Raw genomic sequence first — 144,179 nt, 5'->3', positions numbered from 1 at the left:
TATTCGTTCGAAAGTGCAAAGCGTAAATATTTATAGAAGGCAATGTGTTCAACATTTTGCTATTTTCATGTCCATAAAAATACAACTTTACATTATAGTTCGCTTAACCTTTCTACACTTCAACATGGCTTGCTACACTGTAATGCAAACTGCTAAACTTTAGCACAGTAAGTTAAATTGTAATTCATATGGCTATACTACAACAGAGATTGGTAAAATACAGCGCAACTGGCTGGGCTTTATCATAGTTTCTTTACGACAAAAATAGATACAGTGTAACACAGCTGACTACAGTGATAACACTTACTTACCCCTGCCATAAGTGCTGATTTACTACAGCATAATGTTAACAGTGTTATCCACTGATAACGCACCAGTAAACTTTATCATAAGGGTGACTGTTATATCATAAAATGGCACATTTCCGGCCATACAGATCAGTCCGTTAGCTATGCTACGACACTGTACTGGTCGCACCACCGACCATGCTATAACATAGCAAAATGTTCTCTAGAGAGATAAACTTCGAACATGTTACTTCTGACTCCACCCATCCGCAGTGGTTGTACGAAATGAGAATTTTAACACTTGATCCACCCAGAGCAAGTTGTTAAACTTATCATGTTAGTAGATCACCAAAAGCCTCTTTGTTGTAAGGGTGTCCAGCGTCTCATTTGCATAAAGGGTAATTGCTTTCAACATGCCTTGCTCTACATTGCTGTCTTATCACCCAGGGAATAATTTCGAGCATCTCATATTCCTGCTTAAAGTGAGCCATATAAGATTATACATACTCTGGTCTAAGGAATCTGAATTTATCAAATAGTCTACTGATTATTTTGAGGATGTTTTGTGGAATTCGTCATTAAATTTCGCTACTTTATTCCATTTGGAGGAAAAAGAATTTCATTTTAAGGCTGCCTCTGTTACGTGCAGGAGAAATAAGAGGGACATGGTATAGAAGGATGAGAGGCATGTGCACAGAATAAAGAAAATTGGAACAATGTGGGATACAGGGGTCGACGTGCTGTCAATGGACTGAACCAGGGCATGTGAAGCTGCCGGGGTGAACCATGAAAAGGTCTGGGGGGGGGGCCTGGTTGTGGATAGGGAGCTGTGGTTTCGATGCATTACATATGACAGCTAGCGAATGGATGTGAACGAAAGCAGGCTTTCTCCGTCTGTTCCTGGCGCCCCCCTCGCTAACGTGGGAAACGGCAATCAGGTATGGGATCGGGGGTATAAACCTACTTGGAAAGTATTCAATTTGAAGATTATCATAGGATTTTCTTTTCTTTTTCATTCACACTGTATAAGAAATGCATACAGTAATCATTCGATTGCATGAGTTAAGTAAAAGAAAAGCAAAAATTCAAAACACACATGTGAATATTGCTTAACAGTGAGCCATTTTTTGTCAAGAGGCAAGATATGATATATCAGATACAGTATTGCATATGGAGAAACGTTAATTTGCACATGTCGGGATTAATTAGTGAATGATTAGCTTATTAAATTACTTCATTACTGAATATAATTTGCGGCGCATGTAAGAATTTCATTTTAATAAGGTCATACACGGTGTTAATGAACTTGGTACATGGCGGTTAAAAATATACATATTCCATTTGTGCATTAGGGTGAAAAGGGAATACATCGTTGATCGCTATCGCTCGAGGTCCGAACATCAGTTAAGGAGTGTTCAGAAGTATAGATCTCTCCCGTTGAGCTGTTAACTATCCCTTGTTAGATGGTTGGCTAACTGAGTGATTGGTTATCAACTACCAGTGTCATATGAAGGTCGTTTAGGTCAAGCACCACTGGAAAATTCATGAAGACCATCTTCAGGTGTTATCACTGCAGGACTCTGCATTACATAAGACCCATGTTCCTTGTTTACGACACTATGCCTTCAGATGTAATACGTTTAGACAGGAGTTCGGCGTTTTAGGCAACAGCCTGAATATAGATATTACATCTATATGAAAAAAAAAAATGTCGACCAAGAAGTACATCAGAGACTTTAAGAAGCCACTTGTGAAACCTCTTTTGCTTTATCTAAGAAGGTCTTAGATATTCGAGGTTTCTACCACAACAAACTTTGCAAAATTCAGTAACATAGACCTGGATTATTGCTGGTACTACAATGGTCTTCATTACGTAAATTGGGAATACTGAAAGCTGAAATCAGAGGAATATATATCTTTACACTTTTTTTTGGAGATGTCTCTAAAAAAGAGATCTCTATTAAGATAGAGAAAATGAATTTCACTGGAATTGGTACACTGCTATATTGGTACAAAGCTGTGAATAATTTAGTACAAAATGCAACTGTCTTGGTAATTGAGGTAGGCAGCTATTTCTGCAACGGGGTTAATATTGAGCTGACGAGGTGAATATTTCCATAAGGAAGATAACCAATTTAATAACAGGACTAAACTATTTTCGTAACGGAGCTACAAATAAAAAAAATAGTTCTGAACAAATTGAACGAACATTGGAGGAATTAAATGATTAATGTTTACGAGCAAAATTGCCTTCGTCCCTTCCACGACATAACCAAAATGTTGAATGGTAAAGTTATAACACTGCTGTGCTCCGTCATCCTCAGCAGGCACCCTTACCTTCCCCATGAACGAGACTCGTCTTTGACCAGCGGGATTGAGGGATTTTTCTCATTTCATTTGAGAAAGATGAAGATTAAGAGGAGAGCCAGCTGTATTAATGAAGGTTGTGGTTTTCGTAAAAAAAGAAATGGTATAAATGGACAAAAGCGACGTATCTTTTCTTCATTAAAGCCTTCGACTTTGTTGAGCGTTCCTGGCTCGCTTCGGTACGCCCTTCACTATTCGTACTTCCCTTCTTCTACGACCATGTCACACTACCTGCCATCATGACCTGCGTTATCCACAACATTCCACGTACATCACACGACATTACAGAGACCCGTAACTGCCTTTTTTTTTTTTTACATGTCAGGAGGCTGAGTGCCACATTTTCTATATAAAAGAACAAAAAAAAAAAATATGATCCTCTATTTGTCATGCACACAGCGAACGTAGGTAGAGGGGGACGCACTTACCCTCCTGTCACAACAAGTCGTGCCTGCCTGCCTGCCTGTCTGTCTGACCAGCAAATGACAACCACAACGCAACCAGCTACTGTCAATCGTCGACTGCGTTGCCAACGATGGCAGACGGTCGAACTAACTCTCTCTCTCTCTCTCTCTCTCTCTCTCTCTCTCTCTCTCTCTCTCTCTCTCTCTCTCTCTCTCTCTCTCTCTCTCTCTCTCAGCTCAAATGAGAGATGCGTCATGCCATTCTAACATATAAAGTTCAAAAAAAAAAAGAAAAAAAGACATGAAAAGGAAACTTAAAACCCTATATTCCCAGAGCAGTAGTGACCCAGACACTGGAAAATACATTCCCTTCAACACCGGCGCTTCGTAAATTCAAAGTTATGTGAATTTATGTTCCAGAGAGAGAGAGAGAGAGAGAGAGAGAGAGAGAGAGAGAGAGAGAGAGAGAGACGAGGCCTTTTTGTCTATTTCCATATCATTCAATTTTCCTCGCACTTTCCAAACTGGTGGCACAGAAGTCTTGCACATATATATTTTTTTCCTCTCGTGTTTTAAAACATTCGAACATCGCCGGGGGTCAGATGGGGGGCTAAACACATCTACGAAACAGAAGAGCCATTTTTGTGGACTTCAGAAAGAGGGGTTAAAAGCTTGTTGAAGATACACCAAGAGGAGGTAGAAATTCCGGTGAAAGTGTGTACGACTGGATATTACACTGCCGGTGAGTGGGTTCGTTTCATGCCCCGCCAAGCCTACAGGATATCATGATGGTTTACATGGTTCGCAAGTCGTTCAGTCCACAGTTTTACCCGACCAACGATAAGACGGCATACGAGCTGCAGCTTGTATGTAAACAATGCAAATTCACACCTGATGTACATCTCCAATAAGGATGTTTACGTCCGTCATGTAGACAAGCTTGGTAACTCAAGCGGCTGAATACGTCGTCTTCCACTGTGATTGTACCAAATTCTGATGACACAGACAATATATCATGCGGCCGCTGAAACAAAGTCTATTTCTATGAGCACAATTTTTCACGGTCATGCCAAGAGGAAACTGACAGTAAAATTTAGGACGAAATTACTGATGTTGTGGACGTGTGGAGCGAGTCTTGTTGACACAGGTGGAGGGAAGGATGTTGTGGTCTCCTTACTGGTGAAGTGGTGTGGTCTTGGGCATTTTCTCTCTCGCTACTTTAGGTCAAATCTGAAGTTATATAGAGAGGGTCGGGTGTGCATTACAGAGGTCCCAGCTTCCCCGTCATAGGAGAACGCTGCTTTGCCACGTAACTGCTTGTTAGAAAACAGTGATGATCGTGGACAAGTTGACGCACATTGCAGGGGTCGAGTGAGTGGCCAACATAATGAGCTGTTGTTTTGATCACTTGTAAAACTGTTGTTTAAAGAAGGATTTGATTTGTCATAATCATACATGCATATTAATGAATGCGCTTCGTTTTCATATTAATCAGATAGAGTTAGTCACTTGGATAAACGAAAAACATATTCGATGTATTTACGAATTATATACTCAGGAAGCCGTTCACATACCGAGGCAGAGACGATGCTGCACTTTGGTATATAACATGTTTGTCATGTGGTTACGAAACTCCCCTGGACGCAGCGGGCAGCGTAAACACATGGTGTAAACAAGAGAAAAATGAAAAATGGAGGAAAAATATATACATATATATATTTCTACACACACACACACACACACACACACACACACACACACACACGAACGCTAAACTCCCAGACTTATAATTGGACGCGTGTTTGGTATCAACATTTTGCTCCGGTAAATGTTGCCTTGTTCTCCACTCAGAGCCCGCCAGCTGACCTTCCATATCATTCCACGACCGATAACAGTTTGTGGCCGCCATGTTTGCCACTACATTATCTACCAGCCTCCTACCGCACTCCCCCCCATACACTAACTACCACATTGCCCGGATGGCTCCACCACCACTACCACCACCACCACAGTCTCCGTCCCTCGACACTGTTGCCACCAGAGTGTCTGTCCTAAACCAATGTTGCCAATACAGCGTCTCACCCCTCCACACACACACACTGTAACCACCACAGTATCTACTCTAAACCATACTATTACCAACACAGTTTATGCCCCCCCCCCCCTCCCAACAGCTACCACCACAGTGCCAAGCCAACCACCGGTACCAACACAAGATCTCCCGCACCCGACCACCCCCTCACCACCGTTGCCAACGCAGCGGCTGGCCCACCTCAGCCATGGCCGGGGTTGAAGCGGCCCAGCGGGGGTGTATGATGGGCCATCAGACCGCTTGTTCAATAACGCCGTCTTCGCTTAATCTTCCTTTATCTCTGAAAAGTGCGTGTGTATATGTTTCCGTGAGTGTGTGTGTGTGTGTGTGTGTGTGTGTGTGTGTGTGTGTGTGTGTGCGTGTGTACTAACTGTGAACCGCTATTTGTATGCTATGGGGGAAAGATTTTACCCTGTACTCCCATTTAGACAGCCTCGCCTAAGGTGCCTTATGCCCCCGCGGAGCAGGTGGAATCCGGTAACACCCAATCTCTCTCTCTCTCTCTCTCTCTCTCTCTATCTCTCTCTCTCTCTCTCTCTCTATCTATCTATCTATCTATCTATATATATATATATATATATATATATATATATATATATATATATATATATATATATATATATATATATATATTGACATTTCGAAAGAAGGAAAAAATTGAATTGCTAATATTACATATATACACGTAAGGTGAACTATGAATGGCTCGAGGAAATGATTATATGTTGGTTGGTTGCTGAAATTAACATCAAAGGGAGCAGGACGTCGGTGCCAAATGGTTGGTTATACTGTGATGGTAAATGATATTAGTGTATACATCCAGGGAACTTCCACACGTAAACGCCTGGATCTGACTGACTCAAGTGGAGGCGCTCTATAAGGAAAAGGGAACATTAAGTATAGACATCATAAAGGAGGGAAAAGAATCGGGTTGGCCGAGTGAGATGGAGAATCAAGTCTTGAAATGGTAAACTGATGATGGAGTTGAGAACGCATATATCTCGCAAGACGCTGCCATAAGCATCGGATTATCTTGACGGATTCTCTGTTGAGTCGGGTGATGGTGAAACAGTGTATACATATATAGCGCGTTCTAAAATTTTATCCTGCAGTCAAGTGCTCAGAGTTGCGGAGTGAGGAGCCCTTGAGTTCGATATGCCTGAAGCTTGAAGAGACGGCAATAGGGTTTTATTAGACGATAAGGCGATTCATGGACCAACGGAGAGGGATAACTGAGTGGTATGAGAGGTCTGGTCAGGGACGGAGTCTTGTGCCGGAGACGTGTTTAACAACACAGATGCTCAGTGTTGGCTTATGGTCCAAAGGACGGAGGTTACGGCTCGGGAGAGAGGAAGTGAAGTAGAGACCGGAGGGGAGTGAGGCTGTAATATGCAAATGACAAGACTCCTCCTGGATGGAGGAGTGAGATCTCACGAGATGCAAGCATTAGCAGAGGACTATGACAGGGTCAGCGAGAGGAGGAGATTAAAGGTGAATGTATTATTTTGGGACTCTATAATCAGAAGGGAAATAAAAAGGCCCGAGAAGACATAAGACGAAGAAGAATAAAAAAATGATAATTTTCTCAGTGAATAAAAAAAGAATGAAGAAATCTAGTTTTATATATATATGTATATATATATATATATATATATATATATATATATATATATATATAGTGTTGATGATGATGACGTGAGGCAATTAACGATAAGGGGAAGAAGTGTGGCTACGTAGGTGTAGAGAGAGAGAGAGAGGCGTCGGAAGGTGTGTGATGTACACGTGCTGACCCAAGGCACTATACAGGGCACCGTTGCACGGGATCTTCATTAGGAAGGTGGTTAGCAGACGACAATGAAGGAGGTGGGAGGGAAGAATAATGAGATGCCACCGAGAAATGGAACTGTGGAGAGCTAATGAAGCAAAGGGCGACGCGCGGAGGAGGTGTGGGCCGACTTCGAGACTGGACCGTGTGTGTGTGTGTGTGTGTGTGTGTGTGTGTGTGTGTGTGTGTGTGTGTGTGTGTGTGCTGAAGGAGGAAAGCCGAGGAAATGTTACATTAGACGCCTTATTCCGAGCGGGGAAAATAACGCAGCAGGTTGTAATTATGCAGAGAGAAAACAAGACAGGTATGTAACTAGACTCATGAGTGGGAGACACACAACAACCAACTGATGGAAAGGTAGATAAATGAAGAGATAGACAAACAGGAGGGTGGACTGACTACCTGACTCACTGACAGAAAACAAACAAAAAGAAATAGATGGTCTGAAAGAGAGATGATAATATACAAACAAAAAAGCTCAAGAAAAAACAAAGGATCAAGTGGTCTGCTACTATGAAGCTGAAGTGATGATTACACTGAGTGTCATCACATGGAGTGGGTAGCTAACAACGATACAACACTGCATAGGCCACCAAGCAGGTATCCCATATGAGGCAACAGCGAGGCAGGAGCGCGGGTAGAGCTCTTAAGCTTAAAGTGGGAAGACCTCTAGCCTTGGGCGCGTCAACCAGTTACAGTATGAAACAAATGACTGAACTTGACACCAGAAGGAACGTGCTGGACGGCAACAAGACACGACCGTTAGGAAGGACAGGTCAGTAGGATGGACGATAGGATGGTAGGATGGACGGTAGGATGGACGTTAGGATGGTAGGATGGACGGTAGGATGGTGGGATGGACGGTAGGATGGACTGTAGGATGGTAGGATGGACGGTATGATGGTAGGATGGTCGGTAGGATGGACGGTAGAATGGTAGGATGGACGGGAGGATGGTAGGAAGGATGGTAGGATGGTAAGATGGACGGTAAGATGGACGGTAGGATGGGAGTGGAGGAGGATTTTTGTAACAGAAAAAGAGTCGCTTATGTCATCTAGTGGGCGTTGACGATAATTACAATGGCTGGGAGGTGAAGTGGCGAGGAAGCTGAGGAACAGAAGGAGGTGAAGGAAGAGGATATGATGACGCTGTAGCGAAGGAAATATGTGAGGAAGAAACATGAGGCAAGAATCAAAAGAAGAAATGTTAAGGTAGGTCAGTAAAGTGAAATGTAAGAGAGAAAAACAATTAGGCATCAGATAAAGAGGAGACCAGTTGCAGAAGGGAGAAACTGATCTTTGTCCTGGAAGGAGATAAGTTCCGGCAGAAAGGAACTGGTCTTCGTCCTAGAACGAGAAAGTCAGTTCCAGCGGAGGGAATTGGTCTGTCCTAGAACGAGGAAACCAGCTCCAGGAGGAGGTAACTGGTCGTCGTCCTGGAACGTGGAAATCAGTTCCAGCAGGGAGGAACTGGTCCTCGTCCTGAAGCGATGAAGACCATCTTCAGCAGGGAGGAACCGATCTTTGTTCTGGAATGAGGAAACCAGTTCCAGCAGGGATGAACCGGTCTTAATCCTGGAACAAAGAAATCACTCTCAGTGGGGAAGAACTGATCTTCCTGGAATGTAAAAACCAGTTCTACTAGAGAGGTAGAGGTCTAAGTCCTGGAACAAGGAGACGAGATGTAGAAGGAAGTATGGAGGTCCCTACAAAACTTTGAAGATAAAACCTTTGGGGAAGAACACCACGGAAGACTATGGAAGGCGATTCCTGACCGGGAGGACCTGTTATGTGGAGGGAGGTGTAAGTCAGTCCTGGAGCTGGGGGCAGGCTTAGGTCATTGTTGGGAAGACAGAAGAAAAAATTGTTTTGAATTATTCAATTAATTAGTGGGAAGAAGAGAGAGGGAGGAGGTGGAGTTGGAGGACCGGCTTCTTGGAGAGCAATGAGACGAATGGGAAGAATATGGTAACGCAGAGGAGGAAGAGGAAAGACGAAAGAGAATACAGCCATGAACTGAACCAACAGTACAGCTTCTATAATTCAAGATTCAATCTATCACGCGAGAAAGATACCTTCTTTACACTGCAGTGGTTTATACATCTTCAGGGGCTACTTCGTTAAAACCTGATGTTGGAGATGGCCGTCTGGCTCCCGGTTATTATATATCACACTCAGTATTCTAGCTCTTGGCCTGAATTCAAGCTCTTGGCTACTGTTTCAGCTCTTGGCCAATATCTTTCCCAGCTTTGGGCCAGTGCTTCAGCTATTAGGCCAGTAGATTATCTCTTGGCCGCTTTCATTTCTAGGTCAATATTTGAGCCTTGTACCGGAATTTCATCCACTAATCAATATTCAATTATTTTGGCCAGCAACTCAGCTCCTTCATAGTAATTTAGCTTCTGTCGAATACGTCAGTTTTTGGCCAGTATTTCAGCTTATCTTCTGTGTTCAAGAAAATCGGAACATTTGCGATGAAAAGTAGGTAATGTACTCCACTTCCTCAGCAGTCGACTCAAATTAACCGGTCTCATCAACCTGCTGCAACTCAATACCTCACTTTCGTTGACAGTCATCCTCAGCTTTCCTCCTCCACACTCTCTCCCAAACTCCGAACACCAGCCTCAGAGCTTCTCTGACTTTCTCTCTATGGCGTCCGCCACCAGAACCGCGTCATCTGCAAACAACAACCGACTCACTTCTCACGCCTTCCTCTTCTACCCTACCCAACCTCCAAGAAAACTGCAGACTCGCCCTTCGCCCTAAGCCTCCCTCCCTTGACCTCACCTCCCTCATCAACCAGTCCATAAGCGTATTAAATAACCATGATGACATCACATGTCCTTGACGTTGACCCACACGCAATTCAGGATTAATATCTCCGGCAACATGTGCCTCGCTATTTGACAGGTTCTGGTCTCGGATGTGCACAGTGATGACTCGGATGAATTTCAAGATGATATTACTTCACTGGTTCTACCATTCGTACCCGATGTGCTCACCCAAGCCAGGAGTAATTTTTTCTTAATTCATAAGATATAAGAATTCTGTGAAAATATGATGGTTCACTTCCCTCGCTCTGTCCCCACCCAGACCCGGATAATGACCTTAGAAACAAGAGTATAATATGACTATGTTACAGCCAGTCAGGTCGCTATTCCGAAATATGAACTAGACACTCCATTTAATGTCGAACCCCTAAGTACACACATACACACACATACACACACACACACACACACACGTCTGACCTGGCCCGTGGCGCCAGTAATTACGTTAATGTCTCAGGTAACGATGATGATGTGCCGACAGGCGGTAAAGCAAGAGAATGGCCACGGTAAAGAAAAGGAATTATGGGGAGGGAAAAAATATCTTTACCGAGTAAAAATACCAGAAAGAAACTGTCAAACGTCATTGCCCGTGAAAGAAAATTCTCCTTAAGGAACTACATTAAATGAATCTTACTAACATAAGAGCTTCCAAGAATATGATGACATGATAAGGAAGAGAAATGTTGCCCGTTAGGAAGAAAACGTAATGCGATGATAGGGAAATACTTCGACGTTCTCATTTAATGGATATGAGAAATGTCGAGGAAATTTATTTGGTTGGGATAGATTTTGTTCAAAAACGTCGTGAGTGATCCTACTGAAGATCTTCATGTTGAATACAAAGCACATAATATTTGGGTAAGACTGGGAAGATTCTTTCAATTCCCTCAAACGGTCATCATTTGTTAAGATGGAAGTTAACTTATTGTTTGAAAGTGTCCTAAAACCTTCTTCCGACGTACCTCACGAAAACCTCGATGGTTAAGACTCTGTTTAATGATCGTATTTATGATGGATTCACATCCACAAGTCGCCAAGCGATGCTCACGTTCCCAGCAAATCCTTTCTCTAACGTGTTTTTGTTAGAATTAGAAATACATAGAAACAGAACGTTAGGAATAATTGGCCTGTGATATCTTAACAATTAAAGACTGTATCTCTTTTTTCCCTCTATTTCTTGCAGTTAAAAGTAACTTCTACACTGGAAATAATCATTAAGCCTTTGCTGGAACGCCTGTATTGTTTTGAAATTTAAGTCTGCTGTTTCGGGATGTAATCTTTTGTTTTTAACATGAGCTTTCCATAAACTCTCATATTTTGGTATCGTACCATATATCGCCGTACTCTGTAATATAAGTCATTTTGATTTAGACGATCACCATCCATTTCTGAATTATGTTTCCTGTCATAATCATTATTGTTAAAAGCTATTTTTTTCCATCCCACCAGAGAGCATTTTCTCTTTTGTCGTGTTCAGACCCCATACCTACAATTCCTCGTTACATACGTCAATATAAAAAAAAAAAAAGTTGACTGCTTATTCTGTGCCATGAGAATATATAAGTTCATTCCCTGGAAAGTCGATATCAGAAGGTATTATAGCCTGCAACTTGTGGGATGTGCTAAGTCACTCGTCCACTCACAGAGGGATGAATATTTTGTACTAAATGTTGGCAGACGATGCACTTCAGTGCCTGCAAGACAGTGTTCATCCACCAGGTACGCCTCCCATCGGCTGACCACAAGGGTGTGTCCATCCCGTCTCCGACGTAAATTTCACCTTTACAGACAGTACCTTAACATCCATAGACTCAGATCTGTACTTACATGCTGTGTAGGTACCGATTTCTCATGTTCTTTACAATGCAAATTGCTCAAGAGATCGGTCACTGTCGACAGTAATAAGAGTAATCACGGAAAATACAAAGCCATTCTGCCCAAAGGAAATGTGGTCTTTCATTAGCGAAAATCACCCACGTCACTTTCCTCTGCACTGCTCCCCTCTCGCTGACGGCAAGAGGACTACGTGACTGCATTCCCTGAGACTCAGACGGAGAAGAAAACGCGTCAAAAATCAAAATCATCTTAGTTGTCGTCGAGGAGGATGGAATGGACGACTAAGTCATCGGTTTCTCTAGTCTTTTACTTGCGACGTGATACATACTTCTATCATCTGTTTCATACGCAGGACATATACGCCAGTGAAGTCTAATACGCCGTCAAATCCCGCCAGAGAATAGCATGCCACTGGTCCACCAAGTGGCCGCGCAAAACAAGGTATAGAAGTATAGCAAATCACCACAGGAATATCCTCACCCACGCACGAAACACTATTGCTAGTTTTACAAGATTTGTAAACGCACGGGAGACTCTCCTCGTCTCTCTTCGTTTGGACCTGAGTTCGCTGCGCTATAGCTGCAACAAGGAGTGAGAGATAGAAAAAATATAATTCAACTTTGGAAAAGCAATCAGAATATAAGTTCTCATGGTACGTGGGAACTGGAACATCCCATCAGAAGTGAGTCTATAGCAACTCGAGAGTCAATTTCCAATTTTTACACCTGATGCTCTTGTTGAGGGGCCAACGTGTTTGATCCAATTAACTTCAGCAAGTTAAAAATGAAAGACACTCTTGATAATGTTATGTTTTCGACCCGAGTTGCCGAACGCGAGGAGTGGGTGGGGGTGGGAAAAGTCTAAATTGGAGGATATTGTTAGTATAAATTAATAACGACCTGTCAACATCATCAGTTAAGACGAATGGAAAAAAAACAGCGTCTGTGAATTAAAGTCGTAAGTCGGGGAGTGGTGGAGGGAGAGCGAGAGTGGCTCTTTATCGACCTGAACTTTAGACATCACAATAGAGGCGCCAGACGGCCTAGATCTTCCCTTATTCATGGTGATTTTATTGCCAGAATACGTTAGTGAACGCATTATCTACCGAGGTGCTGTGGCTGTGTGGTTTTAAAGTGTTAGCTATAAAGGGGACAAGGGGGAATGGCACGGCGCCATATAGGGCCGAGGCAGGGCGGAGTGGGGAGCCCTATAGGACAGAGTGTTACAGGGTACACGAGATCAAGTTAAGGTGGTAGGGGATATACAGGGATAGGATGAGAGGGGCCCACAATGATAAGACATGGTATGGGAGCTGCAGAGTGCTAATTCAGGGTGTTAGGAGTCAGACAGGGCCATGTAAAAGTGGCAGGGCCAAAAAGAGCCAAGGTGATGGGGACCATTTAGGAAAAGGAAGGAAAGGTAGGGCCATAAGGGGGACATAAGGTGTTATTCAGCCATCTAGAGTGGGGTGGAGATGGGCTGCAGACGGTCGAGAGAGAGAGAGAGAGAGAGAGAGAGAGAGAGAGAGAGAGTAGCACGTACAATACAGGGCCGTGGTGTGATGCAAGGGGACTCACTGATCCAAGGTGGAAGGGGAAAGGAGGCCGCGTTATACAGGAACAGAGCGAGGTTAGAAGGGCTTTACTGGGCTAAAGTGACGTGGAACAATAAATTACCGGGACAAGACGGAATGGAAGCGACCAGACGGCCAGACCAGGGTACAAGAGGCCATAAAGGACAAAGACGAGGTGGTAGGAGAGACAAGGAGACACCTGTGGAGGACTTGTGTGACGAGATCAAGGGAGTATTGGACATATGAAGCGAGGACAGACTGGCTACCTCATACGAAGCAAAGACACAGGTTTACCGCATGTAAAGCGAGAAAGCAGGACGTCTACATCAGAGACGAGAAGGTGGTGGTTAAGAGCGAATGGGGACGATGCTGGGGTGATAAATGATGCGTGGGAGGATTTGGGTGACGTGGGGTACACGAGACGAGGCTGGGGTGATATATATGTGGGGCGAAGATGGGACGTGAAGTCTGGATGTCAATCTAACAAGTCGAAGTCATCCTTGACGACCTAATGGACGTCCGAGGTTCAACGCAATTGCACCAATCAGATGGATATGAGCCTGAACGGCCCAATTAGGAGCCGAGGTCCACCTACACTCTATCAAGTCGAGGAGGTGTCTTCAAGCAAGCATAACAAGAGAGACTGCTAGCACAGAGGGGAGCCATGTTTGCTTATGAGTTATGATGTCTCTGGTTCCCACTTCTCTTCATAGTCTGAAGCCATTTAGTTACATCTTTCTTCATCCGAATACGAGAGAATTTCGGAACTATGAAACCTCTTATTTTATCGGACTGGATTACGAGCGCGCGCGCGCGCAAACACACACACACACACACACACACACACACACACACACACACACACACACACATTAAGTTGGATGTGTAACATCAGGTGAAACTTTACCATAGATCGCATCCCGCGCTGCTCAGAACAACGAATTCTGGTGACGTTAGAACCAAAAAAACAGTAAAAGTACCGACGTATATCGTTCACTGCACCAATTTCTGTGCACAGATGGCAACAGTCCAATATATCTGCAAGGGCGTGATGTAACCCAGTGATCAAAATCCTCCAATGAGCGTAAACTTCAACCTTAAATCTCTGCCCTCAAAATTAAACCTTAAATTCCGACTCTTACATTTCTAGCCGTTTTACTCTTACCCTTAAATCTTACCTATTGAACCATAGCCCTCCCCAAGATTTTATCCCCTAGGCCACAGAGTTAATGGGCCTAGCATGATATATGAATCTCGAGGATGAAAGATCTGAGGACCACAGAAAACATTTGGACGGTCGAGTCCTCCAGTGGAAGACAGGTAAGACCCTGGAGCCTTCCATCTAAAGAGGAAGTTGGCCAAGCGCAAGGGAGGTACGAGGAGAGGGAAGGGACCTGAGAGCCACTGTAACATTGACTTGAGGAAATTGGAAAGTCCAGACCACGTTTAAACTATCTGTGTGAAGGAGATTACAAAGTCGTGTTGCTGATGGGGAAGGAGGGAAGGAGGGAAGGAGGGAGTGAGGGAGGGAGGGAGCCCTGCAGGAGATCAGGGGGAAACAGAGAACCAACTATTCACGAAGGACAAGACGGTGAAGACCAACAACTTTAGTCGAGGGGTTTGTTGGAGAGCCTCGCAACCGGTGGAGACCGGAGGAGACCAGTGGAGAAGGTCGTGTGATGTTTGTGGGGGTAATGGTTCGTGAACAGTGTTGCAAGACAACTATGGTTCGTAAACAGTGTTGCAAGACAACTATGGTTCGTGAACAGTGTTGCCAGAGGGGTTACCGTTTGTGAACAGTGTTAACGGAGGACTATGGTTTTTGTTTGTCATTTCCCGCGTTAACGACGTAGCGCCAGGAACAGACGAAGTAAGGTCGCCTCCCCTCACATCCGGATGTTCTCCAGCCGTCATGTTTAAATGCACCGAAACCACAGCTCCATATTCACAATCCAGCCCCACAGATCAAAGACATACACAGATACATATATGCATACACACAACACATCATTCACATATCATACTTACCTTGACGAACTGCTCATGCCCCTCGGAGTGTGTGTTCTTAAGATATGACACTGGTTTTGCTATTCTCTCTCTCTCTCTCTCTCTCTCTCTCTCTCTCTCTCTCTCTCTCTCTCTCTCTCTCTCTCTCTCTCTCTCTCTCTCTCTCTCGTTGTCCCGAGACATGTTTTCAAGACTCAAGACCGACGAAACACGGCGATTCAACACACGACAATTTTAGTGGAGGGGGGAAAAATGATGAAAAATGACCCCCAAATGTTAGAAACATTGATGACATTGTAGAATGTTTTCAAACAATGTGTCACTCACGAGTGGCAGTGTGTCAGCCCTAACATTTTATCGAGGATTAACATTTCTCTGTATCATGTAATAATCAGCATCAGAGATTCCTGAGCGATGGCAAACGCCCCAATGTGTTCGTCCGCATCGCTACACACACACAGCAAATTAAACCGGAATACTTCAGATATTTATTGCAATACCCGAACAGCGCTAGGGTACGTCCCACATTATGTCACAGATAATAATCACGTTAGTGCTACTGGGTAGTGGGTCATTAGGGTACCCCCCCACCCCCCATTAATTATACAACAGGCCATTCGCTACATGTACACTACAGGGGCGGGGCTCTGCTCTCCAACGTCTGTCTTAAGACGCGAGGCAAAGACAGACCTCGACCTCAAGACAGGACCGACCAGACACCCTTGCCTGCTTCCCCCAGCTTGAAAATCACTGTTCAGACCGGCGCTCCCAGATCTAAATTACCTCAGTGCGAAGGAACAGTTATTGATATCAAGCTGGATGGCCACTGGTGAAGTGCCAGCTGGCTCTGAGGCCCCAAGAAGCTATGATCCAACCAGCGAAGACCAGGCATCGACAACAGTGCTAAGGAGGAGGAGGTCGGTCGTCGTCGTCTACCACTGAAAAATGAAGTTTCAAATATACTTCCCGTTTTCCGAGGATGGTGGCTCATATTAGGAAATTTATCATTGCCAGTAACTTCATAAAATCCTCTTTTATTCTTAAAGAATGGTTAGAGGAAAGGAAGTAATGGCGGGACAGAGGAAGGGATGGCTTGCCATGGAAGAGGAAATTGACGTGCGGACAGGTATAATGTGTCAGTTTTCTGTGGGTTGATAAGGTCTTAATGGAGTCCATTCTCTCTCTCTCTCTCTCTCTCTCTCTCTCTCTCTCTCTCTCTCTCTCTCTCTCTCTCTCTCTCTCTCTCACACACACACACAACTAATTTTAAGCCTCCGGGAGGAACGGACGTCAGTGCTATATATTCAATGGCATGTTTTATGATGTGCCAAGACATTAGAACGTTTCAAAGTATCACAAAGACTGCCAGCAATGTGCAGCAGCAAGACCCAAGCGCTTCCAGCAGCTGTGTATCTCCTGACAATTAAGATGTCAAGCAGTGAAGCATATTCCTGCCACCAGACTTGATAATACTAAATCCCTCGGCCTCCAAACTTGATGATACTAATCCAAATGATTAATCAAGGATTATGACGTTGCAAGAGGAACTGCGAGTGGAAAGCAGGTGGAGGAGCGCCTGGCGGGTGATTGGGGGTGATGGCAATATGATGAAGGGGAGGAGAAGAGAGAGAGAAGGCTTGAGGAATCCGGTGGAGGCGGGAACCCACCTTCGCTACTCCCTACCAGACATCCGCTGTGGTCACTACGCTGCAGGGGATCAGGTCGCTCGTCCCAGCCAACTGTCATTCCATCTGCTGGACCGAGTCTCCTCCACGACCACCTTGCATTTCAAAGCGACCCCACGAAGTTAAAAATATACAGAAAAACAGCGTAATAATACAGACAAAAAAAGGAAAGAGAGAAAGAAAACCAAGTTAAATATAAGGAAAAAGAAAACCAAACATACAATCATCATCAAATGAATCAGAAAAAGACTTATTCTAATCACTCTGATTGAGCCACAACCTGAGTCTGGCGCGATACAGCCCACACCAGGGATACCATGACGATGGCCGATGCTGGGAGTCTGAGGAGACATTCTTCCTCAGGGCTGAGGACGCTCTCACGTGCCCGGCAGGTGAAGTGCCTCATTGTCTCAGCTACTCTAAGAGTTCGTCTCTTTGTTTCGCTTTTTCTCCGACAGATAATAATGCCAGCAGGCAGAAAGGCTGACACATATGTGTGTAGTCTTGCGTTATCTGCGAACTGTCGTGTTTAGCACAAGAATCTAAGCCAAGATGCTCAAGACGCATCAATTATTCGAGTGTGTTTTTAAGTTTATATCAAGTTTATATAAGTTTATATAAGTTTTGACGGTAGACATGACATTCTATGCCAACATCTTAATATCTACGGACACTTATGTACGTGAACGGGCTAGAAAACATAAGAACACTTCTGTGGGAAGGGCACATTGATCAAAATGTTCATCCTGTGAAAAAAAAAGATATATATTTGTGTCAAGACACAAGACTTTATTATGCCTTCACGAGACACAGACTTTAGATCTCGGGTCTCCTTTCCTTAGCCAGAGGGAGAGCATCAATCACCTCCCTCGTGTGTGTGTGTGTGTGGGATGACAAGGCTGCACTGACGTGCGGGGCCGGAACACTTTCATCCACTGGTGTGTGGGCGGAGTCCACTGCCTCGCCCATCACAATGACTCTCTAATGCATGATGTCTCCACTAGTGTGTGTGTGTGTGCGCGTGTGTGTGTGTGTGTGTGTGTGTGTGTGTGTGTGTGTGTGTGTGTGTGTGTGTGTGTGTGTGTGTGTCATCAAGATCCCTACAGAACACAATATTCTCAGCCTCAAGTATCCACCATCTTGGAAGATAACGTCCAGTTAAGAAGTCTGAGGCAAAAATTGTGATACCTCCCACTTGCGCCACCCCTGGAGGCCAGGGGAGGACTGGTGGCCCATAAAGTAAGGTCTTACCTCTGGACGGTAAGATTTCTACGGGGGCTCAAGGGGTAGAGCCTGTAATCTATACTGCTCAGTAACACTGCCCCAACTTATATACTCTGTCTCTCTCTCTCTCTCTCTCTCTCTCTCTCTCTCTCTCTCTCTCTCTCTCTCTCTCTCTCTCTCTCTCTCTCTCTCTCTCTCTCTCTCTCCTACAGTCATCCTTCCTATAATGCTTAGCGACGCTGCTTTAATGTAGCTACCCTCATCCTCCTCCTCCTTCCCCCCTTCCCCTCCCCCAACCAGCTGGAAATCCTTTACTATAAGACCAAGCAACGACATACCTACACAAGACCACACAAGACCCTCTTTCGTGCCATACTATCCTTCCATCAACAGGGGCTCTGCCCACCGTCCCTTCCTCTCCTTAATGTTTCTTCAGGTTGAATCTATCCACTACTTTGATTTCTCTTCAAACAATTTCGCTTCAATCATCCTTATCGTCCAGACGTTTGGTATATTTTTGTCGGCTTTACGCTTTTCATTTGTGTTTCGTTTAGTGTTCATTACTCATCGTACAGGCTTTGCATAAATCTTCCGACCTTATTCAGTGACGCTACTTTGAAGCAGTTGTATTTAAAGTTCTATTCATTTTACACAGGCCCTTCGAACGGGTTCTGTATAATTCCCCTACACAGATCTTAATACTTCCTCCCTCCCGACCTTTCACATTATCGTCACTTCTTCTGGCTTCTCCTCTTTGGTCCTCGTGTTCAGAAAAGTCTCTCCTAAATATTTTTCCTCTAGGCTGATTTCTATCGGCATCCTTTCCCAAACCATTCATTCCACAGCCGACACACAGGTCTCCTCGCATGACTTCATGCACCAGTTTCTTTACCATGTCGTCTGGTTTGTTCAATCTTAATATTTCTATCCCGACCCCAGAAGTCTCTTTCTTGTCATCATGTTTCAGACGCATTGTGGCCTTTCTTTTTCATTCTACATTTCTACACTTCACTTCCGTTCATCGGGATGCTGCCCCTTCTCTCCAGACCACGACACCATCTCTCCACACGCCTCATACACCATCTCCCTCTCTATATATTCCTCTCCCTCCGGAAACCCATTTTTGCCTCATCCTCTCCCGTGTCTCGAGACACTCCTCCATCCACGAGTTACAAAGACAAATCTGCTCATTCATCTTGCACGAGACGAAGCAAAATCAAATTATCTGTTTTTTGCGACGCTCTCAGAAGGGGAGGAGGCAAACCCTGTCGATTGTTCTCGTTCCCCGTAACTCTCAAATGCTGATCCCATTCCCTCAGTGGCAGTAATCATTCGTCTCACACCTTATGAATGAACGGAGCTGCTTCGCTGATCACAGTGGTATCCCATGTCACCCTTTATAATCACCGTAAATGTAATCTACCCTGAGTCTCATCCCTAATAATAACCTGCTTTAAGACGTGTCTCATATTATAATCTGGCTGGTATCTCGACACGCGTAATCTATCTTGTTTAACCAAGACGTATAATCTAGCCCTTCACAACACCCTAATATGCCTTTTTTTTTGGCTCAGTATATTGTGCTATCTGTCTTCTAACTCACCACATTCCTTACTTACCACCGTGTCTCACTCCACGTATAATTCTAGTGTTACAATCTGATCAACAAATTTTTCTTTAGGGCGCATCTTGGCCGCAAACGTTCTCCACCTGTGAGAACTGTAGACAGACCATCTGAAAACGTTATCTCACGCAACATAATATCAAATTAAACGTTTACTGACAAGACAACGTTATCAGAGGACCAGGGCAGGAGAAAGGTGATCACTTTTGTGTAAGAATGAGGCGCAAGAGACTCATTGGATCAAGCACAATACACCGTAACATTGCGTCACGAAAGTATGGAAAACGTTTTTCGTAATTAGCAAGGGCGCGACTCTCCAAGTTTAGCACAGAAGCAACAAACATCTGACCCTCCACAGTGAATGATTTTTTTCGCTTCCTTTTTTCCATCTAAACCGCAGAGTTGGTATATGAAGGTCAGATACACTCTGAATTTCAGTGATTAAACTGAATACGTTAATATCAAAGGTAGTGATACAATAATTTTAAGAAGCAGGGACAAGCCAGGCCTTTCACGATAGCGCCTTGAATTTAATCATCGTTAACACACAAACACACACACACACACACTCGTGCCTTGGTGGGCGAGTAATATAGGCTGACCTTGTAGGAACTTCCAACAGAAAAATGCAATATGGGCTGACGTAGTCCTCTGATGCTGTCTACTACCACGAATCTCCTCCGATGTAATCTATTCCGCATTACGTCACATTGTCCAATACTCTACTTTCACAGAGCTAAATGTTGTAAATGTGTAATAGCAATAAATGTCTCATGTTCCTCATTTTATCCTTCCTTCTCAAAATCCTTTCTCCCTCCTCCTCCTCCTCCTCATTTGCTAGCGTTCGCATTCTTTTATATTCCTCAGTCTTCCTCACTCGCTCCTACACACCTAACCTCGTTTATCAACCCCTCGATTCTCCGCTCATTACTTCCTTCGTCCTTCTCCTCCCCCGCCTCTGTACCTGCCCCACGTTACGACCTCAGATCATTAAGGCAGCTAAAATGAGATCTTAAGTTGTCAGGTTTTTATTTAACTGCTTTACGTAACCTATGACATGATAAACTATTCCTAAATTGGTTAAAAATGTACATATAATTAAAGGATATAACTCTTGCTCTGCATTATATATATATATATATATATATATATATATATATATATATATATATATATATATATATATATATATATATATATATATATATATATAAGGCAGAACATTATGTTGTATCATTAACTGTAGGAATAACGTCATTCTTCGCCCACACAGTAATTATCAACAACTAAACGACAACTTAATACTTAAATATTACAGATAGTTTCATAGTATCTCAAGGTTATGTAAGAGAAATTCTCTCATCAGAGATACCAAACATCTCTCCGTCCCTGCTCTGATCTACTGCATAACTATCCGAGTCAATCATTATCTTTCTCAAAAAAGAAAAGAGATATTTTCCTTCCTTCTTTTTTTCCTTGGCCATGCAAGAGTACCCGACGATCCATCATTATACAAAATACCTTCTCTATAACGACAGTCAACCGGACCATCACTCACCCAGCAGAGTATGTAAACTGTGGGTGGATCCTGGAGTCTTGCACATCCATCATCGGGTGTCCGAGGAAGGAAGCGACAGCTCAAGCTCCCCTCACTGGGTCTTGTTGGACAAAATGTTCAGTGTGAGCCCCGCGCCTGGTGACCCACCTCTCCTCCCTCCACTCGCTATTAATCATTCCCTTCAGTGCCCCACAATAACAGCATCTGAAGGGTGAGCGTCACCCGTGCGGCTGGTCCCAGGCCGGCAAGATGGATGAACAACAACCCCTTTAGACTCGGAGAAAGACCAACACACGTTTCGAAATGTTTCAGGTTCGAGGTTCGAACTCTTCGACTCCACCGCCATATAAAAGATCTCGTGCTTCAAATTGCCTTTAGATTATCAGATAAAAATTTATATCTGGGTTATAGACTTGCTCTGGCTTTCGGCGCAGAGAGTTTTAATTAAAGATTTCTCTATACTGGCCACTCCATCAAGAGTTCTTACTAGTATAACAGACCATGACCAAAACTTGACGACTGACACACCATTGAGAAAACCAACTGAACAGACTCTGTGTCATTTTAATTGAGCCTTTACGAAGACCATCACTGGTGTATGACGGATACCACGTAATGCTCATCAAATTCGTCTTATGTCAGACAGGTTTAATTAAACCTAGGAGGAAAATATCTGTGATTTCGTGTACGCTAAAATTAAAAACTAATGTTTTGACAGAGTGAATACGGTGTTGCTCTGGCCTTATACAAACTTCCTGATTCTTCTACGTATACCAGTCTCTGTTCCCAGTTTATAGTCTTCTGATATTTCATAAAAATATCACTGTTTTTTGAGGCTAATATCAGCACCATTCATAGAATTTTTAAGGGTCAATCCTACTAGACTGAACAAGCCATGATTCACAGGTGATCCCTGTCGGCGAGTAATTAACAATAAGGAGACTTTATGTGTTTACTGGTATATACTGGTATACCTACGAGGAGGTATACTAATAGTAGCCGCGGGTGTACCTCACGTTTTACTACATCCGGGGGTAGACTAAAGTAGTGGCTATGGGTATACAGCATATTTCAAACACAGACTAGGGTTGTGAGCATGTGTATACAGGATACTTTGAACACAAGGAGTAGACTAACGTAATGACCATGGGTTTACAGCATACAATACACCCAGGCGTAAACCAAGATAATGAGAGCACTCTACAGTACATCTTCTGGAAGGTAAGGTTACCGTAATTAGACAGTAATGAGTTTACTTTTGTTCTCGTTTTCGCTAACATTTACAAAACACACAATACATGTAAAATAATCGGAAACTCTTCTCTGAATGGCTTGCGAAATGCATCTTCCGGGGTTATTCCAGCAGTGGGAGAGGGAAACCATTTACTCCAGGTACGAGAACAGTTGTTCATGATGATAGTGGCTTGGGCAGAGGAGCGGGAGATAGGGGAAAATGCTCTTCATAAAGAAAGAATAAGATAAATTCTTTCCTGGGAAAAATACTTCTTTATGATTAGATTATTCATCAGTGCAGTATGAAAAATTCTGGCCTATTGGCTCTCCAATTTCGGCATTCCCATTGTTATCATCGGTAGATAATGCGATGGTTTACGTGCATTAAACACCAAACAATTTGGCTTCATTTCTTCCATCTCTTTATCCTCTGTAGTACAGGAAACCATTGAACGGCAGAGCATTTCTCACCGCTTCCTCAGGGACATTCTCGGTGAGTTCCCTGTACCACCCTGGCAGCTAATGATCTGACCAGTGACCCAGGCGGGTCACACTCCAACACAGGTATATGTAAATTGTGTTCGGTGGCGTCGGTCTCCCTCGGTAGTGAACATGATGGTGTTTATAGTTCTTTTTAATTCCACATACAATAGTTTTCGGTTAAAAGTGAGGGAGATTTCCTTTCTAAAGATTCTGTGAACTTAACACTGACAACAGATGACGTTTTAAGTTAAAAGTGAACATTACGTCAATACAACTAAGAATTCAACAAGTAGGCATATGACAGTAAGATTCTTGGGCATGGTGGCTGAGCCTTTGAGCTGATGTCATACCCAAGGGTCGTACCTTCGTGTCAAGGGTCGTACCGTCGTGCTCAAGGGTCGTACCTTCGTGTCAAGGGTCGTACCGTCGTGCTCAAGGGTCGTACCTTCGTGTCAAGGGTCGTACCGTCGTGCCCAAGGGTCGTACCTTCGTGCTCACGAATCGTACCGTCATGTTCTAGAGTCGTAACTTCCCAGAGAGGTACGGGAGGTGTGGGTCCTTCTGTGGCCAGGGTTCACCCTGCAATTCGTGGCCTCAGCCAGGCTGGTTTACAAGCCTCCTGAGTGAGCCAGCCATCAGCAAAGCAGACAAGTGGCACGAGCTACACCAAGTATAACCCAAGAAGGTTTACTCTAAGCTGAACAAAACCACATGCCATAAACATCGTAGATTTACACATTAGTCAATCTTAAAAGGTCCAGCTTTACAGTACTAATTTAGCCTAAAGATTTCTCATTTATTCTCTCTGATAAATTAACCCTTTGTAATTAATACCATCTTCTGTTGTCAAGATAAGAAGGAATACTCAGTGATGTATATCTTGATATACTTAGTGCAAGGACGAACATTGATAACATATCATGGAGGGAACTGTATAACATACTCTCTCAAGCACCATAATATCGTAAGGCTACACGCGTTCCACATCAGACATAACTACATGTGACCCCATTACCGAAGAACAACCGCTGATAACAAGAGGTCAGAATCGTGACCCATTACAGATACAGATGATATATGGTACGTTACGAGCAACGCTTTCTTTGGATTCACAATAACTCTACATCCCAGACCTAAAAACCTACCTTCACATTTTACTTTCTAAACTACAACACCTTCCAGAATGCTTCCGCTAAGGAGAAATTGACGGGAGGGTAAGTCAGGTTAGGTTAGGTTAGGTTAGGTTAGGTTAGGTTAGGTTAAGTTAGGTTAGGTTATGTTAGGCTGATGGAAAGAATATTCAGACTACGTAGAGAGAGAAGAGAAATCATTTGAGAAATTTGATAAATGAGGACCAATTAACTAACGATGATCTCTTTCTTTTCCCTATGTTTATTGGACGAGTTAGAATCACTGATGATTATCGCTCGTCGCCAGCTGATACGGCGTAAGCTCAACACCTTGTCAGTACCGGCGAAATATTATTAATCACCTGTATGATCTGCAGGTATTCTTAATCACGTACTCTTGGGATGAAAAGGAAAACACCATTTGAAAATACCATTCCGGTACGAAAATTGGCTCAGGATTCACTGGGAGCGAAAGAAAAGTCAAGATCCACGTACTACAGAGTTGGAGAAATCAACAGCTACCCAGAGCACCTGCTGGGGAGACTCCTAGAAATAATGATAAGAACCAGATAAGACTGATTACAAATGATAAAAGGTATCCATGGAAGATGCTCACTCAATATAGAATTTCCACCACCAGGTTCCTGTGGTCGGAGGCGCCCCCCAATCAGGAGCTGTACCCATCTCTGTGGCTCTGCAGGCGTCGGGAGAGCGGCAAAATGCAATCAGATCGCTCGAGAAATTGCGAAAATCGGCGGCCTCAGGTGCGCTTACCTGGGAGACGGAATGACCCATTTGTTCCCTTGATGAATTGTAATCGAAAACTATCTTCACACACACACACACACACACACACACACACACACACACACGTACGCACCCTCACGCACACACACATGAGACAGAAACGTAAGGATGACTTAATTACAACCATTATGTTCCTTTCTGACGATGTCGACAGTGAGCAGTTTATCGAAAGATGTAGATAGAGAGAGGAACTAGAGGCCATATGAAGAAACTGAGCAAGGAACTTGTTAGAAGAGGGAGGAAAAAAATAATGCTTTTTACAGTATGCCACACTGGTCGATACCTGGCATACGCTAAAAAACTGTAAACGTCAATTGTGTCCAGGTCAAAAAGTTGTACGACGGTAGACAAAGTAGTCCAAGAGATGGGGGGCCCCACGACTGTAAGACTCCCTCACACCATACTGTACAAACTGGACATATGTTACACACACACACACACACACACACACACACACACACACACACACACACACACACGCACACACACGAGAGAGAGAGAGAGAGAGAGAGAGAGAGAGAGAGAGAGAGAGAGAGAGAGAGCCGGCTTTTGAGCGTCCTAGTGGTAAAGTGTATGGTGGAGTGCTCTTGTAGAGGAGTGAAGTGGCACGTGTGTTGCAGGGGGCGACGAGAGAAAGGATGCTGTAGAGAAGTGGGTTCAGGGATGTGTTGCAGGAACAGACTGGCTGTATGGATGATGTAGAGGGTAGGAGGTATTGTAGCAGGAGGGAGAGGATATACACGTGTTTGTAGAAAACGGGGCAGTGGTAACGGGAGTGACTGTAAAGCTGTTACGTAAACCCTGGATATAACGGTGTTCCAGTAATGATTTAAATCTAGGGATATTGTGGGGAGAAACCACGTGTACTGGTGATGTAGTGGCATGTACGGGTACTGTAGTGGAGGCGTGAGTGTTGGGGTACGATTACCTGCAGTGGTGGTGGAGACACTGTGAATGTGTGTGTGTGTGTGTGTGTGTGTGTGTGTGTGTGTGTGTGTGTGTGTGTGTGTGTGTGTGTGTGTGTGTGTGTGTGTGTGACGGCTGAAGCCTGTGAGGAGGAATGTTACAGGAGTTGGGAGAGGATCCCCAATTACCCAGACGTCTGGCTGGAGTAAGAGACTTCATGAACGGGACGATGGATGATCCGCACCCTGACACTGCACGCTGAGGTGGAGTTCCTCACACACACACACACACACACACACACACACACACACACCCAAGACGCAAAGTCCACGTAAATTTTACGTGGGTCATATATTTTCCCGAGAACGTAGCAGTAAAAAAAGGAAAGGAGCATCCACTTGTGTAGAAGAGAAAATACATACAAAAAAAATGCCTGACAAGAGCAGCATCTTTTTTTTTTCTTAAGAATTCTGGGTTTATTTCAGAACTCAGTAGCGAAGATAAATGGCTAGGAGGGAAGGGTAGAATAGGCTGCATAATTTTCCGGCCCAGCCATCCTTCCTCTGACGTATAGATGGAAGGACGCGAATACAAGGGTAACATACCGAAAACGTAGACTCGGGGGCTTCCTGACAGATTTGGCATCGGCGGGTTCGTTGGACGGGTGGGAAGAAGGGGGTTCCTGAGGCCTGCTGGACGGGTGAGGATGAGGAATATCTGGGGGCTGGTGGATAGAGGAGGCCAGGAGGTTCACTGTGGCTGGTGGCTAGAGCAGAAGGGAGGAGGGATAAGAGATAGTCACGGTGAATAATGAAAATCCTGTAAATGAAATACTAAAAGGAAAACAGAAGATTATAAACTTGAAAACACAAAGTTGATCAGAAACATAGAGAAACAGACAGATAGACACAGAGACTGTTGAAGACAAATGCCTCAAGATGGAGAGATAAGCAGAACTGTAAATAGGGAAACAGACTCATATGAATAGATGAATACATAAGAAAGTGAATTTGATTAAAATTAACACATCAGAGATAAACATATGAGCATGTGGATGAACAGAAACAATGATAAACTGAGGAATGATAGAGGGAAAATCATAAGAATAATGGAAGAATATATATATATATACTTCCCACGTATTCCCTGCGTGTCGTAGAAGGCGACTAAAAGGGAAGGGAGCGGAGGGCTGGAAATCCTCCCCTCTAGTTTTTTTTTTTTTTTTTTTTTTAATTTTCCAAAAGAAGGAACAGAGAAGAGGTCCAGGTGAGGATATTCCCTCAAAGGCCCAGTCCTCTGTTCTTAACGCTACCTCGCTATCGCGGGAAATAGCGAATAGTAAAAAAAAAAAAGAAAAAAAAAAAAAAAATATATATATATATATATATATATATATATATATATATATATATATATATATATATATATATATATATATACATATATAAATTTCAACCTTGATTTTATTCATATCAAATTTTCTCTTTTCCGACACTCTAGTCTGCTTCTCGGAGAAACTGACTCTTCCCCTTCCGCGCACCTCTCCATACCCAACACATTTTCAGACCCGCCCATCTCCCCAAAATCCTCCCATTTACCTCCCTCACAACCCAACCCATAAGCAGATTAAACAGCCAGACACCTGCAGATCAATCTTCACTTCGAATGACGCATCCTTCTCTTTTCCCACTCTCACACATGCCTTACTCTTTCGACAGAAATTTCTCAGTGTTTATAATAGCTTTCCTTCCATGCCATATATTCATCGAACCATTCACAGTTCATCTACATCAACGCTTCCATACGCTTTCTACAGGGAATGAAAGCCTCATACAAATCCATTTCTTTCTCTAGTTTCTTCTCACGCAGATTCTTCAAAGCAAAAACCGTGTCCACATATCCTATACCACTCCTGAGGCCGTAATGTTCCTCCCTATTCTAATGTTCTGCGCATGAAACGACCCTCTCAGTCACCATTCTCCCATGTAACTCAACAAGTACAATCAACAAACTAAACCACGTCTATTTCGAAAACATTAACTTTTCAACCCAATGACTTTTATATAATGACATTCCACAGGCATTCCGCCAATCCTCGGGCACTTCATTGGGAACCGTACATACAATGAAATATCAAACGAATCAACAAGTCATTCCCTTTCTTGAGAACTTCAACTGCAATCCCATCCACTCCTGCAATTTTGCCAGAGTTCTCCTTACACAAGGCTTTTACCACCTCCTCTTTTCTCGCCAAACCACTTGCCATAGCTCTGTCATCTTGCGTATCCCCACGTCCCAAACATCCTACATCCGCCACCCTATCAGCTAACATATTCAACGGTCCTTCAAAACACTCACTCCACCTCCTCTTAACCTCGTCTTTGCCTGTTATCATTTTTCCATCTGCACCCTTCACTGATGCTTCCATTTGTTCTCTTGATCTCCCCATACTATTCAACTCTTTCCGAAACATTTTCTTATTCTCCCTGAAATTTGCCGATACTCTCTTGTCCCAGCCCTTATACCTTGGGGCGGACATTACAGCGGATGTAACGAACCATGGGAGCTGAAGTAAGCCATAGGGTGGGCGAGGAAGCTGGGTGTCCTGGGTGGACTGTGGAGTGTGTGGAAAAACAGGCCACAGTTTATGTGGGCGAGGGTGGGTGTGTTTGATCCTCGAGTTGAACCGACGGAGTTGTATGGACGCGAGGCGCGGACCTTTGTGTGTGTGTGTGTGTGTGTGTGTGGAAGTACGGTATGAATGTTTAGGAAATTAAATGCCTGAGAAAAATCTATGGAGCGAGGAGGGTTGGAACACCTCAATCCAAGTGATCAAATATCGCTTAGCATACCGGTATATCGTATGGGGCGCGAGATATATCGCGTAGAGTGTGGAATATATCGTCCAGAGGGTTATATCTTGAGGAATTGATATGATGGAGGGGCTGAGAGGAAGTTTTCAAGTGGAGAAAGGTTGGTGAGGCGAGGAGAGGCAAGGCCGAGGGGAGATGGACAAAAGGGGTGAGGTAAGAGGAGAAAACGAGAACTGGGAGACCTTGTAGTAGATGTTTGGGATTTCGTGAGGGAGTTTTTGTGCGTATGAGAGACAAGGACGTAAGGAACTCCCTCATCATAGCGTTTGTTGCTGCGTAGGAGGAAACAGTAGGGGGGGTTTGGTTGGTTGGTTCTCCGCCACCCGAGGAGATAGAGACAGCAATCGGCGCAAGAATCTACACTCTTTCACACTTTGTACCTCTCGAAACTTACCAAGTTCAATACACATCGGATCTTACCATCACTCCTCTACTTCCGATATTCTAGCGCGTGTGCTGTGGCAGAAGAGATATTTGAAAACTTAAGAGAAATGACAAAAACACTTTCCTTAACAACTGCCAATATCAGCGAATCTCCCTGTGGCCAACAATCCATTTTCTGCCACAAAAAACAATTATCAGTTCCGAATTATTCTTCTACGTTTCTGGAAGTTACTCTTTCACCTAGAGAGAATTATATATATATATATATATATATATATATATATATATATATATATATATATATATATATATATATATATATATATATATATATATTCTTTTTCTTTCTTTCATACTATTCGCCATTTCCCGCGTCAGCGAGGTAGCGTTAAGGACAGAGGACTGGGCCTCTGAGGAAACATCCTCATCCAGCCCCCTTCTCTGTTCCTTCCTTTGGAAAAAAAAAATATATATCCCTTCCTGAGGTGATGCCAGTGACGTGTAGGAAAAGATCGAGTCATAAGAGCAAGGAAAGACAGATGGACTTGGAAGAGCATCGTTTCTACAGGAGTGTACCCCCGGGACGATGAGCCTCGGCTGCTGCTGCTGCTACAGCTACGTTGTATAAGACTGACCTGGGAACTACAAGGAAAACAGAAGACTGGAAGAGAACTCTGTCCATCTTCGCCCAGACTAACTTCTGTCTCTGGGAATTCCATTTCCGAAAGAGACGCGTTACCCTGGGCGAAAGATCTTGGTTAAATTGGGTGTTTACATGGATGGAACGTCTTTCAGAGTCGGTTCTCTTTCTTTCCCGCCCTTCCAGATCATCGTACATCATTACTTGCTTTGTAATGTGAATAACTCTGATCTAGGAGAGGCTCAGGAAATTCTCAAATATTCTAAATTCTATTCTTTAAAGGACAAGGCCAACGCTAGGGTGAAACGCTTTCTCATTCATGTCTCACGTTAAGTTCGTTCTTCCCATCTCCCAGAACTGTGTGTGAGTGTAGTTCAAAACCTGTTGCTCCTCAAAACTCACAACTGAGTCTCAGGAAAGAACACATATGCAATAGTGGCAATGTTAAGAGTTATCAACACAAGAATTAGCCCTCCATCACTTTCGTATCATGAGGAAGAATCACCACATTCTCTCTCTCTCTCTCTTCTCTCTCTCTCTCTCTCTCTCTCTCTCTCTCTCTCTCTCTCTCTCTCTCTCTCTCTCTCTCTCTCTCTCTCACCGTGCAATACTCCCTCTAACTTTTCAGCCGTACAACGTTCGCAGTAGCACCGCGATAACTCTCTACCTCCGTCTCCACCATTAACAGTCGCCTCGCAGAATTTAGTATGCTATATTCTTTTATAGAGACAATAAACCATAAACCCGTATTTTTATATGTCAGACACACTCCCTCAGACACACTCCCTGATAACCATGGAAATGTCGGCGGTGTTTGCTAACCAGTTACCGTCCGCGTACTGCGTTGTCCACCAAGGACCAAGCATTCCTTGCAAGCAGCCACGCACTGTGTGTTTATCGTGCTTGCTCACAGCTTACCTGAGCAAGCAACATGCCAGATATAAGTTTCCCTTACAATGTCTCATTCAGTCTCTACGTTGTCAGGGAGAGTTATACGAGTAAATGCGATATGCAAATAGAGGAACAAAAAAAAAAAAATTCGTTCTACATTGTTTAAGAGTCGTGCTCAATGGTCGTATCGTCGTGCTCAAAAGAGTGAAATACAAGGTGTCACCTACTCTCACTGTGTACCTTATCTGAAGGGAGTCATTCGTAGAAGAATCTAAGGAAACAAGATAAAGATGTCGAAATCTGGAAGAGAACACTGTTACCCTCGTATCACTAAAGCAAGAACCATTTCTTGGGGGAACTCTTGGCTGTTGCTCAGGTCGTCAGAGCATGCATCCATCTGGACACAGTAGCCCCTCACGCTCGTCTCAAGAAAATGTAGCGACCACTTTCCCGGAGCTGTGATGTGTGTGTCGAGAGGATTCGTTTCCAGTGAGCTTCCGGAGCCCCGATCTTCCAGACGACTCTATACATTAAACTAAGCAGCTGGAAAATGACGCGAGCGAAATTCTCCAGGAAGCAATGGTGATTCCAGGTCCATGTCCTCCTGTCTTCTTGTTGAGATAAACTGGATCTGGCTCTCTCCAGCGTGCCCAGGGCCACAGTAAACATGGCATCCGGGGTGTGTCATCTCGCTGCTTCGCAAGAATGAACAACGCTGTAAAGAAGCTGACCAGGACGTGTTACAGCTCTCTCTCAGCCGCTCTCCCAGCGAAGTCACGTCCACCCCTACTGCTGAGGGAAACTTTCCCTCAGTGCTGTTTTGTTAGTTACAACAATGGACCCAGGATATTTCACCCATTCATTTCATTTCTTATTTTATCTATATCACGGAGAAACTGAATGTAGTTCCGTTTAGAAATGATTAATGATGATGAGGAAGTCGAGCAGAGAGAGTTTTCGATCACTGTCCTCAAAGTTGCAGATTCGAGTCCCGTTCAAACCAAACTCGGAAGAGTGGATCTGAGATCATCCAGCTTGAAACAGGTCTTAGGTTTATGTGACTGGAACTTCACAGAACGTAACCTCATCCACGATCGCTGTCTTGTTCACCCTCGGCTACCACACTGGGAAGACGAACGAGGATGGAGGAGAAAATCTTTAAGGGCAACAATCTTTTCTTCCCTTTCCCAAGATCCATTAAGCAAGTACCTCATTCGTCACTGTGATATATCACCAGCTATGGGGATCGTAGAGACGCCGCAGGCAGCTGCTCTAGACTCGGTGAGATGCCAAAGCCAGATGCCTTTAAGGCCTCAACTAGATGAAATAGCCAGCTACTGTGGACTTGGTCAGATGACATAACCATTTGCCTTCGGGCTATGTTAAAATGAATCAGTCAGATGTTCTGGTCTTAGGGAGATGCCACAGCCAGCACTAACAAGTTCAATGAGTTGCCACGTCCATGGCTGGCGTGACTGTCGTGTTGAACCCTGAAAGATTATACCCGCCTGTTTTGTCCCCTGAGTGACCTAAATTGGCGTGAGTGTTTGTACTGACCCCCTGAGTGAGCACACCGCCCTCACACTGCACGCAAACCCAACCTCCAGCACCGCAACCTCGACGTCATGAAATCACACATATCAACTACGCAGAGAGAGAGAAAAAAAAGTAACAAAGTTATCATTTTTCAATTGCAGACACGGGCTTCAGAGAAACGTATCCTCCAACGTGAGCAAGAAATGCTCGCCTCGCCGGAAAGGAGGGCACTTCAGACCCCTCTCATGTCATAACTCTCTCATGGAGATTCTTGGAACAGATCAATGTACTAACGAGTTTTTCTTGGGTGATTTATGCCCGCGTTGCCGTAGGCTAAATCTACTGCGATCCATCACAATTAGGGAATGTGCGGGGTTGATTAAAGGCACAATACTGTGTGCTGCGTGGATGACAGAAAATCTGTGCCATGGATTTAGAATTCTAGGCCAACGGCAGAGACATCAATTGACAGACGTCGGTGGGCGCAAAATATGATGTCGTCGGTTTTATGATGAACTGTGCAACGTTATTCTGTTCTTTTCATCTAACAAAATACACCTTTATATTTTCAAAAACACACAGAAATACACTCAAAAGATATATATAAACTGCACACTCACACACACAAATATACATACAGACACATATACGCATGTATACGTAAACCACACACACACACACTAAATAGAAAAGGAGGATATTAAGATAAGAAATTTCCTACAGTCTACAGAGATGGCTGAGTCAATTTCAGAGATTAAAGAACCAAACAAAAACGAAACTACAGACAGAATAAAAGCGGAAAAACTGGTCAAGATTCCATCCAAACCGGAGCGTGGCTGAGTGGTCAGGGTAAGGATGGCTAAGAAACTGGGCTTCTGGCACGATTTTAACACAGGATTTTCATCAGAAGAGACAGACCAGAGGGAGATGGATGCGACACGAGGGGACTCTGGGGATAATGTGGAACAGACAGGTCAGATCTACTGAGCAGTGTGGTGTAGTGTAGTGTAGTGTAGTGTAGTGTAGTGTAGTGTAGTGAGGTGAGGTGAGGTGAGGTGAGGTGAGGTGAGGTGAGGTGAGGTGAGGTGTGGTGTAGTGAGGTGAGGTGAGGTGAGGTGAGGTGAGGTGAGGTGAGGTGAGGTGAGGTGTGGTGAGGTGTGGTGTGGTGTGGTGTGGTGTGGTGCAGTGGAAGGCTGATGGATTATTGGTGAATGAGATAACAGAGCTGTAGTAAATTTAACAAACTGAATAATGGGAAACCAAACCAGACAGTGTTGGAGCAAGACTTTACAACACCAACCATCAAGTTAAATCTTATCCTGAGAGATACTATGACGTCAGGGGTGAAGAGATAGGAGACCAGAGGAGGGGAAATGCTAATGGTTGGTTCGTATGAATAATACATCATGGAATTATGAATAATACATCATGGAAAAAAGTAACAATCGAAAAACTTTCGTCATAGTCAGAAAGATTCATAATACTTCAAAGGCTTAATCAACCAGGATAATACTGAATGAAAATAATGAAGGAAAAATCACGTTGCTGCAGGAAACTGAGATAATGACTGAAACAACACAAATAAAACACATGACAACGTCCCTATTATAAAGGTTTCAATTATACTCTTAAAAATTTGACACGAAACACTTGGATATATATATATATATATATATATATATATATATATATATATATATATATATATATATATATATAGATAGATAGATATAGATAGATAGATAGATAGATAGATAGATAGATAGATAGATAGATAGATATGAAGAGAGAACGTCATGGAAATTAACATGCCAGTGAGGAGACTTGAGTCAAAAGGAGCTTATAGCCATAAAGTATCAGATCCTCTTTTTACACACAACAACAACAAGGAACTAGAAAACCTCCGATGTTTTAACCCAGTGGGGAACTGTGGTAATGTTGTGGCTGTATGGTCAGTGGGGCCACAAAAAGATCAGAAAAGCAACCAGACTTAAAGAGGGGATACTGATGGAGTAAGTGTGTAGGACTAAACATTGTTATCAACAGGAATATCACTTGGGAAATAGAATTTCATAGCCACAATGTTTGTAGATCACGTAGTGAGCGGGTAGTATGGATGTAAGATTAGTATGAGAAGAGATACAGGGTCAGACATGAGAGAGATGATGGAAGATGATGAAAGCTAAAGAACATGGGATGAATCTTGAAGAAGTAATTGTCTGTAAAGTCAGGACCTGAGAGATATAAGAGACCGAGAAATGAGCAAGATAAGATACGGGAAGGCAAACTGAGACGCTTTCGATAGAATCACAAATGAAAATGAAAGTAAATATACGAAGCTTTTGCAGAGAATAAGAGTACACTGTCTGTTAAGGAGCAGCTAATCAGGCTGAGGGATTCTGAAGAAACTTGTTTATAAAGAAGAGTAGAAAATATATGAGGATCTGAAGAATAGGTTCCAAAGCGTAATTATGGGGATGGACACTGCGTCCCATCGCTAATGAGATGGAATGAGGAGGCGGATTTGGAAAGGACTGAAGCTCTTAGAAAAAGACATTATGTCAGCTATTACAGGGTCTTGATGCAAGTAAGACGCATGGCTTGATGAAGTTTCTCTATACTTACTCAAAGAGGAGTTTGCAGAAACACTTGACAGGCCTTTGAAAAGATGTTCAAATGCAGGAGGATGGCGTAGTGCCGAAGGAAAGGAAGGGAACTATTGTGGATATTTTTAAGGCTGGAGATCGAGAAATTAGATTTAGCTACAGAGTAATATATCTGATGAGTATAGGTTGTAGGACATTGGAAAACATAATCAAGACAACAATGGATTGTTACTTGAAAATGAAGGACCAGGGAAAGGAAAGGCAACATGGGTTGAAAAGAAAATGGTCATAACCGAGTTTTTATATTTGCTGTGGACAGAAGAGGTGGACGAATGGACTGAATGTCTTGGACCACCAGAGGAAATCCGACACCGTCCCTCAGAGAATACACACACACACACACACACACACACACACACACACACACACACAAACACACACGCACACACACACACACACACAAACCTCAAAAAGTATCTAGCGTTTCCTATCAGCTGCACCTGAAACTTTCTGTCTTAATTACCTTCATTAACCTTATCTTTATCTCTCCTCCCCACACTTATCGAGTCGGTTGCTCCTTCCCCATCAATTCCCTCCAGCCGTTTTCCCTTTATGTCCGATATTCCCCGATATTCAATCTTCCTTACTTCAAAGACTGCGACAATGGTGTTCGTCGATGGCGAACTTAACGACTTTTTCATGATAGAGCTGTCGTTGTTGTTGTTGTTGTTGTTGTTGTTGTTGATGATGATGTTCTGTTATCAATTTATGGATGAAAGGAACAAAATAACGAAACTCGGCTGAAATGACAATGCATAGATGACACAACATTGGTAGACGTTACTGGGGTGTGTAATGTTCGTTTTGCTTTTGTTTTGTGAAATGGTTTTGTGTGTGTTTGCCTCCGTGGCAGGCACGGATGGAGATGAGGGGCTGAATTCCTGTACCACATACGGGTGTAAGTAGCCGCTATATGTAGAAGTGACATGTAAGGCTGTTACATATGAGTGGCTGTATGTAGCTGTGAGGTGTGAGGTAGAGTGTCGACTGGTGATATGAGGAGAAGTGACATGACAGGTTTGGTGTCGTATGGTTGGTATATGTGCAAGTGACATGTAAGGTAGGGAGACATGCAGGTAGCATATGTGCTTATGGATATGTGGATATAAAACATCAGATGATCTGTTGCTAGTGCAAAACAAAAGAACTAATATGGAAAACATTGAAGTCATTTATGAAATCGCAGTAATATATATATATATATATATATATATATATATATATATATATATATATATATATATATATATATATACATATATGTATTTATTGTTGCCCTTTTGCTTCGACCAAAGATTCACTCGCCAGTTCTTTAATAGGATTCCGTAAAAAAAAAAGTATATATATATAATAAGCATGGAGTATTGTCATTATGAGTAAATCCGATTATGAGTACATGCGTCAAGCTCCAAGAAACTCAGGGACTTATTTATCGACCATCTCCACAGAGGGAGGATGAACAGCATGGTTGACTGTGAGACCGCTCGATCTACACGGAGGTGGAACACAGGACGTCGTGAATCACAGGTAGTGATGTGGAATCTTAGATTACATTGATATGACACAGAGATCGAGTAAACCCAATACGCGATTCGCACCTACCCTGTAGCGTAGAAACAAGTTAACCTCACTACCTCAAATGAGCTAAGTTTAAAAAAGAAATTATAACATCTGTGCAAATGTAAATTAATGAAACACATTCAAATTCTTAAAATAAATCTTTGTAATTCATCTAGTTTATGTCAGCTCTGAACGGGACCTATTTTCCCTAAGACTCAGCAAAGTTTCAGAACCAAATACAAAAGGATTCTCGATGTCGGATATTTAAACAAACCCTCTCCGGCGCCGCGTGTTCAGTCCTTCGTACAATGGGTTCCAAACCTAGTTTCCACTGGGATCCAGAGCTCACCCCCCCAAAAAAATGGCGAATCCTCATTATGTAAATGGTAATTCAGTACGTGTGCACTTCCATCAACCTACTAACAGCTGGGACTCTCTCTCTCTCTCTCTCTCTCTCTCTCTCTCTCTCTCTCTCTCTCTCTCTCTCTCTCTCTCTCTCTCCTCATATCTCCACCCCCTCCACTCCTCCTGGCTTCTGTTCCCTTCATCCTTTCTGTTCACCAGCTCTCCCATGTTTACACCGTCGTGAGTGAAAACTTTTTTTTAAGTCTCCTCTGAAACTCCTCTAATCCTTATCCTTCTATTCTTCACCTGTTCACTTGGATCCAAGTCCCTATTGATCCATCACTTCCATACCTATCCGACCTCCTCATCTACTACGCATTCTCTCTAATCCTCATCTTTTCACCTTTCAACCCTCTTCTCACCCACTACCTAACCTTCCAATCCTTACACTGCTTGTCCCCTAACCCTCATCTAACAGCTTTCAAACCCTATTCCAATCTCCACCCACCTGCTTATCATCATCCCCCCCTTCACCAATCTCCCCAATCCTTGTGACTACCCATATAGAGTCCATAATCTACCCTATTCCTACCCACCTCCACCCTTCACCATTCCGAACTAACCCGCCTCTCCTCATCACCTGCGGAAGTTTACTACTTGGCGCTGATCAAATGGCACGAAATACGACCTGAATTTTCCCCCGACGAGCTACCCCCTCCGGAGCCATGCGTGTATACCAACAGCTGGAAGTGCTGGCAGGATGCGCAAGCGTTACGAAAAGGATGATGTGAAGGATGGCAAAACACTTGTCATGTGTTGTGAAGCTTAGAGAAGAAGAAATGATATACCCTGAGCTCTTGAAAGTATGGAAGAAAATGGGTGTGGGGTGGGTGGGGGGGGGGGGGGACGAAGCAGTGGAGCTGAAGGTGTTCGACTGAACAAAAGGAGATGACAGTGTTCAGTTGAGCAATACAAGCTGATGAAGTTTCAATAAGCTACAAAAACTGAAAACTTTCAGATAAGTAATAGAGGCTGAGGACTTTTCAATGAGCAATAGGAACTGAAATTATTCAACAGGGAAAGAAAAGCTGAAAATGTTTCAATATGCAACTGGAAATGAAAACGTTTAAACAAGTAACAGGAGCTGAAAACGCATAATAGAGCGACGGGAACTAAAAATGTTCAACTAAAATGAGGCAACATGCAGTTAGCAGAGTCAGAATACTGAGGTAAATACGTAAGGGCTCTATCATTAAGTTTTTAATTCAATCTATTTACATAAAGTTGGAAACTTTCAATGATATCCAAAAACAAATTACGTTATCCATAATTTATATAATAAGCTGTGTCAGCTAACGGATTCCGTAAATACTGCTTTTGTGAATATATATATATATATATATATATATATATATATATATATATATATATATATATATATATATATATATATATAGAAAGAACGTTTTTCCATCGACAAAAATAATCACAGAACTGTTCTCTTTGAACCCCCTTTCTCTGAAGGCGCGTGGTAGTAACACCCGCTCCCCACCCTGCCCTTCTACTGTTCTACACGGCTGAACAACAATGAATCGTAGGTTAGGGGACGTGTCCTATGATTTACCGCAGGTAATACAGTCAGCAGGAGAAACTGCTGTGCCACTGGAGATCTATGATATGTTTACATTGCGACTCGAACGTGTGTTGGCGGTGGCGGAGGTGGTATAGTGTGTGTTGGCCGTTGTGGAGGTGGTATAGTGTGTGTTGGGTGGGTTGGGGTGAGGTGAAGAGAAGTGGTGATGGTGGGGTTGACGGTGGTAGCATTGTTGGTGGTGGAGGTGGCAGTGGTGAGGTGTGGTAGGTTTGGTGGTGATGACAGTGAGTGTAGTTGTGTGTTGGTAGTGGTAATGGCCTTCACTTGCAGATCTTCCGCCATCTAACCCCTGCAGAACCTCACAGAGAACTATGCATGAGAATCATAACGTTTACTCTAGTGAATGTAAACACTGAAGACAGCAAGGGTCAAGTTCACGCTCAGGGCTGCTTCGCGTGAACGTGTCTCCAGCCCTGAACTAACACACCACATGACGTTAAAACAGAGCACCGTACAGCAGAATCAGCCACTCCGTTGGGGAATCTCAAATCCCGTTTGTTACGGATCCTTCGTCTCCTTCCTTCCTGTCCCTGGCTGGAGTTACGCTGGAGCGACCTCCACACACCATCCGCTCCCTCCCGCAGCTGTCAACACTCCTCTTGTCTGCACAGAAGCCATATTTTCCACCGTATTCTGACCTTGCTGCAGGCTGGTCCATCTAGTCCCAAGGTGTCGTGTGCGCCACATACGAGCTGACTAGAACCAGGTAAGGTTCACATCTTAGTGACACATTTCCATATATCTTCACGGTAGAGAAAAAAGAGGAGGGAACTAGCTAGAAGATGAGAGAGAGAGAGAGAGAGAGAGAGAGAGAGAGAGAGAGAGAGAGAGAGAGAGAGAGAGAGAGAGAGAGAGTGTGTGTAGTACTCCCAAGAGCGTCACTCCAACACACCCTCGTCCACGATGCCAACCTGGTTGTCCCGTTTTTACCCACAGTTGGAAACTCAAGAGACACTGGAGGTCCCTGGTCTCTCTCTCTCTCTCTCTCTCTCTCTCTCTCTCTCTCTCTCTCTCTCTCTCTCTCTCTCTCTCTCTCTCTCTCCATATTCCGTGGGGCAAACGTGTTCACGTGTCAGGACGCTCATGCGGGTCGAGAAGGGGAGACATTCTCCCAAACGAAGGACAAACAACACCAGCTCTGATACACAGTGGCACATGTGGCTCGCTGGCCGCCCTTGTGTTCCTCCACACAGCTCACCCTGACGACCGACCTGCAGGAGGTGTTACACAGTGGCACATGTGGCTCGCTGGCCGCCCTTGTGTTCCTCCACACAGCTCACCCTGACGACCGACCTACAGGAGGTGTTACACACAGGGGCTCCATGGGGCGTCTGGCTCGTGGTCTAACTTACATAATTCACACTGAACATTCCTACACACGCGAGGCTCTGAACACAATCTTGATCATATGACATTGGTAACGATGGGACTCATGTGTGTCTACACATGGGTGTTTGTATGTATGCGTGCACAAACAAACACACACACACACACACACACACACACACACACAAACACATACACACACACACACACACTCACACACACATACACACACCCTAGCCTCTGTGTGTGTGTGTGTGTGTGTGTGTGTGTGTGTGTGTGTGTGAACCTTCGTCCCCTTTCCCGGGCGAGGGTCTTAATCCCTTTGAAAAAAAGATTCTGGTGTTATTTACTCAGGGGAGTGAAGTAACCCTGGCCGGGAGGATGAACCTGTGTACACACGAGTTATGTGGACCATTCTCTACAGGATATACTTACTCGGTGTCAACCTCTACACACAGTTTCTTACTCGCATTTTACTCTCAAGATCTACCGACTCTCTTCCAGTCCACACATCAGGCAGGTATGTGTTGTATATTGGCTCCATTTCTCTCCATTCCAGCCCTACACTCCACAGTGTGTCCAGGACTTCTCGCCTTACCACTTGTTTCCCACTGTACACCTGGGTGTACTCCCCTGCCTTCCGTGTTGACACCGAGAGTGTTAAACCGTCAGCAGATGTGAGAGAGACACTTGGCGTAATGGAAAAACTGATGAAAACAAATTAATTTCTCTATATGTGTCCGTGTCGGTTTCATCTAATCGTCTCTTTCAGATGTTTATATGAATTTTGTAACACTTCTTGATGGGAGTTCTGAGAGAGAGTCTTTGATCTCGAATCTTATCTTACGTTCGAAAATCCTTTGGCTTTTTAAAAAAAAAAAAAAAAGTCTTTTGAAAATCAAGAAAAGGAGAAAATCTTATTTTCAATCCAGCAAAAGATCAATTCAGACGCGTAATCTTGAGCAAGAATGTGTCAGACGTCAGAGTAAGTGTACAGAGAAAATAAAGAGATGTACTTGTAACATTTCTGAACATTCGCTCTGTGAGGATTCCTTCTGAAAACATGAAGTAGGATTTCGAGGTATTTCTTAGACGACACATAGAGACACCTTAGGACTGAGCACGTTAAATAGTCGACACAACAACTGGCATAAGAAACTCATTCACGCCTCTTGTTTGGATCTCGTCTTCCTCTCATATTTTTTCGAGACATCTGAACCACTGGTTCACCGGTTCGTTGTGGTGAGTTTCCTGAGTGAACCATGAAGGTTCGTAATGATACGAAGTACGTTATACCTCATTATCTACCTGAGGAGGTACTGTCATTGTTCGTATCACTTCCCCAGTGCGTTTTCTTTATGACAGCTTGTCTGAGCAAAACGATTAATGAATCTCGATAAGGACAATTCTGTCGCTTGAGCCACATGCAAATACATCACAACAGAGAAAACGTGATGTTTGAATCTAGTGTGCTGGGCCATCACCTCAAAACGGATGAAATAAACGAAATTGATAGACGTATTTAATACAGATGTCACCACTGGATTCTCTCCTTTCCTTGAAAATATCCACTTAATGAAAGTGCCATTCACTGCTCCTTTTCAAAGTGAGACACGAGACTATGTAATCTTTCCTGTGTAAAGACACAGACGTCTAGCATCCTACAGAAGTCGTCATCGGAGAGAGAGAGAGAGAGAGAGAGAGAGAGAGCCGAGGGTCCTCACGACCTGTGAAAGTAGCATCGGTAGGCTCAAGTAACTGTGAGATTAACACCAGCGGCTCCTGGTAGGCAACAGAGGGATGGAGGAAGTATCCCTCAGAGAGTAGGGCGTCGCTGCCCTTTTTTTTCAAGCCAGTTCGCCCGCGGGGACGGAGCGAAGGACCTAAACTCAGTAAACATACCCCATATAAAGGATTTCGTGTCCAAAGAGAGGGCTGTATGTAAGTACGTTTACCCACCCATGTGGAAGTGCGAGCAAGCCTATAATTAGAGGGGCAGATAGACGAATGAAGACATGCTAATGTATTCCAATGAGTCCACGGGGAAATGAAACACGATAAGCTCCCAAGTGCACTTTCGTGTAATAATTACATCATCAGGGAAGATACAAGAAAGAAATATAAGTCACTTGATATACAACGAAGAGACGTAGCTAGGACGCCATTTGGTAAGCAAGTGACTGTCCAGGACCAAGGAATGTACTTGATCACGCGCTAAATTGTGATTCTTTCCAATACTTATGTATATAGGAGGATGAATACATAAATTGAGTCTATAGCATACTTCAGCATCTAAACCATTATACAACACCCTTGGAACCTCCTGCACCACAGTTACCATATTCCTCCACCTAATCTGTGTCAGGATTGCCACACAAAACGTTCTAGGGAAAATCCTCTTCCCCAGAATCTCCATCACCGACTAACATGTCCTGAAGCGCCCCAACACCACACCATCACCAGACAATAAAAATCGGTGAACTTTTCCTCACCAACGAAACTGAATTAATTCATCACTTGAAGCTCTGCTTCTCCACACATCTCTCGTATCCCCTCGCGTCTTTATTCTCTTCACACGTATCACCATACAACACCCAGAGTAAATTGCACCAGTATCACCACACAACACCTGACATCAGTGTCACCACATCATGTATCACTTTGCACCAGCATCAAAACAATGAAATATCTGGATCTCCCTTCATCACAACCAGCCATACCAGCCCGGCTCTCGGCCACCTCTCTTCACACCGCCATTACCTTCCTTCTTCACCAGCAGCTAACACCGGACCCCTCCTCCTCCTCCACCACCCTCATCAGCTATAGCTTCATTCTCTCCTCTACCCTTCGTGACAGGAGGTCCCTTCCCCCTTGCCACATGTCGCACCGTATTAAGCTGACAACTCTAATGGACGTTGTAAAATGTATACGGCTGGGGGAAAATGTATGTATATCCAGATATATGTGTGTGTGTGTGTGTGTGTGTGTGTGTGTGTGTGTGTGTGTGTGTGTGTGTGTGTGTGTGTGTACGTGTCTCAGTCTGTTCTCATTTTACATCTTTTTCCACAAGTCTCTCGTCATAATCCCTTCGTGTTGTTGTCGTCTGTTGTGCCGCCTGGGTTAAGGCTGTCTCATCTGCCTGATATAAACAAATGATGGTGACATTCCTACTGAGACGGCTTCAAATTCCGGAATTCCACAGTCTGGAATTTCAGATTCATGAATTCCAAATTCCTGGAAGCCAGGAAGGTTGAGGCAGAGTCGGAGGCTACGACTATGAAAGCTGAGGTGAGCAGAGGGTATAACGGGGTGACAGAGAGGGACATGGGTGTGTACACCTACAAGAATAGAAAAGGCGGCGGGAACGAGTCCCAACGCAGAAGCTGTATGTACAAGATAGAACATTCATTATACATCTGTGTTACATAACTTCATACGTTTCTACTCTGGAGGAAGAAGAAGAGAGCGCGCGTCTCACTGGGGCCCATAGAACAATGAGAAGTTCATGGAGAAAGTAGATAGATGACTGAATGATGACGTCATTATTTTCTTTCTCGGTGGATAACGTCAGAAAGTCAGGAAGAACCAATGGACTGGCGCGTTACGACCACCACCAAGAGGTCAGAAATGGTGTGAACTGAGGCGCATTACGAACCTGTGGTTATATACAGACAAATCTGAAGCAAAGGTCATGTGGCTTTTCAGGGAATTGTCATGAGATGAATACTTTCAGAAGACCACGTCCGCTGTGCGCGTGGGAAGCGTACGAGTGGGCGTGAGAAGAGGGTACAAGAAGCGCAGGGAAAGTGTGAGATATGACTGAGAGAGTGTGGGGCCACAGTACAGTCCACCCTGCTGTTCATCCTCACCTTGGTGCCGGTCGATGAACTGCACACCTGACTTAAGATTACGCGACCAGATAACTGACTTTCTTTTTCTTATATATTCCTTCTAAAGTTTATAAGTGGTCTAATATCTCTATTTATAACCCCTATACATTCTTTCAACAACAAAAAATAGGAGTCCACATCATCAACATCTACTACATCTTTGAAAATTAAAATTAAGATTAACTAAAAACTAATTCTGTTTCCTTTGTCACTAGTACGTAAGGCGTATCCTGGAAGTGCATATGTTCGGCAGGGAATACAATGCACTGAGGAGCACTTCCTAGGTTTTATGCTGGTGGCCAGGAGGCTGTCTGTGTTCACTGGCTGTCTGTGTTCACTGGCTGTCTGTGTTCACTGGCTCAGCCAAGTGGAGACACAGTGAGGACATAGTTTTGCCTGTCTTCCTCAACTCTCACTTAACTATGTTCATAATGACTCGGTGCAAAGTTAAAACGTAGAAAAAAAAATCAAGAAAGATTAGACAAAATTTTTGTGAAAGAAAAGTTTTGATAACATTCTGATGAATACATGGACGAAATCCTTACAAGAAAAACCTTTAGAAAAATCTTTAAAACATCGGTTTTTTTTTTCTTTTCATGAATAAAATAAATGAAATAAGTAGAATATCATATGACCAGGGTGTGGGAAGCGGTGGGGGAGCACTGTGGGAAGGTCTGTGGAGCCCCAGGTTGTAGACAGGGAGCTGCGGTTTCCGTGTATGACACATGCATGACAGCGAGGGAATGGATGTGAGCAAATGCGGCCTTTCTTCTTTTGCTCTCAGCGCTACTTCGGAAACGCGGGGACGGCGATCAAGTTGGGGAAAGAAAGAAAAAATCTGAGTAAATGAGAGAGAGAGAGAGAGAGAGAGAGAGAGAGAGAGAGAGAGAGAGAGAGAGAGAGAGAGAGAGAGAGAGAGAGAGAGAGAGAGAGAGAGAGAGAGGTGGTAGAGGGTAGTGGAGATGGTTGACAAAAAGTATCCAGGCCAGCTCGGTGGATGGTGTTTCACAACACTTTCCTCACACATCATCGGAACTTGAGCCATTTATAGAAAAAAAAAAAAAGCTTCAGATCCCACAAGTCTTCTTCCTTCAAAAGGTTTTTCTGGATGATGGATAAAGTTTTGGTGTTCAGTTATATCTAGTTTTAACTGATCTCCTTCCCTGACTGATGGCCAGAACTGAGCAGCGATGTAAAGATTGAATTCGTTTTCGATTATTCAGTTTGCATCTCTACCTATCTAAACCTATCCTTCTGTTACCTACCATGTATGCAGATGTGTTACTAGGTGTATTTGTCACAAATGATTACCGTTACAAGGTGTTTCTCTTCCATTTCTTCTAGTTATTATCTGCAGCATAACTCATATTCAAAACTCGAAGCTATATTAAGATAATACCCAATTCTGGATATCTAGACAGTTACGCCCATGCGCTATGGCTCTAAACACTGTATCAATTCCTTTGAATATCTTACTGAATTATACTTAAACATTCTTCGTATCGTCAGCATAATTAGAGCTACCGCTTATGAGTCTTGTCTCCGGACGCTTGGCTTCAATAATATAAGACCGGAGCATGTTCGATTCCCTTTGTCGAGTGATTTAATCTCATCTGACAATTATCGTCTGTCCGTTGTTGCTCTTGTCCTGAAAGGCGTTTCTGATCCTCCAGCTGTTATCTATACGACTATGAGGTTACTCTTAGATTCGGTGAAACAGGATACTTTTATTACAAAACCCATGTTGATCACGGGTCATCTAATCTATTGTCTTAAAATGCCGATGGTGAGCATCGAGTTGAAACATCTGTCTAGTGAGAAAGATTATCTTTTACTTTCTTCTTAAGGTGACATTATCGTCAGATATCATACCTATAGTAAGCTAGATAATCTACTTATGACAATAATTTAATTCTAAACCTGTGTAACTTTCCCACTTTAACAGGGCAGCGTCAGGAACAGACACATCCACTCACAAGCCATCATGGACAATGCCCTGCAACCACAGCTCCCCATCCACAGCCAAGCCCCACACACTATCCCTCATCCGTCTGAAAAAATTCCTTTAGTGTCTCCTTACTGTTTCACTATCTCTATTCTTCTTCCTACAGTCTCTTTGTGATCTTATACATGGGTACATCCTAAGATCCTGTGAGAGTACACGCTTTTCAAAAAAAAAAAATCCTATACGCATATCTTTTTACGTACATTTATATCTCATATTTCTGTAGTCTGGCTATACTGTGTACCTGTTATTTCCCTTCAGGGAATATCCACTCTTCCCTAAGATGCGTTTCTGTTTTGAAAGTTATTCCTCACTCTTTCAACCACAGATGGTTGTGAGGGGAATATATCTGCAGTGGTGTTCCCGCGTGGTGTGGTGATGGGATGGAGAGGGTAAAGGAAAACAGGATGGTAGAGATGGGGGAATCGGGGCGAGAAGTAAGGAGATGGGAAGAAAATGGTGTATGGGTATCATGAGGAAAGGGAGCTTATAAACCAAGGTAGTTCATGTGAGGGTACATGTGCTCCCCTCATAAATGAGGGTGTTACCTTTCACAGTTATTTTTTTAATTTTCCAAAAGAAGGAACAGAGAAGGGGGCCAGGTGAGGATATTCCTTCAAAGGCCCAGTCCTCTGTTCTTAACCCTACCTCGCTAACGCGGGAAATGGCGAATAGTTTGAAAGAAAGAAAGAAAGAAAATCTTTCACAGTCGTTGAGGATTTGGACATACGATACGACAAATAAAGGGAAACATGAGGAAAGATATTAGCAGAAAGGAGAGGAGACAGAGTGATAAAAGTGGATTGAAAATAAAGAGAGGATGTATGATGTTCATTAAGAGGAAGGAGACTCGAATGTACCTATTCAACAAGGATGAAAAGCCTCTTTGATGTGACTCATGAGTTAATGGCAGCCTTGTGTGTGTGTGTGTGTGTGTGTGTGTGTGTGTGTGTGTGTGTGTGTGTGTGTGTGCGCGCGCGCTACTGAATATTAAAATGAGCCTTAAATTACCCTAAACGGGCGAGAAACTATACTCTGGATCTGTCTCATTCATGCCTCCTTTGTACGAATCTTGATTCAAAATCCACATAAGACTCTTTAAGCGTAATGTGATTGGTAAATTGAAGAAATGACACCATGCCTTAATAAGCAATACAAAAACACTATACAAATAAATTACATATTCCATAAAATACAATATGGTCCAAAATACCCGTTATTAAAATCGACCCATACAATTACAACACAGTAAACAGGTACACCAAATTATACACTGGAACACAGTCATATACCTACCAAATGGAAAGTACCACAAACCTATTAACTCACTTTGAAACACACATTAATATTTCAGAATGCATTACGCCTGACCATAAGGCCACAGAGTTGAAAAAAAATCTGTCCATTTTACAATTTGTTCATATATTTCATAAAAGGTTGTCCATATTACTTGACTTTAATTTACATTTCAAAGGATCCTAAAATGCTAAACACAAGCAAGAAAATAAAATTGGACATCAATGTCTATATGTACATCACACTGTCCCCATGTAACATCACACTGTCCCCATGTAACATCACATTGTCCCCATGTAACATCACACTGTCCCCATGTAACATCACACTGTCCCCATGTAACAACATACTGTCCCCATGTAACATCACATTGTCCCCATGTAACATCACACTGTCCCCATGTAACATCACACTGTCCCCATGCAACATTACACTGTCCCCATGTAACATCACACTGTCCCCATGTAACATCACACTGTCCCCATGTAATATCACAACGTCCCATGTACATCACAATGTCCCCATGTACATCACGATGTCCCCATGTACATCACGATGTCCCCATGTACATCACGATGTCCCCATGTACATCACGATGTCCCCATGTACATCAAGAACATTAGTGGAATTCCTGTGGCTATTGTCCTACGTCACATGCGTCCTACATCGCACTAAAAAAAAATGCTCCTTTTTTTTACGAAAGTTAAAACTCAAATCAATACAAAATCTTCATAAACATTAAATCTCATAAAACAGACGAGAAACTTTCATCACAGTGTATTGTTCTCCCTCCAAGAAAAATTAAACTTTACATCATAGACATGTGGTAAACTCTTGTTACTTTTACAGTTATTTCTTTGTGAAAGAAACAATGTTGTCCACATCCTCATTCTACCTACCTACCTCAGCCTGGTCGCTTGACAGATGGTCCAACCCGCATGCACAAGCCAGTGACTACGACAACACAGGTAGAGGGCAAGTAGTCTCTCTCTCTCTCTCTCTCTCTCTCTCTCTCTCTCTCTCTCTCTCTCTCTCTCTCTCTCTCTCTCTCTCTCTCTCTATCCATCTATCTATCTATCTCAATGGCACGACCCACTCGAGATGCATTACTTATTCATATCACTCCATATCCTTCTGCAGTCCACTCCATAGCTCATGTTCTGCAGCGAATCCGTGACACATTAGTCTAATTGGTCCTCACCATCCCTCGGTTTCTGTTCTTCCTTCTCTGATGTCCTCCCTTTCCTCGGGGTGACTGAATGCAAACACAGGAGATGCATCTGGGGAGAAAGCTCTTGCGTTTCTGAGGAACCTGGATGATGGAGGGGCACCTCCGTCATGTACTGCGTCAGGGGAAAAACAGAGTAAAATCAAGGATGTAAGATGCTAGAGTGAGGTAAGCTCTCAGCGTTTACGGTGTGAGGGAAAGGGGTTGATACCCTCTCCAGGGAGCAGCGGAGGAACCACTAGAGTCTAGGGTGTAAGGGAGGGGTACCTAACGTCTAGGGTGCGAGGGAAGGGTAAATAGCAATGAGGGTGTTAAGGGAGGAGCAGCTATTGTCTAGGGCGTACGAGAAGGGAGAGGAAATGACAACATTTAGTGTTTATGTTTACTCGACATCACAAAAACAATTTGGTTGGTTTATACACAAAAAAGATAATAACTTTCACTTTGTGCCAAATGAACTTAAAACTTCCAATAATGTCTCACAATGTTTCTCCTTCTGCTTCCGCCTTGTAAAAAATGTGAAGCAGAGTTGAATTCAGAATTTCTTCAGCAGTCTTGAACGCTAATTTGCTCTCCTTTCACAGGCATATATATTTTTCCTGAGTGGTCATACATTATTCTTAATGCCCCACAACTGTTATAGGTTTAGTTCAAAGAAATATAACATATTCCTTTCTCACCTCGTCTTTCTTTCTTTCTTTCATTTTTCATCTTTTCCTCTCTTTCTTTCGAAAATACACACACACACACACACACACACACACACACACACACACATACATACACGGTTGGAATCCAGGGTAAGGCAGTCGGCCCTCACACAACCTAGGTGCTCTTCCGGGACTGGTCAATAACTGGGTACCTTGCTTAGGCTGGTGTGGTGGGGTGTGTGTGCTACTTGCATACAATATCAACCCACAAATAGTAATCAAACACACGCTCTCTCTCTCTCTCTCTCTCTCTCTCTCTCTCTCTCTCTCTCTCTCTCTCTCTCTCTCTCTCTCTCTCTCCCTATCCGCTGTTTGATTAGCAATCAAGTGTGAATTTTCCTAAGTCCTCCAGTTATCAAAGAAAAAAAAATGCTACTCTAATGTGCCTGATTACAAAAATTATATAACTGAAAAAATAATATCAGTTACGAAACCCAAACAGAAGAATAAAAGATATGATAAAAAGGGAAGAGTTGAAATGCATGATAGGTTCTGGAGGGACTGGAGGGAGGGTAAATGCATTTGGGTGAAGCGAGAACTTAGAAAAAAAACAAGCCATATGAAGAAAAAAAAAAGACAAAAGAAATCAATCTGTTCTTCCTACAGAATCGTAGACTTCGGACACTCAAATAATTTGATAAGCCCGATATAAACACCCTCAGGTAATTACATCAGCATCTTGTAACCAGACGCAGGTGGGGATTACACAACCTGGGATAATCTCTTGTTTTCCAGCAGGGTAACAAGACTGGAACACACTGCCATCTTGCCGTCACTAAGGCAAAGAAAAACATTATAGACTTCTTTCAAAACGGATGACTTCCTCCTGTCGTTTGGTTCTCATTAATATATATATATATATATATATATATATATATATATATATATATATATATATATATATATATATATATCTGAAGAGCCTGAGTTCCTCCAGCAGAGGGGTGACCCCATCACAGGCCAGTAGGTCATATGCCTTACCTGTGCTCTCTCTCTCTCTCTCTCTCTCTCTCTCTCTCTCTCTCTCTCCACCAGGCTCCCTCCCTCCCTCCCTCCATCCCTCTCTCCTCTCTTATCTCCTCCGTAAATCGAGTTCAGGAATTCATTTGCTCTCTGGAATTCAATTCACTTCAGGAAATATGCTGATTTCGAGTACTAACTTGTGCTCAGGGATTAAGGTTCTCATAAGATCTAAGTCTCGTTTCAGTGGTCAATTTACGTTCGGAGAGGAAGTTTTCTCTCGCTGAGAATAAGTTTTAAACGATTCAACTCGTGTTCTGGCCAATTAAAACCTGGAAACTTAATTGGACAATTTCTTGAACAAGAGATTACGTCGTAATTACGTTTTGAGCGAGGTTCAATATCTGCTGAATGATTCGAAGGGAGAATAAAAAGCAAAAACCTCTAAGTTGTTGTACCACTTATGTGTTCTAAGGACAACCTGGATAATTAATGTCTTAGTTAATTGTTGAATTACGTCTATTAAACGGACCATAAACGTCAACAGGCTAGATAAGCTGACAGAGATCACTGTCAAATGAATTGACGTCTTAATTAATGTAATTAAACGAGGCATATTATACAGTCAACAGTACCTCACCGGGGAACGCCAAGTGAAGAATGTCTTTCAATTAAATTCGTGTTGTCATCTGGGTTCATGGAATGCCGACGTGTAAAGTTTCACTGTTTGTCCTCTGTCTCTCACTGGTAGTCTCTTTGTCTTCTCTATCCCGTTTTTGTCTTCCCTGCCCCACCTTTAGCTGCCCTGTCTCACCTTTGTCTTCTACCCTATGCCCCTACATCTCTCCCTCTGTCTTCCTCCTGCATCCTCTATTCCCTCCCCGTTCCTCCCTCTTCCGTTGCCCCTTTTGTCTTCCCCTTTTCCTATCAACATCTGGTCTCCTTAAGTCTTCCCCCCACCAACATTTGGTCCCCCCTACCAGATCCTCCCATTAGCAGCACTCAGCCTCTCCAGCCCCTTCCTCTAGTGTTGAATCATCTCTCTACATTCTTTTGTCTTCCTGTCTGTCCTCCATGACATTCAACTCGTCTCCTTTTGTCCTCCTGGTCTTCGCTGTCTTCTCCACAGCCCCAGGCCCTCCCCTGGCTCTCCTGTCCATGCATCCGAGGCTGGTGGACATTAATGTTTTCTCATTTCTTTAATACTTAATATCTTGCAAGCCAGAATACACAACCTCATGAACAGAGCCTCAATAATACAACCTGAAAAACACAACAATAACAACAATTAGCCTCAAGAACACAGCCTCAATAATACAACCTTAAAAACACAACAATAACAACCTGAAGAACACAACACCTATCAGAATAACACCTGAAATACAGTAGCCCTCTGACGCTGGACCAGAGTCTGGGTCGATTGCCCAACATACAGAGTGACCTAATTTCAATATCCGGTCAGTACACACCCATTAGCTAATTGATAATCACTTCATCTCGGTGCATGCTTCAGAAAACGTCATCTGAGGCAAATTCAATTATCATTAAAGTGTTCTGTCCTCCATATCGTGTAATTTCGTCCCGTGATGCTGTCTGTTTCAATCATCGGCTCTCATTGCTTTACCGGGTCCTCGATAAGTTCAAAATATCTATTTTTGTTTCACTGGAGCAAACAGGAAATGGGATTCCGACCATAACAGTTGGTAGCATTGAGTAGGTCAGTGTGAGATTACTATTTACATGTGTTACAGGTGAGAGAGGTTCACACTCGTGTTGCCACATCTCTAAACCAGGTATGTATGTATCAAGTCTATAATCCTGTGTATGTACACATAGACACAAGACACACACACACACACACACACACAACACACACACACATACACACACACACACACACACACACACTAAGCCTCTCCGACTTTTCCTCACTAGTCCTCTCCTTGTCTTCCGTCTGACCTCTCCTTGTCTTCCGTCTGTCCTCTCCTTGTCTTCTGCCACTGTACATAAATCTTCGTTTCCGACCAGCATCCATGATATTCCCTGCAACGTCCAGAGCTCCACCGAGTACCGACATTATTCGTAGACAGAAAATGGAATGAACAGAGTAGCTAAATGGTGATGGTATTTACACCATAATTTCATCTCTGTTATTTCCAATTATAATCAAATGCTCAACATTAATCAAACTGAATTCAACGTTGCAAAAAATGCCATTTCCTCCTACATACCACACTTGTCTCCGACTATACAGTGTCTCGCTGTAATTCAACCCTACAATAGCTTATACATGGGAGTAACTAGGGCCTCAGTACAGAGGTGTCGTCAGTGCCAACATGGAATGTTTCTCTTCAAGTGCAGAGTGGAATCAAAACCCTTACCGACCACCTTATCAACTCTCCTCTTCCACTAACATCTCTCTTCAATCTTGCCTTTCCGACTCACGCGACGCTGTTGCTCCCTCTATATTCTGCATGTATGATTATGCCCAACGCCTCAGTGAATGGGTTCGAACCTTCTACTCACATTTATGCAAAGTGTGATGATTGTAATTTCAACCTGACAAGACTCCAGTAAACCTATCAGCCAGTTGTCGTAGCCTTCTTCTTATACTTGATTATATTCGCGAGTTTCCCCTCAGGACAATATCATTAATTCTACAATGAAAGATCCTCGGCCACCTCCCGCAGATATCTACTTCCCCATTCATTTTCCCTGAGAGTTACTCTCCCAGTGAGATCTAGTATTCATTCCATGGGACTCGTCTGCTGTTTTCTGTACGATATTTCCAGAGAAAACAAATCCTCAGATACGTCAGGCATGACTGAAGATACAGAATAGGTCAAAGGTCAGATGGAGACACCGAGTGAGGTCATCATCTTGTCTGGATTCCCTTACGAGGAAACTTGATAGGTTTTCTTGATACACATTTCATTTGAAATAGTTGGTGTTGGCTTCTAAGCAAGGCCATTCGCATGTATTTATCATGCTGTAATAATTCTCAAATGATTATGTGATCATTCCGTGTACGGGATTCATATAATCTTTCTTGTCTTCTAACAAAATCACAATCGCAATGTTGTTTCTCCCCTTAATCTCTACTGGTTTAACTTCCTCACTTCTCACGTCATCGAACTCGTAAAACATGACATGATCACAAAATTTGGATCCAACTGGTGTATCATGTGTGATGTTATCAATATCTTCATGCTAATATGCGTGAAGACAAGATCTCGCAAGGATAATACATAAGTCCCCCTCATCCCAAAGTCTTCATTGACATAGTGATATCGCAAATTTTCCCATACACTGTAAAGGATTGCGTCTTCGTAACTCTCACTCCCCATAAGAATTGCAATTCCTCCACTCATTCTCTTTATAAATGAAATGCCCAAATATAAGCACTTTACCATGCCTGAGTAGCGTGTGATCTACCGCTTCATCTACCAGTTTAACTAAGCCTTCATTGTTATCCTCGTATAGATGTTGTAACGTTTATATTTCTTGGGTCATATAATACTAGTATCATTAATCATCTCTTTCGTACAGTTAATCTTCACGCTGTGTGTGTGTGTGTGTGTGTGTGTGTGTGTGTGTGTGTGTGTGTGTGTGTGTGTGTGTGTGTGTGCGTGTGTAGCAGAAAACTAAACCTTTAAGGTAAAAGAAAATGTTCTGAAGACACAATGACCAAATTGGCACCATGGTGTGCTTGGCCTCACATCTTACCAAAATAATTTCTTTCCCCAACCTATATAGGGAAACCCTAAATCTCCTTCTGCACGCGTCAAGGAACCTTAGTCCTTGGAGCAAGAGTTGTTAAGGCCCCAAATACCATGACTGGAAGGGCGACAGCACCAGTTAAAGTCTTCGAAGAACCATCCCATTGCTGGTTACTGGAACGTGTATTTAACACTCACTACATTTTCTTTGTGATTGTGAAGGTTGTGTACGAGTCAGGTCGTCATGGTGAAGTGTGGTTGTGTGTGTGCGTGGTGACGGTGGTGTATAGTGAGTCTAATGGCGTTTCAGTGTTTTGTGTAATTACCTAATTTGTTACAGCTTAATTGTACTGTACCGGCAGGGGGATTTCATACTGGCAGAATCCCTTCTTTCATTCTCCGTTACCAATTACATTTTTAAATTGTCTTAATTTACATGAATGTCTTCATTCATTTTATTTCCTTCATCCCTCAATTCTTCCTTGATCAATTTAATGTTATGCCATCTAACTGCTCCATCCTTACATCTCTCGAAGAAATGTTAACTGTGTACGTTTTATAAACCTACATCTTGTGATCAGGTCAACCCTCACTCTTCTCTCTTCCAAATTAGGCAAACCTAAGGCTTCTAGTTTTTCACTTTAACTCATTTTTCCTCATTCAGGCACCATTTTTGTTTGATCTGCTTTAGACCTTCTCTATTAGCTCTTTGTGCTTCTGTAGGTGCGGCGACCAAACTTAAAGAGGCGAATTCTAGGTTTGGCCTCACTGAAGACATTCAACAGATCTATGAATATTTCTTCGTCCATGAAGCTTAAAGCAATTCTAACACTTGATTGTAAACAGTTGGTCTCCTTAACTAGTATTTTTAAAGTGGGACTCTGGCGGTAGGTTAAACGTAATGATAACTTTCCATTCTTTCTCACATACCGATTCCTCAAGTTTTTTTTCGGCAAGATGATAATCGTTCACTGTGCTCCATCCTGATTACTTAAATACTTAATCAGGATGAACTTCCTCAACCATGTTCCAGACCCACTTTTAAGTTCGTGAAGGTCGCCTTACAGGGTAAATGCAATCATCCACACTTAAGACTTCCTTTCAGAACGAAGAATTCATTTTCCCTCTACAGCAAGATTGACTCTTTAAATACGCCGGTCCGACCCTTGAGTATGTTGGCGTAGCTTAAGATTTGACCTTTATAGGTCAGGTCAAAGAAAAGGTCATAACACCTACGGTACGTACCGTCGGGATCAAGGGCTATAACATCGTGCTCGCAGGTCGTACCGTCGTGCTCAAGGTGGCGTACCATCGTGTTCAAGGGTCGTACCGTCGTGCTCAAGGTGGCGTACCATCGTGTTCAAGGGTCGTACCGTCGTGCTCAAGGTGGCGTACCATCGTGTTCAAGGGTTGTACCGTCATGCTCAAGGGGCGTACCATCGTGCTCAAGGGTTGTACCGTCGTGTTCAAGGGTCGTACCGTCGTACTCAAGAGGCGCACCATCGTGCTCAAGGGTCGTATCGTCGTGTTCAAGGGTCGTACCGTCGTGCTCAAGAGGCGTACCATCGTGCTCAAGCGGCGTACCATCGTCTTCAAGGGTCGTACCGTCGTGCTCAAGGGGCGTACCATCGTCTTCAAGGGTCGTACCGTCATGCTCAAGGGGCGTACCATCGTCTTCAAGGGTCGTACCGTCATGCTCAAGGGGCGTACCATCGTCTTCAAGGGTCGTACCGTCATGCTCAAGGGGCGTACCATCGTCTTCAAGGGTCGTACCGTCATGCTCAAGGGGCGTTCCATCGTCTTCAGGGGGCCGTACCGTCATGCTCAAGGGGCGTACCATCGTCTTCAGGGGGTCGTACCGTCGTGCTCTAGGGGCGTACCATCGTCTTCAAGGGTCGTACCGTCGTGCTCTAGGGGCGTACCATCGTCTTCAAGGGTCGTACCGTCGTGCTCAAGGGACGTGCCATCGTCTTCAGGGGGTCGTACCGTCGTGCTCTAGGGGACCCCGTCTCCAACATTTTGCTTTCCATAAATACATTCCTCCCTAACAGGACCTGAGCCAAGACTCCCACAACTGATGTCTTCCCACACTCTTCGTCCCCAGCCTTACATATGCCGTCTGCTCTCTCTCTCTCTCTCTCTCTCTCTCTCTCTCTCTCTCTCTCTCTCTCTCTCTCTCTCTCTCTCCTGCTGGAGGAGCTACCTACCCAAGGCCTCCCACTGATTTACTCTCTCTCTATCTCTCTCCCTTTCCTTTCCCTCAGCCCGGGATAGCTCACACAAAACGAATGATTTACATAAAGAAGAATTTACGGACTGATCTACAAATCGAATGGATGCCAAGAAAGGTGAAAGAAATAGAAAAAAAAATGGAAGGGTCAAAACATCTTCCCCGAGAAAGACACGACCTTATAAAAACCAACTGATCTATGTACAAGTCGAACACATACAACCTGGTTTTTTTCTCTTTTTTTGTGGGGAATTTCGTTTCCAGACGTCGTGTCGCTTCTTCGTTACATGGTTTCCAGCGGTGAAGTGACCACTCGAAATTAACCGGAAATATTCGGAGCTAAATATATGGAATCGCGAGAACAAGAGACGTGATTGTGGCCGGCTGGCCTTAGCGCCATGGTGTAGGAATACGTCCAAAGATGGGAGGGGACTTGGCTTCCATGCCATACCGTATGGGGACATCCATATTCAGAAGGGGATTTGTCTTCGGTTGTCATAGTGTAGGGGGGTGTCCCTGTTGGGAGGGAAGTGGCCACAGCGACTGGGTCACTTCAAGGTCCATCTTTTTTTCCCTCTCTCTTCTTCTTCTTCCTTATTGCCTCATTCATTCCACTGAGAGGACCAAGCACCCTGATGCCATATCTAATCCGGCCCTCGACACTCTGGAAACCAATCAGAAGCGATATATTTCTGTTGGGAATCCTCTTGAAGCAAGGGAACGCCTCACTCGACAAACTGACCATCACTGTCAGCACAAGGTAGGCTCAGTACCACCACTGTCAGCACAAGGTAGGCTCAGTACCACCACTGTCAGCACAAGGTAGGCTCAGTACCACCACTGTCAGCACAAGGTAGGCTCAGTATCACCACTGTCAGCACAAGGTAGGCTCAGTACCACCACTGTCAGCACAAGGTAGGCTCAGTACCACCACCGTCAGCACAAGGTAGGCTTAGTACCACCACTGTCAGCACAAGGTAGGCTCAGTACCACCACTGTCAGCACAAGGTAGGCTTAGTACCACCACTGTCAGCACAAGGTAGGCTCAGTACCACCACCGTCAGCACAAGGTAGGCTCAGTACCACCACCGTCAGCACAAGTTAGGCTTAGTACCACCACCGTCAGCACAAGGTAGGCTTAGTACCACCACTGTCAGCACAAGGTAGGCTCAGTACCACCACTGTCAGCACAAGGTAGGCTCAGTACCACCACCGTCAGCACAAGGTAGGCTCAGTACCACCACTGTCAGCACAAGGTAGGCTCAGTACCACCACCGTCAGCACATGGTAGGCTCAGCACCACCGTCAGCACAGTCAGTTCAGCACCACCACCGTCAGCACAAGGTAAGCTCACTACCACCACCGTCAGCACGAGGCACTGACCACTATTGTCAGCACATATATGTTATATCTTTACCTTCATAAATCGGAGAAACTATTTGGCGTCCAGCAAGCCCCTAGAGCGACAGTATGCCCTTGAGAGACACCGGATAATCCTCTTATCTACGGAAGTGAACCACATCAGAATTATTCTGGAACTGTCACAGATGAAAAGAAGAGAAACACAATATCATTGAATTACAGTTCTAATGTCAGGAGAATTATCAAAAGAATTAATGAACGTATAAGGGAATGGATAAAGGTAGCAAGTATGAATATGTACATATGTATGTATATGTATGTATACGTTGAAATGTATAGGTATGTGTATGTGCGTGTGTGGGCGTTTATGTATGTACATATGTATGTGGGTGGGTGGGGCCATTCTTTCGTCTGTTTCCTTGCGCTGCCTCGCTAACGCGGGAGACGGCGATTAAGTATGATAAATGAATATACATAAATACAAGTATAAACGTCCAGCGTGTATATACAGTGTAAAGAAATCCATTTACGTTCTCTCTCCCTCGCACACCTGCTAATAACGCCGAGAAAAACATGGATAATACTGAAGAGAATCAAAGCCATGAACTTTGACCGTTCGAAATCAAGCAACAGTCATCGTGTATTCGTGTTAATTATGAGCCCAGAATAAAAGCTAAGCACCAGATTTTAGCTTAAGTTCCAGGTAAGGGAAAAAAAAAAAGAACGCGGCATGAGTATACACGCATTCATTTAATTAATAATATAAGCGCTTGGGAAGTAAGAAGCTGGTTCACTTCACGATAATGTTTCTTCCACTAGTAAAAACATGACACGTTTTCCCACGAGCACTTTAGACACGTTCAGGTTAATAGGGTGAAGTCTTTTGTCTCTCAAAAGTTTAGATACTTTACCTTAACCTCGTCCTGGCCTTACTTTATAAGTCTGTTGGGGTTCCCTTAAAGACACGGGTCGGGACGGTCCCATGGTCTCTCTCTCTCTCTCTCTCTCTCTCTCTCTCTCTCTCTCTCTCTCTCTCTCTCTCTCTCTCTCTCTCTAGACGAACGGCCACACAGACAGGGAGGAACTCATACTCAAAGTCGCTACTTTCCAGAACTGCTTCACATATCAAGATGAACCCGGCTTCGTTCAGGTTCATCACCGAGTCTAGGATTTGTTTTTTTTACCACATTTCCAGGATGTGCGCAGTGGGTTGACCACATGGTTACTGCTGCAGGTGAGGGCCTCACACTGTGTTCAGCAGGTCGCCTCGTAACTCCGAGGTCAGCGGGGTTGAGCACCTCCAAGAGGTCAGCATCATAAGAGAATAAAGTCATCCTCAGCTTTGTGTATGCAGAGAAAAATAATGGGAAGCAATTCAACCTATTAACATTTCCTTTCATTCTATATACCAGTGCTTTGTACAGTCTCCTGCAGGCGTATTTTTGAACTACATTTCGACTGACTTCCAATGCACACAGTATACTGACGAACTAAACAATAATATAAAGATTATACAACGAAAAACAAAGAATAGATCTTGGAAAGGTAAACATATAGTGACACATCTATTATTAAACAATGGTCTTAGAAAGAATACAATGCATGGGTTCACCGCTTTCTTATTTCAGGGTCGACAACACCAGACTTCCCAGGGTTTAGTCGTGGTTTCATGGTTTACTTGTTTTACACTCGGTAGCACCAGGCCTGCCTCGCACGATTCATTTAATGCCTCGTACGATTCATTCACTGCCTCGCACGATTCATTCAATGCCTCGAACGATTCATTCACTGCCTCGCACGATTTATTCACTGCCTCGCACGATTCATTCACTGCCTCGCACGATTCATTCACTGCCTCGCACGATTTATTCACTGCCTCGCACGATTCATTCAATGCCTCGCACGATTCATTCACTGCCTCGCACGATTCATTCACTGCCTCGCACGATTCATTCACTGCCTCGCACGATTCATTCAATGCCTCGCACGATTCATTCAATGCCTCGCACGATTCATTCAATGCCTCGCACGATTCATTCAATGCCTCGCACGATTCATTCACTGCCTCGCACGATTCATTCACCGCTTCGCACGATTCATTCACTGCCTCGCACGATTCATTCACTGCCTCGCACGATTCATTCAATGCCTCGCACGATTCATTCAATGCCTCGCACGATTCATTCAATGCCTCAATATTTACTTGTTTCATCGTCAAGACAGACTCACACAGCCAGGGTTAGCTTGCATCACAAACTATACACGTCTGAATTCTTCAAAGACGTAAGACTTTCACTATCAAAAATCTCTAATTGTCATAGGGGATATTGGGAACGATGTTTATAAATTTGTTTAATAACAAAACAAAAAAAAAATAATAAAAAAGGGAAGGATGACATATTTAGGAAAATAATATATATGGAGTTTAATACATCTTTATGAACGTTACCTAATTGGGATTTTCTTATTCTACACTAATTTAAATGTCCAGCAATACAACAATGATTATATTTCCATGATGCTGAGGGCCCTGCACTTTATATATAATATATATATATATATATATATATATATATATATATATATATATATATATATATATATATATATATATATATATATAGATAGATAGATAGATAGATATATATATATAGATAGATATAACCCTAGCAGCCCAGTGAGCAAAGAAAACGGACCAGTGGCGTTGCATTAAAAAAATCTTACTAACTCTCTCCCTTCCCCTCCCCCCCAAAGGCTAAGGGGTCACGGATCTGCAGCAACAGTTGGGAAAGTTGCGACTCAGAACTGAAGACTTGAGGGCAAGACTGAGTGAGATGAGAGGGAGTTAATCACGATCCAGTGAGGAGGACCACCAACCTCTGCGCTCAACTGATTGGCTAATCATGATAAAAGCAAGAGTTTCTGTTCAGCCATTTCGTGTGATGATTCCGGCTGCTTCCGACCCCTCTAAGAACACTCTTGGGGCCACTTAAGATTCATCCCTCCGTAATCCCGATCATTCATTAGGAGTCTACGAGTTTCTGGTGGACATATAAGACGCCACTTCGCTGGCTCATCTGGGTTCCCTTGAGTGCGGTGGTTTCCAGTCTTCATGAAGCCAGGGGGGGCCATTTTCCCCTGGCGGAGGAGTTCCAGGAAGTCGAGTTCTAACTTTGTGTTCACCTGTGAACTTCGTTGACTCGAGGATCAGATCAAAAGCCGGTATTATCAAAGGTGTTACCCCACATATTAATGTATGGCTATTTTTCTATATCATTTCGATAATCTGATGCCAATTTGTACTTTAGTTCGATGATCTGAGGCCAATTCTTATATAAGGTTTGTAATCTGAAGCCATTACTCTAATGCAAGATCTCCATATTATAAGAAATGATCTGTATTTACCATCCTAATTGGCTGCGGATATTTAATCATTTCTGCTCCTCAGTTCTTCCAAGATAAAGGATCATCTTTTTTTTTTATTATCATTGCTTTCACATACCTTCAAGGTGTTAGGCAATCAGTTAATAGTGATACGTTTTCACTTGATGTTAAACGAAGGTTACATGTCTCATCACCAGATGCCGACGCTACAAGCAGAACAAGAAAACTTTTCGTTTTCTGTTTGTCTTCAGAAAGGTGTGAGGAAGGAGTATTGGTAAGAAGCTGTGGCGGTTCCCAATGTTTGTGGTCCGATGATTCATGGACAAGTGCTGGTGGCGCCCTTGGCGTGGTGTGTGATGCGTCACTGGTGAGGTGAATATTAGCACGGATATTCTGACTGTCCTGAATACATGAATCATGGGTGAGGACTACTATTAAAGATCCGATGGTCTTTGAGCTAGGTGTAGTGAGGCGATGGTGAATATCTGAAGAAGAGCAACGTTTCGACGGTCCTTAATTCTTGTTCTATTATTCTACTGTTTGGGGTGTGAGTGTTGCCCTTGTGTGCTACACTGTACTCACTCATACACAGACCCAGCCTACGTCAAGCCTATGAAGACCTTCATAAAGTATTTGTGGCTAATCATCATTAATGACAGTGAACCATCATTTCTCCCTCTTGATCTTACACAATCATGACAGATGTCTGTAAATGAATAACACGTAACATTCCTGACAAATTGAAGAGGAAGTAAATGTCACTGGGAACAAAGGTAGACCAAGGCTGACTGACTTAAGTAACATCAGAAAGTAGGTTGGTGGAGGAGGGTTCTGAAAGACAGAAGTATTGAGAACAACGGAGTGATTGTTCTTTTGTCGAGGGTGAAAGATGAGGACAGAGAAAAAAGGAAAAACCACAAAAGTTTTCCGAAAAACGCTTTCATTTTCTTTTGGATAAGTTTTGAGATTATAAAAGGGAAAGAACAAGGAGAAAGAAGTTGGGTGAATATGACAGAATAAGAAATAAGATACCTGTTGCTTTTGGTATAAAGAAAAATATCTTTAGAATCTCTTTACGTTTGTTAACCCTGTTCAGTTATAGTACGATCCATCTTACAGTGTTAATGAATCATGTCATTTTTTTTCTAAGCACCAATGATTCTTCGTCATAACTTGGCTGGTTGTAAAGGATACCTTAAACCTGGCTTTCCTACGTAACTCAGTTACTGTCTTGTGTGGTCACTGCTAATGAGCATGATAATCATCGAACATACTATCTTACAGCCTCTGAGTTTCTTTTCTTGATATTCCGAATGCGTGAGGGATCAGCAACTAGACCTGCACCTATGAATAGTGACATGTATTACAACCTAGTCATTGCATATAAGATGCTGTGGTGCTCCTTTCTTCCCCAGACGGACTAGAAAAACGGGCTCACGACTCACCTCAGGTAAAGCATTCTTCTCTTTTTCTTGGCCCTTGACCTGGTAGCTTCCAAGACATCATCACTACACAGTTCCATCCACTGGTGGGTGGGTCTTGCATCAGCCTCCGGGTGGAGTACGTCTTTTTCTATCTTATCTGAGGCTCTGTTACGTAAGAGTTCTTCCTCAAAAATCGCGTTAAACTTGTTTTGACTGGATTGTCCTCCGTCCCCTAATCTCCTTGCCTCCCGATGCCCGCCTCCTTTGGAAGAGATCATTTTCAGTACAGAGGAAAGAAGCTTTTGATAGAAAGACACAAAGTCATTTTTCTGACCCCCGAGTTTTGTTCTTCTTCTTTTTCTTCTCTGTGTGGTAGACATGACCTTTTTGTGGTCAGGGTCTTGTGGTGCGTACCACTCGTGTGGCTTAGGTTGGCGCTGGGAGGATAACGCCAAGACTCTCGGCTTTTGAGGATGTGTTCCTTTGGTCGCCAAACTGAAAAGCTGCGTGTTGTCATGGGGTTAAGAGATATTATCCCTTCTTCCTTTTTCTTCTTCCTCCCTTTGTGGAAAATTGTTCTCCAGATTTCTTTCAGGGAAAATAGATATGATAGTCTTCACGACGTCAAAGATTCTTTTTTTTCTTATTTATATTTACATCATGTTCTCACCTTCCGGCTCTAATCTGCATATAAATACACCCTCGGCGTTGTTTCCCCCAAGTGAAAATATTTTCCCCATGACGAGTTCTGCATGACAGTTAGTCTGACCTGCGCATGTGGAAATCTTTACATGTATTAGGATAACAGACACAGACACACACACACAAACACAAACACACACACACACACACACACACACACACACACACACACATGCACAAAAGCATAAAACTCCCTCCCCGTACAGTGCAAACAGGTAATTACACACATACACAGATATAGGAACAGACTAGAAGCCTCACATTTGCCCAACATGGAATAGAGAGGAGTAAGGCTTGACCTGATCAATACATTTAAGTTTTCAAGCCAGACTGAAGATACAGACAATGAACAGTTCTTCGAAACGTAAGCATAGGACGATCAGAGGACACGACATGAAATCAAGCGAAAAACTAATTCAAAATAGGTGTTAAACCAGCACTCTTATAGCACAGGGGTGGCGGTGGATGAATGGGATAAACTGAAAGAAGACGTTATGAATGTAGACAGTAAGCAGAAGCCAAAAATGTGTGTGTGTGTGTGTGTGTGTGTGTGTGTGTGTGTGTGTGTGTGTGTGTGTGTGTGTGTGTGTGTGTGTGTGTGTGTGTGTGTGTGTGTGTGTGTCCCACGGGTGGTTGAACTCGTACTGGGTGCTGCAGCTCGGTAGCGGAGGGAGTAGATCCTTCATACTATTGAATTGTCCTTATCATCCAACAAGGGATTGTGGATCACAACCATTAACCTCAAAAGCTAAAGTAAACACCGCATGACAAGATGGTTATCATCACGGCAGACTTGAAGACCACCACAATGTCTTACTGATGGAAGAGATGTTGACGATATATATACTCAGTATCTTTGAAGAAACGGATCAATGAAGGAATAATTAATCCACTGGCAGTAAACAATTAACTTCACCATTACGTGAACCTTTATTTTTCTAAACATGGTGAAAATTTAATATTTACAAGATACAGATGGAACGCGAACGCAAGAAATAAAGAGTCATTAGTGATGTATATCCGTCATAGATGGTTTAATTATCTTAAGACAAAAAAAAGGAACTTATATAACGCATTAACTGGAGTTACGACGAACTGAGAGTACATATATTTAGTTGTGTTTATCATTCAAGAATACAGAATCCTTCCAAAAACCGCATCTGTAATAAAGTTGAATTTGAAAAATCTCAAAAAAAAAAGATAAAAAAAAATCTCGTACAGAAGAATTTCAAGAAAAATATTCCTTCCTTTTGAAATTACTGAAGTTGAAAACTTAGAAGAAATGTGGGAAATGTTTAGAGACGAAGTGAAAAAAGATTGTGGGGGGAAACTTTAGATGGAAAAATGATGGATAACACATGGAAAAAAAAAGGCAGACATTTTTGGTACAGGTAAGAGAGGAAGACTTTGTAATACAGAAATAAATGAGACTCAGAACATGACCTAAAACTACACTCAGGAAACAAGATTAAGACACGTCATGGAGGAATGGAAAGTAAATATTAAAAAAAATAAAAGTCATTGAAAAAGTTATCAGAAGATAATCTCTAAAGCAGATTACCCTCAGAATATAAAGTTATAGAAATCAGCCAAGCGTTCCAGAAATCCAGGAAGTGGATGAAGAAACCAAGACAGGAAGAAATCAATGTATGACTGACGGAATATCTTATCAGTTAGCGAGACAGATCACAGCAAGAACTGCAAGACGAGGAAGATAACGTACGAGATATGTATGTGTATATACACTACCAGAAACGCTCATTGATTTACGCAGAGGTGGAGCAATGCATGACAACCACAAAAAGAATCGGAATTTCATGTGGGATCGACAATCTGTCCATTGAATTATCTTAGAAATAGTATGCATTACTGATAGATACCAAGTTCTAAAAGGACATGATAGGAAGAGCAAGATCCAGTTGACTGGGGAAAGTGCACGTTATGACCAATGTGGGACTTAGAGAGGATATCTCTCCAACAGACCACATTGCCCAAGTACATAAAGAATGCAACAAGGAAGAGGAGCGAATTTAGGGAGTGGCAACATGGGTTCCTAGCGAACAAAGGAACGGCTGACGTGATATGTGCAGTTCGATCTGTTCACGGATAAGGATTCGATGTCTGATGTTAAACCACTTATACTTTTTATCGACTTAAAAAAAGCCCTCCTGTAACAAGGGACAAAACTATAGACTACAGAGATGCTGGCAGGATATGGAATAAATAACCAATTACTGGAAAGCATTAATTGTGTACATAATCCCTCCATAACTAAAGTAAATACATCTTCAGACGAAATATGGATTAAAATCATTTACCCTTTCTGTCCAGACCACATGAGGATGAGGACTTACGTTCGAAATAATAAAAAGGAAAATGAATTACCCACTCAAACAATCACTACGACTTAAACTAAGCGCAAAGTGTATGTCACTTAAACATTTACATCTTAACAATACGTGGCGGCCATTTTAAAATCCAGTGTGTACTGTAGCACCTCTTGCTTCCATATCTACATTCCTCCTCTTCCTCTTCCTCCTCCTCCTCCGCTCTGCATGTACAACAGAGACTCAGTAAGTAACAAAGCTGGTCAATACTGGCCTACAACTTTCTCTACAGCCGCGTCGATGGAACAATTATCTTTTGTTGTGACTCCAGCCATCGTGGAGTTGTTTCCCTCCACCAGCTGCTGCTGCTGCAAGGCCACCACAAAAGTTGTAAAACTCTTCGTGATATTATTTTTTTCTCACACACACACACACACACACACATACACACACACACACACACAAACATTTACAGACACACGAAGTTCCAGTAAATATTGGCTCTTCTGTAATAACTTGTGGCTGGGTTGGCAGCTGTTGCTTACGAGGCTGGGAGATAATAATGCATGACAGGTGGCCTCCCTCGGTGCTCGACCTTCGTTTCTCATTTCCATGAGAGAGAGAGAGAGAGAGAGAGAGAGAGAGAGAGAGAGAGAGAGAGAGAGAGAGAGAGAGAGAGAGAGAGAATCACCAACTCACTCACTCAGATGGGAGAAGAATATTGACATTGCTAATCAGTATTGTGGGTGATAGTGCGAGGGTCAATCCATGGAATTAAGAAGGACATTCTTAGAACATGGAGACCGGTGGCTGTCCCCTCTCCTTCCCTGGGTTCAAGAGGTCCCATCAGCGAGCTAAGAGCACAGCAGGAACTGCCTTTGTGAAGTGAGACTTATTAGCAATAAACCTGTGACACTCTTGAAGAAGGTCGTCCAGTATTCTGTCTGGCCTGGTGCCGGAGCCTCGTTAGTTGACGCTTCTAGTCATCCCCAAGACTTTTGGATGTCGTTTTCTTTTTTGTGTGTGTGTGTCTGTTTCATACTTGAATGCCGTTTACCGCGCTAAAGTGGTAGCGCCGGGAACAGACGAAGAAAGGCCGGATCTGCTCACATCCATTCCCTAAATGTCATTTGTAATTCACCGAAAACAGATCTCCCTCTCCACAACCAGGCCCTATTATCTCTCTCTCTCTCTCTCTCTCTCTCTCTCTCTCTCTCTCTCTATATATATATATATATATATATATATATATATATATATATATATATATATATATATATATATATATATAGCATGATATACGAATGGCGAACATCCAAGAGTGAAGTTTTTGGCTTGGAATCTATGCAGTGTGTGATTGCTGGCCAATCTACCTCCCTCAGGTAGCCAATTTTTGTAGCAGCTGCGTTGGTTGGTTGGTTGGTTGGTTGGTTGGTGAGGTGAGATCAGTAGAGTTATGAGAACGGCGTGTGGTCAGAGGTGGTGCGTCTCTAGAGTACTGCTGGTGGGCCACAGTTAATGTCTGGCGAGGTTGGTCGCTGGATATGGTAGTTCAGGAGCCGGGATGGTCTCTGCGTAGGGTGATGGTCTCTGCGTAGGGTGAACGTGTTGAAAGGAAGCTTTATCGTAGGCGTCAATCACCTCGGCGATCTCTGGGTGTGGGCAGCTGACCCGTGTGGGATGTGGTGGTGTGGTAGTCCGCCACAGTAGGCTGGGCCCAGGACACCTGGCTGTGGTGGTGGTTGGCACACCACAGCCACCCAGGCCTGGGAGGGGCCCCTAGCCTTGGGGGGTGTTAAGACATAAGCACGAGACCTGACACCACCGCCACCACCGTGGGGGGTTCCTCACAATCAACTCATTTGCATATAAACCGGCGAGACAAATCCAGCGGTAGGATGGCAATCCCATGTTGAGATATTGTTTCTCTACCAGAGCTGCTCTGGGGTTTTCAGGACCCACGAGCCATTCTTCCCAAGGTAATGATGTTCTATGAGACATACTCAGGAAATAAGGTCACACGAGGTGTTAGCATATGAATCGCAGCCTCAGCGTGCCTGTGGGAGCATAATGAGACCGAAGACGTGATGGATTCTCGGAAGGAGACAGAGAGACAAGCATGGAATTGAGTGTAGGCCAGGGATGCTGTCTAACCCCAGGATCTCCTTTTACTGGTCTCTCCTTCAGGCTCAAGGCTGCGCTACACCCAGCTGCATGTTACTCTCCGAACATGACGAAAATGTACCCCTATTCGTCCTATGACGATAGCCTCAAACTGTTATGTATAACGTAGAGAGATCAGAACCTAACACCCCCAGCCAAACCCCACAGGTTACCTCACTTGGGATAGACAGGTAAAGACTTTAACACCTCGTGTAAGTCAGCGTAAATACGCTGTACGCACTGGCCAACGATTTAGCGCTCTGTTCCCTAACATGGATGAAAACTCGCTGGTCCAGAGGCTCTGCAATCATAAAGTGTTATAGAGTTTTATAAACAGAAATCTATTTGAATCTGCTCTGATACAGCTGACTGACTGTAAGAATATGAATGGTTGTAGAGGATTATTTCGCTTAGACGACCTCATCTCACATTTACTTCAGAGTGACATGGGCAAGCAGGATGATGACCTGATAAACCCAGAGTGACCTGTGAACTAGGGTCAGGTTTTGTTACGTGAGTGATGTGTGACTCCATGTGGGTGGGTGACCATCTACCCCTCACTGCCTGCTTCACTGCCGTGTAATCTGTGACCCTGGTAACATCTACTGGTGTCTTCTGTATATTTCCTCCATCTGTGACTCCACCGGGTGTGTGAGCTACTGATATTCTATTCATTTTACACAAATTAAATCTTCAACTAGATTAATCTTCGAAAGAGAAAAAAGAACTTTCCTCTGCAATGAATTTTCAATGATTTCGTAGGACGTACTACATATATTCCATGAGGAGGTGATGTAATATTGGGTTGTGTTTATTTATTCAACTCACATCCAAAGTCTGTAAGAGTTCTAGACTATTGGTTATAACGTTGCAGGATATTTCAATAACTAAAATGTTGTAGCGTATGACAACCACAGTGGTCCCTGTACATACCTCTCTCTCTCTCTCTCTCTCTCTCTCTCTCTCTCTCTCTCTCTCTCTCTCTCTCTCTCTCTCTCTCTCTCTCTTATATTTCATAAAAGGTCGACTGGAATCCTATCACCGCGCAAACCTCTCGTCACTAGAAATACACATGGAGAAAATATTTGATCAGTTTGACGAAAATATTTGAAGATGGATCTGCTTGCGTCACCCAGCCTGGAGATGGGAGAAAGGCCACGGGATATGAAGGACAGATGGATAGATAAATAGATAGATAAGGAAGAGATAGATACATATACGGTCGAACTGACAGATAGACAGACAGATAAAGAAAGAGACAGAGGGAGAGAGATAGATAGACGGATTGACAGATAGATAAACAAAGATACAGACGAGAGATCGATTGGGTGCGTTCGCTGTTGTATTTCTCATTCGTGAATGATGATGGAGGTTGTGCAAGGCCCATCTGGTGTGTACCAGCAGAGACGAGACGCTATTCTAAAGCCTCCGTAAAGCCAAGCCAACATAAAACCTCACATACATTTATTTCTCACACCCACATCTTCCTCGGTGTCAAACATGAGGATGGGTGACCCTACAAAATGTTCAGGCAACCTCATAATTTGGCGCTGACACCCAGATGATCTTCATTTCCAGACATGAGGATGGATGGATCGTCCTGAGATCATTCACACAATCTCATTATGTCGGTACTGTCACATCCACATGGTCCCCAGCTCCAATTATGAGGCTGGATATGAGGGTGGAGGATCATGAGAACATTCATACAACCTTAAATATGAGTCCGAGTAATCCTGCCAACATTCAGGCAACCTCATTTGTTGCCGTTCAAAGCCTCATAATCCACGATTCCAGAAATGTGGCTGGACCAACCTGGAACATTTAGCTGGCAACAAAGAGATTCCTGGTCTTTAGATTTAAGGCAAGTTAATTACGAATTAAAGCATTTCCAGCCTACAAAAACAGCACTCTTGAATCTGATAAATTCATGAAAGATATATTCTGAAATAGGAGTCCAAATGAAACTTATATTAAGCTGGTCTGGCTCAGGGGGTTTTGTCATCACGAAGACTATGGTATTTCCACGAACACACTCGCGTTCCGTTTTCTCTCGAGCTTCACAGGATAATACGAACGGGCAGTAGAAATCTCTCTCTCTCTCTCTCTCTCTCTCTCTCTCTCTCTCTCTCTCTCTCTCTCTCTCTCTCTCTCTCTCTCTCTCTCTCTCTCCAGGGATCTATACAGGTCAGCAGCAAAGACAGAAATCGTGACAGGATGAATGCTTTAACTCTTGTTGAACACAGATGGTTACCATAACCCGTCCACGTTGCCTCCTATACAGATGACCAATACACAAGACATGGTTATATAAAGTTGGTCTGTGTGTTGTTATCATCCTATAGTCTGGTGACCTTCAAAAAAAAAACATTTCCTGAAAGCTTTGGGAATCCTATGGGGTCGGGGTCATTAAGGGTGCTTACTTGTGTGTAAAAACAGATATATAGAAAAATATATAGCATTTTCATGTTGGATTTTATACAATCTTTTTTCTTTATAAACTTGCTCGTATTCACTTGAGGTAAACAGAGGTGAAGAAGGTGAAAGATGCTTTTATGACGTGGTGATCCACATACTTAACTACACTCATTACTCCGGGGATAACTAGTGTACACGGATACCAACACCTTAAATTTGCTGGATAAGAGAATCGAGTGTATCATATATGTATTTTGTGATGGTGCGAAATGTGCTGAAAATCCCAACGAGTTTTGTCAACTGTGTATTTTGAAAAGTGCATGAATACAAGCCACGTCAATGCAGTTTTAAAAAACATGGGGAGGGAAAAAAAAATGAGTTTGATTCGAGTAACGTCGTGCTTAAATGGATTCTGATGTGTACAGTGTCAGTTTAGTTAAGCGTATTGAAATATTACAACAGTTGCATTTTTGTTCCGCTGTTGTAAGTTTTATAATCAAACAGTGCAACGCGGATACGTTGTGCTCTATCTATACACGACATAAATGTAAGAGTCTACCTGACACAGAGTATAAGAGCCATATAAGCAGTGGGGGTAGATGTGGACTTGGATTATCTTAAAATACACGAAGACGATGTTCAAGATTTATCGATTGGTGTTTTTAGACCTTGAAGTTAAAAGCCTTGATGACCCTCCCAGTGGACAGACCTAAAACCCAGGTTGACCAAACACGACGAAACGGCCATGCAAAACACACGTTTAGTCACGATATTCCAAACGCATGACCAAAGTTAGCATGGTACGTGAACTGCCATGCGAAATGGACGAAACAACATGATATATATATATATATATATATATATATATATATATATATATATATATATATATATATATATATATATATATATATATTCGCACATCGCTTCCTGTATCTCTCAAACTCTGTCCGCTGTCGGATGGTGAGTTGTGGCGAACAACAGCATAATAACATACCACAGAGCATATCAAGAGAAACAGTATTCTAAGGAAAACATATGATACTATAAAGCACAGTATAACACAAGATAATATACCACACCTCAATATATCACAAGTCAATGTATCGCAAATATAAACATAGTATACCACAAAGTAAACCATAAGACGCAGTATAACAATAGAGTTTACCACAAAACAGGAAATCACAAAGCACGGTACACCATAAGATATCATACAGCAAGACAGACTGTATACCAAAGTATACGATAGGTCACTACCTATACCCCAAAGTGCAGCATACCACAAGACACAGCATACTGCCAAATACAACCCACACCAAAAGAAACAGTAAACTACAGGTAACAGTAAACCAAAACTAACAGTATACCACAGGAAACAGTAAACCACGAGAGATGATCAATGCCAGGCCGCTGCCACACAGGCTCTTAACACACCTAAACAAGACTTCAAACTCAGAACTTTACGTCACCTGGAGCGGAAGAACTGTCCTTTCAACCTTGGATTACGGTCACCTGGTCAACGGCGTCCTTAACGAGAGGACGAGGGACGTAACCAGGCGTTCCCCCCCCCCATTCAACAGAGGTCAGCAAATAAACACGGATGAACCTCGATATAATGTGGTGCGTCAACGGGGCGTGTCGGATCCCCCTTTTTACCTCCCGCCCAAAAGGAGTCGTCAGGAAGAATACGATCACATATCTTGAATGGCGTTGAGACGGGACGTACAGGTCCTCTCTTATCTCTTCGTCAGTACCGGTGGGGCGTGTCAGTGCCTATGAGAGGTCGGAAGGTCAAGAGACCAAAACCACGTATTTGTCACGTGTCAGAATTCAGACGTGGCGAATTCTTATCATTTCATATCAGAACATTAATGTCAGCAGGTCACACGATCCAGCAGGCCGCATGACAGAATATGACAAGAAAAAAAAAAAAAACATGATACACAGCATAGTTTGATACATAAACTCAGTATCATTAGGATACAAAAGACAGTGTCGTACAAAAGCAACAGTATAATGTATAGTCCCTCTCTCATGGGGCGTAGTCCTTCTCTCATGGGGCGCAACATGAGGGGACATTGTCGTGAGGTATGAGGGGGACAGCTGACGCCCCCTCATGTCAGTCATGAGGCTGCAAAAACCGAGCGGATTCCGGGGTGGGGAACACTGTAGACTTGATGGGGTGATGGGGAAGAACAGAGAACCAAGTCCACCCCCACCTAGGGAGTGTGAGGGGACCCTAGGGATCATGGGAAGGATTTCCCTCCCTCATTGATGAGACTGGGAGGAGATATGAAAAATTATGAGATTCCATCTTGGGAATGAGAGAGGCAAAGCCCCTTATAAGACCCCTTTAACTCAGGACTTGAGGATCATGCCCAAGTTAGTGAACATGCCACGCCTTAACCTGACGCCTCAACCTTCGATGAAATTATGAAGAAAATGAACCCAGCCAGAAAATGACTTCATCCAAACTTTCCGTTTTCCACGAGGCAGATGATATTTCGCCTCGGCTTCAAACTTTTGGCCCGGGAACCTAACCCCAGACAGGACATCGCAGAAGGTCACCCCCCGAGGGACCAAACTTCATATGGGGGTCGCAGGGAAAAATGATCATGAACCAGGTCTTTGCTACATACTTGTGAGTCATGCATTAACGACACTGTGATTCGTATGCTAATGAGAGACGTGTGCACGTGGAAAGTCTCACACGCCAAACCTTCTCAAACTGTTGCTAAAGTTCTAAACATTATAATGTAGTGTGATTACTAATCAGCGAACCAGGATGTCAAATTAACATTAAATAATTTACTTCATATGTATATATATATATATATATATATATATATATATATATATATATATATATATATATATATATATATATATATATATATATTGGCATGAAAGTTCTTCATGTAAAGATCATTTGGAAAATCTTTGGCAAAATCATCGAGAGGGTTTAATGATGTGAAAGATTATTATTTCCATCACTTCAGTTTCCTTTGATACAGGTTTTCTTTTTCTTTTTTCCAGGTAAGACAAAATACATGCTAATGCACAGACTTCAATTACTGCCTACAGTGTGCTGCATCCTGACAAATATATTCTCAAGTTTATAAAAAATGGTTTTGGGTTTGTATGTATAACTCCTAGGCATTACTAAGGCACCCTGGATCACGAGAAAGCACTGCTGATCCCTGCCAAGTCTCACTGTTCTTCACTGGACGCCACAGCCTCCACAACTCACTGTTCCTCAGTGATCATTCCAGTGACGCCCCACAAGTGACCACATACCTCACCTCCTCCTCCTCTTAACACTCAAGTCAACAAACCTTGCACTTGTTACCCTCCGGATTCCCCTTCCACAGAGCTATAAACCCCTGGACCGATGTCCTCTGCCACGCAGTCTGCCCCTAGCGCTCTCAAGACAAATTAGACGGCAGCGAAATGAGTCCCACCCACCTCCAGCCTCGTCCTCTCCATCCCTGTCACACAGGCCCCTTCATCAGTGTCTCGACCCATCATCATTCACATCGTCCAAACACCACCTCTGCTCCTCACTCGCCTTGAGGTCGCCTGTCTTGCCTCTCATCTGTCACCACTTGTTATTGTCATTACGCAAAAGTATTTCTCTCGAACAAAAACTAGAAATAATTTTTATTCCAAAAACCTATAAAAACCTATAAGGTTCCTTTTAAAACTACTACGTTATTCTAGTATCAACCCTTCTTAGCAAGTCATCATAATGATTCGATTCATCTCAGCCTATATATCTAATATAACTTCAACCCTACTCATGACCTCCGATAAGGTCATTTAGGAACCCCCTGCTGGTTCTAATCACCAGTTGTAAGAACTGTAGTGTCTTAGATTCAACTAAACCTCCAACTATTATGTTGCTGTTATAAATTTCATAGCTTTTTAGTTTCCTATTTGCAGTTATCTCTGACCTTTATCCCCATCCAGCAATATTATAATCTGTGCTCGAATTCCTATGTAAATGAATGATATTACCCTGAAAATCAGCATATCATTCCAGAAGACTTTATTAAGCTTTAGTAGTAGTGTGTTTTATTGAATTTTAGTAGTAGTGTGTTTTATTAAGCTTTAGTAGTAGTGTGTTTTATTAAGTTTTAGTAGTAGTGTGTTTTATTAAGCTTTAGTAGTAGTGTGTTTCATTAAGCTTTAGTAGTAGTGTGTTTTATCCAGGTTTTAACAGTGTCTCCGTCCAGAGGAAACTGCATCGCTTGATCGTCCGTATCATTTAACATAACCAATTCAAAAATTTTCCAAGAAATTTATCCTCATTTCCCACTCCGTCTAGACCTTATCACCTCTCCATTCTTATGTACAACCACGGAGATGTTATCAATTCCTCTTCTCCTCCTTATTCTTCTCCTTCTCCTTCTTCTTCTTCTTCTCCTTCTTCTTCTTCTTCTTCTTCTTCTTCTTCTTCTTCTTCTTCTTCTTCTTCTTGGAATATCACTCATTCCAAGTCCGGTTCTTCAATATTTCACCGAGGTTTCTGCTTCCTCTCTTTCGCCTCGTCCCTACACACTCATGTGGAAGCCAGTGTATCGACATTTGAGCATGAGATTCGCTTCTGCCTCTTGCGTCTCTCGTCATCATATATCAGCTCCTAAACTTCCCAAGCCCACATATGGACATCAATACTCCCAGCAGATCAATACATCTTATTGTAAACTAAGTTCCTTCCTCACGAGGATCCCGGCTCTGTGGTCCATTCCAGGCGACCATGGAAGAACAGTTACTGTTATAAATGTCATCATTCATTCCGTTTCCAACATACAGTCATTCTTTCTTTTACCCATGAATCTCTACTTCCATCTTGCAAAACTAGTACACCACGTAAATTATATTCTGACTAAACGGATGAAATGGACGTGAATGAAGCCAACAAGTACCAACAGAAGAGAGTCTTTGTGACACACCTCAAACATCTGCATCCTCGGTGCGTATTTGAGACGAGACACGTTAACACAGCTCTCCCTTCCAACGTCTTACACCCTACGAGTTCATATTACACGTGTGACTCATGTACCGTTCCCTGTGACAAAAATAAAAACCATATAAGGATGTTAAAAAAAAAGAAAACGAGGAAGAATATGAATGTGCAATGCGCACTATGGATTTCTGTTCTCTGGTTTCATGATTTAGCGAAAAAAACACTATTCTCTGTGCTTTTATCATCCTCTAAGGAGAAGGACGCCCTCAAGCCTTATATACCAGGCATCGCTTTATGTGTATTCACAAGTTGTTCATTTATCATATTCTGATTTTTCTGTTTTTCGTTTTGTTTAAAAGGATCTTTTTTTTTTCCGCGAAAGATTTCAGTTGCACTTAGGGGGACTGCAAGAATTATACAGCGTTGCAACATCTGAGTCTTATACAACGTTGCAACATTTGAGTCTTAAGAACTTTGCTTTTATCAATGAGAAATTCAGCTGGTATCAGGAGAGGCGTGTGGAAATGAAAGCAACTCAAGTTCTTTTGAAAAGACGTCTTGTTAAACTTTCTGAATAAATGTTGTACGGAATGAATAGAAAAAAAAGCCAACTGTTGAAAAAGATAGAGAAAGAGAGGAAGGCCTAGAAGGAGAGAGAGAGAGAGAGAGAGAGAGAGAGAGAGAGAGAGAGAGAGAGAGAGAGAGAGAGAGAGAGAGAGAGAGAGAGAGAGAGAGAGAAATACACAAACAGCGAGTTCGTGAAGTACTAAGCAAATATATATATATATATATATATATATATATATATATATATATATATATATATATATATATGAAAGAAAAAGGGGAACCATTCATCAAAGTAGAAAAGGCTGGCCAGCTTTGTTCGTGTGAGCGGCGATATCTTCGGATATACAGGAAAGATTTGCAATATCGTAAACTGGCAATTTATTGTATTTCCAGTGGCATAAACTGGAGGGAAAAATTTCATAGACATCTATTGGCGAGTCAGCTGCTTTTCGAAACCTGGAGGCGGACAAATATAGACCAATAAAGTAAATAATTCCCAGTAAGGAAGACCTTAAGTGTCTCGTCGATGCGACAAAACGAAACTTGTGTTCCGGGAAGACGATTATGGACGATTAACCTCGACTGTGGAGTACGATCGACGTGGCAGAAGCCACTGGCAGTAGATAAAGACAACAGAGGATCAGGCGAGTAGTCGAACTCCCTCATGATCAGAGCTCAGGAAACTCTATCATGTGCTGATCATCTGGACCACAATGTAACCCAGAAGGCCACGTCTTCCCTGTGTAATAGCTGTTCACATTCTCTTCTAAACGCCACATCCACTGTAGGTCAAGACGTGCTCTGCGGTAGATTTCCATCATTGTGGATTAAAAGTATGATTCTGAGGTTTAGCATGCAGAAGGGGACAACCTGGCTCGAGCGTGAGTTTAAACGTTAAAAAACCTGAGGGAGGTGGAGTGTTTTAAGTACCTGGAAGTGGTCATGACTGCACATGGAAGTATGGGAATTATAGGACGTCATAAAGTGGGTGAAGTGGCAAAGGTCCTTGATGCATTGAGATATACGTGGAAGGAGAGGTCACTATCTATGAGGGCAAAGTAGGCTACGACGGATGGCATTGTAATCCCAGCGAGACTTGGGCCTCGAAGGCAAAAAGGATGAAGGAAGGTTGGATACGCTGGTGGTAGTAAAGGATATCACACCGAACCACTGGGGTGAGGTTCACTTCGACTGACCCAAATACAAAAAAAAAACAAAGAATGGCAGATCGAAAACGCCTCTCAATTTTTCTGACGTCATTTGAGAAATATGAATCTCCGGGGATCTACGTGTCGCTAACACCTGACCTCTGACTCAGTGACATGAGTCTTGTTCGAGACAGAGGAAGTTTGTACGACGGAAGGGCGTCACCATGACGTAGAAAGGCTTAACTCTGGATATGCCATAAACCAGTGCAATCAAGACAATCATGACATCAATATTCAATTATGACGATGCAAACACTTGTCCGCATATATATATATATTTTTTTTTTTTTTTTTTTTTTTTTTTTATACTTTGTCGCTGTCTCCCGCGTTTGCGAGGTAGCGCAAGGAAACAGACGAAAGAAATGGCCCCCCCCCCCCATACACATGTACATACACACGTCCACACACGCAAATATACATACCTACACAGCTTTCCATGGTTTACCCCAGACGCTTCACATGCCTTGCTTCAATCCACTGACAGCACGTCAACCCCTGTATACCACATGACTCCAATTCACTCTATTTCTTGCCCTCCTTTCACCCTCCTGCATGTTCAGGCCCCGATCACACAAAATCTTTTTCACTCCATCTTTCCACCTCCAATTTGGTCTCCCTCTTCTCCTCGTTCCCTCCACCTCCGACACATATATCCTCTTGGTTAATCTCTCCTCACTCATTCTCTCCATGTGCCCAAACCATTTCAAAACACCCTCTTCTGCTCTCTCAACCACGCTCTTTTTATTTCCACACATCTCTCTTACCCTTACGTTACTTACTCGATCAAACCACCTCACACCACACACATATATATATATATATATATATATATATATATGCTTTGCTTGCACGGGTCGGCTGCCTCCGTGCACACGCAGGATATCAAACAGACAGACAGACAAAGAGAGAGAGAGAGAGAGAGAGAGAGAGAGAGAGAGAGAGAGAGAGAGAGAGAGAGAGAGAGAAAGAGAGAGAGATGCAGACCGATTACCGTTTCCCTTCCCAGAGAGGCGAAGATAATGACATACATATCCCATCGTATCTAGCTGTGTGTGGCACGTTTCGTCAAGGCTGCCCTCTGGGTTTGACATGTGAATAATCTAAAACATCATTTGAATTACCAACTGCGCAAAAAATGTGGTTTTCAATGATGACTATACATTCATGTATAATCAATCAAATGCATCATTTATAGAAAAAATATTAATCAGTGGATATATGTGTTTTTTTTTTTCCCCTACATGGCGCTGACCCAAGGTATAAGTCTGTGTACAGAGGTATTGGGACACTTGAACTCTACGACCCCCATGAACCTTATATATGGGATTCCTGCAACGCTCATGATATCAGCCACGTCCACCGGCAATGACCACAAGTCATGAAGCACATATCATCATCATTACTATTATTATTATTATTATTATTATTATTATTATTATTATTATCATTATCATTATTATTATTCATTATTATCATTATTATCATCATTACTATTATTATTATCATCATCATTATTATTATTATTATCACTACTATTATTATCATCATTATTATTACTTTATCATTAATATTATCATCATTATCATTACTTTATCAATATTATTATACTATCATCAGCCTTCCATGGCTACAGCGTCAAATGCTTTCTGGCAGTCCAGATACAAACAATCCGCCCAGCCTTACATTTTGTCCAATCCAAAGCTCACTCTCTCGTGGAAATCTAAAATGTTCGTTGCACACGACCTCCTTGACTCTACAACCGTGTTGTCTCTCATTATGTTATTTTCTCTGTAGGATGTCATACACTGGCCTTCTGGATACCTGGTACGGCACGTAAACACACCACACACACACACGTCATTGTGACCGGTATGTAGTTCAGCAGTTGTTCCCGATCTCCTTTCTTATAGACAAGTATGACGTTGTGCCCCTAACCATTCCCTTAGCAGTGTCCTACCTCAGCAACATCAGTGAAAAGTGATCGAACAAGTCATATAAAATTCACTGTTTGCACTGTATGTTGTCTGCACGTATTCATTTACTATGGCTGGCTGTTTCAGTGTCCCCAGAGGTGTTGTATGTGTGTGTGTGTGTGTGTGTGTCGATGACTTGTTGCATGTAGTGTCACTAAGTCATCACATTTCTCCATACTCGACACAAGTTGCTACTTGAGGTCTTTCTTAGCAAGAAACCCAGAGTATTCAGTTCCGAATACAACATAGGGAATATCCTCGAAGTTTACATGCAAGAATGAAAAGATCTCAAAATAATAAGTCTGATATTTGGACATCAGTGAAAATAACTGTACCTATAAAGGGAATATCAACGCGGTGGAAATAATCGCGTTACTAAAAAAAAAAAATAAATGTTCAGAACTAATGGAAATAATCGCATCTACTAGAATTATAAAAGTTTGACATTAGGGGAAATAATCGTGTTTCACAGAAAATAATGTTAGTATGGTACATTTTAACTCGAAACATTTTAACATTTCAGAGCGAGTTGGTATCATGAACATTATGGTCTGGTATGTATACTAAATTCACATACAGTACACACTAAATTTACGTACAATATCTATCTAACTTTTCTAATTAATTTTGTTTATCAACTTATGACATAATCATTTAGATATTTATATATTTTTTTCTACTTTCTCGGCCACATTTTGGACCCAGCTGGGAGACTGAGTACTGTTTATGGTCTTAAAGGTTTTCAACTTGCGCGGACGTGGTGAGGAGAATCATGTGGGAGGGGAAGGCGTACCTCAAGGGAAAGATTTACTTACGCCACTGACCACGAACACAAGGACCAGCAGGGAGCCCTACTGAAACGATAAACCAGGAAGACGTGGACCGAGACGGAGGCCCTACTGACGAGATGGATCAGAAACACGATGGAATGAATCATGAACACATATACTGGCGGAATGAATCATGAACACAAGAACTGATGGAATGAATCATGAACACAAGAACTGATGGAATGAATCATGAACACATGTACTGACGGAATGAATCATGAACACAAGAACTGATGGAATGAATCATGAACACATGGACTGACGGAATGAATCATGAACACATTTACTGACGGAATGAATCATGAACACAAGAACTGATGGAATGAATCATGAACACAAGAACTGATGGAATGAATCATGAACACATGTACTGACGGAATGAATCATGAACACAAGAACTGACGGAATGAATCATGAACACAAGAACTGACGGAATGAATCATGAACACATGTACTGACGGAATGAATCATGAACACAAGAACTGACGGAATGAATCATGAACACAAGAACTGATGGAATGAATCATGAACACATGGACTGACGGAATGAATCATGAACACATGTACTGACGGAATGAATCATGAACACATGTACTGACGGAATGAATCATGAACACATGTACTGACGGAATGAATCATGAACACAAGAACTGATGGAATGAATCATGAACACAAGAACTGATGGAATGAATCATGAACACATGGACTGACGGAATGAATCATGAACACATGAACTGACGGAATGAATCATGAACACATTTACTGACGGAATGAATCATGAACACATGGACTGACGGAATGAATCATGAACACATGAACTGACGGAATGAATCATGAACACATGGACTGATAGAATGAATAAATCAGGATCTCCTGTACTGGAGGGGGAGGAGGAGGAAGGGGTCTTATAAACTGGGAAGGTCTAGTCCTGATGGAGCAGGTATAGAGGGAAGCGGGATGGAGGGATAGAAATAATCATTCTAGGGCTGACATATGTTGGAGATTTAGTGGGATTAGGTTGTCGAGGGGCATGATTGCCTGGGTCAAGATGAGACGCGGTCTGCCAGAGATCGTAACCCTAGAACAAAAATATATATAATTTCCTAGACTCGAAATAGAAAAAAAAACATATATGTTACGAAAAGGAAAGAAAGAGTTCGTGTGTTAGGCATTACATACTTAAAAATACATTACAAATGACAGTGGGGATTTGAAGTATCTTGTATACACGGAGAGGAAACTAGAATCACAAAATCCAGTCCACTTAGCAGGATACTGATTGGGTAAAAGTTAATGATATTGTTAATTAGTCTGATATAAAGCGTACCTTCAACTTACGGTGACTGGAATCAGTGTACTGAAATTCCCAACGATCATGACGGGGCTGAACGCACAACACCAGATGTTATAAATTCACAACACGATAAAGGCAAGAGATAAAATAAGAGGAGATTCGAAGAGACACTCTACAAGTGAGAGATACAGATGTGATTTATAAGGTACGACACGGACGCTGATGCTACCGAAGACGAGCGAATCCCTAAACCCCCAAGAGGCTCAGCGGCACGATCACACAACCATCTTAAGCAGGATGGCTCAAGCAGCGTCCTCGGCAGTTCAGTCAGCAAGGCGAAGAATTCGCGCGTCTGAGACAGATGAAGGTCTTCCCCAGTCTCACCCTCCGTCATCAACTCTCCCGCCAGACTGAGCAACACTCGCCTGTACCCAGACAATGCCAAGAATAATATGCCGCGCTGAATCTCGGTCCAGGCGTCAACCGGGATAAAATGGACCCATACGTACCTGGGAGTAAAGTCCTGGAACACTGTCAAAGCCATTTGTCGTTCGCCATCGATGTCTTTTTGGAAGAAAACACACATCGCGAGGATTACGGTAGACACTGGTTCCCTGATCATGTATGGAGGCTCAAAGGCAATACTGAGGAATTATTGAGCTTTAGCCCTGACGTTTTCATGGAGCCGATTATCAAGTTATCGAACATCTGTTTTGCATGAGTGATCAAGCACTGCTCACGCCACCAAAACTGATAATGTGCTTTGAACCCCTCATGACGAAATGCTCACAAGGGATATTGTTTCCATGAGTGGTAATAACTGGCGTATGAGTTGTGCCACTGTTCATGTAGAAAGTGCATAATACTGACACACACACACACACACACACACACACACACACACACACACACACACCACAGTCAACATTGAGGACAAACGACCAATGGCCTCGCCTCCACACATCCAATCTTCCGATGTTATGTGTAATGTCCCGAAACCAGAGACCACCGCCCACAACCAAGCCCCACAGGCTATTCCACATTACCTTGATTACTTCCCACGTCCTCAACCCAGTGACAGCACATCGCCCCTCATATACAACATTGGTCAAAGTCATTCTATCTAATGCACTCCTCTCACCCACCTTAATGTTCAGGCTCTATTAACCCAAAACCTCCTTCACTCCATACTTCCATTTTCTCCTTTCCCTCCCTCCCACTTGGCCCCATTACTTCTGACACATAAATCTTCCTTGTCTCCACGTGTCGGAAACCTCAGCATACTGTGGCCAGCCAGCCCCCCCTCACTAACAGACTACGCTCACTACCACTTTTCTCTCTGACAATTTCACGTCTACTCCCTTACCCTTCCTTCCTCACGCACCACAATCGTCCTCATGTACTTCACTTCCAGCACATCCTACCTTACCTCTTCCTCATTTTATGGCAATCAGGTCCAAGAATCACACCACAAAAACACGGTTCAGAGAACTGACAACTTTGCTCTTGCTTATAGCCAAGAACTTTCAACACATTTGGCTCTTTCTCCTGTTGCTGTTTTTCAGAAAGTGATTATATATATATATATATATATATATATATATATATATATATATATATATATATATATATATATATATATATATATATATATATACAACATAAAACCCTTACAGCAAGTGAAAATGGTATTTCACGTAGCTACACTTCGTTACACAATCAAACATTCTGCACAGGGTGGTGCGTGGCTCACTGTGGCCACCACACACCAGCAACATCTATCATCACACCCTCTGTGGTGCACAGTTCACCGTGGCCTCTCACGGAACTACTCCCCACCACCAACGACCCTCGCCTCTGCTTCTATGGATGCAGAACCCATTCTCTCGACTCACAGAGCCAGTCATGTCCTAATGCTTATTCCCTCTAAATCCTTAAGCTGCGGTATCCATTTATATATATATATATATATATATATATATATATATATATATATATATATATATATATATATATATATATATATATATATAATAATAATAATAATAATAATAATAAATAGTAATAAAAAAAAATATATATATAAATATATATATATATATATATATATATATATATATATATATATATATATATATATATATGTATATATATATATAGATATATATGTATATATATTGTATGTATGTAATTCATTACGACAAGTATGTGTATTGAGGTGGTGAGCTAAGACAGATGAGAACTTCTGAGATCCATTTTTCTCTTATGTTTCAGCTTGAGTAAAACGAATGAATGAAATACAAAGACACACGACAACGTATCCCCGCAGGAATAACTCCTTCACCTAAATGGACGCCGTACTCTGTCCCAACCCGGTCGTCCTGTTCCCCACCCGGTCGTCCTGTTCCCCAGCCCCGGCTAAGTTCTAGCTCCTCCCCTCATATTCAGATGCCAAGATTTTCGCTAACGGTCTCTGGTCCGCCGTACCAATCCCCACCAGTTGTATGAAGTGTCACTTCTCAGGAGCGTATGTGGGCTGCTTCCAATGCTTTTCCGCAAATATTTGTAGTTCAAGATATAATTATTACTATTATCATTATTATCATCATTACTATTATTATTATTACTATTAACATCATTATTATTATTATTATTATTATTATTATTATTATTATTATTATTATTATTATTATCATTATTATTATTATCACTCATATTATCATTTCTTTCCAATAACGTTTTCTTGCTCTTTTACTCGAGCTCTACTGTGCTTTATTCTTTTCTTTTCCTCCATCACATTCATTCACCGTCTACATCTTCATCTTCCTTCATTTTTCTCCTTCAATCCCGTCGCCCGGCAGGAACTCGACGAAACCTCTTTGACACCCACTCCTCAAGCCGCTTCCTTGGGCAGCCTCCACCAACCAAAGGTGCTCTCATAACGTCACTGTAATCGCTGAATTCCTTCTAAAGATTCCTACGATTCTGGGCGTAAACATGTAACCTCCCTTACCCAGCAACATATTACTGGTAAGGAAAACACAACAGCTTTGATTTCTTCGTTTCTGAAATGTTTCGCTTTGTGTCAGAGAGACTTTCACTCGAACATTATTATTTTTTTTCCTTGTGTGATGATAGTAGGGGTAATCATCATCTGTCTCACTGTCGTGAATCTTAATCAACACAAAAGATTATGATCCTAACTCTGGATCTTTTACAGTAGCAACAATACATATAAAAGTTTCTATCTTACAACAGAGGTCAAAAAAGAATGGTCTATTAAAGCAAATCCCTCCCTACTGCTGCGAAAGACGCTTGGCTGAAGTCAGAACACAATGGGGTCATTTGAATTCATGGTATTCAAAAACTACTCTCGTCTCAGACATGAGGAAAGTATTGTAGCAGTGTTCTGTATGAGGCCGTGGGTCTGTTCCACGCACGTCCTGTAGACGTAGAGGATATTCTCACGACGGCTACAATTCTACTCATTTGTACTCTCTCTCTCTCTCTCTCTCTCTCTCTCTCTCTCTCTCTCTCTCTTTCTCTCTCTCTCTCTCTCTCTCTCTCTCTCTCTCTCTCTCTCTCTCTCTCTCTCTCTCTCTATCTATCTATCTATGTATCTCGGAGATTGTGTGGATACCACAATACTACCCTCCGGGATATCAGAGAGGTTCATGACGGCAGCCAGAGTGAGCCAGCCCTTCATATGGTTGTCAAGTTTCACTACTTTGGCTCGAGAGAGAGAGAGAGAGAGAGAGAGAGAGAGAGAGAGAGAGAGAGAGAGAGAGGAATCAAAATTCAGAAATATACTCCCACTTTCCTTCGAGACAAGACGCCATTTTGGATCCTCAAATATAAGTCAAGCAAGGTTTCTGGGTAAAAGTTGAATAGATGGTTTTAAAGATAAATGAAACTGCTGAATCTGGACGTGCTTGTTAAGAACCGCTTCTTCGATTTTCTGGCCTTCCATTCAAGAAAAAGAAATAGTTCACGAAGTATACTTTTGGTCCAATATATATCATTTTTTTTTTTATGTATTAAATGAAAATTGTGATTATCTTGTGGAACTGCATGCAGATAAGAGGGCCAGCTGTTGGGAATACATAAACTTTGTAAAATGAAGCGACACATATGAGTATACGAGGATGAGAGGGTTTAATGGTAGAAAGGCATTAACTGTATTAAATGCTGATTCAAAGGCGTGCTAAAGAGACGTTTGGATGTAAACGTGTTGAGAGGAGCAGCCGGTGCGATGTGCGAACACTTCCTGGTGGAGGCGAGGGTGAAACTTTGTAGAGGTTTCAAGAAAAGAAAAATGGATGCAGGTGGGAAGAGGATAATGAAAGTGAGTGAGCTTGGAAAAGAGGCTCTTGTGAGGAGACAGAAGGAAAGTAAAAGGATGTCTAGAGTAAGCGAAATTAAGGGAAGTGGACAAGTAATAGAGGGGATTTAAGGAGACATTGCTTACATGTTTGAGAACCGAGAAAGGTGTGGAGAAATGGAATAAAGAGGTATGCAGGTCAGTAGTGTAGGGAACATGGAATTTGCAGGATGGTGTGAGGAGTGCGCTGGCTAAAGCGAACTGGAACAATGTGGTATACAGGGGGTGACTTGACCGTGGCGAATGGGTCCTGGTTTCAGTGCATTTTACATGAAAGCAGGAGAGTGATATGTATAAATATAATCATCTATCATCTGTTCCTGGCGCTGTCTTGCTCCAATGGAAACGACGAACAAGGATGAAAAGAAAAAGAGATTGTAGAGTTTATCTTTACCATTATCACTATTATTATTATCATTATCATTACCACCATTATTATTATCGATTTAATACTATTATCATTATCAAATCATTCATAAAAGAAAATGGCATACGTAAAAGAGATATAAGCAAGTTGAGCCAGGAGGTCGCCTGGAATCATGGAACACTGGAACACGAAGACTTCGTCAACGATTTATCAACAGAACCTCGACAGCCCGGACCCTTTAACAAGTCTGTGCATCAAAAAAATAAATAATAATAATAATAAGAATGATAATAATCGTTTTCCCCAGAGAACTTCACTGCATAACTTCTCGGAACTCATTAGCATTACTGGCACTACGATGAATACCTAAACGAGATTCCAACCCATGGCCTTGAATGTTTTGGCGAAGAGCCGATCACGGAGAATCGAGGAGGGTGGAGGGAGGGAGGGGGACCTGCCTTAACGGTGAAACTGGCAGAAAAAAAAAGTGTTTCTGCTTCTCCCACTTTTATCATCGTTACTGGAAGAAACTACGAGTGACAACGGTGGATGGCTGGGTGGGTAAGCGACAGCCAGGTGTCCAGGATTGCATGGTGACGATGGTGATAGTGGGTATGTGATGGACTGACTCCAAGAACATCCCAAACTGTTTCCGCTGACTTGCTGTTCTTTCTATCGTTCTCTTCCAGTTCGTTCTCATCCTTTTCCGTATCCTCTCTCATGCTAATCCTCCTCTTCCAGAGTTTCCAGTTTTTCAGTCACTCATTACCTTCCCCATCCCTTAAATATCTCCAAGACATTTTTCTTTCTTTACTATGATATTTATCGACCTCCCCACTCGATCACGTTTGCCAGTCTAGAATCCAAGAATTTCCTTCGCCCTTTTCATTGCTTTTTTGCAATGCTCACTTGGCTTTAGGTCACCAGATATTATTTCTAAGTTTCTCCTCATTTACCTTCTATAGCTTAACAGAATTCATGTTATCTCTTTACCTCTGAGCTTTACTTCCACATGTCTCCCTCGGCTGGTTCGCCCCAACGCCACTGCATGCTTGTAGTCCACCACGTACAACATTTTATTGCATAAGATTTAAGTAACAAGAGGGGGGTAAAGTCGAGCTTCGTACTGAGGCCGTCCTCGGAAACGACCATAAATCACTGACACAATGTCGTCAGGGGGGGGTTGGTGGGGGGGGGGGGGGAAAGATTGGAGAACCATCATCAATATTGCAGAGACGAAAATTTTTAGAACTATGTGGGACGAAAACAATATTTTTACCTCCGCTGACTTCAAGAGGTTTGGGTGCATTATAATGATGGAAGGTTATTGAAAGGGGTAATGAGTTTTCCTTCAGGATTACTGGAAGTTACAGAACGCTGTAATGTTATCAGAGGCGTGTCTGGGGGAGTCGTTTAGGGTACAAAGTTATGTAGCGCCAATGAAAATTGACTTGATGCCACTAAAGGTGACTGAGCACCACTGAAGATGACGGAGCGAGACTGAAAAGTGGTACCACTAGAAGTATCTAAGTGCCACTGAAGATGACTGAGTGCCACTGAAATTGACTGAGTGCCAGTGAGTACGTGCCTTTGAAGGTTACTGAATCCCAGTGGAAGTGGTTAAGTGCTACTGAAAATGGGTGAGGGCTACTGAAGGTGAATAAATGGCACTGACGTATGAAGTGGCTCTGAATATGACTGACCTTTACTGATAGTGAATGGCTGAAGGTGAACGAGTGCCACTGATGATGGGGGATACGAATCTACGTACTAAACATCTGTGAATGTAGGGAGGTGGCAACGAAATATCACTTTAAGCTGCTGAGCATTTCGTAGGATTCATCAGTTCCTGGAAAGCGATCCTAAACTTTACTCTGAGTAAGCCTAGTAATCAATTAGGATTCCAAACCTCTTCTGAGAACTCCCTGTAATTGCTGAAACCTACTTATGAACTTCAAGTAAGACCTTAAGACTGAAAATACCCACAAACGGTTTCAAAGACATGTGAGGGTGAGGTAAGAGCATTTCAACACTCTTAGAAGCGGTTGATGGCTCTTAAACGTCAAGGGAAGTCATACTGAGAGAAGGTGAGTCTAATTTAGAGAGAAAGGAAATTAGTGGCCACTGAAATATCTAAAGCCGTTGTGTAGTTTCATCTACCTAGGAACGAGAAATAGTAGGTACAGTGGGTGTGTACATATACAAACACACGCACACACACACACACACACACACACACACACACACACACACACAGAACACACACACACACACACACACACACACACACACACACACACACACACACACATATATATATATATATATATATATATATATATATATATATATACCACAGACATTTATATTGATGTGCTTTAAAATACCACACATTTTGGCATACACAGCTCGTGTTATATTCGCACGTCTTTATATCTTTGTGTCTCTTACATTCACAAGATAAATCAAAGTCGTCTTCCTCTTTTTCTCCTCCCCTACCTTGCTCAGATCCTCATACCACCATGCTGTACCTCACTCCCCACAACCCATACACACAGCGCAATACATCTCTTTGTCAGCCTCTAATAATACATTCTCATGCTGATGGTACACCTTAATGCCAGAGGCAAGTTACCCACCTTCCTGAGTGTTCCGTTTCTGAACTGACGAAATTTAGACATTTGCAAATACACAGTATTTCGAAGGGCGAAGAATCCCGGCCCCATTTTCTGTGATGGTCGAAGGGAGTTGCGTAAGTGCATTGACAATACCAATTCTTCAGGGTAAATCTTTCCATCTATATACGGACTGAATTCCTGGCTGCTTTCTTGAGGAGGAAAGTGGATCCAGTGGTACCAGTAAGATAAAACTCACGTCTTCTGAGAATCTTACTTTCAAATGTTCGATCCCCGTCAAATATTCGGGACCTCCTCAAGATGATTTCCTCGGTCCTTGTGTAAAAGGAAGGCAATGGTGCGATACCCCGATTGCACTCACCCATTAACGCCGACTGCACTCACCCAGTAACTCGAAATTCATGATCATCCTTTGACCGAAGACTTTCCGCATTAACGCACTCACGGAAATAAGGTCTAAACGATAGAAATAAGATACCAAGAGCTCTTCCTTCATACTCATTCAAGAATTGATTCTACAAGAAAATCTACCGTAGTTGAGGATGACTTCAGATCCCAAAGCTAAGGGACAGTAAGCAGGCGGCTGCTGTCCAAGGGAAACCACTTGCTACATTTTCGACCTCATCAGATGTAGTCAGCATTTCTCTCTACGCATGTGATACCATCTTACAGGAGAGTGTTCCATGTGTGTTCAAAACAGATACAGAAAGATATGGGTAAGTAAATCTCCCTTTCTGATGTACCTTCAGCATGCATGACCCTGAACATCACACTATGTCAAGTGTACCTCTATAAAATGTACCGAGTTTATCTTTCTCCCGCACCACGTAGCATATATGAACCTCAAACGAAACTTTCATTTATCTGTAGCTTCCACACGTATTATATGTAGTTCTTACATGTATCCTATGTGTAGCTACACACCTCTCCTGTATATACACTACATACATAACTCTCTCATATCTCTCACATCTACCCTAAACTATATGTAACTTCCATACGTACCTCACGAAGTCTGTAGCCACGACATGTGCCATTTACAAGCTACAGGGTACGGTGGTACACAACATCGAAGGGACAGTAACAGCATTTGAGAGAGAGAGAGAGAGAGAGAGAGAGAGAGAGAGAGAGAGAGAGAGAGAGAGAGAGAGAGAGAGAGAGAGAGAGAGAGAGAGAGATAACTGATGGTCACTCAGCTAGAGGAGAAGGGGGGGAGGGGAACCTGATGGTCTCCTACCACTCAGGAGAGATATACAGCGTCACCCACACACGCTGTGGCTGTGAGCTGTGTCATCAGAGAGGAACAATGGCTTCAATGTACAGCCATAGACGTCGAGATATTACACGATGGGAGGGAGGTCGTCTGCTGGTGATGGAACCTATCCACCAACCGATGCTGAGGAGGACAGAGCGTCCACGGACATGTCCCCTTGGTGAAGGTGTCCTCGAACACGTGACCTGGGCTGGGACAAGAGGTAGAGATGTCCTAGGATCACTATCCAAGGACAAGTGACGAGAAACAGATGTTCAAGGATAGAGAGATAGATGACCACGTACATGTGTACAAGAATTGGTAACGAGGGACTAGCAACCAGCTATGGGTAACCAAGCACATATGAACAAGAAAAGGTAACAGTTACTGGTAACATGGAAAGAAAATAGCGAGAAACAGGTAACTTGGTATACAAGTGACTAAGGAACAGGTAATCAGACAGAAAAAATAAAAGTTCAACAGAAATCTGAACAATAATTGCTTAACATAATTACAGTAGATTTCATAATAGACACAGGGGGTCAAAACACTTAGATGGTAATCCTGGCTGAATGACCCCTGAGGGAGTAGGTCAAGTCACACCGCAGTGTATGGGGTCAAGTTAAACTAGTGTTTCGTCTCTTTTATGCACTTCTTTCTCTATCTCAAGCCGGTTCGGCCAAATGGTTAGTTATATACTGATACGAGCTTGTGTTGCTTCCACCTACCTCAACCTCACATTGTGTTAAGATCAAAAGACGATGCGTAACTGATTCAAATAAAGTTAACACCATCTTCCTCCCACATCTTCCTCTCGCGTAGATAACCACACGGTAAGATACAGCCAATACCTTACGGGGGTCAACGGACCTTCTCGTTAAGAAAGCCGGACATTAAAATATAAAGATATGCTGGAGGGAGGCAGAAGTCCAAGTGGCCGGCACTGACACGGACACTAAGGGACGTTACTGGCACCATTGTGAAAGACATGAAGGTAGACAGTATTTGGCATTGCCTTAAATACCAATCAATTACTTCCGCTGTTCCATCTCATATAAAAAAGGCATTTGTTATGCTTTCATGTTACGTGGGAGTACATGGGAAAGCCAGATAACAGAAGACAAGATGGTTTATGACGAGATTATCTTGTGGACGACAGTTATAGTAACCCACACTCCTGAATGATGGTGATCTAAACGAGAGACAGTAAAGCAGAAAGGCTCCTCCCACCACAGCAGATAAAGACAAGACAGTACAGCAGAAGGCCATTACTCACCCACCACTACCACTACCACTACTGCTGTTACACATGATGATACGATAGTAAATCAGAAAGCTCCACCTCCACCCACCATTATAGATAGAGACATGAGAGTAAATCACGAAGTTCCGCCCCACCTACCACTCTCTCCAGCACATCAGCCGACAGGAAGATACGTATGAAGGAACACCATACAGTGTCCAGAGAATATACTACTACCATGGGTCTTGTATAGGGTAAGGATGAATCAAATACATTCTGATCCAATATACTACTACCATAGGTCTTGTATAGGGTAAGGATGAATCAAATACATTCTGATCCAATTCCATGACCTAGATTCTCCAGAGACAGAGGATTTTAGCCACGTACATGATATCAAGTACGTAACACGAAGCTCTGCGAAAAAAAAATGTACTATAGAGTGAAATGGTGTTGTACGTTACATTGAAGAGGTACACTTGGCGCTGGGTAGGTGACAAAGACGAGCTGGGCGGAGGATAGATGCGTCTATGGCTCACATCAGGTATGGTTCAGGGTACATGTGAGACCTGTGGCCAGTGCGGAGGTGGACCTGGGATATATTTCATGGGAATATACGTGGGATGGTGCAAGGGAAATTGACACGGTGCAGAGTACGGTACAAAATTCACACGTGGTGCACCGTGCGAACGAGAGTGACAATTGACGCTTGTGAGACATCATGCGGTAGAGGGTACGAATGAGATTAGCACGTAGCCCAGGATGTGTGTGTGTGTGCGTGTGTGTGTGTGTGTGTGTGTGTGTGTGTGTGTGTGTGTGTGTGTGTGTGTGTATGTGTGTGTGTGTGTGTGTGTGTGTGGAAGCTACACACGATGGAACGAGAGATATGTGAAAGGCGTCCTCACACTGCTGGTTACTACGAGCGAAAACAACACACATGGTACTCAGTTCGTGTGAGAACCACGCGTGTTACATCACATGTGTGTGACGTAGGCTGGTGCTGGGTACGTACGTGTGAGAGGTAGAGCACCAGCAATGCTTACAATGCTACGTGCAGCCAGAGAGACGACAACAAGGCGGTAAACCACTGGGTATAGAAGGTTTTAACCGGCCATGTTGTAAATTGTGGTCGTTCCACTCTTGGATTTAATGACTATATTTGTTTTCTTAGACGTTACGTAAACGTCTCTGCTTGAGATAGAAAAGTCAAGATGTCAGACATTCTTGTATTAAGCCTGAGGTCGTCGACCTTGTGGAGGGTAGATAGGATGGTAGGAAGATAGTGGTGGCAGGTGGATGGAGAGAGATGATAGGTGGAGGATAACTGAGGTGGCAGGTGGAGGAAGGAGACGAAAGGCGGAAACAGACATCATCTGTGAGGAAGACACGCCATCTTTCCTGCCAACACCAATGAGGCATATGGAGACTTCCCTCCCACAGTGACCCGAGGAATCGTCTCCTAGTTAAGCTTGAAGGATTCCCTCCTAGTGTGTCCTGATGGATCCTAACCCTGTCTGTCACATAGGATCCTTTCCTAGTGTGATCTATTGTGACCAATTCCAGTGTGTCCTGAAAATATCCTTTACTAACGTGATTTGAAGGATTATCTTCGAGTGTGACTTAATAGACCTGTCCCAATACAACCTGAATCTTCCTCCGTTAACATCACCTAATATGTTTACCCCCCCTGATATAAAAGCCCCTTCTTCAGTGTGATCTCAGGGACCAACTTCCAGTGTGACACGAAGGACCTCAGCGTGACCTACGATGACCTGGGGATCGTGGATGCATCCATGGATGGAACTCATGATGTTTAAACAAACGCGAGTAATTGTCTTAGTTATCACTTGAACGTTATCAACAACGAAACATTCTTTCCTCTACAACGTGGAAATGTATAACAAACACAAATTGACAATTCGCTCTGTATTAACAACATTCAAACTTCACGGTCGAGTTAGTCATTTAATCCTATTATATTTCATTTGCGTCTTTGGCAAAGCATCACCGAAACTGCTACTGGGGGTCCCTGGTGGAACAACCAGCAACGAGGCAATAATGAACACATGGAGCGGACGGCTTGATCTGGTCTGGACCCGGAAAATTAGTTATTGATCACCTGAGGCCAGCATGAGCAGCATCCACCGAGTGGGATGAAAGCTGGGGGGGGGGGACCACTGGCAAGGAGATAAGATTGGGACGCACTCACGACGCACCGTTTGCTGACAGGGAGATAAGCTGCGAGGCACTAACTAACGAGCATCCAGCGACCGGACGATAACCAGGGGGCATTTACCAATCAGGACCCACTGACCGGATGATAAGCTGGGGGCCACTCACCAATCAACATCCACTGATCGGATGATAAGTAGGGAACCCCCATGTGCTACAATCATCCGACGTTCATAACACGTTTGGTCTTGTCTGCAAGGAATACTCACCAAATCTAATGCCTCAGCTTTTTACTCATCCGAGTAGTCCACTGTGATATCTACTCATGTCTACTCACCAGAACTATATTGTAAGTCGTTCTGTGGGAATCATCAACACATATATGAAAGCTACCTGATGAAATGCTCTGTACGAAAGACACAGGACGAAAAGCCACACAGTGAATCCATTCCGTTTTCTTTCCGTCTGCCCAACTTTAGTAATGTTTTTGTGTTTTTTTTTTTTTTGTCACTTTTCTTGAAGGTTCGTCAGGTATTCTAGCCTGGCACGACCCTGTAGTTACCACGACGGCTTTTCCCTCAGGAAATACGAAGCCACACAGATGATTCATCCTAACCAACGTGGTCTGTGGTCACCCCCACCAGGTACTTTTTCATGCCTCTCTCCTGGCTTCCAAAGCCAATTTATATAACGTCAACGCAACAAAGAGAAAAATTTGTTGGAGCGAAAGATAATCTCGCCTCTCTGATGCTCATTCAAGTCTGAAGAGTTTATGTCGATATTGTATCTGATACGCCTCTAAGATTTCAAAAAGTAATTCAAGTCTATCTATTTCCCATATATTCCTCCTCGAACAGCAGGACGAGTGGCAGGTCAAAGTTACTGAGTGTAGATAAAAAATCGAGGAGGAAGAACCCAAGACTCATCGTGTATATATAAAGTTTTTTTTTTTCACTTAAATTCTGGAACGACTGAACGTAGCGTCTGGAAGGCAGTATAAAAACCTTGGGAAGAGGTGTACCTTCCAGTTTTTCCAGCGGTAATGTAAGTCGTAACAATCGTGTTGAAGATCGTGAGACGAAGATATTGCGACAGGATTCCAGAATTCCAAATATATGACATACTCTCACTGCACATCTACCTCTAAGCAAGATTTCTCATCGATACCGATATATAAATCATGGATCATTTTCGTTTTGATATAAAGGTATGACAGAAGCCACACCAAACAGTCTTGATATAAAGGTGAGACAGAAGCCAAACATAACAGTTTTGAGGACGGGTTCCGACCTGCCAAAGTTTTAATCAATTTACAAAATAGATAAAGAAAAAAGTTCCTAATACTTTTGACGCCTTGTACGAGAACAAATTCGTCTGGAGGAACTTATTTTGTGTGTTCTAACCTTTCCCTGGTTTGATACAGGATGCGATTTGTTACGAGTTTCCTTACGAGTCTGTAGATCTCCAATATCTATATAATCATAAAGAAGAGATGGCTACTGGACCTCTCTAATCTCCACGAGGGTCCCAGGTCTATAACTCCCGGACATTATGGGATTATTTCCCCATCTCACGTTAAGAACCGTGATAGGGAACCCCATATATTCTCATGAACACTAAACTAAGAATGGGTCACGAGGCAAGACCAAACTTCTCTCGTCAACACTTCAGTACGCAAGGGCCGCCACGGTAAGACCCGACACAACACTTCAATCACCACTTCAATAAAACTGAACAGCACTTCACTATGAGTGAGCCATGGTATAGGCCTGTTTTCCTCGACCAACACGCCACCAGGTCAGAGTAGTGACTTACATCTACTCTCCTCCATGCTTAGTGCTCCACACACACACGTCTCGCGTCAACACTTCTCTAAGAACTAACAACATGAAGTTCAGCAAGATGATCAATACAGTCAATGTGAAGTGTTATATTCAGCAAGATGATCAATACAGTCAATGTGAAGTGTTATGTTCAACAAGATGATCAATACAGTCAATGTGAAGTGTTATGTTCAACAAGATGATCAATACAGTCAATGTGATGTGTTATGTTCAACAAGATGATCAATACAGTCAATGTGAAGTGTTATGTTCAACAAGATGATCAATACAGTCAATGTGAAGTGTTATGTTCAACAAGATGATCAATACAGTCAATGTGAAGTGTTATGTTCAACAAGATGATCAATACAGTCAATGTGATGTGTACTCGTTCAATAAGATGATCATACATCAATTGTGAAGTGTTAGTAACAAGATGATCAATACATCAATGGTCAAGTGTTATGTTACAAGCTTAATACAGTCATGTGAATGTTACGTAACATGAGACCATACAGTCATGTGAAGTGATGTTTCAACAAGATGTCAATCAGTTCACTCTGTAATCCTATGTAACAGGTCAATACCATATTGAAGTGTATATGTATCACAAGATGTCATGACACATTGATGTATGGTCAACAAGGATGATTGCCAAGACGAGGTCAAAAGTGGGAAAGTTTACTGGCACTTCTTAATTTACATATATTTAGAGAGAAAATGGACAGTGGGTAAAAAAAAAATGATGGTTTTCGACGAGAGTAGAAGTGACGGGAAGGTGAAGCAATGCTAGACTCGGCCACCATCACCATGATTATTACGACGATAAAAAGTCTTGGGGTGAGACTTCTTGCTGTCTGGCTTGAGATATTGTCCAAGGAAGTTCAGGACACTCTGCCCATGGCCAGAGCTGTGAGAGTCTTTTGTGATCCTTGATGTGTGTGTGTGTGTGTGTGTGTGTGTGTGTGTGTGTGTGTGTGTGTGTGTGTGTGTGTGTGTGTGTGGAGTGCGTGGGGGGCGAGATGCGTGTCTTATGATGAGGTATTGTGTGCTGAGTATGTCGAGCGTGAGTATGATCAAGAATACAGGGTACGTAGGTAGGGGGAGGTGCTTGGAGCGTGAGGGATCCATGCTTGTTACGAGGGGAGGAGGTGTAGTACGTCAGACGTAGCGGTGCGTGTGTGGAACGGCGGGGCTCACGAATTGACGACGCTGGGAGACGTACCCTTTAGAAACCACCCACTAGCGGCCATGAAGGATGTCAAGTTACTGTAGTGTATGTATGTTATGAACGTTGCACATCAGCTGCAGTCACAAAGCCACGAATCTTAAGGACTGTTCCTTGCTTAACCCTTCAAACCACCGACCTCTAAGCATCAAAAAATTCTCCAGGATATAAACTTAATACACCAAATCCCTAGACGGGCCGAAGGATAATGTTAAAAAAAATATATATATATAAAAAACTTTTTTCCCTCATAGTTTACGGATTAAAAGCACTGAAGCAGAAGTTGAGCGACTTAGTTGAGAAGGGAGTGGGATGATGGACGGCAACTTTGCTCGATCGAGACGTCTCTGTTTTCAGTTTAATAGTAACTTTACCAACTTGTGAGATGCCTTAGTTCCTCAACTTCCGTTGGAGATGATCAGTTCTGAGGAGCTGGGTGAATAAAGTCTCTCTCTCTCTCTCTCTCTCTCTCTCTCTCTCTCTATCTCTATCTCTCTCTCTCTCTCTCTCTCTCTCTCTCTCTCTCTCTCTCTCTCTCTCTCCCACTGCAGCTTAACTGACAAAATGAAAGTTTCCTCTACTTTCCAAGCTTCATTTCATTCCAGAATGAAATGAAGAGCATCACGTAAGGCTACAAATTACTTCATTCCCGAGTCATCTTCCCTGACCCCCTGGTGTCTTGTGGAGAAATATAATGTCATTCGTTTTCTTGGTCGATATACGTATATCGTCTGTATTTCTACATCTCATGTGGCTAGTTTCAATTCAGAATACGTCTCTCTTTCGTATATATATATATATATATATATATATATATATATATATATATATATATATATATATATATATATATATATATATATATATTCACAAATGAAGAGCTATGCTAAAAAAAAAAATTGGAGTGAAGGAGAGAGAAGTCGCAACTTTCTCCCGGCGAAGCTAACGTTCCCTGACATCCCTCATCACCAGCAACTTACAAGGAAAACAAGAACATTTTCGTTGATGACACTTTTCTCTTTTTTTTCTACACAGACGCACAAGAGCAAATCGGGTTAGACATGTGTCGCTGACAAGGAAGAAATCTACAAAGGATGCAGATGACCTTCGGCGTCAGCCGATATCTCAACCATTGTCTACGAGAGAGAAAAAATTGTCTGGCGAGGTTGACACAGAGCCATGGAGATGCGCTGGGATAGCTCACGCTCCTAGACCTGTCCCTGAGGTGTGGCAGCGATCATGTGATCCCTTGGCTTGTGTAGACTGTAGGATGGCGGGAGGAGGGCGTGTATGGTGAAGGATGATCAGTGGGATTTGACGAAGTGTGTGTGTGTGTGTGTGTGTGTGTGTGTGTGTGTGTGTGTGTGTGTGTGTGTGTGTGTGTGTGTGTGCTCATGAGGTAAGCTAGAAACCTCTCATTCCCCAACAGCCAAGTCGTCCTGAGCAGAACTTTGTAGCCAAGTTTTGAGTACAAGCTCACTCGTCTGCGTGGCTCACAATCCCTTCCTAAGGCTCTTAGGATCTGGACAAATCGCCTCAGATCCCGTTATTCATTCTTTACTCTATGAATCTCACGGAATCATTCATAACATACTCCTATACAATCACCAGAGACACTGATTATATCACTTTCACCAAAGCTTTGATGCTGATGATCGAGCTCATCTTGCGTTAATCTTATTAAGGCGTACTCATGTTTGCGTTAATCTTATTTAGGCGTACTCATGTGCCTCAGTGAACCCTGCCTGTTCGCAGTAACCCACAGACAAGCACTGTTACGCGTATATACCCACCTCTTACTCCAGAGCACGTGAAATATGGCCTGGAACACTGCAGACCCTCCCTCCATTTTCTTTTCCCCTTTCCCTCCTTCAACAAATCTGCATTTTTAATTCTGCTGTCCATTGTTCCTCTCTGAATGGTTAGCAAGGGCTCAAAACGCATCAGACGTACCACAGAGAAATGAAGTCTTTAAGGCGTCTCCCAGAGTCCATATCTATATAAAGTCGACTCTCCAGCTCTGCCCCCACCCCCCCTAAAAAGTATATCACTTTTCATACCATATCAATCCCAGCAGACGAGGGACGTAGGATCAAAGGCGTCAGTATCACTGGAGAACAAGATGGAAATAAAAGATTCCACTGTAACCGATGAAGCATTAGCAAGCAGCCATTACACCAGGAAAAGGGACACTTCTCCCTCCACACTCGGCCCCTCTCCAACCTCTGCTCTGTCAACTTTAATGACTACTCATGTCCTAAATCATTACTGGATCTTAGAAGGCAATGTATAAGCAGTATAACACCTGTGCGGTGAGTGGCTATAGATTGTAATAGAACTATTCTCAATTTTGCTACAATGACTGTTCGCTAAATAATGGATTCTTCAGTCGCCAAATTCGTTTCGGTTTTATACCGACGCTCAGGCCGCTAAAACGATACCGTAGTGTCAACAAGCAAGACTTTTACTTAGAAATGTACTCAAAGCTCCAGTTCATCTTAATGCGAGACATGAGTCCACAGACCGGCGCTTTAGATGCATCTCCCGAGCAAAGGAACCAGTGACGCTCATGCTACCTATTGCGGTGCACTTCCCCAGCACCAGGAAAATGTACCATAACTCCATCAGCTTCCAGAGACTTCAGGTTTTATCATCTCCTGATGTTGAGGAACTTGTGTGAGATTAAGGTAACATAGAGCAATCCCTTCTACTCATATCTCACGAGTAATAGTAAATGTTCCTTGCTTTACAGTTCTGTTTCCTCCCGAAGTGTGAAAGTCACACTTCTCTTCGACTCGAAGTCACGTGAAGCTGTGTGGGTGAAGACTGTTACAATACTACGTCTCCAAACCACCAACGTCTGAAGGTGCCGTCAGAGAGATGTTACTGGCCTGGAGCGACGGACACCTTTACAATACCAAGCGCCGCTATGAATGTCGTATGAATTTGTCATGTCGGTCTGGCTAATTCATACGTAAATCAAATACTTCCTGCTTGTGGGCGGATATAATGCTCTCGTATCTATTTGTAAATGTCTGAGAAAAGCAGGAGAATTGGAGCAATTCGAGCGGAGATGGAGCAACCTGTGTTAGGGGCATGGGCGAGTAGGAGGTACGAGTTTACACGGAGGAGGTCCCAGCGCAGCCGACATTAACCCTTCCAATACCTAGGAGGATTGTGGCGGTCGTGTGGTTCCCTGGTCGGTGATTGCAGACCACACAGACCAAAGGGTTCATGCGACGAGAGAGAGAGAGAGAGAGAGAGAGAGAGAGAGAGAGAGAGAGAGAGAGAGAGAGAGAGAGAGAGAGAGAGAGAGAGAGAGAGAGAGTTACACAGAGAAACATGAACCACACGGAACACATGACCCCAAGGGAGATAGAGAGAGAGAGAGAGAGAGAGAGAGAGAGAGAGAGAGAGAGAGAGAGAGAGAGAGAGAGAGAGAATACGTGGACATATAATTAACTAGCAACAAAGAGAAATAAACGGGGGGTAAAAATTCAAAGCTAGATATCAGAACCAAATACTGTACTGCATATCGTAATATGAGGTAAATATAGCATTGAGAGCCGGGTACACGAGGCGGGTTAAGCATCAGCAAATACACTTATTCTCAGTAATGCTGGCTTCAATTCCCCACCGGCTGTGCTGTGTCTACACGCCCACTGATGCTGTGTTGGGGATTGATATCTTTGTGAGGCTGGTTATGGAGGGAGGTGATCTCCTAGGTCATGTGTAGTGTGGTGTGTTGGGGATGGCATCTTGGTGTGTTGGGGATGGCATCCTGGTGTGTTGGGGATGGCATCCTGGTGTGTTGGGGATGACATCGTGGTGTGTTGGGGATGGCATCGTGGTGTGTTGGGGATGGCATCGTAGTGTGTTGGGGATGGCATCGTGGTGTGTTGGGGATGGCATCGTGGTGTGTTGGGGATGGCATCGTGGTGTGTTGGGGATGACATCGTGGTGTGTTGGGGATGGCATCGTGGTGTGTTGGGGATGGCGTCGTGGTGACGCTAAGTTTTCATCGTCATCTATATTCCTCAGTCCCCGTCTATCCCAATAATTGTTCTTATTGTTTTCCCTTTTCTTCTATTCTCTCTCTCTCTCTCTCTCTCTCTCTCTCTCTCTCTCTCTCTCTCTCTCTCTCTCTCTCTCTCTCTCTCTCTCCCTAGTCCACGCTTCCCTTTCAACTCTTCCTTTCCCTCCCTTGCGTGTCGGAAGCGCAAGATGACGCAAAAAGAAAAAGAAAGAAAAAAAAAAGATATCAGGGGAAAATGTGACCACTATTTCCCTGGACCATCAAGGCTTTAACATTCTTCGACGGTTCGTTCCCGCGAGCGATTGGCCAATCAGGTAGTAAAACCCTCATGACGTCATGAAAGGGCCCATTCCATCCACAGCAACTCTGATGGAACCATATATTGCAGTTCGCATCCATCACTTGACTTAAAAGAATATATTTTCACCACAGTAGGAATAACACTCATTTGATCCCATATTTTTCACGATATTCGCTCAAACTCAAACATATCTTTTTCTTTCCACTTAAACAGTGGATTTCTGGGACGTGATGTACAGCAGACGTGAAGAGATGGGCTGATATATATATTAAGACATTTAGGATCAATTCGTGTCCAAACGAGACGTGTTGACGGGGGATTCAATCCACGTTGTGAGAAGATACGAAGATGTGAGCAGCGCGACTAGACGTGTTCACATGTGTCCTAGTCTATAAGAACTTTTAGGTAAACATAAACTGCTACAGACAGGAACTGGCATACTGGCAGACCATCAGACATACAGGGAAATGCTAGAGACGTCATACGTCCTGTGGAGATGTAGTGAGACAGGTTTATAATGTCATAATCCAAGCTGTAATACGATAAATAAATGTATAATTAGATGAAAGATAAAATGGAGAAAGATTTGAAGGTTAGTCCAGATCGAAGCACGTCACAACACGAGGAGGTGTGGGAAATGTACGGAAACCAGACGAAGTTTCACGAAACGTTTCGAAACACGGAGAAACGTTAAGAGGTGTTACCACTGGTGAAGAAGAGCGAAAAACCTCGAAAAGGACCGACCGAGGCCAAGTGAAACATGGAGGATATGCTTATCAGCGTAAAAGCGTACCTGCTCGAGACAATTTTCGAGGCTCTAAAATAACATTTTTTTTTTCGGAGCTTTGAAATAAGGGTTCAGCGTTTAAAGCACAAGAATAGGAGCTTCTGCATTCAAAACAGTGAAATAAATCTCTCATTTTCGAAGCAGGGAAAATGTGCTTCTACTTTCGATGCAATGAGATAAGAGCATTATATTCGAAGCACTGGTATTGGAGCTTTACATCTGAGGCGCTAAGAAATAAAAACTTACGTTGGAAGCACTTAAATATGAGCTTTACGTTCCAGGCACTAATACATGAGCTTTAACACCAAAGCATAAAATTAAAGTTTACCGTTGAAGTCTTGAGGTACGAGGCGCCTCACAAAATAGAGTGATAAAGAATCACTAATATCAGTTCGCCATTATGAAAATGGACCTGCCTCATATGGTCTTATATATCAGAAAAAAAAACTGAGCTTCAGTTTTTCTAAAATCTAAAGGTCGAGATTATTGTTGCAGCAAAACTTACGTTTGATTTGCACAAATCACTAAACCAAATACAAAATATCCTGGAGTAACTGTTTTAACTTAAACTCCTTTTGGTTCATCTATCTTTTTCTTTCACACTTGTCCGCCGCTTCCTGCATCAGGGAGGTAGCGCCACGAAAAGAAGGAAGGATGCACTCGCTCACATCCATTCTCCAGCTGTCATGTGCAATGCACCGAAACCAAAGTTCCCTAAGCCATGAAATCTAACGTATTCCCTAAAAAGAGTTGCGTGTCTATGTGAATATACTAAACTACACGTTTTTTCTTTCTTTCATGGGTGTTCATGGGTTCCCGCGTTAGCAAGGTAGCGTTAGTTAACAGATAACTCGACCTTAAAGAAACTATACTCACTTGGCACCATCCCCTGTTCCTTCTTTTGGAATAAGACAATGCTGGAGGTTGAGATTTCCAGCCTTCTTCTCCCTGTCCCTTCTAGTCGCCTTCTACGACAGTCAGTACGACATAATATAAGAAAAAGTAGCTTGATATAAACAACTAACCTGACAACAATTCGGAGGTATGTCATCTTTAGACAAAACACAGTCCGACTTGTATCGGAAACCTTGCATTCCCCTTAACTATGGCTTTGACATCCTGGCACCTACCTACTGTGGGGCACAGTGGCCTGTTCTTATAATGTATGAAAGCCTTACACGTTCGCTCTTTTAGCCCATGGGAACCGATGCTGTCAGAGCGAGTCTGACAGGGAGGGTACGGATGCGTTGTGTGGGTCTCTCCAGGTGACCTGTAAAGCCACAATACATCAGACCACAACAAGATAACATCACTGGATGTAAAAGATATACATACACCAGGGCAGCAGCGCTTCCTCGTACAACTACAGAGAAAATGGTCCGCAGTTTACACGTTCATGTAAGCAATGGTTTAGAGCAACAGATTCCTCATGAAACTCAGATCGTAATGCTATATATATATATATATATATATATATATATATATATATATATATATATATATATATATATATATATATATATCGCGCACGGATCATGTCTCCATTAAGATTTGACGAGTAAATATGTTACAAAAAGGCTATATATCGACCGCCACTGAAAGTCGTTTGGTCTTTACTCATAAAACATCTAGTCTCGGCTGGAGGAGGCCTTTCCATCGCCAGTATCCTATACATCATCAGAGTGGAGGACCTATGCAACGCATAGGTCTGTCTCACCAACGCCCGCGCTCCCACACCACACCTCCCCGATACAGCGGCAGGTCTGCCACATCACCATATGTTCCACAGGTCACAACTCCTTGGTGCATCCCTCAACAGTGGAATGGCAGAGAGGGACCTGAGACTGCTCCACTGATCTAGGAGTCATTCATTCTCAGTCTATGTGACCATATAACCAACAATATGATTCCTCAGGTCATAAAGAACATTTAGATCGCCTATGAAGGCATCTGAAAGAATCGAGATAAAAGTTACAGTCATTCATGCCATAATAAACAAATTGCGACAAACATAGACACACAGGCCACATAAACACACAAACAGACATGGCTTATATCAATCTATATATTCCCTGTGGAAAGAACAATTAACAGCCAGCCAATAAAAAGGGAAAACAAATACATACTGGCATATAGATTACCAATGTGTCAGTTGAACGCTATTGGCGCAAAATTTACTTTCATTATTACGACATTTTCAGCTCTGCTCTCTTCCAGTAGAGTACAGAGACAGATGAACATCAAAATTCATAAGGTTTTCACACCTGCTTTTATCCAAGACACGTACAGAAACACGTATCATTCTTCAAGAACCTCTTCTCTGCCCACAACCGGACGATTTAAAGTTCAAGCCAAACTCTCTCCTCTCTCGCGTATTTATTGCAATAATGTGTATATTGTTCTTCGTGGACGGCACGTTTACTCCTACCTAGTGTACTCATCCAATTTTCTGGTGTACATATCCCCTCTCCCAGCACTTCACACTCATTGCTTCCCACACTCATCTCTCTCCACCCTCCCTCCAGATTTTTGTCATCTATATTGCTTATTTCATGCGATAACAGTCTTGATTATCAGAAGCTTTCAGAGGTCTGTGTCAGAATTCGCTGCCTCATCTTCCCTCAAAATATTTTTTTTCTATCCGTCATGATCACCTTGGATGTATGACGCATCTTCGAAGATAATTCTTACCACAGAAGCCAACTGGTGAGCACAGCCGACGTAGTCTCTTTCATACAGCTTCACCAAAAGGCTCACAACTGATCTATCTCTCTACCTAGTCATCTATCTATCTATATCTATCTATACCTCATGCTCTCTCTCTCTCTCTCTCTCTCTCTCTCTCTCTCTCTCTCTCTCTCTCTCTCTCTCTCTCTCTCTCTCTACCTGTTCGTTAGTTTTTCTACCTATATATCTAAAATCATGTCTCCGCTCTCTGGGTTGGTCTAGCGCATATGGATACGAACTTTATATACAAATGAATATTCCAGAACAGGGGTCCCCAACCCTAACCATGCAGGTATGGCCGAGGCTGGGGACGCCCAGTGTGAAAATGAGGGTTCGAATCCCTCGAAGCATTTATGGATGGCACAGCAACTGATGAAGTTTCCAAAGCAATGCTTCTAGGGACGTTAGTCTGCGAATCAGTGATAATCCAACATTCATTCAGTCATGAACTGCACGATATTCTCCTTAAAGGGTTGAAGAGATCTCTGTCCTCTGATACACCTCTCTCTCTCTCTCTCTCTCTCTCTCTCTCTCTCTCTCTCTCTCTCAGCACAAACCAGTAATCAGAAACATTGTAATCAGGTGGTAATCACCACACCCTCACGCGAGCCTGGCCACGTAATATCCCCGCGGGTGCAGGGCGAGCCGTGATTATCCGACATCAACACAAAAAAAAACAATGGTAGGCCTAAGCTCGCTGTACATCGATTAATCAGACGAAGAAAAACGGATAAATTAATCCTCTTGTGATGACAGGTAATCTTCTCTGATTCTTTATTTACCGGTAGCCTGAGAACACATACATAAAAAAGATACACACAAAAAATGAAAAAAAAGGTTAATCCGTCGGAATAACATATCTTTTTAGAGGTTTTTCTTATGGGTTCGTTCACAGCTTCCTAGTCTGAGCAGTATTAAGATAACAAACTTCCTCTGACGACTAGTCTATAAATGGAGTATTTCAAACCCTGAAGGTAAAAGGATTTAACTGTCTTAAGTCTTGACAGCATTCATAATGAACTGTGCACAGGTCGTGATATCATTACATCTCTCATCACCAATGTAATTACGACTCTGTTAATGAAACACCACTGTGAACTACTGCAGTATATACATACATATGTACATATTGATATATATATATATATATATATATATATATATATATATATATATATATATATATATATATATATATATATATATATATGAGAAAGGCCGCATTCGCTCTTATCCATTCTCTAGCTGTCATGTGTAATGTACCGAAACCACAGCTCTATCCACAACCAGGCCCCACAGACATTACCCTGGACGTTTCACATGCCCTGGTTCAGTCCACTGACAACAAGTCGACCCCTTTATGATATCATACATATATATATATATATATATATATATATATATATAAATATATATATATATATATATATATATATATATATATATATATGAGAGAGAGAGAGAGAGAGAGAGAGAGAGAGAGAGAGAGAGAGAGAGAGAGAGAGAGAGAGAGACCGCCACTGTTGAACACAGCAAAAGAATGAATCCTGTCAAATATCTTCGTGGACGCGACGAGTCAAGCGGCCGTGTTCCTCATAGCCTTCCCTCCTCGCCATCGTGTAGTACCGTCGACATGACGACCATTCTCACACGGTGGATCAGCTGCTAACTGGCCAGAGCTCCGGCACGTTTCAGAGGGATCAAGCCTCCTGAAAATAACCTGGTGTTCCCCCATCCCCCCAGCCCTTGTAGACTGGCAGATGGCCAGCTCATCCAGTCCCTTGGGGAAGACACGTTACTCTGATACCAAATATTCCTCATTTTTCATCATCCCAGGCTACTGGCGACGCTCATTAATATGTGAGGGGATTCGCGTGTAACAATTAAGCGACGTCATTTCTACGAGTTTAGGGAATTTCTGATGGATTTTGTCCCTTGCTTCCCTCCCTTTCATAATGCGACAGAGGCGTTGTTTGTTGTGGAAATGTCGGTTTGCTGTACTGTACTTTTTCTAAGCAAAATATCCGAATGATTCGTAGGAGAACTTCTGTTAGAGACTAAAGTTTTATCCGGTTACATAATGACATGTTCTCAATCAGGACTCATAGTATAATGCGGCTTGCAGCGTGTGTCACCAGGTCCTTACGGATTTTCCTTGTTCATGGCCGAGAAAAATAAGGGACGCATGTCTTTTGCCCTGTTGTGTCCACAGCCATTTTGAAGGTAGGCTTAGAAAGATTAGTGTGCCGGCCTGAGTTCCTTAACACTGAAGACCAATGTTCTCCTGTCGGGTTTTGGAGGCATCTTACTACATAAACATTTTGGAGGCAGTTTACCTCGTAGAGATTTGGTGCTTACATTCTCGATGCCACTCATCATCATCATCCGATGCCACTCATCATCATCATCCGATGCCACTCATCATCATCATCATCCGATGCCACTCATCATCATCATCCGATGCCACTCATCATCATCATCATCATCCAGATCAAAATAGTGTGCTTCTTGAGTATGATGTCCCTTCCATGTCCACTACATCTGCAGCTCAATAACTAGAGAATCACTTTGGAAATTTGTTATGGCGTCCACCCCGAGTCTAATCCTAGTTCATGAAAGCTAATAGTAGGTAGAAACTACTCCGAAAAGGATTTCCTCTCTTGATTATTAAACATATATTGGTATCATTTGTCTACGGTTGGTAACCATCTTCACATAATTCTGATCTCTGTTCTAAAGTTCATGTCGCCTCATTTACTATTGAATCATAAGTCTCCTCATGTGCATTTTCTGCATTAAGAATCTTATTGACCATAACTTGTAAACAGATGTTAGTGATCATGATGAACATTTCAAAGAGGACTCTGGCATTTGCCTTCGTTCAATCGAACATGCAACTGCAGTTGAAAATACCACACATCGTCTACCAAATTCTGTGATCATGAGCAGTCTGCAGGAGAAACTCATCCTTCCACTCGCTCATCGTCGTCCAGATCTCCTCCTCCTCCTCTCCACCCGACTCTCCTAACCAGGTCCTGACCTTCCCATCACCATCACAGGAACTGGAATACATTTGTCTCTTTGAGATTTCCAGCAACAATAGGTTGTTCTTTATCCCGGTCGTCGCAGCTGAGTCGAGAGAGAACCCACCTTCTCAATTCTGTCGTCTCTTGATCCCGTTCGTGGCGCTACCCACCATGAAAACCCGGCCAAATCTTTCCAGACACAAGGATCCACGAGCGCGTAATATCTTGTTCGACGCTGCCTAACGACGTTACGTCAGAGTCATCAAAACCTTGATATCCCAAGAGCCATCTAGTGAGGCTACGTGGAAAACCAACAAAGAGCGCTCGTCCAAATTCTTACAATTTTGCAGCCAAGCGTGTTCACTGTCTTGATCGAAGCGGCCGAGTGAGTGACTCCAACTAGATCCCAGTTATCAACAGTGCACAATGTCCCAATGAATAACTGGTGATGCTACGCTGAGCACCACCTCGACCCTCTGGCCCCACACTGTAGCAACACCACCTCGATCCCTTGGCCGCACACTGTAGCAACGAAGTTCCAAAATAAACACGTGACGTGCCCAGCGATCACTTGGTCGACCTTTGACGAAGGCCGTCCTTACGATAAGTTAACTTTGGTTATGCACTTCCTGGTTGACTCACCCGTGAACTGAATGATTCATGCCACTGTATAGGTCAGCCAGTTGCTCAACACAGCCTGAAACTTATTCTCCCTGAGTGACGGAAAGGCAGAACTAGACAGATGGGAAATCTGACGTCATGAAATTAGTATCAGAGTAAAAGAGAACTGCAATTCTGAAAGAAAAACAGATTTACAGTACCGTTTTCCAGTGAGTTTATACTTACTAAAGAGGATGAGGAGAGAATAACTCTCACAGCCATGACGCAAATACAGTAGAAGTATGTATTGTGTCTGTCGTATATGAAGAGGTAAATTACCGCTGGAGGTTATGGTCCATGACCCAGAAACTGTATACAATTCCAGACAACTTAAGAGGCGAGAGACTGTCATTGCTGCACTACTCACATGAATTACCCACAGAGGGTGAGGGAAAGTAGATCATCATGTGAGAGATAAAGAAAAAAAATGAATACTGAACATGAAATCTCACACTACGTTTTCTTAAACTCTAGTTAGTTCCACTCTCTCTAAAAGGAGTCAACAGTTTCCATGGTAATGAAGATGACGATAGGCAGGAAAAAAAATAATATGTAAAATTCTAAAGTATTACCAACTGCGATGCTGGTATGTTTCTACACACACACACACCACACACACACACACACACACACACACACACACGTTGTTGCTGCAAACTGTCAAGAGCTGTTCTATACTCCGTTGTTTTGTTCTCACTACTGGCGTTATGTTCTCCAAGGAGAGAATTCCTTCTCTGCCCAACGCAGGCGACTGTGGTAGCCTTAACTGCCATGACGTCGCCAAGGGAAGGCCCGGTGGATGTGGTCTTTGGGTAGCTGGCTCCTCACCTTACAAGCGGAATTTCAGACCACAATTTCCGGGAGGATGATGCTTGTTATGATAAGACAATAACCCCATTCATGGTCGTATCATCTTACTAGTTCGTGGCTAAAAAGAAAACAGGAAATCCTGTGGGAAAAGTTTATCACTTCCTGTTGAGTCAAGTGATAATGGCACAAGTGTCGACGCAAGATGACGCCCAGAACAGAAGTGGTCATCACGTATCACTTGGTATATCATAGACACTGACCAGGTCGAACTTGGTCAATACACAGCAGCTGTTCAGCACATACGATCATATACCTAATCAGTAGACCCTTGTTGACACGCATCATTCCTACACCCTAACTAAATGTATGTATGTATCTTGCCTCCACACTGCTGACATATACCTCCCGTGCAGCCAACCAGCAATGTATCACTCCTCCGCTCTGCCAGCACGTGTCACACCTCCACCTGCCACGTGTATCTCTCTTATTACCTACCAGCGTTCATTTCTCTCGTACCCTCCATCTCGTTACAACCTTTCTAACAACCTCAGTTCATTCTTAGGATATAATAAGCCAACTTCGGGATCATGATATTGGTATTTCAAAGGTTCTTTTATTCCATTTCGTCAGTCATATAATTCTGACGTCATACGAATAAGTACACGAGTTATTCCCAGTTGAAGGGGATTACCGGCAGTTCAATCAGAGCCTCGTCCGTAGCATCAAGCCTCCCGGTTCGGCGATGGGCCTAGAGACTCCAGTATTGGTTTTACCATGTAAGAAATTCAGCCGGTCTGCCTCGGGGCTCTACCTAAACCCCTTAATCCTTCCTCCCTCCATCTCCGATCCTCCACCGAGTCGCAATCTCCTCCTCCTCTCTGGTCGACCAACCAGGTCCCCGTTTCTGCCATTGCCATAAATAGAACTGAAATTACATCTGGCCCGTGACTTCCAGGAGGCAAGAGTGTTCGCTGTCTGGCCCGACGCGGCCGAGTGTCTGCTGGGATACACTCGGCCACTTCGTTGTCCCATAAACCTGCTGGTGACCCTGTGGCAAGATCCGTGGCACCGTCCCTCAGCGGATATAAGAACAAGAGCAGCGAATAAACCCACAAACATGATATACGCAAAGCACAAAACTAACAAACGGGTCACGCATCAAATATTACTGATACCTGGGACACTTGTTACACATTACTGAACCTCAAGAGTAATCCACGATCAGGTGGCGTCTGTCCTTACGTGGGCGAGTGGCGAATGCGCCCCAGGCAGGTTGAGGCATCAGCGCTTGATGGCCTGAGCAATTCTCAAAGACAAGAGGCGACAAGACCACGACTCTTCTCCTTCGTCGATCGACGGAGGAATTCAGAAATTTCAGATTCACCGACGGACGAAAAGTTATCAAAACCTGCCATTTAAGAGTTATGCGTATCGAAGGCTTTGACTATGGGTGTTAACTTGAAGGGGAACGGGAGACCATGAAATCCGAAACGACTATGTAGTCCTTTGAATCCCCTCTCGTGATGCTCTTAAGCTCGGACAAATAGGCCGATCACGTTAGGATTCTGAAAACATATTCCTAAGTTCCAGGACGTCATCCACGGGAGATGAGAGGAACAAGACAGGATGGTTGAAGACTTTCAGTTCCAGGTCCTGTATGGATGACACCAAGGCTTCAGGCGTTTTTTTGCCTGATTGGTTTTCCTGCCTTAACGGTGTAGCATCAGGAACTAGTTAGCAATTACCAACTGTCTGGGTCGCATGTACAATGTACTGAGATTAAACTCTACCAATCACAGCCAAACCACCACAGACTGCTCCATGGTTTATATTCGCCAGTTGATCTACCATGGTTCAGCCCATTAACAGCACGCCGCTCCCCACATACCACGTCGAGTCGATTATATCCATCCCACGCATGCCTCTCACCCTCCTGAATGTTCAGGCTCCGATACCCAAAAGCCTCTTTAAATCCCCATCTCGGTCTCCCCTTCCCCTCTCTCCCTCCACTTCTGACACGTAAATCCTCTTAGTCTTTCTCTTTCTCCATCTTCTCCACGTATCTCCGAACCATCACATCAATATATCTCACACCACAGTTATTTCATTGCTAACACTTCTATCCTCTTCCTTTCTCTTGCATTCAAAGAACAAGAATCACAATTCAGTCCAATTACTGAATAACATCAGAATCTTGGAAAAACAAGAACAAATACAAAGACGAGCAACACCGTACAGTAATAAACATGATAGAAAAAAAAGACTGAGATATTAAGTCATTTTATCTAAAAGAAAAAGAAAATCAGAGACAGACAGACAGACTACGAGAGCAAGTGTTAAAAGTTGTCCAAATATTAAAAATTCTATGCAACGTCAACGTAACATAATTTTTGTGTGTCAGATCAAGACAGAAATACAAAGACCAGAAGTATTGGCATAAACTTAAAGGGAAGATGTAATACGAAAGTCTTTTCTCTCTTAATAAACACTAGAATAAAGTACAACTGATTGTTAAGGCAATGACTATCAATACTTTTAAATCACCACTAGACAAATACTGTTATGATTTCAATCAACAGTGAATAAGCTTGTTCAAGAGAGACAATATAATATGCATATGTATCAAACTATTTTTTCTCTAGATTAGAAGTCTCTCTCTCTCTCTCTCTCTCTCTCTCTCTCTCTCTCTCTCTCTCTCTCTCTCTCTCTCTCTCTCTCTCTCAGTTACTCGACGTATGGTATGCAATGAGAACGTGTCTTCCATTCATAAACTCATCTGTTACACTGTCATGTTAGTAAAATCTTTCCCCATACTACATACACAGGAATAAAATGGAATTCAGACAGCAACAGACCACTGGGAGAGGGGTTATGAATGAATGTGGCAAGGATTGAGATACGTACATACTTGAAATGGAAAAGTATGATAACATCGGAGATAAAGGAGAAATATCGAACAGGATTAATTTCTTTAATCCTTATACAAAGGAATCAAAAGAGGTAAAACCTACGAGATTCTTTTGATAGATGTTTGATCTATCGACCACCATCCTGACGTCCAGTCCAGGCTCTCAACGCAGACCATCTCCCTAGTCTGGCTGACGTCCTTCCTTTGTTGTGGTAGATCCTCCTACACGAACCAGGGAGAGGGGGTTCGGAAGGTTGCTATGGCAACACCATACACAGCTTGGGCCTTGCTACAGCCGCCATGGGTCTCTCCTGTGGTGCCCAGAGCCACCCACAGTGTCACCAACCATTTTCAATATCGTCATTAAGTAAAGTTCATTTGTATTCTCATCATCTATTATCATCACCTTCACCATTACAGGCCCCCACATCCCCTTTCCTTTCCATCATGATCATCAGTTTTCATTACCATCCCCATCACTACATCCTGAAGTCAGGATCGTCATCCTAGTCTACTACCATCATCCAGATCACCACAATAAAGAATCGACATAACAATCTATCACCATCTCTACCACAATCTATCACCATCTCTACCACAATCTATCACTATCTCTACCACAATCTATCACTATCTCCACCACAATCTATCACTATCTCTACCACAATCTATCACTATCTCTACCACAATCTATCACTATCTCTACCACAATCTATCACCATCTCTACCACAATCTATCACTATCTCTACCACAATCTATCACCATCTCTACCACAATCTATCACCATCTCTACCACAATCTATCACTATCTCTACCACAATCTATCACCATCTCTACCACAATCTATCACCATCTCTACCACAATCTATCACCATCTCTACCACAATCTATCACCATCTCTACCACAATCTATCACCATCTCTACCACAATCTATCACTATCTCTACCACAATCTATCACTATCTCTACCACAATCTATCACTATCTCTACCACAATCTATCACTATCTCTACCTCAATCTATCACTATCTCTACCACAATCTATCACCATCTCTACCATAATAATTCAGGATCATCAGCAAACACCCGCACTATGCCAGAGTCACCATCATCACTATCAACATCATCACTATCATCAACACCACACCAGAGCAGCACCGCCACCGTCAACATCGACACAAAACCAAGCATTATCACCACCACCCCAGCATCATCAGAACCCGCAGTCATACTCCATCATCATCATCATCATCATTACCACCACATTTCACCACACTCATCATGATCCCCTTGCCTCCATGGCGAGCGCTGCGGGATGCCTTCAATTTTTTGGTTTTGTTTGGTTAACGAAGCTCCACCAAGAGCTCCTCCGCTCATTAGGGAGCTGATCTTCTTTTTTCTTTTTTTTCCCCTAAGTATATTCAGTGAGGATCGTCGATCCCTCCCAAGCCAGCAGCTGCTGTATCCCGAGCTCATCGCCTTCCTCGGCCTCTCTGGGAGACTTCTGCCTCAAGGATGCCAATCATGGAAGATGATTGGGCCCCTTTCCCCGGCAATAATCTTCACCAGACCATTTCATCTGGGCCTCCTCAGTGTTTCCAGAATTAGCTTCCAGGTCAAGGCGTTCGCAGACGACGTCATTTCTTACTCTCTCCGTGAGAGTGATTTCCAAAGATCAGTCTGCGGACTGTCATTTACATTTCCCTGATCAGTCATCTCCTCAGCCTTGGTGACGTCCACGTACTTTGATCTACGGACGAGAATCCGTAGAAGAATGAAGGTACACGGAACCTTGCAGCTGGTCTTACCACTTAGGGTTAGACAGAGGATGCATACGTTCATACTAGACGTCGGAACAGTGAACCTCGACGTCGACATGAGGCAAGGCATTTCTATCAACTCCATAACGATGTTCTTCCGGCGCTAGTTGATGTAGAATCCTATTACCACAAGGTCGAATTCCATCTACTGATTGTTCGCTGTTGATCCTTGGGCGTTTGCTGGAATTCATCAATACCATCTACCTACATGAAGGTGTCAGAGCCCTCAATGAAAGAAATCATAGTCGATGTACGAGATAAGCAGGAGTCAAGACAACACGCTGTCTAGTCTAGAACCAGATGTGACAAAAATGAATTTCATATTATTAAACTGAGGTCACACATTCACCATGGACAAGCCTGATGTTTCGAACCAGTAGTTTCCGGATTCCACTGTGAGGGATGAGGAGGTTCTGTCACAGTCTTCACTCTGGGATCCTGTGGAATACTTATAAATCAAGCGATGTCCAACACTGGAAGGTATTCCGCTCGTATCTGTGTTGATACATCGAAGACCTAGCGTTATAACCCTTGTGTCTCTCCCTGGGTATGAATCGGTCTGAGCTGGCCTAAGGTTTCTCGGCCACGGCTGATCTTCAACGCTCAAATGGAGTATTCCTACGCATTTTCAGAATGTGTCACAGGATCGATATTCCCAGGGTGATAATCATAAAGTATAGCCTAAGCTCATACCCGTGTGAGCAATCCCATTCATTCAGTACTTCTGGATCTGACGAAGATCACATCACTTCAGGCTCCTTCCAGCGGCGTTATACAACTCCAGCGGCAATCTATGTGAGCCACATCTGCCCCGTTTTGCCACACCTCATAATCAGATTGTCTCTTACTCTATCTGTTGTGTTTCCATACCAACCAGCAATCTAAATCATGCAATACATATGACACTACTCAACTATGTACATCATCCTCTCACTGATAAGGAAGAGCCGATCCTGGAGTTCGTGGTTTTCACGCGTCTGTTTCATGGTTCCATAAGTGGCAATCCCGTCTGTATGACTCCCAGTGTTTAAAGATCATTACCTCCAGTCTTCTCCTCACACACACACACACACACACACACACACACACACACATCAGGAGCACTCCCACACGGTCCTGCCCTCGTTCGCCAAAATTCCCAATCATATCTTCGATTCCGTCTCCATCATCACCAAACATGGACGTTCAAATTGCCCAACAAGACCGTCCTGTCTTTGGCAGAGTTTATTGTGAACTATCTTCCGCACCTCCTCCTCCTTATCAGGTTTTTCTTTCCTTTAACTTTTCCGATTATAGCACTGATCCTGCCATGCACGAATGCTGCAGACTATTCCATCTGGAAGACTGGACGCCACAAACATACCATCTTCAAGGGTAGGTTGGTCTCGAATTCTATTTATCGGATAACTAATCTTTATCATGTATATAAACGATGGAGAATTGGTCCCAAAGCTAAGCTCTCAAAATCTGAGGATAAACAAAGCCGAGAAGCAGAGCGAAAATGTACAAAGAGCAACAAAGCTAGAAAAGCTGAATAAGTACAGTGTAGGGCAGCGTAACTTGAAAAACCTGAACCTGTACAAAGAAGGGCAACATAACTAATTCCAGCTTTTAAGAGCCTACAGTTTGAAGAGAAATTAAGATTGTATCTTTTGGGTAGCGTAGACTTCGACGTGACCTGATACAAGACCACAAAATTCTGAATAAATTAGACAACATAAATTATAAAGACATAGCGCTAAAAAAAAAAAAAAAACTGCAGTTCCTAGAGCAATATGTAAAGATTCTTCCATCAAATACTGTAAAACCAGGGTGTGAAATTTCTTTGCATATATAACCGTTGAATATCGGAACAAGTTACCGTTAAACGCTGTTAAGGCAAATAATAAAAGCGCCTTTGAAAATCTCTTCGACAAATATTTCATCAGCTTCAGTGCGCAGTGGATGAAAAGGATTGAAAAGTATAGAGATATTTACAATCCATTTTCTCTCCCACTCCGCTCTCACGGATCGATGCCCCCGACCGTAACCATTGCAAGAAATATGTGTGGTGTGGTATACCGGAAGCACATGTGGTAACTGACACAACAGGTCAGAGTTTAATCCAGTAGCGTAGTGTATTGCAGCACAGTGGAGTAAGACAGTGTACATAAGAATTCCACTTTTATTATTTCCTGAAAATGTTCAATTTCTATTTTCCTCCAGGAAGGTAACAGTCCACCTCCCGTTCTCTCTCCTGACGGCTGTTGCTGACTGAGGGTGGTGGAGAGGGAGACGGTCTCTATATTGTTCTATCCCTACATTCAAACATCTCTGCGTACAAACTCGTACATAATCTTGTTATCTATATACCTGCGGGCCATCAAGGACTGAGCCCTCATAGGTTCGAATCCTGGTCGCGGAAGTCGGTCCGCAGTTAACCCAGCTGTTCATCCTTTCCTACGGACTGATCGATAAATTGTGGGCGTGGCTAAGGCTAGAATATATATATATATATATATATATATATATATATATATATAAATATATATATATATATATATATATATATTTTTTATTTATTATACTTTGTCGCTGTCTCCCGCGTTTGCGAGGTAGCGCAAGGAAACAGACGAAAGAAATGGCCCAACCCACCCCCATACACATGTATATACATACGTCCACACACGCAAATATACATACCTACACAGCTTTCCATGGTTTACCCCAGACGCTTCACATGCCTTGATTCAATCCACTGACAGCACGTCAACCCCGGTATACCACATCGCTCCAATTCACTCTATTCCTTGCCCTCCTTTCACCCTCCTGCATGTTCAGGCCCCGATCACACAAAATCTTTTTCACTCCATCTTTCCACCTCCAATTTGGTCTCCCTCTTCTCCTCGTTCCCTCCACCTCCGACACATATATCCTCTTGGTCAATCTTATATATATATATACACATATATATATCTTTCTTCTTTCTTTCATACTATTCGCCATTTCCCGCGTTAGCGAGGTAGCGTTAAGAACAGAGGACTGGGCCTTTGAGGGAATATCCTCACCTGCCCCCCTTCTCTGTTCCATCTTTTGGAAAATTAAGAAGAAAGAAAAACACCGTCATCTTCAAAAATCCTCATCACTATCCTCACTATCCTCCTCACAACCCATCACCATCATGAGTATCTTCACCATAACCCATCATCATTAAGTCCCTCATCAGAATTCACCATGATCTCATTTCGCGCCTCAGACTTCTAAAATATATATATATATTTATGTATACATACATAAATATTTTTCCCCCAACCGAGGCTTACAGTAAATTTTAGAATTTTACATTTTTTGCAAATGATTTCTATGCAATTTTTTTTTTTTTTTCGTCTTTCTTTTTTGCACAGTTGGGGTGTGAGGGCGCGACGATATTTTTTTTTCCTTCTAAAACCGTCGCTTTCTGCGTGCAAATGATGCCAGTTCTTTGCATCTCACAGCTTAACAAAGCTGCCTCTATGTGCAATTTTTGCCCATCTTGTGATATTCTCTCTCTCTCTCTCTCTCTCTCTCTCTCTCTCTCTCTCTCTCTCTCTCTCTCTCTCTCTCTCTCTCTCTCTCTCTCTCTCCAGAACGTCCTGTTATGCTCTTTCGTTTTATCTTTTCATTCATCCTCATCCCACCATACTATTAAGCCATACCACCCAGACTATTGTACTGCCATTCACCATCAACACGCACCCATCACTGCCAACACTACTACCCTCACTTTCAACACTCACCCATCACTGCCAACACTACTACCCTCACTATCAACACTCACCCATCACTACCAACACTATCCCATTACCAACAAAAGTTCTCCTCGTCCACCAATAATTTTTCATGATCACCAACTTTTTCTTTTGACCACCAACACTCCTTCATGATCCCCACCACTTCCTCCTTGCCACCACCACTAAACCCTCCCCCCCCCCAAATAACCCTCCCATGATCACCAACACATAACCCATGACCACCAGCACTCCCCCATCACCAACAAACCTCTCCCCCACGATCATGAATACTCCGACATCATCACTATCTAGGAATGCTACAGCTGGGGACGGTCTTAGGCACACATAAGGCGCAGGGACAATTACCATGTCTATGTTAAGTATAGTTTTGGGATATCTAGGAGGCGGAGGTCAGAGATGACTGTCAGTCAAGCCAGGAAACGGAGGAAGGAGGCCACCAGATGAGGTCAGGTCAGGTTAGGTAACGTCAGAAACCAGGCGAATCAAGTTTAAGAGCAAGTTTGAAATAATAATAAGCAGATTCTAGAAAATTTGCTCCCCAAAGTTTTTGTAGCCTTAAACTTTGATGTACCCACGCCAGAAGAAAAAACTTAAAGCGAGATACACCAATACTTTAAGAAGTAACTCCTCCAAGATATGTAAGAATTTCATATAAATCATTACATAAGGCAAGTGGGGGAGTCTACATGTAACCAGATTACCAAATATTAACTGATGGAGAGGCATCCAACCCTCTGTACATCGACGTAACTGGAAAGACCATCAAAACAATTATGATACTATTACACACAATCCCAGAAAACTATGTGAGTAATTATATTACAGTGTACAATAAAATCAAGTCGATTATAACAAGAGGAATCTCTTAATCGATAACCAAGAGAGAAAGAGATTAATCCACATGATCAAAGACTGCTTTGCGAATATAATCGCTCTTGATCTAACAGAAAGTAACGCAATCTAACGCTATGTCTCAACCACACCAAGCCAGAAGACTGATAACTATGGCCATAATAGCATCAGGTTGAATCTTGAGTCTCCGTATTGATCTATATATGCAAATGAGATGGTGATGCCAAATGCTTACAGTAACAAACTAAGAAAATGCATCGAGATGTTATAAACTGGATCAATATTCTACATGTAAATCAAAGTGAAGAATGTGATGCGATCTTAAGAAATACAATTTTCTTCAAAGATGATGTTCTGAGGAAGAAAAAGAAAATAATAATGAAGAACTAACGCCAGGCCTAATGCCTAATTAAGCGAGTTATAACAAGATGCAAAAGGCAATGCATGCAAAGTGATCATCATCCAGAGAGTCATGGAATGGACATAACATCAGAGAGACACTGTGGAAAGAAAACGGGTGTCGGCGGAAGATTATTATGAAGAAAATTAATCACAACGAGAATGAAGGACCCACAAGACTTCCGTGGCTAAATAATGAAAGTAACAAGGATGCTACAGGGCTGTCTGTTATCTGGTGCAGATGGCACCCCTAACTCAAGATATAGTTTAGAGAGTAAGGGAAAAAAAAAAAAAACAGAACCAATACAAAAAAGAAATATCTAATCCCGTCACTCAAATATGTACCTTATGAAGCAAACATTACAGACTGAAAAAATTTTCTCCATGAAAAAAAGAGGTTAACCCTAAAAATATCCAACAGATGCTTTCAAAATACTAAATATTTTGAAATAATGTATCTAGAAATAATGGTTTAAAGATGAGGGAACAGAGATACATTATCTAGAAACATAAAGATAAGGGAAAGATATAATATAACTAAGGGCACAGGTTTCCTCAGCAGCACGGCTACATAACACTGGCATAAAGTGCAATCAAACACGTCTACACCACTTACTCTAACTGAATCTAAAACAAGAGCAGACGTGTACACTGGAGATTCAAATTACCAGCAAATAATAAATTGATGTTCGCTGCTAAGACGATACATTAGCCATGTATTGTACAACTTCACATCTTGTTGGAGAGGAGAGAACGAAATCCTTATTCCCAGGAGTATAACTGGTCGGCTAATATTAGATCGGGTTGTGTTTGCGGCTCTCATTAGATCAGTGTATCTTGCAGCGGGTACTAGATTAGAATGCGTTTGGAACTGGTGTTGAAATGGTTTTCATTTATCCTTGGCTATCCATAGCACTATAGCGTCCTCATACTGCTTGGTGTTGCTTCACAGCTGTTGTCCTCCTGCTGGGTGATGTACTGGAGGAAGCGGTAGGTGGGAAGGAGCCTCCTGCTGTACTTCCCTTGTCTCCATCTATATAGATTTGGACTGTAGGACCATATTATCGTCCAATGGCATATTGTCTCGATGTAGACCATCACATCTCCTGTTATCTGGCTCTTCAGTCTTCCTCCTCTGTACCCCTCAGCTCTCATCACCAACATCCCCAACAGCCACCAGCAACCTCCATCTATCGCCATCACTTCCCATCGCCACCAACACTTCCCCACCATCGTCCCCCAACGCCCTTCTCACCTACATCTCTGCTTATTGCCTCCGACAGGACGCTGTGAGTTGTGAGAGGCAACAGTACGTCACTCTCTCTCTCTCTCTCTCTCTCTCTCTCTCTCTCTCTCTCTCTCTCTCTCTCTCTCTCTCTCTCTCTCTCTCATGAAACAAGGGGCGTATGCGATACGCTCCACCAGCCATCCCTGCCTCATTTCCCATTATCAGGTGATGTCATTCCTATTCTCAGGTGATGTTCACATGAGTTCATATTTCCACTGCAGTCACGACTCGAAACAGACACAACTCATCAGTCAGCCACAGGTCAGGTGTTAGTCAGAGGTCACGAGGAATTCAAGAAAGTCATCAGCTTAGTTATAAGTCACGGATCAGCCAAGATGCAACAGAGAATCATGATTCTCACAACAATCTCGAATCACACACATTCCTTGACTCAATCACGAATGACTGCATACCCCTTAAAGTCTGTGTACACATTCCTTTGGCTCTGATTAATCACTGGAACATCTGATGGTGAAAAGAGAATCATTTTCTAACTATTTTAAGGAAACCCTGGCACTTGCATTACCTCCACGCTGCGTGAACATTTCGAACGTTTATTGCTGAAGGTAACATGGTACACAATGAGCTACGTCATGTGTTTCCAAGGCTTTACGACTGCATTTTCCTCTCTTCGTTTTTATGAGGAGGGACCCAGTCACAGACCCCAAAGGCCAGGCGTAACTGGAATTTTAGTAACAGCTCGAGAGATAAAGAAGAAGAACAAGAAGAAGAAGAAGAAGAAGAAGAAGAAGAAGAAGGAGAAGAAGAAGAAGAAGAAGAAGAAGAAGAAGAAGAAGAAGAAGAAGAAGAAGAAGAAGAAAAAAAAAGAAGCAGCAGCAGCAGTAGCAGAAGGAGGAGGAAGAGAAGAAGAAGAAGAAGAAGAAGAAGAAGAAGAAGAAGAAGAAGAAGAAGAAGAAGAAGAAGCAGCAGTAGCAGCAGCAGCAGCAATAGCAGCAGCAGCAGCAGAAGAAGAAGAAGAAGAAGAAGAAGAAGAAGAAGAAGAAGAAGAAGAAGAAGAAGAAGAAGAAGGAGAAGAAGAAGAAGAAGGAGAAGAAGAAGAAGAAGAAGAAGAAGAAGAAGAAGAAGCAGCAGCAGCAGCAGCAGCAGCAGCAGAAGAAGAAGAAGAAGAAGACGTAGACGACGATGATGAAGCATCTGGGAGTTTTTGAGGAAGGAGAAAAACTTTCCTTTCAAACGTGGCAGGTCGAGGCACTAAGAGAGCTCTCCTATGACCAATGCAGATCCATAAACTCTCATAGTGATGGCATCCCTGGAGTTCTCATCCCCTCCCCTCCCCTGGGCTCTACAGAACAGTCGTCCATGAACTACGGCACTGTGGCCTGTGTGGGTGTTGTGGGCTATCACAACTCCAGGATGTTACGAGCGGATTCTGCCTTAGCACCTTCGTGGAGGTACGCGCTGCGGTTCTTCCTTCATGGAGGCAGCCCGCGCGGCGTTTCCATGGGCAGGCGTCGGTCTGAAGTGCCCTGTCATATCTATAATAGAGGCTTCTCGCATTTAGCTGTACCGGAGGCTTCTAACAAAGCTGTAGCAGAGGCTTCTAGCACAGCTGTCCCGGAGGCTCCTGCAGCAGCTGTAGTGTAGGCTCCTCCTGTAAGTATACTGGAGACGGTGGCTTTAACTTGAGGTTCCTGCTACGGGTTTTTTTTTCTTTCTTTTTTCTTTTTTACTGTCGACCCCAAACCACAGATCTACTGAGGAGTCTCTCCTGTCGTACCCCAGCGCCACCAACACTGCTAACTCTCCTGTTGCAGCAAGTCGCTCTCTCGAAATATTTCTTTTTCTTTCTCCTTTTTTTTTCACCTCCCAATTCCTCCCAACTCCGCATGTTTTCGTTTCCAAGAGAAATCATATGAACTCTTTGCTGCTCCTGAAAGACTCGTTGCGTTTACTTCGCAAACTCGGATTTGATTAAAAGCAAATAAATAAATTCATGGATACGTGTGGGAATACATTTGTTGATAAATGAATAAATACTAGCAAGAAAAAACTTATATTTTCTGCTTAATCTGCTCAACCTGCTGACGTTATCCAATACCATTAATACAGGTCTCAAGTATCTTACATATAAGTCTATATATATATATATATATATATATATATATATATATATATATATATATATATATATATATATATATATATATATATAGATAGATATAGATAGATAGATAGATAGATAGATAGATATAGATAGATAGATAGATGGATAGATATAGATACATAGATAGATACATAGATAGATAGACAGAGAAAGAGAGGGAGAGAGAGAGATCATACTTGAATATATGACACTGGTACACAAGTCTGAACAACACCCACACACACACACACACACACACACACACACACACACACACACACACACACACACACACACACACAGACCCACACACACACACACACACACACACACACACACACACACACACACACACACACACACACATTCAACTTGGTATTTCTTATCAGGAAAATATTTGTCAAGCTTCTTTATTATTCTCTTTCTGCAATAATGTTGATTTTCTTTTATTTCAAGGTTGAGGAGTAACGTTGGCTTACACGTCCAGATCCCAGACTAATGTAATTCCTCACGTGCGGAAACTGCCAGCTTCCTAGAGAAAAAAAAAAAAGTAATTAAGCGTTGGCCTCAGGACATGACACTTGAAAATTCTTCGCAGACGAAGGTAAAGGAAAAAAAAATATATTGAATAAAAGTCTGTCTTGCTCCCTGGAGGAGGCCGAACAACACAGACAGAAACAAAAGAAAATCAAGAGCAAAACATAGCTCTCTCTCTCTCTCTCTCTCTCTCTCTCTCTCTCTCTCTCTCTCTCTCTCTCTCTCTCTCTCTCTCTCTCTCTCTCTCTCCGGTAACCCTGCATCAGACATGTGGTCACGACCGTTGAAAACCAAGATATTTTCCCAATAAACTAGGCGAAACGAACTGATGGTCTTAATAAACAAAAAGGTTTGTATATCTTGTCATCCATACATAACTTTCTACCAAGTCTGTTGACCCTCTATCGTTGCACATTACAGAACGGAGGTGTCGCCCCCCCAAGAGATAACCCAGTACACTTGTGATAAAAGGACACGAACGCCCTCCTTGCTGAGGTAGACTCAACCCTTGTTACCAGATTCACGGCAGGACTTGACGCGATTTCATTGAGCAACATCAGACATTTTGGATACTCACCCGATTCCATTTATAACAAAAAATATCGGAGTAAATCTTTTTTGATTAAAGTCCATGACTCCCATCTCCCTCAGGTGATATCAGCGAACTTGCAGACGTATGTAAGGAGAGGCAACACCACCATTTGCAAGGTCTGCAAACATCTCCAACATCGACACACATACAGTACAAATACGGCCCACAGGCTCGGGCGCCCCCCCCCCCTTCCTCCGCGTCGATACGCCTCCACTGGGGTTAAGTTCCCGTGGCAGTCAGCTTGCACGACTAATCCTCTTCGGCAAAGGTTTCTCAGGAAACTATATCAAGACCCGGGGGAGATCTTCCCTCCTCCGGCTGGTGTACTTAATCAGGCTCATTCGGTCTTTCAACCATCTCTTCTTGAACCCGCTCCTCCACACTACTACACCGGAGTCCCTCCCCGAGGAAGTTTAACGTCTCGTTGAGCCTCGTTTACGAGTCCCTCCGGCTCGAGATGAGATGGGATAAAACGCCCAGGTAATTACGGTAGTCGCTGTCATTTGGTGCCGACGTTCTGATGGTGTGGCTCAAGTCCTTGGTGATCCAATTGAAGTAATTCCTTCTATGAATGGAGGCTGTCATCTCTTTACTGCCTGGACACACGCATGATATTTTCCTTTTTTAATGCCTCGCTCTTTTTTATGAGGCATTTTTCATTCGTGAGGAACCATTTATAGATTTATATTCTTCCGTGCTATTACCGTTGACTGGTCACAACCTCATGCTCTCTCTACATCACTGTCTGCCTCTAATGTACCAATACCTGAATCATTTCCAGTCCCCAGAATGTCTTTGTTCAGTAATCATCTATCAAATTTCTTTACATCGTAATTGAATCACCCACACTGTGGCAAGCCCCCCCTCACCCAGGCTCTCCAAATTAAGACCGAGAATTTGAATGACAAATGAACCTCGGAGGTCCTCCCTGAACCTCCTTTGTCCTAGCAAAAACAAGTGAGACAGATTTCCTTTACGGGTCCCTTGGGGTCTGGAAGGTTTCCGTGGGGGTCGGATCAACAAGGGAAGACGAGGATGCCATAAAGCTCATCTCCTACCGATCAAGTGATCTGAAAACAACCCTGTATGCTGCTCTCGTTACGCCTTCTTTCCTCTCGAGTGTCTCCGTCGCAAATGTTTGTAACCGCCCATTTTTTCCCCCCTCCCCCCCTGGCACCGTCATTAATGATGCCGGCCGCTGGTAATGATCCCAAGAGCGGTGGAAGACATGCTGGGGAGAGAGAGAGAGAGAGAGAGAGAGAGAGAGAGAGAGAGAGAGAGAGAGAGAGAGAGAGAGAGAGAGAGAGAGAGAGAGAGGAGGAGGAGGACGTGCTGGGTGGGTGGTGGTCATGACCTTAGCTGAGGTGGAGAACATGAGGACCTGCAGGGAGGTGGTGATGACGGAGATGCTCTCTGATGGTCATGACCTCAGCACTGCGAGAGGGAAGAGGCAGGGTGGTGGCACTGACCAGAGAGCCGGCGGAGGAGACGGAGGGGTCGGGGAGGAGGAGGAGGAGGAGGAGGAGGAGGAAGAGGAGGAGGGAGGAGGAGGAGGAGCCACTTGGTAAGATAATTTCGATAAAGCCAAACCTCAGGCTGATGTTAATGAGATGGGAACGCCATTTGACCTCTCAGCTTGGTGAGTAAAGCCTGATGAGGGTGTGACACTCCTCTGTTCTCAGGTCACTTTGGATGTGACCTATGAACAACCGAATGTGACCTATCAACTACCGAATGTGACCTATTAACTATCTTCTCTTAGTGTGAGCAGTCAATACCTTACGTTTTGAGTGTGAACTGTGAACTGTTTGCTTTTTGAGAGCAAGACGAGTGTGGGTTATGAAACTGCTTAATTTTTTGAGCGTGATCTTTCCGACTGCTTAACGAAGAATACAAGATAATACTTTGTTTTCTGTTTCACTGAAAATTACCAGCTTTGTGTAACATAAATGTGAAAGATGATGGCCCAGTAAGCGAAGCATTAGTCACAGGCTGAGTACGAAAATGCAACTGGATTAGGAAAAAATAACACACACACAGACACACAGACACACACACACACACACACAGTTCTCTGGGGTGAGTAACTGGGACATCTCCAGGACGCCTCATACGAGACAAATCTGTCAGCCATATGATTTATAACTGCAATAATAACCATGGCGTTACGCGGCCTCCAGGGGAAGAGACTCGATGAGGAAAAGACAAAATACGAGAGACATGAAGACACAGTTGTATGAAAAGTTGAAACAAAAATGATGGGTGGAATAAATAGGGAGATAAAGATGAAATAATCTAAGGGAGAAAAAAAATAATGAAGATGAAAGAAGCTGTGAACCAAGTGGGATAATTGTCCAGGATATGAGGAGATTTTTTTTATCAGTCAACGCTGGAGTACGGGAGAAACGAGAGGATGGTGTGGGAAGACATGGGACGTAATAAGTTCGGGAGGACACGGGACGTAATATGTTCGGGAAGAAAGAGATGAAGGGCAAAGAAATTAGCAAGAGCGTTAAGAACACCTCAGAATGTAAACATGGGAACAATCACAGATAAAATAGTTAAGGATGATGCAAAGGAAACTACACATGAGGGAAATGACCGTGAGGAGGATAACCTGAGGACAGACTGCCTGCTGCTCGACTGTAAGAAAAGATCTTCTAACAGCGACGTGATTATGGGTAGAGGAAAAGATTAGGGCCCGCGATTGGCAATTGCGAGAAGAGGGAAAGAGATGCAGGTAACCAATAAATCACGTTCCAGGCCAGTAATGGAAAGACATGACCATGTACGTAGAAGGGAAGAGGTAGAATTCTGTGAGAGGGAGACGTGGTAAGCGAAGGGGCGTCTTATTGCTTCATGCGGGGAACCCAAAGAGGACTTTCAATTATCCTTCCCCTGAATAGAGAGAGGAAGGATTAGTCCCGGGTGTAAGGACTGCCTGGAGATTAGTTAGTGCATGTTGCAAAGTCGGTTTATGGACAGTGTGATTAAGGTGGATTAATATTCACACGAGGTAAAGGGGCTGGCTGGCAGGGCTTGTGTGAGTGCCTAGACCGCCTCACTATCCAACTGCATCTCTTGCTTCTGAACCAAAAACCAAAATAGTTTCTTTTTTTTCGCGATCTACAATCTGATCACAGTCTCATGGATCTGTATATAGCACGTGATAAACTGCACATGTATGGGTTATTTATTCAAAGTCTGTATTACAGAGTGGGAAGACATTTGATACAAACAAAGAAGGGACTCTGGAATGAAACAGAACATCTATAAGAAGGGCCACTGGAATGGAACAGACCCTCTATAAGAGCGGAAGGGGAGCTGGGTTACTGATACATTGGGCTGTGTAGGCGAATGTGTTCCGTCGTACCTGTACCTGAACGTGTTGTAAAGGCTGCTTAACCTACGCAGACGAACAGTATAACATAATCTATCATGAGTTCAGAAGCAGACACTGGGTTTCTACGGTCGGGGTATAAGAATGAATGTTTTGTTATGCAGAGATGAAGATCGTGGGATAAACCTCTGCAATGGCGATCATACCAATACAAAAATACAGATGAATCTTCTTTGAAGTGATGAATGAGGCTCAGTCTCAGGGCAAGAAACGAGGGAATATGGCCTGGTGTGTGTGTGTGTGTGTGTGTGTGTGTGTGTGTGTGTGTGTGTGTGTGTGTGTGTGTGTGTGAGTGTGTGTGTGTGTGTGTGTGTGTGTGATTACTTATTGTAGTTGCCTAACTGCACTCGAAGTGGAGGGAGTTTTACACTGGTGGGGCCTCGTGCCTTTCTACATATTCAATATGCTCATTCTGTTATCATATTCATCCATGAGAGTGTGTGGGTTGCGGGTGTGCATGACATATTATCAATAATAATAATAATAATAATAATAATAATAATAATAATAATATCCCTGGGGATACGGGAGAAAGAATACTTCCCACGTATTCCCTGCGTGTCGTAGAAGGCGACTAAAAGGGAAGGGAGCGGGGGGCTGGAAATCCTCACCTCTTTTTTTTTTTTTTTCTCAAAGAAGGAACAGAGAAGGGGGCCAGATGAGGATATTCCCTCAAAGGCCCAGTCCTCTGTTCTTAACGCTACCTCGCTAACGCGGGAAATGGCGAATAGTATGAAAGAAAGAAAGAATAATAATAATAATAATAATAATAACAATAATATGATAATAATAATAACAATATTGATGATAATAACAAAGAATATTTCCTTATCATGACCTCCATTTTCCCAATGAAATCATATCCTGAATGGATATTACAGTACAACACTGTACCTAAGGTGGCCTCTCTTCCACCACAGTTACCCTTTAAATATCAACAGATGTATAATGTATTCACCTTTGGACAGGCCAAAGACCTGTGCCGTATAATTCTCTTGCGTCAGATATACACAGCCACTTACGTCGGTGAGGTGTAGTGGCCAGCACCCGACGTGGGTGTTGGTGAGGTGTAGTGGCCAGCAACACACGCGGGTGTAGGTGAGGTGTAGTGGCCACTACCCGACGTGGGTGTAGGAGAGGTGTAGTGGCCACTACCAGACGTGGGTGTAGGGGAGGTGTAGTGGCTACTACCAGACGTGGGTGTAGGGGAGGTGTAGTGGCCACTATCCGACGTGGGTGTAGGAGAGGTGTAGTGGCCACTACCAGACGTGGGTGTAGGAGAGGTGTAGTGGCCACCACCAGACGTGGGTGTTGGTACAAAGATTCATCTCAAGCAGAATGACAACCTCTGACTCACACAGTAACGCTGGTACTTGTTGAACGACTTCCCAGAAAGATCAAGTCCAGCAGAATGGGATCTCAGGTCAACACCGGTGGTACACTACTGCCTCTCAGGTGCACGGGGAAAGAGAGAGGGAGAGAGAGAGAGAGAGAGAGAGAGAGAGAGAGAGAGAGAGAGAGAGAGAGAGAGAGAGAGAGAGAGAGAGAGAGAGAGACCTGTCCCAGCTAACCTCTCCTTCGTTCGCAACATGAGGCAACCATCTTGTAATAACAAATCCCTTTGTTCACTACATAACTTCATGATCATCCTGTGATAATAACAAAACCTAGAACAATGATGCCATTCCCAGTCAGACATTCATGTATATACACAATGTTAACTGTTGTGGCAGGGAGCACACAGGCCCTTGCGTCACGGAAATGTGCACTTGGTAATGCCGCTCCACTTGGGTACCAGCGAACATCATGAGGTTACTCTCTCTCTCTCACTCTCTCTCTCTCTCTCTCTCTCTCTCTCTCTCTCTCTCTCTCTCTATATATATATATATATATATATATATATATATATATATATATATATATATCCCTGGGGATAGGGGAGAAAGAATACTTCCCACGTATTCCCTGCGTGTCGTAGAAGGCGACTAAAAGGGAAGGGAGCGGGGGGCTGGAAATCCTCCCCTCTCAGTATTTTTTTTTTAATTTTCCAAAAGAAGGAACAGAGAAGGGGGCCAGGTGAGGATGTTCCCTCAAAGGTCCAGTCCTCTGTTCTTAACGCTACCTTGTTAACGCGGGAAATGGCGAATAGTATGAAAAAAAAAAAAAAAAAAAAAAATATATATATATATATATATATATATATATATATATATATATATATATATATATATATATATATACATATATATATATATATATATATATATATATATATATATATATATATATATATATATATATATATATATATACACACACACATATCTAAGATTATCATTGTAAGAATCAAACTAAAGTCTTCGCCTCTCGTCAGACCACAACGTATCTCAAGTCATTTTCTCTTTTTTTTTACGTGAAAGGTGACTAGTCATGAGCTTCAAGTCCCCTCAAGGATAAACCTTTCCAATACAAAAATAAAAAAAAAAGAAAATGCTTGAAGAAGAAAATGGGAAATAAAAGACAAAGCCTAAGGCTTTCTCTCTAGTGGCAAAAATATAACACAAATCCTTTTAAAGAGCTGAGCAATAAAGGCCAAGAAAATGGTAAGCCTGAATAAACTTGAGGAAGAACCCAGGACGTCAGAGCGACGGAGAGAGTGATGGGAATATCGTATAGCCTCGGGCTTTATGGAAGCGTAAATGGAGGCTCTAAAATTGATGTGGTAAGAGAGAGAAGAAATTGTTGGTCAACCAACCGTGGTGAGGCAGATGCCGGCTCCTGAATGGGGCGCAGGAGGAAGCGAAGACAACAAAACAAAAATGTGAGTGGAGGAATGAGATGAAAAACGAGGATGGGTAGGTTGCTTCACTGGTGTATCATGTTCTTTACTTACACCTCCCCCCCCCCCCCCCAGACTCGAGCCAAAACATATATACACTTAGATGCGATATGGTCGATTTTCGTCGTAAAGGAAGGGGTTGGAGAACACCTACTTGAAGACAAAGAGACACTGATGGTGGCCTCAGTCATCATGACTGGCTATCGTATACGTCAAAGTCTCTCAGATAAACTGATCCAGATGACTCATGACTGGCAGGCTCAGGTCATTAGGGAAGGACCTAATATAGATTATATGAGGATATTATCACCTCATATCATACAGCAAAATCCTTCGATATATTTTCATTTAAGAAGATGCACAAATATTCATATCATAATAACAACTAACGATACAAAAAACATCGTAATATACTACACACACACACACACACACACACACACACACACACACACACACACACACACACACACACATGCACAAATACATACACATTCTGTGAGAAGAAAGCAGTTCATATTCTCCAAATGATGAAACTTGTTCAGTGTCGTTCTGTTGAGTCAAATTCTCAGATGATCAAAGTAAATACTCGATTCAGTTTTAAGAGGAAAAGATTCGTTGCTAAATTTGCATAATTTTAGTGCCTTCTCCGTCATAATCACACATTAAGCGACACTGGCCCAGTCATCGAAGCCAGGTGCTGGAGATGTAAAGGATATTGAGCGGAGGAGCTGCCACACACAGTGTGTTTGATTTCTCCTTTGAGGGTTCATGGCTGTCACAGCCAACTGGCAGTGTGGGGTCTGGGTTCAGTGGGACATAATACAAGATCTTCGCCCGCGTCTCTGAAAATGATCTTCCCATCACTCTACCAAACTCACTCTCTCTCTCTCTCTCTCTCTCTCTCTCTCTCTCTCTCTCTCTCTCTCTCTCTCTCTCCCTCTCTCTCATAGCACGTCTCCAAGATACGTGAGTTGACTGCAGAAGACCAATGATGTTCTCCATGTCTCCATTTACGTGAGGTGATTACAGACCAATAAAGATTCACTTATTATTATGGTAGCAGTTGTGATGATCTTCAAATACGAAGTTGGTGTAATTGGTCATTGGGTAACATGACCTTGTACAAATATTCTACAACGAATGAGACACAAAAACATTGATTTTGGTGGTGCGGTACATTACGAGTTTGTAAGGAGCGACCAATTGTCTATTCTAGATGTAGTATAATTAACCAACAGATCGCAGCATCTCTGGCTTCCAGTTTTAAGAACTTTTGCCACTTTCCACTTTCTTTCATTTCATAATCATATCCTTTGCCGTCCTTAATATATAATAATAATCCCAGGAAGTCCATGATGCCGACACTATCTTTAGATATCTTGTATTCATGATCACCACTCAAATATAAGCCAGGGAAACGGTGAACAGGTATAAAGAAAATATAATCCTGTATCTGACGGTATCGTAAAGGCCAAGTTCGTAAGATGATCATCTTCACACGGAAGTGGAGGAACATGTGTTGTAAGGTGCCAACAATGAAGGAAAAAAAAAACACAAAAAAAGGCCACATATACAAATCTTGTGGACGCAGAAGCCACATATATAAAACCTCGTGGACGCAGAAAATTACCTCCTGTTATGAAGTGCTTTATGTTGAGGCAGAACATTTCCTGTGGATGGATATATCTTGACGAGTTTGTATTCTCATCCATGAAATGCACAGAGTCGAAGTACAGACCATGACTGAAGGATTGCCAGTCTGAAGTCCGTCTGCTGACTGCCACCTCGTCATTTACAAACTCGAGGAAGAATTCAAGAGCTAAGTCTTATTAGATTATCATTGTTTTGTGAATGTATTATCCTCTTTTTTTCTAGAGTATTGCCCGTTTCCCTTCTACACTTCTAGTTTTGTTGTCCATTAAGGACGGCTAAAGAACTACTTTTACAGGTTGTCTACTGTCATTCCCTTAACCTCACAGCAACTTTACGATATACAGAATCTGGTGAGACGAGAGAGGGAAGGACACATCGGATGGTTACACCACCAACCATAACCACAAACCACACCTGATGATGAAGCTACACATCTGCTGTAGATGCTTAGGGTGTACTGTGTGTGTTGACCATCTCCACTACCACCTACAGTCACGTACGAGGAGAGAAAAAAGGGACATATCCAACACCCATTCCGTCCTCACCACCTGACACTCATATTACTGACTTTCAACTCACACTCGGGAGGTTAATATTACGCCTACTTGCACATAACCGTTTCAGTGTTCGGGTCTACGATGACCTCAACACAGGACATTGGGTTAGAGTTATGGGACGTCAATAATTAAGACAATAATGTCCCTAGTTGCAAAGCGGAACTTTATTCCGGCTTGCAGGAGTTTCGTTTACCTCTGTGATGTATGTATACCTGTTCGTGTTGATCTTTCGCGGGGTCGTGATGGGTTGTGGTGCCTCGAGGATGGGTTATGTGCGGAAATCAATTAGTCAATGGACGGAAAGCAACACCGCGCAGAAGCACCGTATGTGACGCGTTTTGAGGAGAGATGCTTTGGTAACGTGTGTGTGTGTGTGTGTGTGTGCAATATGTTGGGTTCATTAAAGAAAGATGAAGAGTTTACTGCATTTTCAGATAATCCTCAAATGTATCTATTCATCTATTCTGTTTATCAATCATTTATCAACTCATTTTGCTTATTCATTTATTCTGCATGATGCTAGTTGAGAGGACTGGAGGTTCTTCGTGGAGAGTGTGTGGAGCAGAGAACGACTGTGTGTGTGTGTGTGTGTGTGTGTGTGTGTGTGTGTGTGTGTGTGTGTGTGTGTGTGTGTGTGTGTGTGTGGCAGTTCGAAATACCCGGAGGTTTCCTGCTCACATTAAAGATGGTCACCAGGTGATGCGTAGATATTCATGGATTGTGTGACCTTATTTCTGGCTGCAGCAGGAGCTGAGTGTGTGCTCCAGAGCAGTTCACTAATATCTGAACAAGGTAGGTCCTGGGCTACATAAACTTGGCAACACGTTGACGATTTCTTCAGATGCAAATATATAGTTACGATATTATCCCATGACTTTGTAAAAAAAAACACATGTATATATATATATATATATATATATATATATATATATATATATATATATATATATATATATATATATATATAGATATATATATAGTGTGTTGGTAAGTGTTAAAAAAATCTTAAATTTCTAGAAAAATGATGATTATTAAGATTAGCTTACCCTCCACCCAAGTCGGTGTTACCATGATGAGGGGTACGCATTTTATGAAGATGAATGGCCCCCGGGTAGATTAAATGGTCCACGTAGATTAATTGGTTAAGGTAGATTAAATAGTCCAGGTAGATCAACCAGTTATTCCATAACACAGAAAAAAGATGTTCGACGTAGCCAAGGGAGATGCAACTTTGGTGATGTAGTCTGGAGGTGTGAGTGAGCGGAGTCTATTGATTATTATCATGCGTCGTCAGGCAACCCACTTTATCTAAGCGCTGAGCATAAAAAAGAACACTTCTTGCTCTACTCAACCATAATATGAACCCAGGCGGCTCCCTAGTAGGGGCGACAGCTGGATTCTTTTGAGTTGGTAATGAGAGGAAAACCTGAGTAGAGTGAATATTGAGCTACCTCCAGCAAGGAAGAAGTCATCTGCTCTCAAGAGTGCCATCTATGGTTGGCACTGGCACCATCACGTCTACCATGTCATCTATGGTTGAAACTAGCGTCTTGCTTCCAACCATGTCAATCTGTGCTATGATGTAGAACCTCTATTTTCTAACACACCCTAACTAACCTGTCCCTCAACCCTGTTAAACCCAGTAACCTTTCTTTTATTCACATTTAGTCCAAACTTCCTTTCACGCACTCTTTCGAACTCAAACAACAGCTTCTTACTCGAATCTCCCACCAATGCTGTATCATCAGCGAACAACTAACTCACTTCCTAGGTCCTCTCATTATCCTCACACTGCATGCATACTCGCCCCTCTCTATTTTTCACATATATTCTTTACAGCAAACACCTGATCCACACATCCTCTACCACTCCTGAGACCACACTGTTCCTTCCCGGTCTGCGCTAGTCTATGTGTTGAGTATGTTCTGTACCAATATATATATATATATATATATATATATATATATATATATATATATATATATATATATATATATATATATATATATACATAACCTTTCCAACACATTTTCATGTCTGAAATACCATATACTAGCTGGGAGCAAGTTTGCCAGCTGAATACACAGCACAGGACCCATATTGGATCAGGGCGGCTAAATAATCTCAGGAAGTGAGGGAAATTTTGTTTACACAGGACAGGCCCCTGCAGGACGAAGAAGGCGACGAGTGCTGGGGGTCTTTGGTCCGCTGAGCAAACACACGAGGGATGGTATGGGGAATTCGGGAAAGGAGTTGATGAGATGGATGGTTACCTAGGACCCGTTTCTTTTGCAAATAATGTACTCATGTAAGGCTACCAAGAGGGAAGGAGGGAGGAGGTATCGTGGGCTGGTCTTTACGAACGCTCTTCACCTAGTTACTGTGTTATAGGAAGTGGATGTGAAGACTTGATGGGAAATAGAATCTAAGGAAACTTTGAGGAAACTGCTTGTCTCTTGAGTGTGTACACAGGAGCACATGGGAAAGACAGTCAAAAGGGGGGGGGGGGCCCGTTGGGCTATGTCTAGACTTATCTCTTATCAGCGAGAGAGAGAGAGAGAGAGAGAGAGAGAGAGAGAGAGAGAGAGAGAGAGAGAGAGAGAGAGAGAATAACTGTTTGGCAGTACAGTGTTCCCTGTGTTTGCGCTTGTGTGGTTAGTATTTGTCTTTCATGGAGAGAGAGTTCCACGCTAGTGTTGCTCCGTCTCTTAACCATGTTTATATATGCCATGTCTTCACTCCTATGTATGCACACACACACACACACACACACACACATATATATATATATATATATATATATATATGTGTGTGTGTGTGTGTGTGTGCGTTTCTCATGTTTCACAATTTTGTCAGAAGGTTGGCGATTTCTCATGAGAAATTATCTCAAGCCTTTTCCTCCGTGTTCTCATGCTAATGTTAAAGACTTCATAAAGATTTTGCGCTCAAGAATTAGTCACTGCATTATCTTCCATCTGTGTTCGGTTCTCCGGCAGAAGAACTGTGGGACAGAGGGGCTGCACTGATGGAACTCTCATTAAGGAGAGAAAAGCCAAGTAAGGAAAAGAATCTGACACAAATAATACAGTTCGTCTCTTGTAAAATACAAAAATTGAAATTTGGAATAAAGAAGACAATGTTTGCACACCTGGAATTGTATAGGCTTGGGAATGGTAGCGAACCCGTCCATTCGACTGGAAGATGGGATCGTATTCCCAATTCTCTTATAGTGAAAATTTCAGCTAGGAACACTGCAATTCGAATCTCTCTCTCTCTCTCTCTCTCTCTCTCTCTCTCTCTCTCTCTCTCTCTCTCTCTCTCTCTCTCTCTCTCTCTCTCCACGCAAGGCAACACAATGCAGGCACAATACTAGAATGCGTTAAACCCCGTAAGCCTCTCAACGAGGGAAGATGCCCAGTTGTTAAGTCATATCACCATGGAACAACATCGAAAACATAACATAACATAACATAACATAACATAACGTATGACCGGCCAACCAGGAAGCGTGGACGACTCTTCAGCATCCTGCCAAGGAGGAAGAAGAAACACGACTGGAACACTTAAGGGCAACATTTAAAACAAGACTTGACATGAGGAGGGTTTACATCAGTCCCAGATGATCCGAGGATAGATACTTCGGTACTGCTGGCGGCGGCGCAGAGGAATGGATCCTCTTCGTCAGGCAAGACGTGTGGTGAACACTTCAAGCTGGAGGTGTGAGTACTTGTGAGCTGGTTCTTTCAGATGTAAGTACGTGTGGACCCCTCAGAAGGAAAACTACATGTCATGTGTATATATATATATATATATATATATATATATATATATATATATATATATATATATATATATATATATATATGGTTATTGTATATCAGTATGCATTACAACACATGTGGTTATAATATGTTATTAGGTAAATGAGGTTCAGAACACCGCTGTAATATTTCCCCGGAGCTGAGTTACACCATTCATGACACTGCAGTATCCTGCATGGCACTGTAATATACCTAATGGCACTGTGATATTCTCTAAGACACTGTCGTATCTTTCATGACACTGTTGTATTCTTCAAGGCACAGTAGCTGTCTCAAAAGACACTGCAATATCCACCATGGCACTGTAATATTCTTTGCAGCACAGTTCCATCCTCCATGGCACTGTAATCTCCACCATGGCACAGTAATATCCTCCATGGCACTGTTGTATCCTCCATGGCACTGTAATATCCACTATAGGACGAAGATATCCACCACGACAGTGTAAAATACCAACCACAGAATGATAATAATCCACCATGGCAACACCCACCATAGTCCTGCAATATCCAACATAGCACTGTCTTACCCCCCTAGGAGGCAGCAGGGTCCCCCGTGACACAGAGCGGGTATCCTGTACCAACTTGTGTGCTGCATCGGCTTTAAATGTTGGCAAGAGAGACGTCACTAATTATAATGTCTACAAGGGCGAGGTTCGCATAGCATGGATGTGCAATAATACTAATACTAATAATAATAATAATAATAATATAATAATAATAATAATAACAATAATAATAATAATGATAATAATAATAACAATAATAATCTATTCATTGACATGAGTGTAGCCAAAAGTTGAATATACACTGAGGAAATAAATGCAATAGACGGAAGTTATAATGAGGGGTGGTTTAGACAGACAAACTTCGCACCGAAGTTGGAAGTTTGTGTATAATTAACTAAATAACAATGATGTTGGCGTTGGGTAGGATGGGTCTGTTCTTGTTGTGGCTTGTAAAGGGTTTATATCGGTTCCGATGCGACTGTAGTATCGAACTTCAACTCCGGGACAAGGCATCTCACATGGGAAGAGCTGACGGTGGCGGGTATGGTGCGCTAGTCTCATCCCAAGCCGGTGGATGACACCAGGAGAGAGGCCGGACGACCAGTAAGTCCAGTTCCTCCTGATGATTAGTGTTAGAGAAACCAACGTAAGGGAGACGTAAATGCTTTAGATCAATGGAAAGTGTTCACAAGACTGATGGTATGAACGTGATTTTTCACTTTACTATCATCGTCCAAAGTGACACAGAGAAGGTTTGTTGACTGTGGAACTTGGAGGGGAAGCAGGGGGTCTGGAGGGGAAGCAGGGGGTCTGGAGGGGAAGCAGGGGGTCTGGAGGGGGAGCAGGGGGTCTGCAGGGGGAGCAGGAGGTCTGCAGGGGAAGCAGGGGGTCTGGAAGGGGAAGCAGGGGACCTGGAGGGGAAGCAGGGGGTCTGGAGGGGAAGCAGGGGGTCTGGAGAGGGAGAAAGGAGACTAGAGGAGTGTGTGTGTGTGTGTGTGTGTATGTGTGTGTGTGTGTGTGTGTGTGTGTGTGTGTGTGTGTGTGTGTGTGTGTGTGTGTGTGTGTGTGTGTGTCTGTTTATTCTTTTCTCTTGTTAATATAAAAAAAAAACTATAGCCCCATGAAAGGAATCCTTAGGGTGCGTGTCTCTCTCTCTCTCTCTCTCTCTCTCTCTCTCTCTCTCTCTCTCTCTCTCTCTCTCTATCTATCTATCTATCTATATATATATATATATATATATATATATATTTTTTTTTTTTTTTTTTTTTTTTTTTTTCATACTATTCGCCATTTCCCGCGATAGCGAGGTAGCGTTAAGAACAGAGGACTGGGCCTTTGAGGGAATACCCTCACCTGGCCCCCTTCTCTGTTCCTTCTTTTGGAAAATTAAAATAAAAAAATGAGAGGGGAAGATTTCCAGCCCCCCGCTCCCTTCCCTTTTAGTCGCCTTCTACGACATGCAGGGAATACGTGGGAAGTATTCTTTCTCCCCTATCCCCAGGGATATATATATATATATGAAGGTGGAGTTGCAGAAAATCGTACATCTTATGACGGGTGTAAGCATAAGCAATTAATGGTAAATATGAGTAAAGTAATGGTGTTTGAAAGGAAACAGAGTGAAAGCATAGATTTTGCAAATCCCTACAGAGTAAGAAAAGAAAGTGTACTAAACTGCTTTACAGATATGGGTAGAAAAAGCCTACAAGTAAGAGAATTTAAATATTTAGGATCTATCTTGGATGAGTTTAGTGATATGGAAGAAGAAATAAGAGAGAGAGCAGTATAAAGTAGAAGAGTCAATGAGTCCCTTAACAGAATAACAAAGGGTGAAAGTGTAAGTATGGAAATGATGAAAGGATTCAGGGACAGCACAGTTCTCCTGACCCTGCCCTTTGCAGCCAAAACACGGAAATGGAATGAGTCACAGAAGTCAAGAATCCAGGCTGTGGAAAGGAATTATTTGAGGAGCATGTGGTATGACTGGATGGAGTGAAGAAAGAAATGAAGGGGTGTATGAGTGTTGTGATATTGCAGGAAATGCAAAGGGAGAGAATTAAGGAGTGATAGGTAAGTGAAACGTAATACTTTGAGGTAGCTTGGGCATGCTATCATAATGGAAGATAGGGAGTTTACAAGGAGTGTATGATAGGACAATTGAAGGTGATATTGCTAGAGGAAGATCATCTGTGCCATGGGGAGATATAGTGGAAGAGTACAAACATAAATGAATGAAAGCTTCCTTTTGAAGGGTTCTACAAAATCCAATTAACTAGAGGGGTGTTCCATGGAATATTTGTGTCATCTGCACTGCAGTGTAGTTACATAAAAAAACATCCTTATTATGTTCCATGGTCAGAGGTAGAATTTTCTTCAAAGTATGAGCCAAGATAAATCCCAGATTAATCCTTTTGATGAGATGCCTCCAAAATCAAACCTAGAGTTATGGGCCTTACTCCAATTTAGTATCTAGATGCTGGGAGAGAGTATATAAAGTTTCATATTCAACTTAACATTTCTTGCTATAACTAAAGTTTGATGTTAAAATGTGATTCCCAAAGATGGATGATGGATAGACGGAAAAAAGAAAACACATAAAGGAAACCCTAAGTGTTTTCCATGCTTTGCAGGTGACACATAAAGTGGTTTTCAGTTTCTATGAAATCAAAGAACATGGATTATATATATATATATATAACAGCACACAGAGTTCCAGTGAAGCCTCCTGCAGGACGTAGTGTCTGTCGTTTGAAGGAGTGAACCTCTAACATTCAATGTCTATCGAGCACATGAAATACGTCTCCGTTCAACTGGGGATACACATGAGAGAACTAACCACCCCTGGCCAACACGTGTGGGTACGTCAAGCTGGATTCGCTCAAGAATGAGAACTGGTTTTGACGTGAATCTGATGAGAAGTGTGTGTGGTCGGCACGGTGTCCTGCAGCCAGGGTAGGCGGTGAGGACTGGCTCATGGTATAGGGTCGAGTACTGACTCCCTCCCGCCCTCATTGGCGAGGGTGTTGGTGCCTCCCTCCCGCCCTCACTGGCGAGGGTGTTGGTGCCTCCCTCCCGCCCTCAGGGGCGAGGCATACAGCCCTCTATGTCGAGAATGTGGACGACCTTCGCTGAGGTTGTGAGGAGCCTCAGGCCCTAAGGCTGAGGACGTGGGAGGCCTCGCTGGGGGGGGAGGGGAAATCACACTGAAAACAATCTCCTGCCGCCTAATAGATTGCCTCTCTCTCTCTCTCTCTCTCTCTCTCTCTCTCTCTCTCTCTCTCTCTCTCTCTCTCTCTCTCTTCTCTCTCTCTCCCACGAGAGTGGCCTGTCCCTTCTCTCCAGTTAACCCAGTTACAAGTTGTCTAGTTCACCCAGGCACCAATCCTACAACCCATTTTTTATTACCTAAATTGAACTATCTGCCTCCTACCCACCAGTGTCCTGTCTCTCACCACACAAAAACACACACACACACACACACACACACACACACACACACGGACAAGGGACAAACATTCTTTCCTTTCTTCTTCCATTCTTTTTCAACATGTACAACCCGGAGTTATATCTCTCAGCCTCGACTTAATGTCTTGAAAACGAGATACGTACATTTAATGAGTGTTTCATCCATAACGACCCCAGGACCAATTTCTACGAAAGTGTCTTGATGGTACCCAAGACCACTTTCTAAACGACTGTGCAGCGCAAGGCTGCACTACTTTCAGTAGCAGGGAAAAGTGGACTCCTCTGGAGTGGGACGTTCTTTGATGAGAATGTAGAGAGAGAGAGAGAGAGAGAGAGAGAGAGAGAGAGAGAGAGAGAGAGAGAGAGAGAGAGAGAGAGAGAGAGAAATAGAGAGAGAGAGAGAGAGAGAAAAAAAAAATACAGTCATAGATACGGATACAGTAATCAGTACTCGTGAGCTGTCCTGTATATGACACATGAGAGTTAATCATCTCGCTACATTTACCCAGCTAGATGGCATCTCCCTGGTGATCCCTCCAACGCACACTCCTTACCTCTTCCCCGACGCACATCCTCACCAGCGACCAAATCGAACAACACAGTTCCACATAGAAGCAGCTCAAACCTAAGAGACGTGTTTTCTATGCTGTAATTGAAACACTATCCTTACTCAGTAACATTCCCTCCATGTACGTATGTGTCCCTCGGTGTTTTCTGTGTGCCCAACACATACATCTACTTCCCCAAAAATATCCCATAGAAATGCTCCCCCCTTCTGCCCCAGATATACCTCCACCCCTCCAAGAAAACTCCACGAAGATTGGAACTGTTGTTTCGCTTGTACTTGAAGTTTTGAAGTGCCCGTCGCTGACGGAGCCTACAGGCGGACACAGATACACACACACAAACTCTGGCAGACACAGAATTGATCACAATAGCCAATGCCCTCTGGGCACGAGGGGTTTTATTGATCCAGTCTGGCAGAAGTGGCTTGTATCGTCCTTGCATAAACTTCTCGCGTCTATCTGTGGTATAACAGCATTTGGTAGTGTGCTGATACGCCTACAAAAAACACGTGAGAAAAAAGTACCAAGGTCTGAGATGTGTGTTGCCATCAGGGCGTGGAGGAATACCTTCCTGGAAGACAAATGACATTAAGACGACAAGGTCGGTGGCTACCAATACCTGGCTCACACTGGTAGGTCGGTGGCTACCAATACCTGGCTCACGCTAGTACGTCGGTGGCTACCAATACCTGGCTCACACTGGTAGGTCGGTGGCTACCAATACCTGGCTCACACTGGTACGTCGGTGGCTACCAATACCTGGCTCACACTGGTAGGTCGGTGGCTACCAATACCTGGCTCACACTGGTAGGTCGGTAGCTACCAATACCTGGCTCACGCAGATAGGTCGGTGGCTACCAACAGCTGGCTCACACTAGCATGGGGGCGTAACACTTCGAACATCTGTACCTTATTTCATTAACCTTAAATTTTCCTGCGGTGAGCGCTACGCGTTAGCCCTGTCCACTGCATGTATCGTCACGGGTACTCGTGAGCAGGTTCCCTTTCTCGTACAACGGGCGTTGCAGTGGATAACAACAGTATCAATAATTAAGCAAGACGTGCAGTGAGCACTACACGCCACACCTGCCTATTGGCAAGGGGACACATAGGTGGGTACACTCTCTCTCTCTCTCTCTCTCTCTCTCTCTCTCTCTCTCTCTCTCTCTCTCTCTCTCTCTCTCTCTCTCTCTCTCGTATGTGCACGTATGCTGGTTTGTGTGGGATGCATGAGTACTTCTCTTCTCTTTTCTTACGAGTCCAAATAAATCATTTAAGACCTTGATAAATATTTCAAAGGGATGTACACATCTTGCATCAGTCATGGACAAAAAATTATTTTGACTGCGCATTAACCGAATCATTAAGCTATGATTTAATCGCTCGGCAACCAGCGCGAACTATTGCTGCTGCTGCTGCTGCTGCTATGTGTGTGTGTGTGTGTGTGTGTGTGTGTAGAAAAATTCGAGACAACTTTAAAAAGGAAGATGATGAAAGCAAGTGATAATGTTCTGTAATTCCTGGAGATAGCCCGCTCCTTCCTCACGCTTGACGTCAGAAAACGGCAAACATTTAATAAGAAAAAATAATAATCACACACGAACGAGACGATTAAGCTTAATCTTTGTCCATGATGATCCTGTAGTGAGAAGATTAAGCTGACTAATCCTCTGGCAACCTTAACTTTTACCTATGATGATACACCAGTGAGAAGATTAAGCTGAAAAACCCCGTGTCAAGCTTAACTTTTTTTTATCCATGATGATAAACCCATGAGGTTAAGCTAACAAGCTTTGTGTCAAGCTTGACCTTGTTTTTGTTTTTTCCATGATGATGATTCACCTAAGTAACTTCTACCACACACCAAGTACTCCAGAGTTAGAGGGTCTTAGTTCCTAGTACTGCTCAGGGCATTCGTGCACGACACTGCTAGATATATTACAAGAAATACCATACATTCGTTCACAACATCGAATTTTGTTTCGTTATCAAGCCAGTGAGTGTCCAACCCACACATCGTGTTCACGCCCATCGCAGGAATAACGTAGGCCGCTCACCCAGTCCCATTCCTGACGTCAATCTCACTTTAATTTTCATTAAGTGAAAACGAAAATATTCTCCCTTCATTCCCCCAGGGACTTCTTACCTCCCCAGTTGGATCTAAGTGTCATCGGAAACCAATTAATTATCCCCGCACACAGCGCTGACGGACGCAGGAAATGTGGGGAAAATGTGAGTAAATACATTTCAAATTATGCAACTAAAAATAAAACTGTTTTTCAGGTCTGACTGAAAAAAAATGTTAATCTATTCGTAATCTGATGCAAGTTTCTTACACACTCTGGCCGCCTCCACCTCAGCTCGTAATTGCACTGGTGTCAAGTGATGTCGATCGACACAGTCCGCCCTTTTTTTTTTCTTTAATTATTAATAATTACTTGAGGACCAGCCAACAGGAGAGAGTCCTGGTGTTACCCAAGACATTTCTAAAGGTTCTTGGAGTCAAGGGCTGCGCTACCTCCAGCATCAGGGAAATGTGAAGTTCTTTGACGTAACTGCACCACCTCAACAATGGTGACTTTTTTTTATTTCTTAACTCATGGTGTCACTCCAAGCAAGCAGAGTCCGGTAACACCGACACATAAACATTTATGAACATCATACAACTTTCTAAACTTTTGTGAGCTGTTAGCACTCATAAGTTCATCATTCAGTTTCTCTCATTCGGCCTCTGCCCTTAAACCATAAAAATGATTTAGATTCTTTCTAACAAATTTCTAGCTATATTTCATGCTACAACCTCGGGCTGTTCTATATTTCTCTGAAAGCTATATTTCATGCTATAACCTCTGGCTATTCTATATTTGTCTAAAAGAAAACTTACTCTCTCATTAAAGTTTCAGAAGTTCGTTACAAATGACCTCCTTAAAATCCGTATTGTCTCACGCTTGGGTAGTCTCCTAATTAGGCATCCATTTCCCATTTTCTTTAATTACCTTCACCAGTACTAAACTTCTTCAGTCCATCTCCAGGAATTACCTGGGAACTATACCTCCAGAACCCACTCCCCCAGAGCCACTAGCCTCAAGACCCACCCAGACCCAGCAATCCTGGGTCATAGCAAACCCAGCAGTCACCAGGACCCAATAGGGGGTTCCCAGCGACCAACCACACCCACACACATGTCCAGCTGACGTGCTGTGCCAACACCCGAGAGCCAGACGCTGCTAACGCAGATGGTCAATTATGATTAACGGCAGCGAGTGTGGCCACGCTCACCATGCTCCGTCATGCTGGGTGAGAGTGCGTGTGTGGCCACGCTCACCATGCTCCGTCATGCTGGGTGAGAGTGTGTGTGGCCACGCTCACCATGCTCCGTCATGCTGGGTGAGAGTGTGTGTGGCCATGCTCACCATGCTCCGTCATGCTGGGTGAGAGTTTGTGTGGCCATGCTCACCATGCTCCGTCATGCTGGGTGAGAGTGTGTGTGGCCATGCTCACCATGCTCCGTCATGCTGGGTGAGAGTGTGTGTGGCCATGCTCACCATGCTCCGTCATGCTGGGTGAGAGTGTGTGTGGCCACGCTCACCATGCTCCGTCATGCTGGGTGAGAGTGTGTGTGGCCACGCTCACCATGCTCCGTCATGCTGGGTGAGAGTGTGTGTGGCCACGCTCACCATGCTCCGTCATGCTGGGTGAGAGTGTGTGTGGCCATGCTCACCATGCTCCGTCATGCTGGGTGAGAGTGTGTGTGGCCACGCTCACCATGCTCCGTCATGCTGGGTGAGAGTGTGTGTGGCCACGCTCACCATGCTCCGTCATGCTGGGTGAGAGTGTGTGTGGCCACGCTCACCATGCTCCACTATGCTGGAGCGACCCAGCAGCATGTGGGGAGAGAGGAGTGGATGGAGGGAAAACAAAAAAAACTGCTGTTAATATGAGTGTTGGTAGGGGAAGAGTTTCGCTGCAGGGAAAAGTGTACGAGAGAGAGAGAGAGAGAGAGAGAGAGAGAGAGAGAGAGAGAGAGAGAGAGAGAGAGAGAGAGAGAGAGAGAGAGAGAGAGAGTGTGTGTGTGTGTATCGACCAATGACTGACTACCTACGACAGTGTTTAGCCATGAGGCGTTAATCACTACCAATGGTTCATCCTGCCATTCATTTACCCAGCCATTCCATACGTCCAAACCACTCCCCCACCCACAGCCAACCATAACCCATGTCCAACGCCATATCCCATCACCCACGATTCCACACGACAAAAATAAAAAAAAAAAAGAACTATGATATACGTCCCAATCATTCCATGTCTATACCTCACCACATACACAACACGTGTGTCCGACACTTTCCCCAGTTCAGCAAATCCTTAATATCTATCCAAACCTTCCACATCCAAACACACTTCCATATCCACAAGTTCGGTGGACATACATACCCTGTGTCCAAACTCATTTTCTGACCAGCAACACCAGAAACATTTTTTTTTTTCCCCCACAGTATCACAAACGTGGAAATCATTCCTAATATAATAGTTACATATGCTAACTGCGAGCGACGCTTGAACAATATTGCAAAGAAACACACTGGGGAAAACTGTGTTTGCGTTGCCTTGAAAAAAGAGGAGATATAAAACGCGGAACAGAATTCATTTATAAACACACTTTACGGGAATAGTGTGGTGGGATTTACTAAATTCCCCGTAGTCTTTTTTTTTTTGCAGAACAATAGGCGTTATTATTTTTGAAAGCTTAATTCATTCAAATGCTAATATTTAATACAATATGGTCGATGAGATACACCTAAATTATAACAGCCATATGATATCTGGTTTTAAAGTAAATCGTACTGACGTTGAAGGTTAAGAGTTAAGACTACGCGAAATTTCTCTTTTAATTTGTTTTCTTTTTTCTCTGATTCTTTACCTCCAACACCTCGACCTTTCTGCACTGGGTGTGCCCAACTTAGGACCATCCCAGTCGTTACCTGGTCTGCCCAGTACAGGATCAATCCACCCTGTACCTGGTCCCCAGGGATTATCCCAGTCTGTACCTGGTCCTCAGGGATTATCCCAGTCTGTACCTGGTCCTCAGGGATTATCCCAGTCTGTACCTGGTCCTCAGGGATTATCCCAGTCTGTACCTGGTCCTCAGGGATTATCCCAGTCTGTACCTGGTCCTCAGGGATTATCCCAGTCTGTACCTGGTCCTCAGGGATTATCCCAGTCTGTACCTGGTCCT

Source organism: Panulirus ornatus, chromosome 15, assembly GCF_036320965.1.
Source record: "Panulirus ornatus isolate Po-2019 chromosome 15, ASM3632096v1, whole genome shotgun sequence".
Taxonomy (NCBI): Eukaryota; Metazoa; Arthropoda; class Malacostraca; order Decapoda; family Palinuridae; genus Panulirus; species Panulirus ornatus.
Note: the sequence above shows the minus strand (reverse complement) of the source record.